The sequence below is a fragment of the Phyllopteryx taeniolatus genome, chromosome 2, assembly GCF_024500385.1.
Source record: "Phyllopteryx taeniolatus isolate TA_2022b chromosome 2, UOR_Ptae_1.2, whole genome shotgun sequence".
Lineage (NCBI taxonomy): Eukaryota > Metazoa > Chordata > Actinopteri > Syngnathiformes > Syngnathidae > Phyllopteryx > Phyllopteryx taeniolatus.
The window spans coordinates 40,654,437-40,798,028 of NC_084503.1; the positions used below are offsets into that span (position 1 = coordinate 40,654,437).

Sequence of the window (143,592 nt, forward strand, 5' to 3'; positions counted from 1 at the left end):
AAATCACACAATGTGGCGTGGTTAATTTTCGTTCACCTGTGCTTCCGAGTCGGCGATCTCCCGGGAAAACTCCGACTTCCGTCTGGCATGGGATGCATGAAGACTTCGAGACACTTGGTGTTTGGGCTAATTTGATTTATTGAACAAGCCTGAGTGACATAGCAGCTGCTTACATTTCTCGAACGACGAAAAAGCCCCCGAAAACCCCGGGATCTCAGTTTATCAAGGTTCTAATTCTCTGGGCGTGGAATTAGCCCCCTCCCTGGTTGCTGTGAATACAGATCTCCAAATGGTGGGAGATCTGTATTCACACCAACTAAGAAAAGATAGTTGGTGTGAATACAGATCTCCCACCATTTGTCCTATGCAAAGGAACTCTGATTGTGTTCCTATTAAAATATATTACAGTGGTTTCCTGGATTTTCCCCCCCACATTGTCTCTCACAGTGAAGTGAACCTACAGTATGATGAAAATTATAGACCTCTCTCATCTTTTTAAGTGGGACAACTTGCACAATCGGTGGCTGTCCAAATACTATTTTTCCCCACTGTACTTCTCATCCAACCACAATCGAAATTACTCTAATCTGGCAGAATTTATCTGTTTTTTTGCATGTGTTTTTGAACAATGACAAGTAGGAATGAACACAATCCAACATGAAAACAAACAAGGTTTTTTTTAAAACATAAGGAGAATATCGTACAGATATTTCTGTGAAAATTAAGGCGTAGATGTAAAACGTAGTCTGAAAAATACTCCACTCAAATATAGATATCCCAAATTTATACTTAAGTAACGTAACAAAGTATTTGTACTTTGTTACTACCTCTGGGCATGGCCCACCCTTCACTGAAGTTGTGAAATGAAGATCAGACCACATTTTATGACCAATTTATGCAGAAATGTAACAAATTCCAAAGGGTTCACATATTTTTTTCTTTTCTTTTACTTGCACAACCAATCTATAAGCGATCACATTTAAGAAAAACCTTTTGGTGTACATTTTGGAAAGAAATGGCTCATTTGTGGTCATTTGTCCTGTTTGTGAAGAGCAGTTTGAAAATTGGTGAATGCATTGTTTTTCCCAAAAGCAAAATAACTATAGTTTTGGACCATGTGATAAGTTATTGTTTGTCCGCCATATTGGCAGTTGAGATCAAGAAGGTTTTTTCTATCAAACACTCAATTAGCACCAGTCCAGAACAAAACAATGTGTCAACCTTCAACATGGCAGTGTGTGACATCTCGGGAAAACTATCTATTAGTTTATGTCGGACACATTACAAAGTACCGGCTATTTGACTTCATCCAAATGTAATGACTTTATTGGCAAAGGAAACAGAATAGAATGGATGTTGTGAGTTCAAACTTACATAGCCAGCTTCACTACCAGTCCATCTACATTGTTACAAAAAAGACATACCTTTAAGCAAACCATTACAGGGTTAATAAAGGGTTTTTCATACTCACTGTACAAAGTCAGATAGTTGATGACAAAAATTTATACAGAATAAAAACACCACATTCTCAAATGAAAGTTAAAATTGGATTGCAAAAAAACTACAGTATTGAAGAATTTCAAAATCAGTTTTCAAAAAAAATTTAAAAAAAAAGAACCAAATAATTTCTGCATACTTTCCTTGTGGCAAGATTAAAAGCACATTTTGTTTCCCAACATTTTACAGTAAACAATTCCGTGTATGACAATGTTCTTGCTCACCCAAGACAAATTGAGAGTGATATATTTGGAAAACAATTACAAATGTTGTTCTTTAGTGTCACATTACTCCTGTTATAGCAAATAAGTTTTTGAATAAAAGAATGAAAATACATTTTTGAAAGTACAATGAGTAACCAGCTTGCATTGATAAACACGGAAGTACTTTAGGGTCAAGTTCACACAAAGGAATAAATCAAATTATATACAAAGTAATAAAAATCATACACAATGCTGGTATATATTTAAAAAAATAAAAATAATAAAAATGACCAGAATTGGGGAATTTTACAGCTGTGTAAATCAGCTGCAGAATCTTCCAAAAGAAAACAAACGTGGAAAAACTAAAACAAACCTTAAGAAGGCAATAATGAACAGGATCAACCACTGACATTATTTTACCACATATTTCTGCAATGTCACCCCTCCTTCTTTGTCATTCCCTTTTTCCTCCAACTCCTCCAGGTTCCTCCAAACCAGTCAAAACATTTGCAACATTGCGCTCGGAACAAAACTTTTAAAGCAAAAACTTTTCTAAAGTGCTTCAAACAAGACTGGTCTGAGAAAAACACCTCAAAGGAAGTATTCAACTAAATGTAAAGCTAACACATCATTTTACATTTGGACCAAACATTTAACCTAGAATTGAGTGGAAAAATGCCTTATTAGCTTCTGTTCAAACCAAACTCAGTGTGGTGAACTTTAGTACTTTGGCACTTTGGTGTAGTCCTCCCTGTGAATGTTTTTGCACAAGCAGATGGCCAGAATCATCCCCAGCAGCTGTCAAAAACAAAACAAACAAAAAAAGCAATCATGTGAAGAAATCTGTTCGCTTTGATGACACATCTAGAACAGCAGCTCCCCCTCACTTGAAACTGCCATTAAGAACTTGGAGTTTTCTATTACACGAAGGAGCTTGAATCTGAATATGGCAATTCCGTCATGTAATGGCTGGTGCATTTATTTACTGTAGAGACGAGAAGGACTCTACCCTGTCCTCTGTAGATCTCAGCCACTTTCTTTTTTCCTCATTATATGGACAGGAATAAATCCACTCCAAAAGCTTTCTGTCTAACTCTTCATTTGTTTTCTTCTTTTCGCTACAACCACCTGCAAGGCACTCCTCTCGTCAGCACACATCAGATTGCTCCTTTTGTTGCATTTTTTAAAAAATGTGTTCAAGTGGATAACAAATGCTAAATGGCGTCTAATCAAGTATGTATTACAATGTGACCAGAAAGAGATGAAATGGAACAAAAATACATGTGAGGGGAAACTGTGCAAACACTTCAGTGAAATCTGAGGGGGGTGTATAAACCTGGCAACAAAGGAGATACACTATATCAGAGTCATTGAGTGGCGCAAAGGTGCTCCCAATGTGAGTTTGGGGGTTAGTGCCTTGCTCAAGGGCACCTCAACAGTTCTCAGGGAGGAGACTAAACTATCATTCCAACAACTACGAGGAGCAGTCAAACAGTAATGGGCCAAATTTAATTTTATCTATTAATAACGGATTTTTATTCAGAAATGTTTATAGTTTGTAGTTTAAATACTTGTTTGTAGTTTTATTTGAAAGAAAACGTTTTCTTTAAGCCTGTCCGATTCCTGTCAGCCATTTTGGAAATGACGTCATTGTTGGATGCCCGTCAGAAGCATAGAGCTGTGAGTGAATTTCTTACTTTGGAGGGGGAACCTCCCACTAAACAATGTCGACACAAGATGGTGATGTCATCGGTGGTAACTCGACAATCTTCTGTGATCAGTGCCTCGACCCTAGCACTATTCCCAGAATAAACTGCTGAAGATGGTCTGCCACTCCTTTGCTTGTCACAGATGTCACTCAAAGCAGGGTTTTGTTCTATTCCTTCTTGACTGTGACACCCACTTTTTGACTGTACTGCAGCTTCCCCATACATATGTCACAACCTTTTGACAATGTTTCCCCTTCCAAAGCAATCAATTCAATCACAGCTCTTTGCTTCTGACAGGCATCAAGCAGTGACCTCATTTCAAGGCTCTAAATTTTTATTTTTTTTTCCGTTGAGGAGAAGCTTTGCTAATCATTTCGTCATTTGAAGAGCAACTTTCGAATTTTGAGGAGCAATTTTATGCAGGTTTATCACAGAGGGACAAGAAGAAGGGTTTTTTTTATTAAACAATAAAAATATAACAATCTCGTGGGAATTGAATGTAGGGCTGCAGCTACCAAATATTTTAGTACTCAAGTATCCTCCGAAATCCTTCTGTTTGGGTACATAACCCTTTACCTGTTATTCCTCTCTGACCACGTCACGTTTTTCACCTACATGACTCAAAGTGTACCAACTTACAGATCAGATGGTAGTATATTAGCCATATGTCACAGTGACTACACTGAGCAAAACATTTAAGCCACCTGTATGCAAGTAGTGTCAGTGTTAGAAAATGTATTTTTCTATGCGAACTCGTGAAAAAAAAAAAAAAAAAAAGAAAAAGAAAAAGTTCAATTTACCGTTCCAAAAATGAAGTAGTGCAGTTCATAATTCAATATTTTGAACTAAATTCACCATTCACCACACAAAGTTCTTTTGTTTCCTCTCAATGTTGCTGACAGGCCATTACCCTCAAAATACTGGCTTTTCATTTCCCCCATGTTGCCACCCATTCAGTCCACACGAGTAGCAAGCTTCAGCTTTCACCCTATAATCTAAAAAACATGAAAAACTTTTTTTTTTTAGATGAGGCATTAAAACAAAAACAGGACTTTTGTCCTTAATGTCCAAATAAAAACGTAATACAGTATGACAGGAACGATGGTGAAAGGAATAACTTTGCATTCATTGCAGCTCTGGCTGACCATATCAAGTATTTGATCTATCTATTATTGTATTACTGAACAAAATAAATTCCATTTTATGACAGTGTGATTTTACAGTGTTTTGAATAAAGCATTCTGATAAATAATTTTCCAAGTAATCCATTTTTACAATTATGTACTGCATTACAAAAGAACATATTCACTCCCATTTACGCCTGAATGAACCTCGTGCACTCACCAACTGCGTCGTAAACATGAACGGCGGCAGCAGCCGCACTGAATCGGTTACCAAATACGGTGTTTATGATAAACGAAGATGCAGAGTATGATGGCTGAACACACTATACACGAGCCTTCATATGTGAGGGGATAAACGGTTTATTCCTTGACAAATATGAACGTATATAGTGTGTTCAGCTGGGGTTCAGCAGTTATACTTGGCGCCTTCAGCAGAGAGAAAGGTCCACGTTACAGCCGTACACATCACGGGTGCTTGCCTTGCATTTCACTATGAAATGCTACCACACTTTCGCTATTTTCTGTGTTTTGCGCTTGCATTTTTCTTATCAATTCAGCTTTGTCCTTCCCATGGCAGCAACCAAGCTTCGCTTCACTTCTGCCTTTTCGGTGACTGCATTGTCACGTCTGTGCGTCAGTCGAGCACAGTGATTTGCAGTTTTGCGTGCGCAAAATGCGAATTTTGACTCCCAAAGAGCGATGTGAGAGCGCTTAATTCGAGCCTTGCATTTCCAAAATGGCTGAGAGGAAGAGGACAGGCTTAAAATAAACATTAAAAAACATTCAGACAAGTATTTAAACTTCAAACCGTAAACCTCAAACCGTAAAAATTTCAGGGAAAAAAATAATAAATCCTAGCTAGCTAGTTGGAAGTAAACTATGACTATCCTGTCACAAGTTGCTCACTGCTTTACTATTTAAACACCGTATTACCACTGCTAAACCTGTCACCGGGAAAAAAAACAAAATTTTCGCGGTGATGTCACTTATTGTCATGTATCATAATTGCATGCGTGTGCGCACCCACACGCGTGTGTAAGCCTGAGTTTGTCCTATTTTTTTCCATTTCACCGGTTCATGTGGAAAGGTCTAGAAAACTTTGCGATGAAGCTAGTAAATGTAATTTCCCTCACGGGATAAAGAACAAAAAAGTCCATCACTGCTCTCAAGCTGACCTAGACAAACAAAACAGGAATGAAGTCTATGCCACTGATGACCCCAATAAAGCGTAGGATGCATTTTCATCAATTGTAACTACACTGCACGAGAAACACTGTCTATTAAAAAATGTCACCGGGACACGTCAGGGAATAAAGGATGCATACAAACAGAAAAATCTGATTCAAAAGATTGATAGAACTGATACAAACATTACTACTGCACAATAGTGACACACAAAAACTTTGGAAAGTATTAAACAACTTAATAAATAGAGGTTCTAAAACAATGAACCATACTGAATATTTAGTAAAAGATGATAATACTATTATAGATTAAAAATAAGGATTTAGCCACAATATTTAATAATTTTTTTTGTCGTAGTGGGTTATCAACTAGCATAAGGACTGTCTGAGCAAAAAGAAAAATAAATTGATAATCCTGTTGCTGTTTGTTTAAAAAGATGTTTAAAACAAGAATGATAAAGGAATATACAAATCAGTTATGGGGGGGGGGGGGGGGTGTTTAGGTGCATACATGTGCAATATTTATATGATTATGCATATATATGTGTTGTGTACGTAGTATATACACTATATTGCCAAAAGTATTCGCTCACCTGCCTTGACTCACAATTTTGGTGATTTCCTAAATACTAGCCTCTGAGCTCCAGTGAAAGGAACTCTGAATGCTACAACATACCAAGAGACTTTGGACATTTCCAACTTTGTGGGAACAGTTCGAAGATGGCCCCTTCCTGTTCCAACATGTCTGTGCATCAGTGCACAAATCGAGGTTAATAAAGACACAGATGAGAGAATTTGATGTGGACAAACTTGACTGAGCCACACAATCCTGATCTCAACCCTATAGAACACTTCTGGATGAATTAAAGCGTAGACTGAGAGCCAGGCCTTCTCGTCCAACATCAGTGTGTAACCTGATAAATATGCTCCTGGAAAAATTCCTAAAGCTTGTTGAAAGCCTTCCCACAAAAGCTTAAAGGTCTGAGGACAAAGATTTAAAACATTTTCTTGATAACTCTCGAACCCCTTTACAAACCACCACTGCCATTTCGAAGTGATTATACAGCAGATATACAGCAGTCAAAATCGATAAATATGATGCAGAATGTGCCTTCTGCTTTTTGCATCCCGCGCCTTCCGGTCTTCGTCTCTTTCCGGCCCTGTGGCGTCACACAAGCCAAACATCCTGTTTATTTGGCGTTGTGTGCTATTGTTCCATGCCGTCCTTGTATATTTGTTGTCATATGATTTAACGATGTCACAATGGTTTATTGTGTGGCATTTGGCTGTACAAATGGTTCAGCAGCGGCAAGAGTTTTTTGGGGGGGTTTTCCACGTGAAGAAGGAATGTGTGACCAGTGGATAGGGAAAGTCAATCGACAGGGGAACAAACATGGTCACCTATGGATGCCTAGCAAGCATTCCAAACTGTGCTGATCACTTTGAACCGGCGTGTTTTGAGTGCCCACTCTCTTTTTCTGTTGTACAGCTGCTACTTGGCTCCTCGTCGTCGTCACTGTCTGAACGGCTCAAACATGTATGCTTTGACGATGCCAAGTTCAGTTGGGTGCTCCTGTACATCAAAATCCTCCTCCTCCACATATTCCAACATGTTGCTCGCCATTGCGTATAGTGTGTAGCAGGCTTCCAGTAGCCCTTGCGGTGGATAGATTAACCACACCCTGGTGTCTTGAGCTTCGGGTATGTTCGGGGAGGACTCAATATGAGTCATAAAAACCTAATCTTTAGCTAAACTATGGTTGAAAACTTGCTGGAAGTTACGTGCATGTATTACATAACATATAAACAACGCAAATATGAATTTGAACTGACCCCACAACATCTTTGTTATCTGACCTTTAAGATGTTATAGCTGCAAAGGGTGAGCCGATGTCATATTAAGCCCTATTTATTAAGAAGGGGATGTCACTTCAAATCATATGTGAGTCAAGGGAGGTGAGCGAATACTTTTGGCAATATAGTGTATGTATAGGGTTTGGCATCGAGAATCGAGAACTGATTGGAACTGGGACTAACATTCCGGTCCTCCCAGAATCGTTCAAATTTTACAAATTCGGTTCTCAGATTCAATGCCTATAGCCTGCCGACCCCGAAGAAGAAAGTGGCGAAAACCAACGAATAAGAATCCACACGAAGACGTGTTTGTGCCAAATGGCAGCGGCGAACAAAAGTGTTAACTTTGTTAAACTGTATGACCAGTCACGTCAGTGCAACGTCAGTGCAAAGGAGGCTTTCACGATGTGTAGAAGTCTGACGCGTTCAAAGAATTATTCTGAAGTTAAGCACTTTATTTGAACACATAATACTTTTTTTATTTACTTGCTCTTACTTTTAAATTCACAGCCCTACTTTTATTTAGTAAGTGAGAAAACACACAGTTGTGCTCATGTTTGATTACTCAGGCAGAATTTGTAAGATGTGTACAATTCTTTTAAGAAAACATGAAGGACCAGGCGAAACATTAAATTTTATTTTAATGGAATTCAAATTAAACTGTGAAGCATTTCAGAAAAGCATTATCATTAAACAAAACATAACCATAAAGAAATAAATGATGGTTGTTGTTCAGTCATCAGTCGTATTTAAAACAACAACAACATTTCAACTAATTCTGCCTGGGTATGTAAACTTATGAGCACAATTGTACATATATGCAGTAATATGTACCCCTGTCATATTGGAATTAAAACGTACAACCTTTTCATAACCTCTAGAGGGCGGTGGCATAGTGGAATGAAAGTGTACAGCATTTCATAACCTCTAGATGGCGGCATACATTTATAAAATGTGAAAGTCTTTTTCTCCTATACCTATGTATAATGTGCACTATTGACTTTTGACAATTTTTTTGGGATAAAAAATGTGAATTATACACGAGAAATTACGGTACTTATTTTTAAGGCAGGCGGCACAGTGGCCGACTGGTTAGAGCGTCAGCCACACAGTTCTGAGGTGCGGGGTTCAATCCCCGGCCCCGCCTGTGTGGAGTTTGCATGTTCTCCCCGTGCCTGCGTGGGTTTTCTCCGGGCACTCCGGTTTCCTCCCACATCCCAAAAACATGCATTAATTGGAGACTCTAAATTGCCCGTAGGCATGTGTGTGCGAATGGTTGTTTGTTTCTATGTGCCCTGCAATTGGCTGGCAACCAGTTCAGGGTGTACCCCGCCTCCTGCCCGATGACAGCTGGGATTGGCTCCAGCACGCCCGCGACCCTAGTGAGGAGAAGCGGCTCAGAAAATGGATGGATGGATGGATTTTTAAGGCAAGATTTTTTTGTTTTATGTTTGAGAAGACTGAGAATTCAATGTTCAAATTAAGAAGAAAAAACAACATTATTTTCATTCAATAATTATTTGCGTTAAGTTCTACTTCAACACGCATGAGTGAGGGGGTACTCATGGTATGACAAAATTGTTCAGGGAGTACACAAGACAAAAAAGGTTGGGAACCACTGGAGTAAGCCACTGATACCCCAAATGTATGCTTTCAGAATGCTATGATATTGTTTGACACAAAAGAATAAATCCTTTTCTTAAAAGCTGTTCTTCATCAATCTACCACCACTGTTTCATAAAAACATTATAAGCAATATCGATGATACGAGGCAATTTTCTTTTTCTTGTATGTTTACGGATTAAAGAATAGTGTGGCACCCCTGAGCACTTGGGAGGTTTGGGGCTTTGCCTATGCAGGAGTCTAACTTTCAATGCTTCTGTCCCCGAGCCAAGCCCGTATGCACTGGAGAAGTGGGTCATGTGTACCTCAATAAAAGCGATTGCAATGCAGATTCCCAGGACAACCCCAATGTTGGTGAGGAGCCAGTTCTCCACGGTGAGAGCACAACCCTGAAGAGAACACCCCAAGATCATTTTACGATCAATCTCAACCACAGCTATTATGGTGAGAATACAGGTGAGAATACCAAAAAGTATGTTACCGTGTCGTATACAGGCCAGTCAGGTGTCAGAGCCTCGCAGAATCCACTCTCTGAGACATTTCCGGTCGCAAGGGAGATGTTGTGGCACGAGCAGGGAAACAGAAGCTGAGAGCTGTTGATGATCACCATGTTTCCATTCCAGTCGCCTTGACCATTCCAGCCGCAACATTCCATCTGCAGGGAGCAGGAAAGAAATCTGCATCAAAACACATTTCCAATATTCTCTTTGTGTGCCATGTGTTTAGTCTGTCATGTAGGTTATTTATTTAGCTGGCAGTATAAAATAAGATATTTCTTTTCTGCTGTTTTTGATTTTGGCACACGACTTTTTCCAATGAGTAGTTATGGCCTATGTGCTGCAGGGCCCTTTTTCCGAGCACAGAGCTGAGCTGTCACACGCCATGTCTCCAGGGGTCCAGCCAATGAAGGGTGATTTGCATTATTCATCTCTCCTTCCTGAGTCTTTTTGAATTTTTCACATCATTGCTGGAATTTATTTTCACACCACAACAGGTAATCTTGCAGGCAATTCTCGATCTGGTTAATGTAGCCATTTTCAAGATGCCTTGCACTACAATTCTGGGCTACTTCAAGTTCAGGTTATTAGACTACTAGAAAAGTCAACCTATAAGTTTTTTAATAAATGTGACACCAAAGCCCCCAAGAAACCTTGCAAAAAATCTCACTGGTTTGCTTTCACCTGGCACTATATGCAAAATGGCATGTAAGTGTCTTCAGTGTGACGATTAAACATAACAGCATGAGAAAACTATTTTACTACACTATATATAATTGTAAATGTATAGGGTTGAATGACAAAAAAACAAAACAAACTGGGGTTAAATCAGGTAAAATTTGAGGGGAATCTGGCTTACAATCACTTACGTTTCTCTGAATGAAGTCCCAAGCCTGCTCTGTGGTTGAGTTGTTGCCTGGATAATTGTCCAAGACCTTTGATACAATCTTAGACATCTCTTCATTTAACTGGGGGGTGGGGAAGACACAGGTTGGATTGTTATATATAGTCAAGGACAAGGACAATATGCTGCACATGGCGTAATGTGTCAAAATGTCTCTCTCTCGCTCTCTCACTTGGCTCTCTCAAATGATGGCATGGAAGCCATCTGTAGCTTGCTTATTCATGTCATCTTAGTATAACACATACACCTTTAGATTAAAAGAAAGTCTCAGACAGGATAGGACAATTTTAAAAATTACTTTTATATATTATTTTATATATAGTTAGAGTTATAGGAAATTTGAGTACTATTGTAAAATCTTATTTCCCTGATAATCCAGAGGAGAATTGAGACAATCAAGGTCTCAAACAATAATAGCTCAACAAGGAGGGACAGATTATTCCAATTTACAAACCAGGGCTAGGGTTTGCCTCAAAAGTCACTTAGGCAGAGTGAGCTGAAGCTTCCAAACAGAAGATATAATTCATTAAGCTTGTTCTGAGGAGTATGAATAACTTCTGCTTTCAGAATTGTTTGAATCCGAGCATAAACATACTAATACAAGAACAATGTCATGAACTAATAGCCACCATTTCCCATTCAAGCAGTGTGAGAGAGAGCTACAAAAATTAGCCCCAAAAAAGTTCCTGGAATTGACTGACAATTAGTATGTTGCATACAGAACTAAAAGTGAAAACTAAAACTAAAAATTTGCAGATGTAATTATGGAACATGCAAATGTAATTTGGAAATGCTTCTTCACATTACACCAGGGGGGGCTGCAAACCAATTTCAATGTATTTCAAATACAGTGTCAAGTTGTTGGACCACTAAGTTTAACTTCAAAAGATGTACTTTAGAGATGGGTTGGTTTTGCTTTCTATTAACAACATTGTTGTTTGTAGATGGGTGTGAACACCACATAATATGTTGCTTACCACACCCTTCTGGAAGTAGATGAGGGCGCCAGCTACAATCTCAGCAATGAGGATCAACAAGAGGCAGGTGAAGTACTGAATGGAAGGGAGGAATGAATGCAAAATAGTATTCAATATATTAAACCTATTTGAGGCAATCAAACTAATAACTCGGATTTTCAGTCACATTTCATTATGAACTTCAGGATCTTAAAGTTGAGCTTGAAATTCTTTAATTTTAACATCTCTGCATGTCTGTGTTTGCTGCTCAGACTTATCACCACAACAAAACACCCTAATTTATATGAATTCAACTCTCCACTCACTAGGCCAAGCAGACAGCGGATCTCATATATCGCTCCTAAGCAGCCGAGGAAGCCCATAAGCATGGAGAACGTGCCGACTCCAATCAAGATGTAGCACGCAGCCTTGACAGCTATGGAGTCATCTGCAAGGAAAGGACAAGCACACAGGTCAGAAGTTACAAACCAATACTAATTGAGTGTGAATCTGAAATCACTATAATTGCCTACACTGCAACCTTTACCACACATTCACTATATGTAATACAGTGTATGTCTGCAAACTTACAGTGGTATAAAACAGAGTGACAGATGTTGGCAGGAAGTTAACTGATTTTATTGATTTTTAGTGGAAATTATCAATCCTTCGTGGTTGTTGGTTTATATGTGCCCTACGATTGGCTGGAAACCAGGTCAGGGTGAACCCTCCCTCTCACCCAGAGTCAGCTGGGATAGGCTCCAGCTCGCCCGCGACCGTAGTGAGGATAAGCGGTATGGAAAATGGATGATCAGTCCTTTGGTTGTGTTACAAATAATCAAAACATGAGAAACACTCAGGTCGAAAATTGACATCTGTTCCAAGATTCACCTCAAAATCTAATAAGCCCTTCTTGGCCAAAGGTTATCAGAACATTGGAAGCACTAAAAATCTAACAAAAAAATTTGGTAACAATGCTGAAAACCACTACAAACTTATTAAGCAATGCAAAACCAACACAGTAACCCCCCTCCTACATCTGAAAAAAAATACAAATAAATATATATATATATATATATTAATAAATAAATAATAAATATATACATACATATACACATATACACACACACACACGTATATACACACGTACGCATATATACGTATCAGAATCAGAATCATCTTTATTTGCCAAGTATGTCCAAAACACACAAGGAATTTGTCTCCGGTAGTTGGAGCCGCTCTAGTATGTCAACAGAATTTACAGAACACTTTGGAGACAAGGACATTGACAAAAAAAAAAAAACAAAAAAAAAAAAGTCACTGAGCAGTAAAGGGTTGCTAGTTATCTGGTAATGCCGGTACATTTTTGTTTTTTTGACACACATACGTATATACACGTACGTATATATACACGTACGTATATATACACACATGCGTATATATACACACATGTACACATACGTGTATAGATACACATATACACATACGTGTATAGATACACATATACACATACGTGTATAGATACACATATACACATGCGTGTATAGATACACATATACACATGCGTGTATAGATACACATATACACATGCGTGTATAGATACACATATACACATGCGTGTATATATACACATATACACATGCGTGTATATATACACATATACACATACGTATATATATACACATATACACATACGTATATATATACACATACGTATATATACACTCTCGTCCACCGGGGTGAACCCCAACGTACAGGCACCAAGCTGGGGGGCAATAAGTATACAGACCTGCTCGGCGCCTCTCACCGTGGGCAACTCCAGAGTGGAAGAGAGTCCAACCCCTCTCGAGAGTACTGGTACCAGAGCCCAAGCTGTGCGTGGAGGCGAGTCAGACTATATCTAGTCGGAGCTTCTCGACCTCACACTCCAGCTCGGGCTCCTTCCCTGCCAGAGAGGTGACATTCCACGTCCCTAGAGCCAGCTTCTGTTCCCGGGGATCGGTTCGCCAAGGTCCCCGCCTTCGGCCACCGGCCAGCTCAAACTGCACCTGACCCCTATGGCCCCTCCCACAGGTGGTGAGCCCATGGGAAGGGGGACCCACGTTACCCTTTCGGGCTGTGCCCGGCCGGGCCCCATGGGTGCAGGCCCGGCCACCTGGTGCTCGCCTTCGAGCCCCACCAACAGGCCTGTCTCCAGTGGGGGGCCCCGGTGACCCGCGTCCGGGCAAGGGAAAACGAAGTCCATTGTTTGTTGTCATCATTAGGGGTCTTTGAGCCGTGCTTTATCTGATCCCTCACCTAGGACCTGTTTGTCATGGGTGACCCTGCCAGGGGCATAAAGCCCCAGACAACTTATCTCCTAGGATCATTGGGACACACAAACCCCTCCACCACGACAAGGTGACGGCTCAAGGAGGGGTATACGTATATACACGTATATACGCGCGCATCTATATACGCATATACGAATATACACGCATATACACATATATATATATATATATATTACATATATGTATACGTATATATACGCGCGTATATACACACACGCACATATATATACGCGCGTATATACACACACGCACATATATATACGCGCGTATATACACACACGCACATATATATACACGCGTATATACACACGCACATATATATACGCGCGTATATACACACACGCACATATACGCGCGTATATACACACACGCACATATACGCGCGTATATATAGACACACGCACATATATATACGCACGTATATATACACACGCACGCACATATACGCACGTATATATACACACGCACATATATATACGCACATATATATACGCACGCACATATATATACGCACGCACATATACACACGCACATATATATACACACGTATACGATCAAAACCCGAGCGGTGTTCTGTTATTGGACTTCTGTGCTCGTCACGGATTGTCCATAACGAACACCATGTTCAAGCATAAGGGTGTCCACACGTGCACTTGGCACCAAGACACCCTAGGTCGCAGTTCGATGATCGACTTTGTGGTCGTGTCATCGAACTTGCGGCCGCATGTCTTGGACACTCGGGTTAAGAGAGGGCGGAGCTGTCAACTGATCACCACCTGGTGGTGAGTTGGCTCCGATGGTGGGGGAAGATGCCGGTCCGACGTCGCAAGCCCAAACGTATTGTGAGGGTCTGCTGGGAACGTCTGGCGGAATCCCCTTTCAGAAGAAGTTTCAACTCCCACCTCCGACAGAACTTTGCTCATGTTCCAGGGGAGGTGGGGGACATCGAGTCCGAGTGGACCATGCTCCGCGCCTCCATTGTAGAGGCGGCCGACCGGAGCTGTGGCCGTAAGGTGCTCGGTGCCTGTCGTGGCGGGAGGAGACCCCGGGGACGACCCAGGACACGCTGGAGAGACTACGTCCTTCGGCTGGCCTGGGAACGCCTCGGGATCCCCCCGGAAGAGCTGGATGAAGTGGCTGGGGAGAGGGAAGTCTGGGCATCCCTACTAAAGCTACTGCCCCCGCGACCCGAAATCGTAGGAAATGGATATATACATATACATATATGCACACGCACGCACTCGTACACGCGCACGCATACACGTACACACACACACGCATACATACACACACACACACATACATACATATAACTCATTATTATTGGCTATTCGTATTGTTTGTCAAAACAAATGCAACCTATTAGCAGTCTATTGTCCGTGTCTCACACGTTTATCAAGGAACAGTTACTTTGAGATTCTGCATGCATGTTTATAATTTGATTATAGCCCAGACCTAATTAAGAAATACTGTCACGAAACCTCACAGCCGCTAAACAGTGAGACTGAGACGCCCACGGAGCACGCCACCTCGTTGGTTGCTCTTCTGAGCTTTAATCGAGAGAAGTGCACGTCGGTCGTGGTTTTTGCTTGTGTTATCACTGTTTTTGCTGTTTTGTTTCAGCAACAAAAGTCTTTTGCCCGAAAACCAAAAATGCACTTTTGGCCAAAGTTTTTAAGTGATAAAATTTGGGCCGCAATTCTATGTAGCAAGAGTACTTAATAATAAAAACATCAACAACAACGAAAACATACATTGGGATGAATTTAAAATATGAACAAAATCATAATTGTGTCAATAATTTTGACTGGACACACATACAATGACTTCTGATTAGCACCACTCTGATTTCATCACACACACAGACACACACACACACAGCAACAATGATTCCCACCCGCATCTACTGCAATCATCTGACTCTTCTTATGAAGTGTGCCAATGAGCATCTTTTTACACATCCCCATACAAAGTGAATCAGTGTACTGTACTTTAATGCTTTGTTGTGTGTGCTTTCTAACGTATGACTGCATCGATGACATCAGCCGAGAAATGGGCAGACTCACGCTCGCCGCCTCTCTGCAAGGCCTCACCAGACTGGTGACGAGTGCAGTGGTAAGTAAGGCAGAGAACACACTGGGCTGATGTGATGCATGTTGATGCTAGACAGAAGAGAAAGGGCCCAGTGTCTGAGGGGAGGACACCTGCAGGACCCTGACAAGAGACAAATGTCCTCATCTCCTCCAAGACAACAACACTCTCTCTCTCACAGTGCATAGTACACATTCTCAGTGTGTGTGCACATCATCATCTTCATTTGCTCTTTTTGTACAGTATATTTCGATATTCTACACACTCCATTAAATGCGCATTGATGTAAGGATTTCTAACAAATGAGATGCAACCAAGTTATGGTGAAGCATGTGGTAATGCCACCAACTTTCATTGTTCTTTTGTCATGAAGGGATTATACAGTAGCAACACGAGACCTGGGTCTGATTCTGATGTGGTTGAAAATATCTGGCACTTACCACAGCAAAAAGACACACACTGCAGCCAGATGGCACACACAAGTGCAATATAATCATAACATTAAATCACAAGGGTATCAGTACAAGTAGTGCTTTGTAGCCAATTTTAAAATGGGAAGTAAACCAGAGGAGCAATGCTTATTTTTCGAGAGACAGCCATCGAAGAATGGAAAGATTCTTTGTATTGGACAATGTTTTTGTATGCGTGTTAAATACAACTTGAAGAGAAAAAAAAAAACAAAAAAAAAAAAACAACTGAAAATCTGCTACACGTTTAATTCGGTAGTTCTGTATGATACTACAAGTCACAACAAAACTGTGCTCTGTGAAATGACTTCAGTGGTTTCATCAAGCTTTTTAGTGTCATTGGGTAAGAAAAAATGTCTGTACATGTAAAAAAAATAAAAATAAAAAAATAAAAAAACAAGAAAAGAAAAAAGCTAAAACCTTGAATTTTCCATTTGACTTAGAGATATTCAATGATACTGAGACATTCCAAGAGCCTGGAGCCAGACCTTGGCCTGTTTTCATCCTGTTAATCTGGGCTCCATTTCTATTGGCCTATATTCTTCCATTTCAGATGACTCACTGGAACAGTAAAAACCATACAATGGAAAAATATATAATTTTAGTTGTTCGATTATTTATTTGAGCTATTTTAAGCGTGAACCCTACACTTAGTTTGTCTTTGAGGTTTCCAGTAATGTTTCACTATTAAATTAAATAATCAAAATACTGAATTTGGATACTGACCATGAACTGCTTGCAGACATAAATTCATTTTCGCTCTGCATTACATCACATTGAGAGGGAGTGTTGTTTAGAGAGAAGCAGTTTAAGAAATGAGCATAGGGAGGAATAAAAACTCCAAATTACATAGATTCATTTATAAAAAAAAAATAATTCTATTGGCTTGCCACAAGAAGTCATGCTTTTTTTTTTTTTTTTTTTTTTTTTTGCATGATTTGTGTTCAGTTTGATTAAATTTTAAACTTTCTCTTCAGGAAGCTAAACACACACACACACACACACACACGCACACACAACAAATCAACTTTATGAATCAACTTCAGAATATGGTAATTAACATTGTATTTTAAATGAAGCAGCACTCAATGAGTCATTCAGTTTCACTATGACTTGGGCCTGTTTCCCTGAATATATTTTGAATTTGGGACTTACTGAGAACAACGATGAAGCTCTGATTGTCCAGGAGGAGCCACAATCCAAAGCCCATGATGACAGCCCCAAGAAGCTGAAAGAGGAAAATAGGATTAGTCATAATGAGTGTTGAACACGTGTTGTAACTGGGGACGGAACCCATCATTAGATTGTTCAAGTCTGTTGCAATATCGGTTAAAATGTAGTGGCTATTGTTCTATTGAAGGAAATATGAAATAATGGGAAACAAATGACACAGAAATAAGAAAACATTTCAATCTATTCCAGGGTGAACTGCTGTAACCAAATTTTTTATTTTTTTTTTGCTGACTTTTGGCGAGAGGCGGGGTACTCCCTGAACCGGTCACCAGTCAGTCGCAAAGCACATACAGTATAAACAGACAACATTAATACCCACATTTACCCCTTTGGAAAATTTAGAGTCTTCAATTAATCTAAAATGCATCTTTTGGGGGATGTGGGAGGAAGCCTGGGTAATCAGAGAAATCACAGGCAAGCATCGGGAGAACATGCAAACTCCACACAGCAGGGCTTGAAGCGAGATTCCAACCTGGCACTTCTCAACTGTGTAGCAGATATGCTACATGGAAGATATTCCTTTTTCATCAGTGTTCAAGGTCAAGTCATGGTAATCAATGGGTGCCACACTAGTTACGGTTTTCCACAGAGGGCCGTTATGACTGTGAAACCATATTAATGTATAAGTGCCTCATCATGTTATTACAAATACAGACGCACCCGCTTTAGGTGAAAATCCCCAAAATAGAAATCATATGAAAAATATTTTTGTATAGTTTACCCCTTCCACATAAACCCATTTTAACTTCTTAACACTTTATAAACACATTTCAACTTATTTAAATACACAAACATTTTTGAGCTTAAACTGTACTGTATGCTACTGTTCTTCCATTAAAACACACACAAAAAAAAGTTGAAAAGCGCATTGGCAATGTTCCCACACAGAATTAGTACATTATGATTATAGTGTTATAGTAGGTTGGTTTACTGTAAAACAATCATGGATTTCCGCAGTACAGCAAGGACTTGTGCGACAGACACAGATATACACTTTGCACACAAAAATCTGCACTATAGTGGGGGGCACGAACGATGGAAGGACAATTGAAATCAGAAGGACAACTGATTTTATAAAGAGTGTTTAATAAAATTCTGCGAGCAATATTTCATTGTTATTAAAATAAGTCAACTTACTATTTTGGGACAGATTTTTGCAAGAAACAAAGTGATTTGCTTTAGCGGGCCACATAAAATTATGTACAGGGCCAGATCTGGGCCCGCCCCCCACCCACCCTGAGTTTGACACTTGTGCCCGAGGCGCATGTAACTGTGTAGGTGGTCAGACTCGCTGTCGCAGAACAAATATCACGTATATGATATGCTATTTGCTGCTATGCCTTGTTAAACTCAGGGAGAAGAAAGACATTGGGCTAAAAATGTGTACAAATTGTTTTTTAAAAACCTATTTTAAAAGTCTGCATATATTTTGGTGCTTTTTAGTTTGCAGTTTAATGAGTAGACAGTAAAGAAAGAATATTAGGAAAGCATACGTATTTTACATGTTTTTTTTTCGGATTACGGCAAATGACATTCTTAGAAAGTATTTGGTAGTTTGTATAATAATACTTAGCAGTTCAATCAGAGCTCAGATTGCTTCATTGATATGGTGATCACTGTTGACATTTTTGTGCCCACTGTGTCTATAGCAATGAATCTTGTGAAATTTGAAAAATAATACTCACAAAGAAAATGAGGTTGAAGAGGAACAGGAAGTATTTGGTCGCCGTCACGCAGCCTTTCCCCATGATGCTTTATCTGGAAAGATGAGAGAGCATAAGTGTAAAAATGTGGACCAACATTGTTTTAGTGATAAAGAGTGCAGAGCAGTGTGGAAAGCTCCCGCAATGATGACAAATACAAGCACATTCTTCATATCACGTTATCTGTACTAGTCGCGAGTTCTTAGGTGTTCAGAGAGAGGAAAGCAGGTTAGCATATACTGTAAATACGGAAAAATTTATGCACTTGAATCAAAATGGTATTCAGTCAGTTTTATTCAGGTCAAAGTAGCTGACAACCAAATCGTGTTCGCAATACTGTACAGTATCGGCAACTTTCATTTTTTAATTTAAAGCAAAATATTATGGTTGTTGCACTTTCAGTAGACATGCAGGATGATAAATTATACCAATTGGGTTTTCGGGTCAATCTGTGTTTTGAGGGAATTTTGACACAGTCATCTAAATGCAGTACATTTGCCACCTCTTTACATCCTGTACTGTTACTGTATTTATGAAATGCAAAACCTTTTTCGCAACAATGAGCTAAATTACAGTGGAGGTCAGCAAAAATGAAAATCCCCTCCAACTGTCATGTTAATCCGCTTCTAATGGGGGTCCAACAGGCTTGGCTGATCAGGAATGGGTGGCTCAAATCTGTAGGATTAAATTTGCAAAACCAGTTTGAACTCAATCTCTGATCACGGAAGGAGGCCTGTCCACATTGCATATGACCAGTTTACAACATAACTTTGAAAGTAATCGTTTCCTCAACAATCTCACAAGATTCATCAATCAGATGTTTTTTTCCCCCCCATTACTACAACAAATGAGATGAGTAGAAACATTATCTACAAAATGGAGTTGTTACGCACACAGTAAGTAGCTCAATAAACTCCAGTAGCTACAAAAGGGAGTACCGTATTTTCACGACCATAAGGCTCACTTAAAAGTCTTAAATTTTCTCCAAAATGGACGAGGTGCCTTATAATGCAGCGCGCCTTGTGTGCACAGAGTTCCAACATCAATAAATGTGTGATGAGCGCTCCGCTCGGTTTTTTAATTTTCCATCCATCCATCCATTCTCTACCGCTTATCCGGGTCGGGTCGCGGGGGCAGTAGCTTCAGCAGGGACGCCCAGACTACCCTCTCCCCAGCCACTTCATCCAGCTCTTCCGGGGGGATCCCGAGGCGTTCCCAGGCCACCCGAAGGATGTAGTCTCTCCAGCGCGTCCTGGATCGTCCCCGGGGTCTCCTCCCGGTGGGACATGCCCGGAACACCTCACCAGGGAGGCGTCCGGGAGGCATCCGAATCAGATGCCCCAGCCACCTCATCTGGCTCCTCTCAATGCGGAGGAGTAGCGGCTCTACTCTGAGATCCTCCCGGATGACCGAGCTTCTCACCCTATCTCTAAGGGAGAGCCCGGACACCCTGCGGAGGAAACTCATTTCGGCCGCTTGTATTCGGGATCTTGTTCTTTCGGTCACGACCCACAGCTCATGACCATAGGTGAGGGTAGGAACGAAGATCGACCGGTAAATTGAGAGCTTCGCCTTTCGGCTTAGCTCTTTCTTTACCACAACGGACCGATACAAAGTCCGCATCACTGCAGACGCTGCACCGATCCGCCTGTCGATCTCCCATTCCATTCTTCCCTCACTCGTGAACAAGACCCCAAGATACTTGAATTCCTCCACTTGGGGCAGGATCTCATCCCCGACCTGGAGATGGCATGCCACCCTTTCCCGACTGAGGACCATGGTCTCAGATTTGGAGGTGCTGATTCTCATCCCAGCCGCTTCACACTCGGCTGCGAACTGCTCCAATGAGAGTTGGAGGTCACGGCTTGATGAAGCCAACAGAACCACATCATCTGCAAAAAGCAGAGATGCAATACTGAGGCCACCAAACCGGACCCCCTCTACGCCTCGGCTGCGCCTAGAAATTCTGTCCATAAAAGTTATGAACAGAATCGGCGACAAAGGGCAGCCTTGGCGGAGTCCAACCCTCACCGGGAACGAGTCCGACTTACTGCCGGATATGCGGACCAAACTCTGACTCCGGTCGTACAGGGACCGAACAGCCCGTATCAGGGGGTTCGGTACCCCATACTCCCGAAGCACTCTCCACAGGACTTCCCGAGGGACACGGTCGAACGCCTTCTCCAAGTCCACAAAACACATGTAGACTGGTTGGGCGAACTCCCATGCACCCTCGAGGACCCTGCCGAGGGTGTAGAGCTGGTCCACTGTTCCACGGCCAGGACGAAAACCACACTGCTCCTCCTGAATCTGAGATTCGACTTCCCGACGGACCCTCCTCTCCAGCACCCCTGAATAGACCTTACCAGGGAGGCTGAGCAGTGTGATCCCCCTGTAGTTGGAACACACCCTCCGGTCCCCCTTCTTAAAAAGGGGGACCACCACCCCAGTCTGCCAATCCAGAGGCACTGTCCCCGATGTCCACGCGATGTTGCAGAGGCGTGTCAACCAGGACAGCCCCACAACATCCAGAGCCTTTAGGAACTCCGGGCGAATCTCATCCACCCCATGGTGTTCGTTATGGACAATCCGTGACGAGCACAGAAGTCCAATAACAGAACACCGCTTGGGTTCTGATCGGGGGGGCCGTTCCTCCCAATCGCGCCCTTCCAGGTCTCACTGTCATTGCCCACGTGAGCATTGAAGTCCCCCAACAGAACAATGGAGTCCCCAGCGGGAGCGCTCTCCAGCACCCCCTCCAAGGACTCCAAAAAGGGTGGGTACTCTGAACTGCTGTTTGGTGCATAGGCACAAACAACAGTCAGGACCCGTCCCCCCACCCGAAGGCGGAGGGAGGCTACCCTCTCGTCCACCGGGGTGAACCCCAACGTACAGGCGCCGAGCCGGGGGGCAATAAGTATACCCACAGCTGCTCGGCGCCTCTCACCATGGGCAACTCCAGAGTGGAAGAGAGTCCAACCCCTCTCGAGAGGACTGGTACCAGAGCCCCAGGTGTGTGTGGAGGCGAGTCCGACTATATCGAGTCGGAACTTCTCGACCTCACACACCAGCTCGGGCTCCTTCCCTGCCAGAGAGGTGACATTCCACGTCCCTAGAGCCAGCTTCTGTAGCCGGGGATCGGATCGCCAAGGTCCCCGCCTTCGGCCACCGCCCAGCTCACACTGCACCCGACCCCTATGGCCCCTCCCACAGGTGGTGAGCCCATGGGAAGGGGGACCCACGTTACCCTTTCGGGCTGTGCCCGGCCGGACCCCATGGGTGCAGGCCCGGCCACCAGGCGCTCGCCTTCGAGCCCCACCACCAGGCCTGGCTCCAGCGGGGGGCCCCGGTGGCCCGCGTCCGGGCAAGGGAAAACGAAGTCCATTGTTTGTCGTCATCATTAGGGGTCTTTGAGCCGTGCTTTGTCTGGTCCCTCACCTAGGACCTGTTTGTCATGGGTGACCCTGCCAGGGGCATAAAGCCCCAGACAACTTAGCTCCTAGGATCACTGGGACACACAAACCCCTCCACCACGACAAGGTGACGGCTCAAGGAGGGTTTTTTTTTTTTTATTTTATTTTATTTATTTATTTTTAGCATTTCCTGCCGACACGCTGCTTACGCAGAGGAAAAGCGGACGTGGCTGAAGACATGGGAAAGGAGGCTAAAGCCACGCCCTCAGTAGGGATATAGCGACTGGGTTTTTATTGTATTTAAATTTTTTATTTATTTATTTATTTATTTTTTTTACCGCTTTACTGACTGGGAGCATTTCCGGGGTGTGCATTGTGCAAAACAACATCAATTTGGCTAAGGACCCCCAAGCAGCCGCGAGAGAATTCAAGATCAACGAATCCATGGTTCGCAAGTGGAGGAAGCAGGAAAACGAGCTTCACCAAGTCAAGAAGACGAAGCTGAGTTTCCGCGGGAAAAAAAGAAAAACAAAACGCAGAAACAAGGCGAGGTGGCCCGAGTTGGAAGACCAACTCGAGCAATGGATTAATGAGCAAAGAATAACTCGTTCTTGCCATCATTCCGGGAGGCTTGACGAACCGCTGGACATCGGTGTAAACAGGGCGTTCAAAGTGAAGTTGCGAGCGGCGTGGAAGCGATGGATGACAGATGGCGAACACAGCTTTACTAAGACGAGGAGGCAGCGCCGGGCGAGTTACGTCACAATTTGTGAATGGATTCTGGATACTGGGCTAACGTGTCTGCTTGCACTGTTGTTCGAGCTTTCGCACGGCAACGACACTGACTTGAACTTGCGTGTTTGATTGAGAACTGTTCATTTCGGATACAGAAGATGAGGACTTTGATGGATTTGTGGATGAGGATTGATAAAAAAAAAATAATGTGAGTAAGTTGTTAAATACTTCAATAAAGTACAACCAAACTCAGTTTTGCTCCTGCTGCCTTTTTAAAAACATTGATTTAGCGTGCATGCATGCTACCGTATGTTTTAAGCTAGCGTATGTTTTACCATGCCTGTGCCCAATAATACGGTGCGCCTTATGTATGTGTTGAATACAGAAACAGACGCCATTAACTGAGACTGCACCTTTTAATACGGTGCGCCCTATGGTCGTGAAAATATGGTACACCTTATGTAATAGAAATCAATCAAAATGTGAGTATATACAGTATATGTTATAAGGACAACATGTAATAAAGGAATAGAATTTGACTGGATGCTTGATAATGAATTTTTGGTGATGCCATGTGTGATTTGCTTTGAGGTTTTGTGATTTTTCTACTCTAAGCATTCATACAATGAATTGTGATGTGAAATCCAGTACGTCCTACCTGGCAAGATCAAAATATATATATAATATATACAAAATATAATAAAGATCATGTGAAACATCCCCTTGATATCGCAAAATCCTTAACAAGGGCTGCTGTTGCTAAATTAAAACATTCTTGTTAAAAAAATTTAGGAAAATTGATTGTTAGATGTAGTAAACTGTAATTAAGGAGGGCAGACTAACATAGAATTAGGGCTGGGCGATATGGCCTAAAATCGTATACTGGTATCGTTTTGATACATGATGCTGTTGGAAAATGTTCAAATTTAAGTCAAAACAACATGTAATATGCAACGACAACAGAACTATTAGAAGAGTTTTGTTGTCATTTTAAGAAAATAGCAAGGGCTAAGACTGGGCTAAGACAGAGTTCCCTTTCCTATTTGAAAGCTATGCAGCTACACATCAAATTTACAAATGTAAATTCAAAATGGAATACAGTAGAAATATTTAATCTCTGTATTGTACTCTTTCCCAATACAATAACAGTGACTGAGTGCAATTAAAGGCCTAAGGCAAAATATTGCATAAATAACAAAAAACAAAATAACAAAAAGACAATTGTCCAATATTTTGATAAAGTTGCCTACTGATGTAGATTATATTAATCCTCAGCAAATGATAAATGAAAACAACTTTTAAGTCTTTTCAACAACAATAACAGACTGAGTGCCAGCTTTGGTTTTCCTCCTGAAAATAAATAAATAAAGAAAAGAGACCGTGAAGAACAGAGGAGCAAAAGCAGATACACACACTCACTCAACACACAAACATCGGTCTTGGAGAATCGAATTCAGAATTTTAAACGTGGCACTAACTAATGCCAATATACAGTAAATGGGATAGTCTCATCATATACCACATCAGAAAATATATTGATATTCAATATAATTTGATCTACCATTATACCAATATTGTTAAAGGACTACAAGTATAGTTTTTATAAATATTGCTTAAGATTTCCAACAGAAAAGTATAGATTAGCTCTCTGGCAGCAAAACATGAACATCCTCAGTTGGTTTTCCAAAACAAGTCGTCACCATCACAAGTGCCCCCCCTCAATACTCGGCAATAAATCTATGAAAATCTGGGTGAAATATGGAGGCCCATATTCAATTATCCTGCGGCAGTGAAGTCCTACAATGTGAGGGTCATGCACATGACCCATATTCTCATCAGTGAAAATGGGTTACTGTTATGGTGCCGCTGTGCTACTTTACTGACTGGTGGTTGTGAATGTGATTCCATAGAAATTCCATAGAATGTGAATATTATCAGATAGGATGAATGCATCCTAAAACCAAGTTTGGATAACAAGGAGATGATTGAGTCATTCTCTCAAAGGAAACTTGAAATGCATGGAACAAGAATGCAATGTATCCCATCGAGTACAACAAAACTTTCAGGTTGTTACAACAAACGTCAGCTCAGGTGAAACCATTAAGTGCCCTTTGAATGGAATCAAACATAAATCTGGGGGGGCGGTCTGGGCAGTTCAGTGGGTTTGGCGGACTGCCCTAGGTCCCTTGGCGTGGGTGGTGTCCTCTCGGACAGGTCCCTCCAGGGCCGGCGCCCTGACTCACGGTTCCCTATCGAATAAGTGAGGACGAGCCCACCCATCCTCACTGTGCCCGCTCAACAACTCTGATTCATTAGCATGTCTCCAAAGACACGCCAATGGGATTTTGTTGCTTATTGTAGGGCCACTCTTGATTTACCATACACAGCCCCCATTGTTAACTTCCTGGACTGTTCTCTCATTTGCACTCAAATTGTTTGCAAGAGTTTTGGCACTGCATCGCCACTCCTGCAACATACCAGGAGCACTGGCAGGCCCACTACCTTTTTGCAACTCATAGCATTCCTTAGACACAGGGTGTAGGACAGCCTTCGGAGGCGGTATTAATTATGTACTGAAACCATCTGTTTCCTTTTTAGTTTTCAGTATATTTGTGACATCAACTTTTCTGTGATTTTATTTTTTTTATAAAGAAATGCAAATGCATTTTCATCTCCTGTGACTCTGCAGCGGTCGCATATTTCCAAGTGATTGTATAACCAAAAACAATGCTAAAATGTGTTGCTTTAAGAGATACGAATGACTCGCACTTAAAAGTACACCAATCGGCCTCAACATTACTGAGAGCTATTTTGGAAATGTTCATAGCCTCATTTAGCTTTATGAATTAGTCAAAGGGGCGGCACGGTGGTCGACTGGTTAGAGCGTCAGCCTCACAGTTCTGAGGTGCGGGGTTCAATCCCCGTCCCCGCCTCTGTGGAGTTTGCATGTTCTCCCCGTGCCTGCGTGGGTTTTCTCCGGGCACTCCGGTTTCCTCCCACATCCCAAAAACATGCATTAATTGGAGACTCTAAATTGCCCGTAGGCATGACTGTGAGTGCAAATGGTTGTTTGTTTCTATGTGCCCTGCGATTGGCTGGCAACCAGTTCAGGGTGTACCCCGCCTCCTGCCCGATGACAGCTGGGATAGGCTCCAGCACGCCCGCGACCCTAGTGAGGAGAAGCGGCTCAGAAAATGGATGGATAGAATTAGTCAAAGGGGTCAAAAAGACATAGCTTTTAGCATTATGCAGTGCAGATTTAGACGACTAATTTAAAGTAAATGTCAGTTGTTATGTTCATGTTCCGTTCATGAGTATTTCAAGAACCAGCAGTCATAAACAAGAAATTGTTCTCGAGAGTAGCTATTTGTAATTACCTCTGAAAAATAAAATGTTTGAATTCAATAAGGCACCAAGACCATTAGAACTGGGCTTAAAAAGTAGTACTCCGATTGAAATGTTTTATTTTTACAGTTACACTAGCTTTCGTCAACGCAGTATCAAAATGTTCAAGTGTGTCGAGAAGTGAAATTTTATAGCATATTTTTTGTTGTCTTGCTTGTTCTATCAGGACTTAGTGAAACCTAGTGGATTTAGTGGAGTTCTGCATTGAAGTCAGTGAAGCTATATTATTTTGAGAACATATTTCAACCCGTTACTTTGAGCGCTACATTTCTGTTTACAGTTACTGCTTTAGGCTGCAACATTGACACACAAACCAGTCGTGCAAGTTGGACCAAATTAGACTGGATTTTAGATTGTTGTTGTTTCATTATGTTTTTACACCATGGAAACAGTGACTCACACTTGAAGTGACAACCTAACACAAGAAGGAGCCAAATATGTAATTGTAATTTTAGAGTACGCCAACAAACTTGGAGCACATTCTGTTTCAGCCAGGGCAGATATTTAATGACAATTTTAAACAGGAACCTATACCAGTTTATTTAAGGTGAGAGGTGGGATACAATGTGGATAGATCAATTCTTAATCACATTAATGAAAAATACAACCCCACGATTACACTTTATGAGGATTTCGACTTCTGACGAATATAGTATTGACAACCTTTTTGAGAAACATAAAATTATTATACTTTTATGCTGTTATTACGATTATTATTCCAGGAACATTCAATAAATAGATTTGCACCACAGATTATTATTATACATGATGTCAGCCTGATAATATCAAAACAAAAAGCATCTGTACAAAATACTGTGATGGCTGTGAAGACATTTACACTTCTGGAACTAATCTGTCTATAAAAGTATTTATTATTACTTAGTATTTATTTTAAAAAACATTATTTACTGTTCCTTTTTTAAGGAAAAATGAAGAAAAATAAGTTCAGACAATGACCATAAGGAGAACATTCAAACGCCACAAAGAAAATTACAAGCAGACGCTAATTTGAACCAACTAACTCCTTGCAAACCAACGTGTGGTCCTCTTCAGTATACACACAATAGACAAATAACAATAATAATCGAGCCATCACATATCACATCACATATATACAGATGTATATACATATATACAGATGTATATACATATATGTATATATATATATACACAGATATACATATATATATACATATATATATATACATATATAGATATACAGATGTATATATATATATATATATATATATATATATATACAGATGTATATAGATGTGTATATATATATATATATATATATATATATACACACACACACACACACATTAGTACATGCGTTTCTTGTACTGTATATCCTTCGTGCCATTGCAGAACTACAAATTTCTTTGGACATCTTGGTGCATGTGCTGGACGTGGTGAAGAGGATTAAACCTTTCAATCCAACTACATCTATTTGTCTTTAATTGGACACCTGCCATGTTTCTGGAGTCATTAGCCAGTGTGCATGAATGGGTGAGGGCTACCTTAGCCAACCGTGCTTTTTAAGCATTATATGATATATGTACGTAGTGTTAAGTGTGTTGGTTTATTTTTACATACAAATACATTCAGGGCTCGAGACTGTGACCAAAATGGTCTTATATGCGACCCTTTTTTCAGTGTGCGCGAGTGCATGTTTGAATGCTCCCTCCGTCTCTTTATTATGAATGGCCAACAGACTGGCCCTCTCGCCACGGCTGAGAGCGAGCCTCATGCGGTGGAGCGGTCGATGGGTGGAGAAACTCTGTGCTCGCGGAGCGGCCCCTTCCGTCGTCAGGCAAGGAGATACCACCAACAAGAGCGCAGATGGTACCGGTACCCAGTCAGATTCATCAAGACACCGATCCGTCACTCCACTTTTGAAATCACCCACTCTTCCTCAAGTCGGATCTCCAACTCAGCAAGGCAGACGAATATTACAAGCCCAACATGGAACTCATGCTATCTGGTTCTCACATAAAACACTAACTGTATAGTTGCGTTTTGTTGTACGTTTATAAGGCTGGGAAGTGCTGGCAGCGCTCAACTCTGGCCTCACGCAAGCTTTAAAAATTCAGTCTCTCAGTGGAAATTGTACACATCACCAGATCTTTTGGACCACCCTGTATATAAAATAACTGCTTGTTGCAGATAAACTTCTTGTTCAAGATAATATTTTGCAAATATCATATCTGCAATCACTGTCAATCTTTACTTCATAGAACTACAGTAAGCTGATTAAGACATCTACAGCTATTCATCAGTATGCACGGTCATGCTGTACCTGCCCCCCCCCCCCCAAAAAACAACAACAACAACAACACAAAAAAAAATAAATAAATAAATTAAAAAAAAAAAAAAAAAAAAAAAAAAAAAAAAAAAAACGACCAAATCATGTCCTGGTGTCACCTGTGCAAAACTTTGTGTAGAGCACTGATAGATCATGAAACACTGTTTAAATTTATGTTTAATCCAATACTATATTTCCAAAGCACATTTTATTTGCCGCAGTTACCTTTTTTATAGATTAAGTGTAAATTTACATCCATCCATTTTCTGTACCGCTTATCCTCACTTGGGTCGCGGGCGGGCTGGAGCCTATCCCAGGTAACTTTGGGCAAGAGGTGGGTTACACCCTGAACTGGTCGCCAGCCAATCGCAGGGCACATGTAAACAACCAACCATCTGCACTCACATTGACACTTATGGGCAATTTAGAGTTTTCGATTAACCTACCACGCATGTTTTGGGGATGTGGGAGGAAACCGGAATAACTGGAGAAACAGGATGAACATGCAAACTCCACAGAGGCGAGGCCGGATTTGAACCCTGGTCCTCAGAACTGTGAGGCAGATGTGCTAACCAGTAAATTTTCCACTGTAAATTTACATCCATCCATCCATCAATTTTCAGTACCGCTCTATCCTCACAAGGGTTGCGGGCGTGCTGGAGCCTATCCCAGCTAACTTTGGGCGAGAGGCGGGGTACACCCTGAATTGGTCGCCAGCCAGGCAGATATAAACAAACAACTGTAAATTTACGTCTGTCTTTAGTTTTCTTCTTTTGGGGCATTAGTAGCACCGAAGCATCCAAATCAAAATGAGCATGTCTCCAAAGACATTTGTTGAGCAGCTGAATGTTTAAACCAACTTGATAATAATAGCAATAATAATTATAATAATAAAATAGATGTATACAGCTTAAGTTACTGCATTTGTCTTTTTTTACAGAAAAAAAATCTCACTTCAGTTGTGACTGTTGTTTTACTGTAGGTTTATCCAATTTATTTATTAATTTGATTGAATTTTCAGAAAGAAAGAGTATATTTAGATTTTATTTATTTCCACTTAACATGGTGTGCGTTTATTAATGTACCAAATATTGATTCTATTCAGTTTAAAAATAAAATTGTTTAAATGGAAAAAAATTGTTTACCCAAATATGGCAAAATAATACATTTTGGATATATAATACCAAAAATACCGTGATATTTTTGCTCAAGGTTATCGTACCATCAAAATTTGATACCGACCCATGCTGACAATCTCCTAACATTATACTGCTTGGTGATTTTAATATTCACATGGACTTCTCCAATAACATGATTTCCAGCAAATTCTCATCTTGTCTCATTAAATTTGGTCTTCAGCAATTAAATAACTTTCCCACTCACAACAAGGACACATCCTGGATCTGGTATCAATTCTCGAAATATTTTTTTTTTCTTTGGAGGAGCAGTTTTGCCAATAATTTCTTCATTTGAGGAGCAGCTCACTAACTTTGAAGAGCAATGTTTTGCATGTTAAATGCACAGGGACCCCAAGCAAGGGTTTTATTAAACAATAAAACACACTACAATATAAAGGGGGTTGACTGTAGGACTGCCGCTATCAAATATTTTAGTATTCAATTAGCCTACTGAAAATTCTATCGAATGGATAATTTGGACAAACTATATTTTTGCATGGTCAAAGAGCACTTATGAATGCAAAAGAGAAAATAAGACCACTTACCGAACGGCCAATTGGTTTCTTTTTCTATATAATCAACAGTTTAATTCCTTAAAGGTCCCATATTTTTGCTACTTAGACCTCCACAGAATGACTAACACGGACTTAGTATAAAAGTGTCAATTTCATTTATATAAATTTTTTTTTTTTTTTTTTTTTAAACACCTTGTTTTGTCATACGAGCGTCCAGAAATGGCCCCTATGACAGCTACTTCTTTTTGACCCAGTTTTGCATTTGCTTGGTCCATATTTGGCTAAGACCGCCCCCTTTCCTCTTTTTGGTTGCCCCCATGGAGGACACCCACTTTTAACACTTACGCACGTGTTTGTTATGTTGACTGCGTTGGCTCGGGAGCGGAGAGGTAGGCGGAGATCTTCGCGAGTGCCGTAGATAAGTTTGAGAAATTCAAATGATCCGATTTCCTCTCGGCAGAAAAACGTCTGGCACTCAAGAATGCGTGGACGTAATTCATATTTCACATTTTTTACTGACGCACGATAGAGCCAATATAACATCCCAAATATTAGAAAAGGTTGGGTTAGTAAATATGGGACCTTTAAATTCAAATTGTTCATAAAAGTTAAAGCAAAAAAAGGTATTAACATCCTTTGTGCAACTTGACTTAAGCAGCTAACATTTTAGCATACTACATAATACAGTAAAGGCCTTGAGATTGCGACCAAATTGGTTGCATATGTGACCTTTTATTTCAGCTTGTCCGATTAAAAATTTCATCATGGACCACTTGCACGAGTGCATGTTTTAGTGGTTGTAAGTCATCTTTTTCCACCACAATCTCCTCCTCCTGCACGAGAGAGAGAGAGAGAGAGAGCGGTCTCGATCGTTTTGAATTCCATATGAGTCAAAAGCGACCTGCTGCAATATGATTGGCTGGCTGCTGCAACATATTTGACTGCTTCTTCCAGATAGGACACGCTATGATCAACAGTACCGTCGCCTATGCGCGCACCACATATGCTTTCAAAAGATGGGCCAAGATGCCATTGTTTGGCCAGTGGAGTTGCCGCCATGTACCTATATTGACGCTAGCCCACTACTAGCCATCCATCCATTTTCTGAGCCGCTTCTCCTCACTTGGGTCGCGGGCGTGCTGGAGCCTATCCCAGCTATCATCGGGCAGGAGGCGGGGTACACCCCGAACTGGTTGCCAGCCAATCGCAGGGCACATACAAGCAAACAAGCATTCGCACTCACACCTACGGGCAATTTAGAGTTATTAATTAACCTACCACGCATGTTTTTGGGTTGTGGGAGGAAACCGGAGTGCCCGGAGAAAACCCACCCAGGCACGGGGAGAACATGCAAACTCCACACAGGCGGTGTCAGGGATTGAACCCCGGTCCTCAGAACTGTGAGGCAGACGCTCTAACCAGTCGTCCACCATTCCGCGGCCCACTACTAATTCATTTTAAATCACGTGAGCCATCAACTCAACTCATCTGGACTACTAGTGACCAAGCTACCTAGCCCGCACTTAGCTTGTTAAGTCGGTAAAGTCCTCCCACCGCAAGTCACCGACAGCTTTTCTTTTTACACACAACATTATCAATGCTGCTCTATTTGTCACAGGAATAAAACCAAAAATTGTTTCCCCAAGTGACTTCATGCATGATTGTCTCAATATTACAAGGGTGAGTGCGTACTGTGTGTGTGTGTGTCTGTGCGTGTGTGTGTATGGGGGCTAAACCGCTAACTGCAAAGATTGCCTGGTCAATTTGTCTCTCCTGTTCATTTCAATCATCATGACAAACACAGTCATGTGTAACGCTTTTAATCATTTTATGAGACAAACACAGCTAACAAATCTATCTAAACTTTGTTTATAGCAGACATATGAAGCCATAATTTGATATGGTGGTGGTACACTTATGCAGTCGTTTTTAAATGTATGTCAATCATATGGTTGTGATAATGCTCAAAATGAGGTGGTTTTCCCAGGGGAAGAGAGTTAGGAGACCTCACTATAAGAGCTGGCCCCTCTGAGTCGAACAAATGATAAAAGTTGACCTGTTTTGCGGGCAAACTTTTTGTTTACTGTAAAATATTTTGAAAATATATCTGGAGTCACTGTTAATCGAAACTATGATATTCCATCGTCATGCTGTACAACCTCAAAGAAATAGTGCAACCAAAATCATGTGCTGGTGCCAAGAAGTTAGTCGCACCAGTGCTATTAGTGCAAAGGTTAGTGTGGAGCCCTGCAGTAAATTAATGAATGTGCGTTTATGAGTTTAGACCAGCTAACTATGAATTAGACAAATATTATTTATACTACTAGAAGTTTTGAAACTGTTCAATTTGTTCAAACTAAAATGAAGAAACCACAAAAAACCCTTCAGTGTTTGGTAGACTTTACACGATAAGGATTTTTAATGCAGCCCTATGGGGGGCACAAGTCAGTGCAAACTGTAGGCCGGTCCCAAGCCCGGATAAATGCAGAGGGTTGCGTCAGGAAGGGCATCCGGCTTAAAACCTTGCCAAACAAATATGAGCGTTCATCCAAAGAATTCCATACCGGATCGGTCGTGGCCCGGGTTAACAACGTCCGCCACCGGCGCCGTCAACCTGCAGGGCGCTGTTGGAAATTCAGCTACTGTGGGTCGAAGTCAAAGAAGAAGAAGAAGAAGAGGTGGAAAGCGGGTTCTTCGGCAGAAAGAGAAGAGGAAAACACAGAGCCTAGAACTGAATGTGGGGACTTTGAATGTTGGGACTATGACAGGAAAATCTCGGGAGTTGGTTGACATGATGATTAGGAGAAAGGTTGATATATTGTGTGTCCAGGAGACCAGGTGGAAAGGCAGTAAGGCTAGAAGTTTAGGGGCAGGGTTTAAATTATTTTACCATGGTGTAGATGGGAAGAGAAATGGAGTCGGAGTTATTTTAAAAGAAGAGTTGGCTAAGAATGTCTTGGAGGTGAAAAGAGTATCAGATCGAGTGATGAGGCTGAAATTTGAAATTGAGGGTGTTATGTGTAATGTGATTAGTGGCTATGCCCCACAGGTAGGATGTGACCTAGAGGTGAAAGAGAAATTCTGGAAGGAGCTAGATGATGTAGTTCTGAGCATCCCAGACAGAGAGAAGAAGAAGAAGAAGAAGAAGAATCATCTTTTATTGTCATGAACATGCATGCATGCACACAAAATTTGTTCTCTGCATTTAACCCATCACAGTGAACACATACACATGTTAGTGGAACACACTGGAGCAGGGGGCAGCTGAAGCGCCCGGGGAGCATTTCGGGGTATCAGTGTCTTGCTCAAGGACTCAAGCTCAAGAGAGAGTCGTAATTGGTGCAGATTGTAATGGACATGTTGGTGAAGGTAATAAGGGTGATGAAGAAGTGATGGGTAAGTACGGTATCCAGGAAAGGAACTTGGAGGGACAGATGGTGGTAGACTTTGCAACAAGGATGCAAATGGCTGTAGTAAACACTTTTTTCCAGAAGAGGCACGAACATAGGGTGACCTACAAGAGCGGAGGTAGAAGCACACAGGTGGATTACATCTTGTGCAGACGATGTAATCTGAAGGAGGTTACCAACTGTAAGGTAGTGGTAGGGGAGAGTGTGGCTAGACAGCATAGGATGGTGGTGTGTAAGATGACTCTGGTGGTGGGGAGGAAAATTAGGAACACAAAGGCAGAGAAGAGAACCATGTGGTGGAAGCTGAGACAGGACGAGTGTTGTGCAGCTTTTCGGGAAGAGGTGATACAGGCTCTCGGTGGACGGGAAGAGCTTCCAGAAGACTGGACCACTGCAGCCAAGGTGATCAGAGAAGCAGGCAGGAGAGTACTTGGTGTATCTTCTGGCAGGAAAGGAGAGAAGGAGACTTGGTGGTGGAACCTCACAGTACAGGAAATCATACAAGGAAAACGGTTAGCTAAGAAGAAGTGGGACACTGAGAGGACCGAGGAGAGGCGAAAGGAATACATTGAGATGCGACACAGGGCAAAGGTAGAGGTGGCAAAGGCAAAACAAGAAGCATATGATGACATGTATGGCAGGTTGGACCCTAAAGAAGGAGAAAAAGATCTATACAGGCTGGCCAGACAGAGGGCTAGAGATGGCAAGGATGTGCAGCAGGTTAGGGTGATTAAGGATAGAGATGGAAATATGTTGACTGGTGCCAGCAGTGTGCTAGGTAGATGGAAAGAATACTTCGAGGAGTTGATGAATGAGGAAAATGATAGAGAAGGGAGAGTAGAAGAGGCAAGTATGGTGGTGGACCAGGAAGTGGCAATGATTAGTAAGGGGGAAGTTAGAAAGGCATTAAAGAGAATGAAAAATGGAAAGGCAGTTGGTCCTGATGACATTCCTGTGGAGGTATGGAAGCATCTAGGAGAGGTGGCTGTGGAGTTTTTGACCAGCTTGTTCAATAGAATTCTAGTGCGTGAGAAGATGCCTGAGGAATGGAGGAAAAGTGTACTGGTGCCCATTTTTAAGAACAAAGGTGATGTGCAGAGCTGTGGCAACTATAGAGGAATAAAGTTGATGAGCCACACAATGAAGTTATGGGAAAGAGTAGTGGAGGCTAGACTCAGGACAGAAGTGAGTATTTGTGAGCAACAGTATGGTTTCATGCCTAGAAAGAGTACCACAGATGCATTATTTGCCTTGAGGATGTTGATGGAAAAGTACAGAGAAGGTCAGAAGGAGCTACATTGTGTCTTTGTAGATCTAGAGAAAGCCTATGACAGAGTACCCAGAGAGGAACTGTGGTACTGCATGCGGAAGTCTGGAGTGGCAGAGAAGTATGTTAGAATAATACAGGACATGTACGAGGGCAGCAGAACAGCGGTGAGGTGTGCTGTCGGTGTGACAGAAGAATTTAAGGTGGACGTGGGACTGCATCAGGGATCAGCCCTGAGCCCCTTCCTTTTTGCAGTGGTGATGGATAGGCTGACAGATGAGGTTAGACTGAAATCCCCGTGGACCATGATGTTTGCAGATGACATTGTGATCTGCAGTGAAAGCAGGGAGCAGCTGGAGGAACAGTTAGAAAGATGGAGGCATGCACTGGAAAGCAGAGGAATGAAGATTAGCCGAAGTAAGACAGAATCTATGTGCATGAATGAGAGGGGTGGTGGGGGAAGAATGAGGCTACAGGGAGAAGAGATGGCAAGGGTAGAGGACTTTAAATACTTGGGGTCAACCGTCCAGAGCAATGGTGAGTGTGGTCAGGAAGTGAAGAAACGGGTCCAAGCAGGTTGGAACGGGTGGAGGAAGGTGTCAGGTGTGTTATGTGACAGAAGAGTCTCTGCTAGGATGAAGGGCAAAGTTTATAAAACAGTGGTGAGGCCAGCCATGATGGACGGATTAGAGACAGTGGCACTGAAGAGACAACAGGAAGCAGAGCAAATGAAGATGTTGAGGTTCGCTCTCGGAGTAACCAGGTTGGATAAAATTAGAAATGAGCTCATCAGAGGGAGAGCTGAGGTTCGATGTTTTGGAGACAAAGTTCGAGAGAGCAGACTTGGATGGTTTGGACACGTCCAGAGGAGAGAGAGTGAGTATATTGGTAGAAGGATGATGAGGATGGAGCTGCCTGGCAAGAGAGCGAGAGGAAGACCAAAGAGAAGGTTGATGGATGTCGTGAGGGAAGACATGATGGCAGTTGGTGTTCGAGAGGAGGATGCAGGAGATAGGCTCTCATGGAAAAGGATGACGCGCTGTGGCGACCCCTAACGGGACAAGCCGAAAGGAAAAGAAGAAGAAGAAGACACAATAAGGATTTTTGGGGCTGATCACTGATCAGCGAGTTTAAAAAAACGATAACCGATCTGATCACAAGATGGAGGAATGAGTCGATTTAAATGACTGTTCATTTACTGTATATACACTTGTGTACTTAATTGCTCAAAAAATTTTATTCACAATAAATAATGTATCTTTGTTCCTCTATTTATGCCAGTGAAGCATAGTGACAGACAGAACAAATTAATGGTCTTCTATTAGATGGCAGGAAGTAAATACAGTAATTAATGTATCCACTTTTTGTGACATTTTTGTTTGTTGGTGTGCCGTGAGATTTTTCAATTGTAAAATATGTTCCTTGGCTCCATAAAGGTTGGAAATCACTGCTCTAGTCAGATCATGTATTCTAATCACTCAGGTAAAACCAACATTACATGACAGAAATTATGGGTGCTAACTTACTGTAATTAAATTACTTTATTTTTAATTAAATGACTTCACCCACACCGAACCTTTAGAGCGTGATTCGACAGAACAGCAGCATGTTTACGTCCAACCGTTCGTGCTACCACTCGCTTGCTAGGCTACATATCGTTTTTGTTGCCTGCTTGCGAGCCGTATCGTATTAAAAGTACGTAAACATACCTCAAGCAAGCCTTAAACGAATGTCCTCTCCTGTCCTGAACACCGGTGACCACCAGCACACATTTTCCCCCATTTTGTCCTCATAATATAGTCAGTGCGATCCATTCTTGTTGTCGTCGCCATAGTAACGAGTGTATCCGGTCGCATTTGAGTTGACAAGATAAAGCCCAATGAACGTAAAAAACGGGATGCAGTGGTATCGGAATACAAGATTTTATTGTAGTAGTCTGACATCGTGCAATCTTGAAAGAGCAAATTTGTTTTGTAGTCTGATCCGGGCATTACGTGTTGCCTGTCTCAGACGTGTTGTCCGTTCCACACCGCCGACATTTAAAAAACAAAACAAAACAAAAAAAAACATAACTTTATTGGTCGTCAGATATTTACAAGACTACGCCAAAAGTCACGCAAAAAAGGCTAAAAAAAAAAAAAACTTCAAATATACTGTGCGCGATGGCGATGCGGAGTCAATGTCTTTTGCAGAGCCGATCAATGATGTCATTGATCGGATCGGCGAATTATGACAAAGCCGATCAGCATAAAATGCGAATTATCGGCCGATACCGATAAGGCCGATATAATCGGTGTAAAGTCTGGTGTTTGGTTACATGATCCATTTTACTCTTAACACGTTTGTCACGTTTTTCACCAAAATGGCTGACAGTGTAACCACTTACAAATTAGATGGTAGTATACTGGCCATATGTCACAGTGACTACACTGAGCAAACTTACAAGAATGAATGAAGTAATGAAGTTATGTTTGCTTATAACTCCAATCTGTGAAGTTGTCACCTTGTTTTACCAAGCTGTTGCTCGATGTGTGCCTGTCACACAGCTGATTAAATGTAGTGCACACGTACACACCAGGTCGGAATAGATCACATGTAAACAGACCAGAGATCTTAGTCATTATGACAAAAAGGTATCCATAGAAACCTGCAAAGCGCTACGTTACGCTACTATGCTCCCACACGTTTGCCATTTTCTGTCTTTTGCTCTCATATTTTTTCAGATTAAATCGGTTTCCCACGCCACAGCAAGCGAGCTATGCTTCACTTGCCGTGCAGGACAAGCCATGCTCCTATATTACTGGCTCCAGTACATGCACAGCTGCACTATGATTGGCTGCTGCGAAGCTTTTTGGGACATGCGGAACGACACTTGACCAACGCTGAAAAACAACAAACAATCTGTGATTCGCAGCATTGCTTTTCAATGTGTTTTATGAAGCGCAAAATGCAAATTTTGACTCACAAATTGCAATGCGAGACCGCTTAATTCGAGCCTTGTGTATGCTGTTCCGGTATCATTCCAAGCAACTTCAATTCTAACTCACTCCCCTTTTCAGACCACATGCTAATAACCTTTTCTACTAACCTAACCTTTTCCAAAATAAACCTCCCCCATGCCATCGCTTTTCCCAAAATTAAGAACATCAGCACACACACTAGCTCCACTCTTATCAACAGCCCCCCCAGCACACGCTCTCTCCACCCCTGATAAACTGGTTACTCACTACAAAAATAATCTCCCATCTTCTCCTCAACACACTTGCTCCATTAAAAACCAGATCTGTAGCTTTGACCACCTGTGCACCCTTGTTCACCCCAGCACTGCAACAATTAAAACACAAAAGGTCAACTCAAACACCTCCATAAAAAGAAACAGAATCACTATACCCAAGGATATGTACAGTAATCATCTTAACCACTACAAAGACTAACTCAAACTTAATATACCTACTACACATTCCTAATCCATGAAAACAAAGGCAATTCCAAAGCACAAGGCCCATTCCCTCCTACTTGTATTCATCCTCATCTGTTTTCTGTAATTCTTTTACATAATTTTTCAATGACGGATCCTCCAGCAACATCCTCCTTCCTCCTTAGTCCACCCTCACTGCCTCCCCCTGTCCTACCTGTCCACTCAAGTTTTACTCTGCCTTCTGCCATGGACATTTCAGAAATCACTTGCCACTCCAAGCCCTCCACTTGCCAACTTGACCCTACTGTTATGGTAAAAGCTTGCCTCCCATCCCTGGTGCCCCTCATCACTAATATCACACTCATCACTCTCTAATAATAATAATAATAATGCATTGCACTTATATAGCACTTTTCTCTTCACTCAAAGGCAATTTCACAAATTCATTCATTCACTCCTCAGTCATACCCTCGTGGTGGTAAGCTACTTGTGTAGCCACAGCTCCTCTGGAGCAGTCTGGGGCAGTCTACGGCCGCTCCGACCACCACCAAACATCTAACCACATTCATTCGTAGTCAATGTGGATTAAATGTCTTGTCCGGGGACACGACGACGACAACAGGCACTTGGGCGGAGATGTAAACCGGCAAGCCTACTCATACCCTCTGCGCCACAAAACCCACGTCTATACTAGTATTTTTCCCACAACATTCAATACTGCAGCCATAACCCCAATACTGAAAAACACTGGCTCATTTCCAAACAATTTAAATAACCTTCGTCATATTTCCACCCTCCCATTTCTCTAAAAAATCTTGGAAAAGCCCATCGCTTCCCAAATCCACTCCCACCTCACTTCCAATAGTCTTTTTGAACAATTCCAGTCTGGAATTCCGCCCCCTCCATAGTACCGAAACAGCATTCATCAAGAACTCAAATCACACCTATTTCGAACTGCCTATTCACTTTAACATTTCCCATTTCATTTGCCACTTTCATTGATGTTTTATGGAAACGGGAAAGTTGTCAATTCTGGTCTTGTTGAACCTCAGTGTGGTTTTTGATACAGTAGATCATAATATACTGCTGAACTGGTTGGAAATGTGGGTAGGACTAAATGGAGCAGTCCTTAAATGGTTCAGGTCCTACCTGGAGGAAAGGAGAAATTTGGAACCATTGGAAGTGTTCAGTCTCATCGAATGGCAATGACCTATGGGGTCCCTCAAGGGTCAGTTCTTGGACCCCTCCTGTTCAGCCTGTATATGCTACCCTTGGGTCAAATTCTTTCGAACTTTAATTTTGACTATCATATCTATGCAGATGACACACACTTATATCTAGCAGTGTCTTCAGATGACTACAGTTCAATTGAGGTTTTGTGTCACTGTCTAAAACAGATAAATATCTGGAAGAGCCAAAATTTTCTTCAATTAAACCACAACAAAACTGAGATAATTGTTTTTGGCAATAAAGAAAATAGAATTGCTGTTAGTAAATATCTGGAGTCACTCTTTTTAACAACCAAAGACCAAGTCCGAAACCTTGGTGTTCTGATGGATTCCGACCTGACTTTCAACAGTCATATCAACTACTAAAACTGTCTTTTGGCATCTGAAAAACATATCCAGAGTGAAGGCTTGCATGTGTCAAGCATACCAGGAGAAGCTCATCCATGCTTTTATCTCAAGTAGACTTGACTATTGTAATGGTCTTCTGACTGGACCCCCTAAAAAGAGCATTAAACAGCTGAAGCTCATTCAGAATGCTGCGGCTCGGGTTCTGACTAGAACAAAGAGTTCAGCGCATATAACTCCAATTCTAAAGTCTTTACACTGGCTTCCAGTCAGCTTCAGAATAGATTTTAAAAAATTCTGCTACTGGTCTATCAATCACTAAACGGTTTAAGTCCTGAATACATGAAAGAAATGCTAATGGAATATAAACCCAGTAGGGCTCGGAGATCGACAGACTCAGGTCAAATAGTGGAGCACAGAGTCCAAAACAAACATGGTGAAGCAGCATTTAGCTATTATGCTGCACACAAATGGAATAAGTTGCCAACAGACGTGACGTCAGCCCCAAGTGTGCATGTTTTTAAGTCCAGGTTAAAAACTTATTTTTTCCCATGCTTTTGAGAGCATTTCCACTTTTAAATTATATTTCTTGCACTGTATGCTGTTTTAATTGTATTTTTATGTCATTTTTTCCTCTTTGTTTTAAATGTTTATAAGCTGTTTCGTCCATGTTTTTAAATGCTTTTAATCATGTACAGCACATTGTGTTACCTTGTGTATGAAATGCGCTATACAAATAAATTTGATTTGCTTTATGTTTTGTTAGCTTTATTGTATTGCTTGATTTCTTTTAACTATGTTTGTATGGTGACCTTGAGTGGCTTTAAAGGTGCCTATAAATAAAATGAATTATTTTTATTATAATCCCGTTTCCTGCGTCGGTCACTAAAAAAAATCACTTTTTAGACTAACAACGTGACAAGTACACTCAGAATAATCCCATATTACAAAACTAAAAAAAATAAAACAAATGTAACTGTGATTGGACAGTGTGTATTAAATAGAACATTCCAATGTAAATGTTAATACCCCTATAGTAATCCTTTTTATAATACTGTACAGAAAGAAATAAACCAATTCACTTTCATTTACAAAGTGTACCTGAACACAGCTCATGCAGCCATTATGAGACTCCTAGTGTAAACAAAAACGGCGGCTGCACTAAACAGCATGCCAGCATTACTGACACAACAGATAGGTAAAAATAATGTACAAACAACAAAATACAGTCTCCCTCGTGATATTGCAGTTCACTTTTTGTGGCTTCAATACGTCGCAGATTTTTTAAAATCATATTTAAATCACAGATTACTCACTATATCGCAGGATTCTGCGGGATAATTTGTCCAAACAGACTGTTAGTGTAGAGCACGGGGTGTCAAATTTACAGCCCGCGGGCCAGAACCAACCAGTCAGTGAGTGCAATCCAAAAATGTAAGCGGAGGCGGGCACACCTCCAATATGCAGTAAGAGACTTGTGTAACTCCTGCAGGAGCAATGCTGATATGCGTCACATCATGTTTCACGTGCAAATGTGCAGTTCAAAACAAATTTGTTAAGTTAATTGGGACATGGGTTTATTAAAGCCCGGATAAAAATGGTTGGTTACGTCAGACAAACAAACCGTGCAAGTGACTCACTGTGGCGTCAACCCCTGACAGGGAAAAGCTGAAAGTCACTACTTTCGTTAGATGTTGGCTACTAGCTAATTTGATGCATGCGAATAGTTGGAGAGGGGTTGCTAAATGATTGTGCACTGCAGGCTAATGCTGACCTCACAGACATCGTCTATTCACCAAAGGCGAAGATTCCATATTTCAGGAGCAATGTAAACCTACTTCATATCAAATGCTCTGCCACCTTTGCACTGTGGAAAAACGAATATCTCCTGTACAAATATTTTAAGAGATTGAATATTGCAAATTATCTGTAAACCACTTTAGTTCAAGAGTTTTTTTTTAATATTAATTGGCACAACTCAAATGTATTTTTATGTAAACATTTAAAAGGCGGGGATAACTGCACTTTTATTCTGAAAAGTCCCCACTTTAGTTTGTATGGTGTGATGTCATGTGAGGTTTTCAAGAGTTCCAGAAGGATGTGAAAATCTATGTGCAGTAAATTTAAAATGATTTCAGAATTTTACAAAAAATTATAAAAAAGGTACATAAAGTTTGTAAGCACTTTTTTTATGACATTTCAGATTGCTCAAATGATTTAAAACAAGATTTGCAACAAGACAATAATCAATAAATGAACATTTTCCCAAATGTAGTTGTAAATATTTTCACCCCAAAAATGGGTAAACAAATGAATTAGCATTATTTATATCTTATTAGGGCACGGATACACTGGTCTGGTCCACTTAAGATTAAATTGGGTTTAACATGGCCCGCAAACTAAAATGAGTTGCACACCCCTGCTGAAGAGCAACAAGAAGAGGCATGAGGAAAGAGTCTATAAAAGAGAGAATGTGCAAAGTTTGGCATCGTTTTGCATTTAATAAAAAAAAGCTGAAGAGCAATATGTCTATTGCAAAGTATAACAACTGTCTTAAGTTACACAACTGCACAGCCACGGTAACAAAATAAAAAAAAAAAAAGCTTGCTCCAACTGATGCAGAGTCACTCAATGCAAAATGGCTAATGATTTAGCCAGTAATTTGCCAGCTGAGTCTACACTCTCATTCGCTGACTCAGATGTCCCTTAACAGGCCAGGCCCTGCAGAGTTAATTCAAAAGGTGGAGTTACTGTTCAGTAAATCATATTGACTCAAAATGGCTCTCTCTTTGATGATGCAATGTTAATGGTCTCAACATACGTGCATTTGTTTTGGTTTCCTGAAATAGTTTTGGAGGTAAGAGGATTCCGCCCAACTCCACTGATATCTAAATTGCTCCAGTGATATCTAAATCGCACGAGCAAGCAGCTCCTCTTATACAACCATCATTAGCTTCCAGCTTGAAATGTGTAAAGGTAAAAGAGAAGATAACTTGTAATCGTCGTCTATTCAGATAGAACATTAAGAACAGTTTCTTATTTGCAATGTTGATCTGGTAATGGTACTTTCAACTTTTAATCAATTTTGCAGCTTGTACCAGCATTCCTTTACAATCAAAACAAGGGAAATGGGATTAACATTTCAGAGGCAAGATTTTTTGGGGCGTTCTTTTTTCAAATGTTCAGTATTAATCGCACATGCTTTGACGACAAAAAGTAAACCTCATGAAAGTCAGTTGAGAAACAAGCAAGTTCAGATTTATATTCAATGTCCATGCAATGCCAGTGATAAGAATGTTGTCCCCCCAAACATGGCTGCCAAGTAGCCACATCGCACAGCCACAGCGTATCAATGTTCTATTCATATATGCAGTTATAACGTTACATCAAACACATACCGTATTTTTACGACCAAAAGGCGCACCGTATTAAAAGGCGCAGGCATGGTAAAACATACGCTATCTTAAAACATACGGTAGCATGCATGCACGCTAAAACAATGTTTTTAAAAAGGCAGCGGGAGCAAAATTGAGTTCGGTTGTACTTTATTGAAGTATTAAAAAAATAACGTGAGTACGTTGTTAATCAATCCTCGTCCACAAATCCTCAAAGTCCTCATCTTCTGTATCCGAAATGAACAGCTGGCCAAGTTCTCCAACAAACACGCCGGGTTTCCTCTCGTCGTTGTCAGTCAGTCTCATTGCCGGGGGGCTGCTCAGCAATCATGCTGGCTTTCGCCAAAGCTCTGACAACAGTCAAAGCAGATACCTTAGCCCAAGCATCTACAATCCATTCACATATGGTGGTGTAACTCCCCCGGCGTTGCCTGCCAGTCTTAGTAAAGCTGTGCTCGCCATCTGTCATCCATCGCTCCCTCGCAACTTTACTTTGACTTGGTTTTTCACAGCGGCTGTGAGATGGGCGTGGATGGAGTCACAGATCAACAGAGACGGTTACGCGTGGAAAAAAACCATCCGGTCTCTTTACGTACACCTCACTCAGCCACTCATTTTCTACTCGTCCATCCAGCCCTTTTGATTGGCCTTAACGATGACTTCGGCTGGAAACGTTTCTTTCGGCAGCGTCTTCCTCTTAAAATTCACCATAGGTGGCAGTTTCTGTCCATTAACACGGCAACAAAGCACAACAGTAAAAGCAGACTTCTCGTGCCCCATTGTGCATATCGCTACCGTGCTGGTCCCCTTCTTCTCGACAGTGTGGTTCACTGGGATGTCGAAAGTGAGCGGCACCTCGTCCATGTTGGTGATGTGGTTGGGCTGGATGTGTTTGTCGGCAATCTTTTTACTGCAGAAGGAGCGGAAGATGGCCAGCTTTTTCTTGTAATCCGCCGGAAGTTGCTACACCACGGTAGTCCTTGCCCGGATGGATAAATGGTGCCGTTTCATAAAACAAAAGCACCAAAATGTTAGATTTTCATTTCTTCTGCAAGCGTTATTGCCCTCAGTCGAATGGTGACTGTAGAGATGCTTCTCATTAATCGATTGCTCGAGTCGGTCTTCCAACTCGGCCCACCTCGCCTTGTTTCCGTGGAAACTCAGCTTTGTCTTCTTGACTTGGCAAAGCTCGTTTTCCTCCACTTGTGAACCATGGATTCGTTTATCTTTAATTATCTCGCGGCTGCTCGATTCCCACGTTCCTCCGCATAACTGACAGCTTGCAGCTTAAACTGTGCTTCGTAAGAGTGTCTCTTCGTAGATGCCATTTTTCAGGAGTCCTTAGCCAAACCGATGTTGTTTTGCACAATGCACACCCCGGCGCTATACACCTACTGGGGGCGTGGCTTTAGCGTCCTCCTTCACGCGTATCCTTCCTCCTTTACGTCCGCATGCTGTCCTCATCCACGTCCGCTTTTCCTCTGTATAAGCAGCGTGTCGGCAGGAAGTGCTCCCAGTCAGTCAAGTGGAGCGCTCATCACAGAACAACATTTATAGATGTTGGAACTCGGTGCACACATAAGGCGTGCCGCATTATAAGGCGCCCCGTCCATTTTGGAGAAAATTTAAGACTTTTAAGTGCACCTTATGGTCGTGAAAATACGGTAATCTGTGTGCTACGGCTAATGAACTCGTCATCGTTAGCCTTAAGCTAATATTAAGGTTTTCAGCTTTAAGCAATTTGCTCACAGCCATTGATGCTAATATATGCAGCTAACTAATTTAACAGCTTACCGAGAAGACTGTCACTCTTCGTCAGAAATTTATGGTTCTAGTTCTTTCTGGTACGTCACATGGCTAACCCGGATGGATCACGACTGCACATGTGCATCACACCCAGAAGGCCCGACAGGTGAGCATGCCGAGTCGCGGGAGGATTGAGGCACTTTTGAGAGAAAAACACATTTTTTAAATTAAAAAAATAAAATAAAATAAAAAAAAAAAAAACAACAACGTTGACTGTTAAGTTAATTGTTGATTTTGATCATCAACGTAGTCCTGACTAGTCAACTAATCTTGGCAGCCCTAGTACTGAATAAACTGTAATCAAGTGAAGAAAAATATTGTAATAAGCTCGATCAGTGAAGCATCTACATGCAGTATTCACTACTCGTTTCTGATGAGAACAAGGCAGTGTGCAAAGAGAACGATAAACAACCAGTCATGTCTTCTCCCCATCTGACGACAACCCCACTTACTCTCAATAGTACAGCACAGTCTCCCTCCCACCCTGACTGGTCACCAAAACAAAGGCAGCTTTCACACACTATTGTCTCTCAAGTAACAAAAGGGAGAATTTTGAGACGCAGAGGGCTGCTTCAGCCTTACATCTCCTCCTCTCGAGAGAACAACAGCAGATGGTTGAAAGATGCAACTTTCCACTGTGAGACTTGACACCGCCTGATGGTCGATTTAGTCTACACTTTACAAACCATATGATTATCTTTTTGAAAGTAACCACGTGATATAGCATATGTTCAAGATTTAAACCAAGCATTTGTGACTAAAGTAACAGCATGTAGAAACATCATGATAGGAGCATGGTAATCACTAAGTTGCCATGGCAACGACTTTTCACTTACATTTACACTATATTGTCTATCACCATAACTATTCAGACTGCTGCTACTTATTACAGTACACAGTATTAGTCGTCCTTAAACTCACCCTAACCCTAAGAATATTCTTCATTTATTATATTCCTCTAATTTTACTTACCTATTTAAACATAGTAATTCCACACTGTGGACCCTGCCCTAACCATAACCATATGGTTGGGACTGGACTTACCTACCCCTATGCCTTCGCCCTGGAGCAATACATAATTGTCTCCAGGGGCAAGGCACAATAGATCTGGTTTCCTTTTATATATTTCTGTCTTCAGGAAGACTGTTGGGGAGGATTTAGAAAAAGGAGGACTTATGACCGTGCCTGCTCCCCACAAGGGAGAGCTATTTTCCCCCTTACTTATTATTTGCTCACCTGCCTTGACTCAGATATGAATTTAAGTGACATCCCATTTTTAAACTATAGTGTTTACTATGACATCGCTCCCCCCTCTGCATTTATCACAGCTTAAACTCTTCTAATAAGGTTTTCCACAAGGTTTAGGAGTGTGTTCATGGGAATTTATGACAATTTTTCATGAGGTTACACACTGATGTTGGACGAGAAGGCCTGGCTCTCAGTCTCCGCTGTAATTCATCTAAAAGTGTTCTATAATGTTGAGGTCAGGATTGTCCAGGCAAGTCAAGTTCATCAACAACAAACTCTCTCATCCATGTCTTTATGAACCCTGATTTCTGCACTGATGCACAGACATGTTGGAATAGGAAGGGGCCATCTCCAAACTGTTCCCACAAAGTTGGAAATGTCCAAAATATTAGCCCTTGGGCTCCAGTGAAAGGAACTTTGAATGCTTCAGCATACCAAGAGATTTTGGACAGTCAAACAGTTTGGGGATTACCACTTCCTGTTCCAACAAGTCTGTGTGCCAGTGCACAAAGACATGGATGAGAGAATTTGGTATGGATGAATTTGACAAGCCTGTACAGAGTCCTGCCCTAAACCCAATAAAACATCTTTGGGTTGATTTCGAGTGGACAGTGAGCTAAGCCTTCTCGTCCAACATCCGTGTGTGACCTCACAAATATGCTCCCAGAAGACTGCATGAAAATTCCAATAAATTCACTCCTAAACCTTGTTGAATGGCTTCTCAAAAGAGCTGAAGCTGTTATAGCTGCAAAAAGTAGACCAACATCTTATTAAACCAAATGGATTTAGAATGGGATAGCAGTTAAAATCATGAGTCACGGCAGGTGAGCGAATACTTTGGGAATATAGTGTACCTTGTTTGAAACATACAAGATGTATTAAATATTTTATTAGATTGGTCCTCTCTAGGCAAGTCAACAGATAACTGATGAATAAGAGAACTGTATATAAAAAAAGCCCCACTAATCTATTTCCTTGTAAGCAAATACTTTTGTGATTCCCTTTATTTAATCTATAGTTTGAGGTTTATTTTGTTTACATAAATCATAAAGAGAACATGAAGGATGTTGAAATCTTAAAAAGAGACACAAAGCTCATAATTATTGTGTGCGCTCAGTGAACTTGACCTTTAAAGCCCCCAGTAAACTCTATTTGATATACAACCACTCCTTTCAGTGATACCATACAGAAAGCAGTTTAGGAAGACTATTTCACAGAGTGTGAATAAGATCTGAAATGGAACCAGGAAAAAGGAAAAAAAATGCTTATACTGTATATGTAAATTATTAATAGCATCTTTGGATAATAAATGGATTAGGTGCAACAGAACACACTCTACCTGTAAATGAATGCACTGTGACTAGACTATGAGTTGCTGAAAAATCATTGCACACTATGGTCCTGTCTCCACCTGGCCCACTATCATTAATTCTGCATTGGACCACTTCTTAGTAAAACTTGTTTGGGCCTCCTAGGTGACCTATACAGGTTTCCATCACAACTCTGGAGCAGGGTGGCAGTCAGGAGTATAGGGTGAGGAGGAAAAAAAAAATGCATACAGCCAGCTTTCTGTCTGTAACAGTATACTGTATATCCTACCTCATTGCAACTCGTTCAGTCATTACAAACCTACGGTAAAGGAGACTGATACGCAAACAAAACATTATACTGTAGATGTTGAGAATTGGAGCTATGGGAGTAATGAGGCTCCGCTGGTCGCAGTAAATGTACACATCTGTTGTTCCAACTTCAAAACAACATCTGTATGAATTTTCCAAGCAAACTAGACCTTGTCTGGTGGTCGGTTGGGAAGAGAAAGAAAAGACTTAGATTCATCACAATGCAGGTGAAAATGAACTGAATCGATTAATAAATTTAAAAAAAACAATTATCCAAAAAAAGTAATGTGGAAGTGCAGCACCCACTGGACAGCCAATATGGTAGGCAAATATACAGTGGTGTGGTGTGCAGAAGTAAAAGAACATCAAATTATTTGAGAATACGACAAAGAAGAGGAATCACATGATGTGTTTCCACCTGGAGAAGCAGTCGGTTGGAACTTCTTCTGCCAACCAACAAACCATCAATTAGGTTTTATCACAATGTTCGCACACCTCAGAGAAGATGTCGAAAATCACACGCTCAACTGCAACTTCCATTGCTGACAATTTGCCAAGACCTAAACCGGTATAATCAGGGTTTTCGCACGATGCCGATGATTAATATGAATGATTTGGAGCCAAGATACACCAGGATGTATCAGTATTTAACTGACATAGCAAACCCTTAGACGCAAGAAAGAGTATTGTCTGACACTGAAAATCCCGCAATATGGTGAACTATGTGCGATATAAAAAAAATAAAAATAAAAAATCCACAATGCACTGAATCCGCAATAGGTGAAGCACGATATAGCGAGGGAACACTGGATATTAATTTATGGTTGTACAAGGATTCTGCATGTACGATAGGCAATTATTTTTTCCCCTCTTGACTTTTTGTAAGGCTGAGAAACAATTGTTGGCCAAATGTTACAATACATTTGTACATCTCTTTGTTAGTTTTTAATAAGATTGTGGAAATAAAATAATATGTTATTTATTTTAACTGTGAAAATGTGGATCATTCAAACAGTTTTAAAAAATGAGTAGTCACACAATAAGAAAGTATGCATCGATTCAAAATGACTCAAATCATGAGGTGGCAAGAGTTTCCTTCCCTCTACTCGAATGATATCTGAATTATTAAAACTGATTTGCTGACAATCACAACACCACCTGTTGTCAAATTTGTTTCATATTTGCCTTCATAAAATGTTTTACTATAAAAATAAATGACAACAACAATCTAGAGCAATACTCTGCTTACATCTGTCCTGTTAGTTGGAGAGGAAAACTGTGAGGAGCAGCTTGAACTTTATTAAATCCACAAACAGCTTAGGGGCAATTCCGCATAACAGGGAAAACTGGTTATGTACTTGTCCATTGCCACAGTCAAGGCTCTTGTTCTTTGCAGTTTAGGGGCACAGTAGTTTGTACACTATTGCGTTTAACTTTTAATTAAACAAATAATCAGATTAAACTCATTGTGTTCAAGTTCTTCAGAGCAGAGGCTTGCTGGCTGGTTGCATCCAAAATTTAACTGGCAACAGCTGTGAACTCTCACACAGCATAATCCATACAACATCTCTATTTGCAGGATATGGAAAGGTAATTAAGGTCACATCAGGGGGAAGGAAACACTGATTTATAGCCTCAGATGTTGGGGGAGAAAGATGCTGTGGTGGAGAGGTTGCCATGGGAGGCCCACGGGGTTGTAGGGAAAAATTTGGGCTTAACTCTGATGCCATCATTCCCGATGTTGACCCACATTTCCATCTGTACCCAGCTGGTCCTCATAACCACTCAACACACAAATCAGTCAATAGGACTAAGAGCTCTGCTGGTGTGACAACAATGTTGACCTGGTATTGTATCTGTATTAAACACTTTAGCAAATGTGTTCACTCAAAGTCACAGTCAGCCGCACGCTGTTTCTTTAACCTGAATTTCTTCTGAGACATTGAGTCTCTGAAACACTGTAGATAATGGTGACAAACCCTAATGTACCATCTTAGTTTCAACGAGCAGACCACAACCTCCTTATTGTTGGTATCAAGGTAAATGGGAACACGAATATTCCGTTAAAATGGACATTTGTTTTGCTTGTAAATGTCTCACACTAAATTCAAATTTCAGACAATAAGGCGTCTTTCCCGACAGAGAAACAGGAGTACAGTAGGAGTCATGCCACTGGAGTCTATTCATTTAGTCTCCACGCGCCACATCACCATTTTTAAAGAAGACGCCATGAAGCCAAAGAGAGACGGAGACTGTTTCAAGAAACTTTCATTACGTGCTGACCAGATGAACAACCTGTACAAAGTCACCGTGTATTATTGTGGTAAATAATCACGCGCAAAAATAAATAATAATAATAATAAAAGCAGTTTCCGTGTTCAAGACCCAGAACAAATCGGAGAAGAAGCTGGTTTACTTACTGATTTAGAAGAAGTGCTGAGAAAAGTTGCAGCGCTTGAGTGTGTGTGTAGCTGAGAGCTAGGTAGCTTCTGTTGGCCAGACTGGATGACGGACGCCGACAACAGTTTCACCGCAGTCAGGGAGGCTCAAGATGGGGAGACAGCACGGGAATCTCCTCCGTGTGGCAGCTATGGGAATGAGCAAACCCAACGTCCTCCTTTAACCCCTAAATCCCCGCAACGCCACCACGGCACACGAGGCGGATTAAAAACACGGCTGTTAGCACAAAAACACGCACAATAGCTACACTTTGCGAGCATGTTAAGGGAAAGTTCATTTTCTATGCCAAGTAGTTCAAAGTTCAGTTCACAGTGAACTTCAGTTCATGGTTCACAGTTCAAACATTCATAGTTCCCAATTCAAACATTTGACCTAAGTTCACAAAGTGAACTAGTTCATAGCCCCCCCCCCACCCAATATATTACTGGCAGGCTCTTAGCCTGAAAATGCTAGCATTTCATTTTCCCATTGTTGCCACCAATTCAGTCCACACTTGTCACCAGCTGCAGTTTGCACCCTACAATCTTAAAAACACGAGCAAAAAAAACTTGTTGGCGTAAATGATCTTTTTTTTAAATGAGGAATTAAATGAAAAACAACTTTTTTCTTTAATGTGCAAAGACGAATGCAACACAGTATGACGGACAAAATACTTAAGTGTTATTGTAAATCACAGTATGTATATGTTGTATACAATATACTGTATATTGTATAGGGTTGGTTTACTGCGAGTTCAGTGCATTGCAGATTATTATTTTTTGTACAGTAAAGTACAGTACTGTACAGTTGCTTAACTGAATGTCTCAGGTAAAGTAAACACCATTAACTAATTGAATATAGCCTACTACCACTAGTTGGAATGAATTGTAATCCATAACAGGTGGTATAAATAGAGGGATGATGGGAATCGCTTTAGTAAACAAACGTTAACAAAATACAGTAATCAAAAGCACATTCTAAGTTAACACACCTGCCAGTAGCCTCATTTGGCATAGTTACTATGGTACAGAATGTGGATTGCGACCCCAAGTGGACATAAATAAAACCTGCACCTCACATGCATATATTGTATTGTTTGTCGGTGATTAAATGTATGCATGAAAATTCATCCATCCATCCATTTTCTGAGCCGCTTATCCTCACTCGGGTCGCAGGAGTGCTGGAGCCTATCCCAGCTATCATCGGGCAGGAGGCGGGGTACACCCTGAACTCGACTATCCAGCCAATCGCAGGGCACATATAAACAAACAACCATACGCACTCACATTCACACCTACGGGCAATTTAGAGTCTCCAATTCATGCATGTTTTTGGGATGTGGGAGGAAACCGGAGTGCCTGGAGAAAACCCACGCAGGCACGGGGAGAACATACAAATTCCACACAGGCGGGGCCAGGGATTGAACCCAGGTCCTCAGAACTGTGAGGCAGATGTGCTCTAAGCAGTCGCCTACCGTGCCGCTGCATGAACATTTTAAAATATATATAAATAATACCATAAATACTTGCTCGCCGGGATGTGAACCCCAGTCCTCATAACTGTGAGACAGATGTGCTAACCAGTCACCCATCATGCCACTTACTGATAACAATAATATTAAACAATTACAATGAAATGAAAAATAAACTGCCCCCCCCACCCCAAAAGAAAATCAAAAACTTTTCTGTCAATTACATTATGTTGCATGTTCACTGTCCTGCTTCAGGAGGTGACACCATTCAATGTTGACTGACCTGTCAGCATAGAGACGGGTGGTGGTAGTTGTAGTGGTGAGGTCAGGGTCAGTCTGAACAGAACAATGGGCGTCCTCATACCACATACAGTCACTGATGGAGAGAACGTGAGCCACAGTCACATTCTAAATGGGGTCATTCTCTAGCCTCCAATGTCACAAAGTTGAGATCACAGTGCTATTGTAAATGCCTCATTGTTTAGATCGTAACTGCACAACTGACCTCAAGTCCCACTTTTTTACTCAATGTGCTACATTTAAGGCCAGTGACATGGACTGTTACTTCAAATCCACAAGATGAGTTGAGCTGTCACATGAATGAACTTTCAGCAAGGTCATTCTGTAAGGCAAGAGTTCCAATAAACAAATGGGGGGGGGGGGGGGGAATGAAAAATTGTTTGCTAAAAACTCAACCGAAACGTGGCATTTCTTAAGGAGAAATGAATTGATTGAGGCCTAGAGTTTTACTTTGATATTTTTGATGATGATACAACATGTGAATTGTGGCAGCCAAAAAGCCTTGAAGTAATGCGGAATAAATTAAGTCCAAGATTAAATGCACATGAAACCAACACATCCTGTTTTTAATTAGTAGGCCTACAGTATTATTTTGTATTTATTAATATACAGTGCGTCTGCCTCACAGTTCTGAGGTTCGTGATTTGAATCTATGCTCTGGCTTTCCTATGTGGAATTTGCATGTTCTACCCGTGCTTGCTTGGTTTTCTCAACGCTATTCTAGTCGAGTGTGAATGGTTGTTTGAATTGGATGGTGACCAGTCCAGGGTGTACCTCGTATCTGGCTCAAAGTCACCTGGGAAAGGGAAAAATGGGAGGGGGTGGGGGGGGGCTAACCCTAACCCTCAAACAAAACCCAAATGAGGACAAGCATTATACAACGTACAAAAGGACCTTTGATTCTAGATCCAGGCACTCAGTTGGATAACATTAATGTAAAAACAGTTAATTTCTTTGGGCTCAAACATACAAAAAGAAAAAAAAAGTATATCAGCCTTCATCAGGGTGTTGGTAACAAACAACAATGTGCAGACATAATTATAGTGCCACTGACATCAGGTGTGTCACTCAGGTGGTTACAAGTGGTTACAGAAATGTAAGTGTCTCACACCACTTACATTTCTGTAACCACTTGGGAAGCAGTTCTGAAAAATAACTCGAGATTTTCATGGTTAACAGTTTTAATGAAAAGTTAACATTTAGCCTGCAATATGGTCCCCAGGTGATAAACTTTCTGGATTTACAAATCTCCAAAGATAACGAGTGTTTTTTGCGGTTCTTAGTGTCTCTCATTGACACTACTCAAATGCTTTCATTGACTACTCAAATCCTCTCATTTACACTCCTCAAATGCTCTCATTTACACTAGTCAAATGCTCTCATTTACACTACTCAAATGCTCTCATTTACACTAGTCAAATGCTCTAATTTACACTACTCAGTCAAATGCTCTCATTTACACTACTCAAATGCTCTCATTTACACTAGTCAAATGCTCTAATTTACACTACTCAGTCAAATGCTCTCATTTACACTACTCAAATGCTCTCATATACACTAGTCAAATGCTCTAATTTACCCTAGTCAAATGCTCTCATTTACACGACTCAAATGCTCTAATTTACACTACTCAAGTGCTCTCATTTACACTCGTCAAATATTCTCATTTACATTACTCAAATGCTCTCACACACACGCGTCTTGCTCTCATCAACACTAGTCAAATGCGTTCACGTGAGCATGTCAATCACATTCTCGCACACATCACTGGCATTCACGAGTTCATGTCAATCATGCTCACAATAGTGTACATCTTTTATTAGGTAGTTCAATTCGAAAAGTGAAATTATAGAGATGAACTGCACACACTCAAGAGTGAAGTATTTCATATTTAAAATATGTATTATTTTGATGACGGCAGCACATAGCAAAGAAAAAAAAAATCCCCATATTGAGAAATTAAAATATAACGTCAAACAAAATAGTGAATTAATTCAAGAAATAGTGATTTTTAATGTAGAAATTAGGCTGGAATTTGCCCTCTGAAAAGTACTTCAGTGTTTAATCACTCTATGAGTACTGAAGAAAAACTTTTCAACTATATTCTAATTTATTGAGATGTACCTATATTTTAAAAAAGTCATGAAATATTTGACTCTGACTGTGTAGTCTGGAGTGCATATCTATGATACGAGTTTCACTACGACAATTAAATTCCTTCATTCCCTTTGGACACCTCATTAGGTACACCGGCGCTGTCGAGCTTAAACGCGACTATCCGGCCATCCTGCCCGCAACGAACCGTATACGTTTCAGATTGTAATGCAGCGGTGTTGAAACTCTGCCTTGAGTCCAGGAGTAAACACACGTCCACTGCACTTTAGCCCGAATGCCACCTTTATTCGCCAGCATAAATTACACATACATTAAAAATATATATGTATGTAGAGAGAGAGAGAGAGAGAGTCTAGAGATAGATAGATAGATAGATAGATAGATAGATAGATAGATAGATAGATAGATAGATAGATAGATAGATAGATAGATAGATAGATAGATAGATAGACAGACAGACAGACAGACAGACAGACAGACAGACAGATAGATAGATAGATAGATAGATAGATAGATAGATAGATAGATAGATAGATAGATAGATAGATAGATAGATAGATAGATAGATACATAGATACATAGATAGATAGAATAAGCAGTATATAAGTTGGATGGATACATTCTGCTGATATTTATAATGGGTTAAATAGAATATGTAGCACAGGTGTCTGTAACTGGAACAGTGTTTCTCAAAGTGTAGTACCAGTACCGCTAGTGGTACCGAAAGTAAATTAAATGTTCACTGCATAATGTTATAGTGACTTCATGTTTTTAATCAAGCACAGTACATTTGTAAATAACAGTACAGTTGTATTAAAGTTTTAATATAATACAGTAACATTTTATCATTTAGTGCAGGGTTTTTTTTCAAACATGTAGTTTCAATTTTCAATATTTTATATGACCTTAGGTTTTAATTTATCATTATTTCAGTACAGTTTATTTTATGTTCTCATATTCATGCGCAGTGTTAATGTTCAAACTGTTCATACTGTTACAGTGGCTTACACTAATAATACTACTAACACTAACAATACTACTGTATTTTAATATTTGTCATGGTGGTGGTACTTGAAGAGTTAAGTTATATTTTAGGTCGTAATTTAACAGGAAATACTACCTGTCTACTTCCTTTGCAAACTAGAAGACCCCATAAAACCTAAAAACATTCAATAGGGCGTATCAACTCGTTATTGAAATCACTATGGCGGCTCAACATCCCACAAGTAACTTAACCGAAGCAGCAGCTTTGCTTCGTAACATTCTGGCATCAGCGGAGACCATCAGAACGGTGTCAAATGCGACAAGCGGCCTGCCTGCCTGCCTGCCTGTCTGTCTGCCTGTCTATCTATCTATCTGTCTGTCTGTCTGTCTGTCTGTCTGTCTGTCTATCTATCTATCTATCTATCTATGTATGTATGTATGTATCTATCTATCTATCTATCTATCTATCTATCTATCTATCTATCTATCTATCTATCTATCTATCTATCTATCTATCTATCTATCCATCCATCCATCCATCCATGTTTATCTATAGTTATAAGTCTATAACTATTTGTCAAAATGTATTTCTCTATCTTTATCTATATCTTATAAGTCTATAACTATTTGTCAAAATGTATCTATTGATATATAATCTATCTGTGTAGATCTATATTTGTCTCGATCTGTAGTTGTCTAAATCTATCTATCTATCTATCTATCTATCTATCGTTATAAGTCTATAACTATGTCAAAATCTCTCTCTCTCTCGCTCTCTTAAAATAAATCTCCAACAAGTATGTATGAGAGCATTTGAGATGGAAATGTGAAAGGATTTGAGTATATTTTATGAAAGGATTTGAGGATGGAATGTGAATAGATCTGACATGTTCATGTGAGCGTGTTTGAATTGAATGTGCGCAAACATTTGAGGCGTGTATGTGAGCGTGTATTTATATGAGTTGAAAAGTGGTTTCAAAATAAAATATGGCATTGACCAACAGCCATAAAGTACAATAGTAAGCCTAACTTAAGCAGTAGCGTTACATAGCATTATACTGTATAGTACATACATATATATTTTTAATGTATATATGTCGTATACTTGTTGATTATTGTGTTCCAATAACGCTTTTCCTCATTGATTTAAAATGACTTCTTTTAATGTGTAAGTGCTGTAGGATATGACGTGTTGATCGGCCAATCAGAAGACGTGTCATCTATGACGTAGGGCTAGGCTGGCTCGTCTATCAAGAGCGAGACGCCATTATTCGGTCGCGGATTCTGGCGAATAAAGGTGCCATTCGGGCTAAAGCGCAGCGGACGTGTGTTTACTCCTGGACTCAAGGCAGAGTTTCAACACCACTGCGTTACAATCTGAAACGTATACGGTTCGTTGCAGACAGGATGGCCGGATAGTCGCGTTTAAGCTCCCCTGCGCCGGTGTACCTAATGAGGTGTCCAAAGGGAATGAAGGAATTTAATTGTCGGAGTGAAACTTGTATCATAGATATGCACTCCAGACTACACACAGTCAGAGTCAAATATTTCATGACTTTTTTAAATATCGGTACCTCTCAATAAATTAGAATATAGTTGAAAAGTTTTTCTTCAGTACTCATAGAGTGATTAAACACTGAAGTACTTTTCAGAGGGCAAATTCCAGCCTAATTTCTACATTAAAAATCATTATTTCTTGAATTAAGTCACTATTTCGTTTGACGTTATATTTTAGTTTCTCAATATGGGGAATTTTTTTTGATTTGCTATGTGCTGCCGTCATCAAAATAATACATATTTTAAATATGAAATACTTCACTCTTGAGTGTGTGCAGTTCATCTCTATAATTTCACTTTTTGAATTGAACTACTGAATAAAAGATTTACACTATTCACGTGTGAGCATGATTGACATGAACTCGTGAATGCCAGTGATGCGTGCGAGAATGTGATTGACATGCCCGCGTGAACGCATTTGAGTAGTATTGATGAGAGCAAGACGCGTGTAAATGAGAGCATTTGAGTAGTGTTAATGAGAGCACGACTCGTAGGTATGAGAGTGTTTGAGTAGTCCTTATGAGAGCCTTTCGGTAGTTTGTGTGTGTGTGAAAGGATTTGAATAGTAAGTGTGAGAGCTAATCCTGAATAATGTCCCTAACGGCCCTTGATAGATGTGTTTTTGTTGCTGAATCTGTCCATCAGATGTGTTATTTATCAACCAGCGCGGATGAAAACTATTTGCATGTAGCATGGTGCTACAGTCTGTTAGTTTTCTAAATATACTGTAGATGTAGCAGCAGTTCCGACAAAGAAGATATAAAAATCTGACTTTCAAAACAGCACAATTTCTTGAAAGGAAAGAATTCCACCTACAACGCTTCAACAATTAGTGTCCTCAGTTCCCAAACGTTTATTGAGTGTTGTTAAAAGAAAAGGTGATGTAACACAGTGGTAAACATGACCCTGTCCCATTTTTTTTGGAACGTGTTGGAGACATAAAATTCTAAGTTAATAATTATTTGCTAAAAAGAATAAAGTTTCAGTTTGAACATTAAATATCTCGTCTTTGTAGTGTATTCCATCAAAGATAAGTTGAACATGATTTGCAAATCATTGTATTCTGTTTTTATATATTTTTAACACAACATCCCAACTTCATTGGAATTGGGGTTGTACAAAGAAAGGATTGTTTCAAATACAGTCCACCATATGAAATGGTCCAATTTTCAAGAAATTACAATTTTCTTTACAGTAATTCTGTATTTGGAGGACAACAGGTCCGTTTGGATCCTGAGGTGATAGCCGACATCCAGAGCCCCGGCAGCCCCCACGTCCTAATTCTTTGGGTGGAGGCAGGACTCGTGCGTTGGTCCTGGATGATCAATCAGCTTGTTCAATAGAATTCTAGTACGTGAGAAGATGCCTGAGGAATGGAGGAAAAGAGTACTGGTGCCCATTTTTAAGAACAAAGGTGATGTGCAGAGCTGTGGGAACTATAGAGGAATAAAGTTGATGAGCCACACAATGAAGTTATGGGAAAGAGTAGTGGAGGCTAGACTCAGGACAGAAGTGAGTATTTGCGAGCAACAGTATGGTTTCATGCTGAGAAAGAGCACTTCAGATGCATTATTTGCCTTGAGGGTGTTGATGAAGAAGTACAGAGAAGGTCAGAAGGAGCAACATTGTGTCTTTGTAGATCGAGAGAAAGCCTATGACAGAGTATCCGAGAGTATGTTAGAATAGTACAGGACGTATGAGGGCAGCAGAACAGCAGTGAGGTGTGCTGTAGGTGTGACAATTTGCACAATCAACATTGTCCCAGATTATCACACTACTAGTCACTTTAAACTACATACATTCTTTGAAGTCTCGGCGCCCTTTGCACAATGGTCATTGCACCGGACTATTGCAATATTAGTCATTCAAACTGCTCTAAGTGCTAGAGGACTGCATCTTTTTGCACAATTGTCAAAAAAAATAAAATAATTTGTACCGGCATTACTACAACCCCAATTCCAATGAAGTTGGGACGTTGTGTTAAACATAAATAAAAACAGAATACAATGATTTGCAAGTCATGTTCAACCTATATTTAATTGAATACACTACAAAGACAAGATATTTAATGTTCAAACGGATCAAATTTATTGTTTTTAGCAAATAATCATTAACTTTGAATTTTATGGCTGCAACACGTTCCAAAAAAGCTGGGACAGGGTCATGTTTACCACTGTGTTACATCACCTTTTCTTTTAACAACATTCCATAAACGTTTGGGAACGGAAGACTCTAATTGTTGAAGCGTTGTAGGTGGAATTCTTTCCCATTCTTGCTGGATGTACAGCTTCAGCTGTTCAACAGTCCGGGGTCTCCGTTGTCGTATTTTACGCTTCATAATGCGCCACACATTTTCAATGGGAGACAGGTCTGGACGGTAGGCAGGCCAGTCTAGTACCCGCACTCTTTTACTACGAAGCCACGCTGTTGTAACGTGCAGAATGTGGTTTGGCATTGTCTTGCTGAAATAAACAGGGGCGTCCATGAAAAAGATGTTGCTTGGATGGCAGCATATGTTTCTCCAAAACCTGTATGTGCCTTCACAGATGTGTAAGTTACCCATGCCATTGGCACTAACACAGCACTATACCATCACAGATGCTGGCTTTTGAACTTTGCGTCCACAGTCTGATGTTTCTTTTCCACTTTGGCCCGGAGGATACGACGTCCACAATTTCCGAAAACAATTTGTAATGTGGACTCGTCGGACCACAGGACACCTTTCCACTTTGCATCAGTCCATCTTAGATGAGCTCGGGCCCAGAGAAGCCGGCGGCATTTCTGGGTGTTGTTGATAAATGGCTTTTGATTTGCACAGTAGAGTTTTAAGTTGCACTTACGGATGTAGCGCCGAACTGTATTTACTGACATTGGTTTTCTGAAGTGTTCCTGAGCCCATGTGGTGATTTCCTTTACACATTGATGTCGGTTTTTGATGCAGTGCCGCCTGAGGGATCGAAGGTCATGGGCATTCAATGTTGGTTTTCGGCCTTGCCGCTTACATGCAGTGATTTCTCCAAATTCTCTGAACCTTTTGATGATATTATGGACCCCAGATGATGAAATCCCTAAATTCCTTGCAATTGTACGCTGAGGAACATTGTCCTTAAACTGTTCGACTATTTTCTCACGCACTTGTTCACAAACAGGTGAACCTCGCGCCATCTTTGGTTGTGAATGACTGAGCAATTCAGGGAAGCTCCTTTTATACCCAATCGTGGCCCCCACCTGTTCCCAATTAGCCCGTTCACCTGTGGGATGTTCCAAACAGGTGTTTGATGACCATTCCTCAACTTTCTCAGTCTTTTTTTGCCACCTGTCCCAGCTTTTTTGGAACGTCTTGCAGCCATAAAATTCTAAGTTCACGATTATTTGCTAAAAACAATAATGTTTATCAGTTTGAACATTAAATATCTTGTCAATGTAGTGTATTTAATTAAATATAGGTTGAACATGATTTGCAAATCATTGTATTCTGTTTTTATTTATGTTTAACACAACATCCCAACTTCATTGGAATTGGGGTTGTAGATAACTAGCAACCCTTTACTGCTCAGTGACTGTTTTTTTGTTTTGGTCAATGTCTTTATGTCTCCAAAGTGTTCTCTGTCAATTGACTGTTGTCGTACTAGAGCGGCTCCAACTACCGGAGAGAAATTCCTTGTGTGTTTTTTGGACATACTTGGCAAATAAAGATGATTCTGATTCTTAAAAAAGACACCCACTGCACCACTCGACAGTAGCACTGCCTTGCCCTTTTCTGTCCTCTCATCGGTTTCTCTTGGTTAGTTATTGCATGTCCTGCCCCCCCTACAAATAACTGTTGTAATGTTACTTGTGTTCAAATATCTAGACTGTCTCACCATTGTTCTGCTGTGGTTTTCACCACGAGTCCGCTTATCCACTCTGTCCCTCTTTCTGTCCGGCTGCATTTTCAATAAGAATAATTAAAAAAAATTTAAATAAGCAGAGGAAGTATTTCAAACTCCCCTGTTGCACAGCAAAACTGTTCCAGCACAAAGGCATACAGATCCAGCATTCTGCAAGGCTATGCAGCTTAACAGGACAGGTTTAAAAAAAAAAAAAAAAAAAAAAAAAAGGAAAAGGATCATCCAGGTTTTTATCAGCGCAAAGTTCAAAAGCCAACATCTGTGATGGTATGGGTTAGTGCCCACGGCATGGGTAACCCATAATTTGAAGGCACCATTAATGCTTAAAATTTTGGAGCGACACATGCTGACTCCCAGGGAATGTCTTTTTCAGGAGCGTCCCTGCTTATTTCAGCAAGATAATGGCAAGCCATCTGCATTTGTTATAACAGTGTGACTTCATAGTAAAAGAGTCCGAGTGCCAGACTGGCCTGCCAGCAGTCCAGACCCATCTCCCATTGAAAACGTGCGCTGCGTTATGAAGCGCAAAATACGACGACAGACTGTTGAACAACTTAAATTGTACACCAAGCAAGAATGGTAAAAAATTCCATTCCCACAGCGGGGTGCAGACAGTGTTAGGGGGGCACTTACCCCGCATGCCCCTCCTCTAGAGCCACCACTGGCGACGATGTGTCCACCGGTGAGAAAAGTCACTGTTGCAGGTAAATGGCTATTAACTGTAATGATCTGAGATAAATAGTTCCACAGAATTGCAAGTGATATTTTGTTTCATTTGATATGTTTGATAGACTTGCTGCGGCTCAAACTGGGAGCAGTCGAATTCAGAGTTGGGCAGAGTCCACGGGGCTCTTTCCATTGTATGACCTTACGAGCATTTATCAAGACTCACAAAAGTTTTCACATTAAGCTGATTTACCTAAAATGGAATTACATTGTTTCATTTGATCTATTTTGTAATCATTTTTCTTGTAGTTGGTTGATTGGTTCAATATGATTACATAAATTAAAAATGTTTTTGTTGTAATAAATGATTAATTTAGGTTAATCCTAAATAACATTTTAAAATAGATTTTATTTGTAAAATGAACAATTGTATCATTATTTGTATTAATTTATCTAATTACATCATGAGTTCATTCATTGTCAAAATAAATTTACTTAACATTTTCCATAAACATTTGAAACTTTAAAATTTCAATATTTAATATTTGAATAGAATTTATAATTCAATTTCCAAAATGAAAATTGGAACAAATGTTTTTAGTGGTTAGAATTTGTTCTGTTATTCAGTTTTGTTTTTAATTTAATTGAAATTGAGTTATTGTAGGTCTTCTAAAACAATCTTACTAAACAAATTAGAATGTTGTCAAACTTAACTCCCACATGGAGTCTAATTCAATGTCATTTTCATCTTCCAAATGTCTTGTGGCTGGGATACGTCCTGTGTATCCCATCACTGCTCCTGCAGTAATTAAACTTATTTCACTTCGGTTTCCTCCCACGTCCCAAAAACATGCATGGTAGGTTAATTGACGACTCTACATTGCCCGTAGGTGTGAATGTGAGTGCGAATGGTTGTTGTTTGTATGTCCCCGCCTCTCGCCCAGAGTCAGCTGGGATACGTTCCAGCACGCCCGCGACCCAAGTGAGGATAAGGGGAACGGAAGATGAATGAATAAACTGATTCCAAGTACATCTTTCATACGCTCGATTGAAAATCCGTTATCATTCTAAATATATTCCGATGTTACAATTTTATGTGCAGTTAAACCTTAAGTCAGTGCATCAAATAAAACTTGCATTGAAACTTCCACATTCACTTGTGCACCAATTGCTTCTCTTTTCTTTGCTGCCACAGCAGTGTTGTGTGTGTTTTTTTTATTTATTTTTTTTAAAGGAATATATTTTAGGCGGCACGGTGGCCGACTGGTTAGAGCGTCAGCCTCACAGTTCTGAGGACAGTTCTCTGGGCACTCCGGTTTCCTCCCACATCCCAAAAACATGCATGGTAGTTAATTGAAGACTCTAAATTGCCCGTAGGTGTGCATGTGAGTGCGAATGGTTGTTTGTTTGTATGTGCCCTGCGATTGGCTGGCAACCAGTTCAGGGTGTACCCCGCCTCCTGCTTGATGATAGCTGGGATAGGCTCCAGCACGCCCTCGACCCTTGAGGATAAGCGGCTCAGAAAATGGATGGATGATATTTTAAACACCTGGATTAACCTCCAATTCCAAGGAATATTTATGTAACGACAGATTTCTATCGATTTCCATGGTGAAACGACATCTCGGTCTTTTGGTCACGGCGGTGAACGAGCTTTGTTCAAGGTGATCATACTTATACTTAAATTAATTTGAATCAGCTGTTCTGGACCTGAATGATCCCATTTCCAGTTCAGGGGAAATCAAGTCAGAACTCAGATTTAGATTAAGAGAATGCCGAAACTGTTTGCGGGAATACGCAACAGAAAGCTGGTTACCACCATGTTTGTAAATAATCTTATGGGAAAACATTTCCACTTTCCTAACACCACACCCTCCCAACCCATTTAAAGAGATTGAATGACTCGCCAAGGCACAAAACCAAAATCCTTTTTCAATCTTAAGAAAATTGCACTTCTTATATCAGTGCATCAGTCATACTCCATTAATCTTGGAACAACCAAAACATCTCTGGAAGGCTTTACCACACCTCCAAATTGTCTGTTACCAGGTTTGTGTACATTTGAACAGTCAAGTGTCCACATTCAATTTGTATGCTCAGTAGATCTGAATACAGTTGCCCGTCATATTCAAAACTAAAATGTTTAAGTGCCATTAAAAGCAATTAAATTAGTGGAATACCAACTGAAAACTTAGGTACAGTACTTTGACAGGAGGTCACTTTAATGTCATTAGGAGGTGCAGTGGTACAAGTTCATGCATCGCATAAAGACTACCATCTCCTAATAAAAAAAGTCCAAAAATAAAAACAAGAGGAGTTTGAGATTTAAGATAAAGTGCATCTGCAGGCAATAAAAATGTGCAAAGAGTTTAAGTAGCATTGAGAGCAGCTGTCATGTTGGTGATGAGTGGCGACTTGAGCTGAGGAATCAGGCTGATTGTCATCAACTTGCTGCTTGAGTACTTGTTCCTGACAGCCTGCAAAGAGAGACACTTCTCACACTCGGCCTCATTTACTAACAAATGCCTAGAAATAGTCTTGCTCTGCACACAAGTTGAGCGTATAGACAAAATGTCAGATTCATGACACGTATATGCTGGTCAATTTTTGTTCACACCACCATGCCTATGTTAATGAATCTGAATCCATTCTACAACCCCAATTCCAATGAAGTTGGGACTTTGTGTTAAACAAATACAAACAATACATTGATTTGCGGCGGCACGGTGGTCGACTGGTTAGAGCGTCAGCCTCACAGTTCTGAGGACCCGGGTTCAATCCCCGGCCCCGCCTGTGTGGAGTTTGCATGTTCTCCCTGTGCCTGCGTGGGTTTTCTCCGGGTACTCCGGTTTCCTCCCACATCCCAAAAACATGCATTGCCCGTAGGCATGACTGTGAGTGCGAATGGTTGTTTGTTTGTATGCGCCCTGTGATTGGCTGGCAACCAGTTGAGGGTGTACCCCGCCTCCTGCCCGATGATAGCTGGGATAGGCTCCAGCATGCCCGCGACCCTAGTGAGGAGAAGCGGCTCAGAAAATGGATGGACGGACATTGATTTGCAAATCATGTTCAACCTATATTTAATTGAATACACTACAAAGACAATATATTTAATGTTAAAACTGAAACTTTTTTGTTTTTAGCAAATCATTAACTTAGAATTTTATGGCTGCAACACGTTCCAAAAAAGCTGGGACAGGTGGCAAAAAAGACTGGTGAACATACCACAGGTGAACAGGCTAATTGGTAACAGGTGGGTGCCAAGATCGGGTATAAAAGGAGCTTCCCTGAATTGCTCAGTCATTCACAAGCAAAGATGGGACGAGGTTCGCCTATTTGTGAACCAGTGCGTGAGAAAATAGGCAAACAGTTTAAGGACAAGGTTCCTCAACGTACAATTGCAAGGAATTTAGAATTTCATCATCTACGGTCCATATCATCATCAAAAGGTTCAGAGAATCTGGAGAAATCATTGCATGTAAGCGGCAAGGCCGAAAACCAAAATTGAATGCGCGTGACCTTCGATCCCTCAGGCGGCACTACTTCAAAAACCGACATCAATGTGGAAAGGATATCACCACATGGGCTCAGGAATACGTCAGAAAACCAATGTCAGTAAATAAAGTTCAGCGCAACATCCGTAAGTGCAACTTGAAACTCTACTATGCAAAGCAAAAGCCATTTATCAACAACACCCAGAAACGCCGCCAGCTCATCTAAGATGGACTGATGCAAAGTGGAAAAGTGTTCTGTGGTCCAACGAGTCCACATTTCAAATTGTTTTTGGAAATTGTGGACGTCGTGTCCTCGGGGCCAAAGAGGAAAAGAACCATCCGGACTGTTATGGACGCAAAGTTCAAAAGCCACCATCTGTGATGGTATGGGGCTGTGTTAGTGCCAATGGCATGGGTAATTTTCACATCTGTGAAGGCACCATTAATGCCGAACGGTACATAGAGGTTTGGGAGAAACATATGCTGCCATCCAACCAACGTCTTTTTCATGGACGCCCCTGCTGACATGACCCTGTCCCAGCTTTTTTGGAACGTGTTGCAGCCATAAAATTCAAAGTTAATGATTATTTGCTAAAAACAAAGTTTCAGTTTGAACATTAACTATCTCGTATTTGTAGTGTATTCAATTAAATATAGGATGAACATGATTTGCAAATCATTGTATTCTGTTTTTATTTATGTTTAACACAACGTCCCAACTTCATTGGAATTGGGGTTGTAATTGCCGTGCTTGTGCCTGGGAGTGTTCCAATCTACATGAACCGCACACCGCATTCGCTATAACATCCGACTGACGCACCTCAGTCAGTGCGAAGGTTGAGAGATGTGGCCCTAAAACATTCATAACTTTCTTCATCTTTATCCTATTTTCAAAAACGTTCATATCAGAAAGCTTGCTAACTATACAATAATAACCATATTTTCATGAATTCCAAAGTGAAAAAAAAATTCGAGAATGCTGCACACAAAACATGCAAAGAAAAAAAAATTAATTCAGACCCGAGAATGAATAAACACTGAACAAGTTAAAATAGTAAGAGATAAATATAGCACAACAAAGAGACATTTTTAGTTGATAAAAGTTATGAAATTAGTCACAAGCCAGCGAGCGGCGATGTCCGTGCTTCTGATCTTTTTGACGGTCGTTTGTCAACTGTAAATTTTGGGAAACTGTTCAAGATTTGCAGCCTGCATGTGTACTTGATCGATATGAAAACTGAAGCCTTGGATTAATGAGAACGGTTCGATCGCTTTTCCCAGTGCGCGGTCAAAGTGTGAACTCGCACAAGCTGGTCGTTGCGTGACAACTGCCAACACAGACGGGTGGATACACTGCTAAATACATCACATACAGACCCTTTCCAAAAAAATTTGAAAAATCATTGAAAAGTTTCTTTCCATAATTCCATTCAAAAAGTTAAACTTTCACAGATTATAGATTCAGGGCCCACAATTTAAAGTATTTGTTTATCCATCCATCCATTTTCCAAGCCCCTTATCCTCACAAGGGTTGCGGGCGTGCTGGAGCCTATCCCAGCTATCATCGGGCAGGAGGCGGGGTACACCCTGAACTGGTTGCCAGTCAATCGCAGGGCACACATAAACAACCATTCACACTCACATTCACACCTACGGGCAATTTAGAGACTTCAATCAACCTTTGATTATCTATCCTGTATTATATTGTCTTGTAGATGTATTTTACATCATGGCCAGGGGACTACAGATGAAAACTAGCCTTCTGGCTAATTCTGGCTTTTTTAACCATGTGTACTTCATGTGTTTTATGAAATTGCATTGTCCCCTTTCAAAAATAAACTGATGATAAACCTACCATGCATGTTTTTGGGATGTGGGAGGAAACCGGAGTGCCCGGAGAAAACCCACGCAGGCACAGGGAGAACATGCAAACCCCACACAGGCGGGCCCAGGGATTGAACCCAGGTCCTCAGAACTGTGAGGCTGACGCTCTAACCAGTCGGCTACCGTGCCGCCAGTATTTGTTTATTTTTACATAATTTGGGCTTCCAGCTCATAAAACCCACAAAATCAGGAATTAAACAAATTTGAGTATTGTGAAGAAATCATTTACTTTTCATTTGGTGTAGAAAAAAAGAAATTAGGGTCACATTAAAAATCAAAATATGGCAGTTTCAAAACAATCAATACTTAATTGGGAATCAAGGGGATTAATCATTGCCTCGATGCGCCGTGGCATTGAGCCAATCAGCCTGTGATATTGCCTTCAAGTTATGGAAGCCCAAATTTCTTTGATGCTTGCTGTCAGTTCTTTGTTTTTGGGTCAGGTGCCCCTCATTTTCCTTTTGATAATACCCCATAGATTCTCAATGGAGTTTAGATCCGGCAAGATGGCTAGCCAGTCGAGCACTGTGATGGCATGGGCATCAAACCAGGTTTTGGTGCTTCTGGCAGTATGGGCAGGGGCCAGGTCCTGCTGAAAGATTAAATCTGCATCTCCATACAGATCCTCAGCAGAAGGAATCATGAAATCTCTAAAACATTCTGGTAGACTGTTGCGGTGACCTTGGATTTAAGAAAGCAGACTTTACCAACACCTGCACCGAACTTTGCACCCCAAATCATGACTGTGGATATTTCACACTGGATGTCAAGCAGCTTGTGTTCTCTTCTTCACCAGTCTTCCTCCAAACCCGTGAACCTTGATTCCCGAATGAAAGGCACACTTTACTTTCATTGAAAAAGAGGACCTTGGACCACTAGCCAACAGTCTAGTCATCCTCCTCCTTGGCCCAGTTGAGATGCTTCCTACATTGGCTCAGGCTCAGAAGCGGCTTGACCCGAGGAACCAGCCAGTTGTAGCCCATCTACCGGATAAGTCTGAATGTGGTGGTTTTTTTAAGCTGCGACTCCCGCCTCGTTCCACTCTTCCTGTATCTCTGCTAGATTCTTGAATCTTCTCCCTTTGATAAGCTACTGAAACCCACGGTCATCTCTTTTGTTGGTGTATCTTCTCCTGCCACATTTTGTCCTTCCACTAGACTTTCCATTGATATGCTTGGACACAGCACTCTGTGAACAGACAGTCTCCTTAGCTATGAACTTTTGCGGCTCACCCATCCTATGGAGGGTATCAATGATGGTCTTCTGGCCAGTTGTCAAGTCTGCAGTCTTCCCCATATTGATCCCAACTGAGACAATTGAACCAAACTGAAGCAATTTAATGACACCTGGGGAAACCTGTGCAGGTGCTTTGAGTTTAGTAGATCATTAGTGTGTGACACTCCGTTTAAAATATTTATGGCCTGCAAAATTTGGACTGATTTTGTCACAGTATTAAAATGTTTTGAATTCCTGATTTTGTTTTATGAGCTGGAAGCCCAAATTATTTAAAAAAAATAAACAAATGAAATTGCTTAAATAATGGTTAATGGAATTAATTGTTAGTTTAACTTTTTGAATGGAATTATGGAAATAAACTTTTCCATGATATTGTAATTTTTGGGAAAGTGTCTGTGCTTCTTGTTGACCTCATTGTCTCACCATCCCTCCATTTTCCGTACTGCTTATCCTCACACGGGTCATGGGCGTGCTGGAGCCTATCCCAGCTATCTTCGAGCAGTACACCCTGAACTGGTCGCCAACCAATTGCAGGGCACATATAAACAAACAACCATTTCCACTCACATTCACACCTATGGGCAATTTAGAGTTTTCATTTAACCTATCATGCATGTTTTGGGATGTGGGAAGAAACCAGAGAACCCATAGAAAACCCACACAGCCACGGGGAGAACATGCAAACTCCACAGCGGCGAGTCTGGATTTGAAACCGGGTCCCCAGAACTGTGAGGCAGATGTGATAACCAGTCATTCACCATGCCGCCCGCCCACCAGCCACTCACCTGGAGCTTTGTCTTCCCGCTATTTACCATCTCAACATTTTTGGCCATGTGCTGCATGATGGGCTTCAGGTGTGCCTCGTCGTACGTTGAGTACTGTGCCTGTGTGGTCGACTGACAGGGAAGACAGCAAAACGATTCCATAAAAAAAATAAAAAAAATTTTTTTAATTATAAATCAAGTGAGCCTGTATACACAACTCAGGCTGACTACGAATATGAACAATGTTGCAGGCTACTATCCAACTGACCCAAGGTAGTCCATTCAGCAGCAGCTGAGAGAGGCACATAGCAGCAGCAGCAATCTCAGAAGGGTGATAATGCACCATTTGGTAGTCAATGAGGGTCAACTCCGTCAGATACTTGGCCAGTGTGTGCATTTGTATGTCCGACTGTGAGAAAACGTGCCCAAGCGAAACATTTGTCAATGTGGATCAGCACAAGTAGACACCTGACAATGCTTACTGCAGTTTTGACAAGACACTTGCGCAAATCAGTCTGTCAACTTGAGGAACTACACAATCTCACATTAGCCACTTTTGAAGCTCTCCTGAGGAAATGTAGCGGAACAGGACGGCCGAGCTGAAAGTTGAGGCGCTTCAGAACTAGCTGCTCCATCTCCAAAATCTGAGCCTTGGTAAACGCATTGTCTGTAATGTAGGCAAACTCTCCCACCTCTAGAGGATACATCTCCTCATACTTGCAGGCAAGCAGCATTGCAGTCACACCAACGAGCTGCAGCTTTCTACGAGAAACTGGCTGAACCTGCAGGGCAGCATGGTTGCCTGTTTGGTCTCTTTCAATTAGCCAAAGTCCATAAAACTAAAAAAAAATAAATGCATTACATAGCTCCTACCTGGAGAAACCGATCGAGGACGGCAACAGAGAGATACAAGGTCTCCTGCAGCAGCTGGAACCTGGCATGAACCTGAACCATCCAGTCGATGAGAAGCGCTCGCATCCGCTCAGTGATATCATAACCCTGCATGTAGTTCGCATGTACAGCCTGCTCTACCTATGCAAAAGAGCAATAAGACACTGAGTATATTGTGTTCCATCGTGTAACAAGGCAGACAGAGTGAAAAAAAGATTACTTCCAGCTGGTGCAGATAAACGTAGATATCCTTCACATATTCAGAGCACAGCTGGGGCATGCCAGCATCCTGCTCGTCTACATCCTCCACTGAAAGCAGTGTGTTGGAGAAAGCCTGGCACAATTGTGCATCCTCTTCTTCCTTTGACACATCAGCTGATGCCTCTGAAACCAGAGGAAATGGATCGGCTGTTGTTTGAACCTGAACCAGAGCCACTGCTTTAGCCTTCTGAGCTCCAGGTGCTTTGCCTTGTCCCCATTTCTGGAGCAGAGAAGTTGAGAGTAAAGCAGTCGTGAAACACAGGAAGAACGTAAGGCACCACTGAACGTTGCACACCAAAACCCACAGAATTTCCAACAGCTTCTTTCCCCTTGCCATAAACGTCTTAAACAGTTGACTCAATTTCATAGTGACACTTTGCACAGCTCTGTAGTGCCATTATTAGTGAATTCATTGTTGCAACTCCATCACCCTGCATCATTTGCACATTTGCTCAGTATTAGCGCACTACTGGCCACTTTATATTGTTTAATGTGGCTCTGTACATTTTTTGGTTCTCAAATTTATATAACACTTACACAACAGCTGTAATAAAGCATAAAATACAATAAGAGCCAAACCATTTTTCTCTCCAATTAAAATGCACCATAGCCCCCTTTACATTGGCACTTTTCATACAGATGTGTTTTATTCTGTTGCACATTTGAAGCTGTTAGTAAATAGTAGCAGTTTTCCAACAGTAGACAGTTTGTCCGTTGGAGTGCAACACAAAGATTTGTTCAATTCTCCAGTCCCATTTAAATTGTCTCACGCTTCACGACGTTTTAGCGTCTCTCCTCCAAGAGTCGGCAGTTTGAATCGTGGCTCCGACTGGCCGATGTCAAAGTGTCTTTGGGCAAAACACTGGCTCAGTGGGCCTGGCAGTATCTTCCAGGAAAGCAGCTGCCCTCTGGTGTATGACTGCATACATGAATGTGAGCCTTTTGGGCACAGTGATTGTGTAGATCAGGGGTGTTAAATGTACAGCCCTTCAGGAGTTCCAATCCAGCCCGTGGGGATGGACAACACAGTCACTGCAATTTTTCAATAAAACTGTTGTTGCTAATTTTGCCCACTGAAAACACTTAAATGACATTGATACACTTGTGAAGGCCTAATGATTCCAAATTTCAGGAGCACACTGATATCAAATGCTACAGTGGGTACAGAAAGTATTCAGACCCCCTTAAATTTTTCACTCAGTTATATTGCAGCCATTTGCTAAAATCATTCAAGTAATTTCCCCCCCCCTCCTTAAATGTACACACAGCACCCCATATTGACAATTTTTTTTTTTTTTTTAAATACAAAAGTTGTAATTTCTGCAGATTAAAGAAAAACAAATATCACACAGCCATAAGTATTCAGAACCTTTGCTCAGTATTTACCCTTTTGAGCTAATACAAACGAGTCTTTTTGGGAATGATGGAACAAGTATTTAACACCTGGATTTGGGGATCCTCTGTCATTCCTTCTTGCAGATCCTCTCCAGTTCTGTCAGGTTGGATGGTGAACAGCCATTTTCAGGTCTCTCCAGAGATGCTCAATTGGGTTCAAGTCGGGGCTCTGGCTGGGCCATTCAAGAACAGTCATGGAGTTGTTCTGAAGCCGCTCCTTCATTATTTTAGCTGTGTGCTTAGCGTCATTGTCTTGTTAGAAGGTGAACCTTCAGCCCAGTCTGAGGTCCTGAGCACTCTGGAAAAGGTTTTCGTTCATAATGTTCCTGTACTTGGCCGCATTCATCTTTCCTTCGATTGCAACCAGTCGTCCTGTCCCTGCAGCTGAAACACACCCCCACAGCATGATGCTGCCACCACCATGCTTCAGTGTTGGGACTATATTGGACAGGTGATGAGCAGTGCCTGGTTTTCTCTTTTTTCCCATATACCGGTTAGAATGAAGGCCAAAAAGTTCAATTTCTGTCTCATCAGACCAGAGAATCTTATTTCTCACCATCTTGGAGTCCTTCAGGTGGTTTTCTTTTGCAAATTCCATGAGTCTTGCACTGAGGAGAGGCTTCCGTTGGGCCACTCTGCCATAAAGCCCCGACTGGTGGAGGGCTGCAGTGATAGTTTACTTTCTAGAACTTTCTCAACTCTCCTGACTGCATCTCTGGAGCTCAGCCACAGTGATCTTTGGGTTCTTCTTTACCTCTCTCACCAAGGCTGTTCTCCCCAGATTGCTCAGTTTGGCGAGACGGCCAGCTCTAGGTTCTGGTCGTCCCAAACGTTTTCCATTTAAGGATTATGGAGGCCACTGTGCTCTTAGGAACCTTAAGTGCAGCAGAATTTTTATTTTTATTTTTTGAAACCTTGGCCAGATCTGTGCCTTGCCACAATTCTGTCTCTGAGCTCCTCACGCACTTCCTTTGACCTCATGATTCTCATTTGCTCCGACATGTACTGTGAGCTGTAAGGTCTGATATAGACAGGTATGTGGCTTTCCTAATCAAGTCCAATCAGTATAATCAAACACACCTGGATTCCAATGAAGCCATCTCAAGGATGATCAGAAGAAATATATTTAACTCTGGTGCTGTAAAGGTGTCACAGCAAAGGGTCTGAATACTTATGGCTGTGTGATATTTCAGTTTTTTTTTTTTATAAATCTGGAAAAATTTCATTTTTTTTTCTGGCAATATGGGCTGCTGTGTGTACATTGAGGAAAACAAATAACTTAAATTATTTTAGCAAATGGCTGCAATATAACAGTGAAAATTTTAAGGTTGTCTGAATACTTTCCGTACCCACTGTATGCCACCTTCATCTTACAGTTCTGTGAAAATACCGCCTGTAAAAATATTTTAAAGTTCCTGTATTTTGGCTATTTAGACCTCCACAGAGTGACATTCTAACATGGACTTAGTATAAAACTGTGAATTTCCTTTTAAATAAATAAATAAATAAATAAAAAGCATTTGTTTTGTCACACGAGTGTCCAGAAAAGACCCTAGCTTTTCTGTTGAACAGCTAGGTCTGTTTGACCCAGCTTTGTCCATATTTGGCTTTCGCCCCCTTTCCACTGACTGGTTGCCTCTATGTAGAAGACCCACTTGTGAGAGCACACTGGCTCGGGAGCGGAAAGGTAAGGCTGACATCTTCCCGAGTGATAAAGAGAAATTCGAATGACCTGATTTCAGTCCTCTTGGCAGGACCTTGCGTATGAGTGGATGACTAATTCATATATACAGAGGCACCATAGAGACAACAGTACATCCCAAATACTAGAAAAAGTTGGTTTGGCAAAATATGTCCCTGTTAAGACATGGAATATTACAAAATTTCAGTCAGAAGAGGTTGGTTTGGTGGAACCAAACTGCATAGGCTTACATGAAAAAAGATGACATGCTGCGGCGATGCCTAACGGTGAAAGCCGAAAATAAAAGAAGTAGGATTATATTTAACTATAACACTTTGTATATTTGAATCTTTAAAACAGGAGAAATGCATTAATTTGAATAAAGAATATTTCACTAAACCAGGACTTCTAACCTGAGGGACAAATTCATGGCAGTAGCCTCACTTTTAACAATTAAAAAAACAAATGTGCATCAACACTGGCTAATTTATGGTTAAATAACAACACACTTCCGTTACAAAAAAAAAAACAAAGGGAAAAAACCCCAAACATTTTGTGTCATTGGCTTACACTTTTCCTGTTGAATAACCAAGGGACGCTATATAATTCACCAAAAATTTAAAACAAAAAACACTCATTCTGATTAATAGGTGGCAGTGGGAGGCCACGATTTACTACAGGTCAAATTCTGCTGATATCTTGCATTATACAGAAACTGTGTGCAATTAATTTCCAAAAATATTCACCAAAATTTAATCATCAAAAATATTCACCAAAAATCAATAAAAACACTCAATCTGATTGCTGTAGTAGGTGGCAATGTGAGGCCACTACTTGCTACAGGTCAAACTTTGCAAATATCTTGCATTTTGGTTAAACTGTGTGCTATTAATAGCCAGAAATATTCACAAAAAAACTCATTCTGATTACTGTAGTAATTGACAATGGTAGTCTACTACTTACAACACGTTAAATGTTGCTGATATCATGCATTTTCGAGAAATTGGATGCAATAAATTGTCAATATACTTTCTTACTAATATTTTATGATCGCAAAATAATTTCGAGACGCCAAAAGCATCTGCTATTATTTTGGACTGAAAGTTCATGTTTCCTCTCAAGTTCAAAGTCAACACAAACACACTTTGCGCGAGTATCACCTGTCATCTATCATCTATGAGCTCAAGAGTATGACAAATGCTGGATTTAATGTAAGAAAGCTACCATTTTCGTAGTGATGATAAGCGGTAAAGAAAACGGATGGACCATACTGCAACCATAATATAATGTCCCATGTGTTTCCGTCCGGTTTTTAACTTAGAAGCGTTAAGAGTAGACCATTCTATTTTCCTTACCTTTGTGTTGACTCCTGCCGCAGGCACGTTGGTTCGCTCGACGAGCACAGCTCGCCTCGTTACAACAGCGGATGGTTTACTCATCTTTGGGGGGTTATCAGACACTGGAAGCTGCTGGGGGGTAAATAAATAAATTTTAAAAAATAAATAAAAAGTTCATGTCAAACTACAAGGCCATGTTGTAATTACGAAAAACAAAATTATGTCTGTTCATAAACCGGTCGACAACTAAACCAAAGCGAAGGAATCGCTCAGAGCTTTAATGTTTTGTTATTCTTACCACTCTACGGTCTTCCATGTATGACATGGTTGCACGAACCTTAAATTTAACACGGTAATGATAAAATAACGATAACAATCTAAATGTGACTTCTAAAAACCCAGCTGGTGCTGCTCGCTTAAAGGCGTTTAGCTGTTACCGGAATTCGGAGCAGCTTTTAAATGTAGCTCCGTCACATTTGATTGGATACATGACATGACTACAACGCTTCTGATTGGTTGAAAACATGAAGTTAAAGGTTAACTGTATGACATACCAAAACACACATTAAACGTCAAAGAAAACATTTTTTTTCAACCGTTATATTCTCTGATCACTGATGCTGTTTATTTGTTTAAAATGAATTATATTCATTCACTATAAAGGGGTTATTCCAGAATTGGAGGACATTTTCTGTCCCCCATCTCGATGAAATTTCAAATAATCAATGCACAAAATATAAAAACATGCACGAAATGAAAATATCTGGTGTCAAAGTGATTCCTAAATATTTAAAATACCAAATACCAATATAATGATGGTAGTTCTCCAGAACGTTGATAAGTACAAATATTTTGGTGTTTGGATTGACTCAAGATTAACATTTATACCACATACTGAATATGTTTAAAGAAAATCAATTTTGGCTTATATGTTTTGTTCTGTTCGAGGCATTGTTTTCAATTTAATGTCACACGACGTTGATATTGTCTTGTCCCGTTAGGGGTCGCCACAGCGTGTCATCAGTTTCCATATAAGCCTATCTCCTGCATCCTCCTCTCTTAATTACCAACAAACTCACCTCATGTCTTCCCTCACTACATCTATCAACCTTCTCTTTGGTCTTCCTCTAACTCTCTTGCCTGTCAGCTCCATCTTCATCATCCTTCTACCAATTTACACACTATTTCTCCTCTGGATGTGTCCAAACCATCGAAGTTTACTCTCTCTAACTTTGTCTCCAAAACATTGAACCTTGGCTGTCCCTCTGATGAGCTCATTTCTAATTTTATCCAACCTGGTCACTCCGAGAGCGAACCTCAACATCTTCATTTCCGCCACCTCCAGCTCTGCTTCCTGTTGACTCTTCAGTGCCACTGTCTCTAATCCATACATCATGGCTGGCCTCATCACTGTTTTATAAACTTTGCCCTTCATCCTAGCAGAGACTCTTCTGTCACATAACACACCTGACACCTTCCTCCACCCGTTCCAAACTGCTTGGACCGGTTTCTTCACTTCCTTACTACAGTCACCATTGCTCTGGACGGTTGCTTGCTATCTCTTCTCCCTCCACCCCTCTCATACATGCACATATATTGTCTTACTTCGGCTAATCTTCATTCCTCTGCTTTTCAGTGCATGCATCCACCTTTCTAACTGTTCTTCCACCTGCTCCCTGCTCTCACCGCAGATCACAATGTCATCTGCGAACATTATGGTCCACGGGGATTCCAATCTAACCTTATGTCAGCCTATCAATCACCACTGCAAACAGGAAGGGGCTCAGGGCTGATCCCTGATGCAGTCCCACCTCCACTATAAACTCCTCTATCACACCTACAGCACACCTCACCGCTGTTCTGCTGCACTCATAAATGTCCTGTACTATTCTAACATACTTCTCTGTCACTCCAGACGTCTGCATGCAGTACCACAGTTCCTCTATGGATACTCTGTCATAGGCTTTCTCTAGATCTACAAAGACACAATGTAGCTCCTTCTGACCATCTCTGTACTTCTCCATCAACACCCTCAAGGCAAATGATACATCTGTAGTACTCTTTCTAGGCATGAAACCATACTGTTACTCGCAAATACTCGCTTCTGTCCTCAGTCTAGTCTCCACTATATTTTTCCATAACTTCGTTGTGTGTCTCATCAACTTTATTCCTCTATAGTTCCCACAGATCTGCACATCAACCTTGTTCTTAAAAATGGGAACCAGCAAACCTTTCCTACATTTCTCAGGCATCTTCTCACCCAGTCTAATATTAATCTGTCTTTGCTCCATATCTTTAAAAATACCTAAAAAAACTCATTTTCAACATTTTTGAACATAATTTAATGCAGTCACTTTACATTCTTTTATTACTTATTAAAAAAAATCTTTATTATAAAATGATTTCAGTTTTCTTATTCTCTCTCCCACTCTGTAGTTCGGATTGAAGTTGTTAGTGGGTGTATTTGTTTATATTGTATTTTTTGTTTAGTGTGGTATTTTGGGCCAGCACGGTGAGCGACTGGTTAGCACATCTGCCTCACAGTTCTGGGGACTTGGGTTCAAATAAAAAAAAGTTGCAGCTGAAGGGGTTTATCCCACGTATCTAAAGAATGTTCAACTTGAGCTGGACACATCAAATTATATGATCTTTTATTACCTGCCTTTCTTGGAAACAACACATTTTAAAATTAATGGTCATTTTTTTCCAAAAGATTTTGGTGCCTGTCCTCCAATTCTAGTATGACCCATAGAGGTATACAGACACACTTCATCATCTATCAGGAGTCATAGTAGACCCCTAAAATCTTACTTCTTTAGCTTAGAGAGAACTTTTAACGATTAATTATATGCGCTGCTTCCTACTTTGAGGGAACAGTTTGGGGAAGGCTCTTTCTGTTCCAGCACGAGTGTATCCCAGTGGGGGTTGGGGGGCGGGGGGATTTATGTCCAGAAAGGCATGCTCTGTTGTTGAGTTTGGTGAAGAACCGGCACAGAACACTGACCTCGAGCCCATCAAACATCTTTGGGCTGAACTATGAACAGAGATGGTGACCCACCAAGACCTCTCTCAGGTCCAACATCAATGACCTTTGGAAAAAAATACCCACAAAACCCATTCCCATCACCTTGTATAAAGTCTTTGTCCACATAAAACAAATGTTTTGGTGGAAGGCAAAATTGTGACAATGAGGGTGAAGTGAATGCAAAACTATCCCCTTATTCTAAAATACGTTCCTAAATATAAATTCTGACTCCTCTTCTGCAACACTTCTCAACTCAAAAGAGACTCCGTAAATTAGTCACAAAGCAACTTTATATAGTTTTCAAGTACAGTATTCAAAATTGTTAAATAAGTACAAGGTGTGTTCACGTGATTTACATATTGGACAATATATGCACTGCCCAGTTTTAATTCTTTTTACAGGTTTCCCACTAACAACGCAACACGCTAAATGTCCGTAAATTATTTACATTTTTTTCCTTTTTGAATCAATCGGAAAAGTTGACAGCTGTCTATTGGACAAACGCCACACAAACGGTACATCTGGAACAGTTTACAGTGTAGTAAGATGTAGACAATCTGACAAAAGGAAAAGACAAACAAAGCCCATTTTAGAACGGTTATTAGCTGCTGGTGATATTAACAGTACATAACATGAAAAGTAGGTAAAAATCTATTTCAGTTGATCCCTCAATCTACTGGGTTGTTGTTAACTTCCAGAGGAGAAAAATAATTGACAGAAAGACTGACAGTGTTAAATGCAGCTATTTCAAGGGGGAAGCCAGTCATTTTTCAATGATTTCTTCTATAAATTTGGTCAAATCTCTTAAGGCACCGGTTGATGTTGGACTCAATATACTTTAAAACAAAAATCTATGAATAACAAAATGTAAAAGGGATACGTATTTGGACTGAATTAAAGTCTGACATTATGCTGCCACATACAACACACCATTGGACAAGAGAATGCAATGAAACTAGTAGCACCACAGAGAACAAATGATTCCAAGCCAAGTATGTTTGAGATCATAAGGTTTCTTCCTCAACCTGCATTTATAAACATCACATTTCGTACTTGCAAAATTGCTGGAGGAAAAATAAAATTGAGGGTGTGCAGAAAATAGCGATTAAGCAACATAAGCCAGTCTTTCTGTACATTACTTTTAGAATTTGAGCTTTTAAAGTATAGGTAGCTTGATGCTTGAACAATATGATTTAATTCAAAATGCCATGTATTTAATCACAGAGTGACTCCAAAACTTAAAAAAAAACAAAAAACATCAGGCCATTTAAATACAGTCATGTACTGTATAATAAAACCATGTGCTTTTATTTCTTTGAACTCTGTTTACATTTAAAAAATGTTGATCAGAAATGGAAAAAAAGTCCAAGGTTGAGACTGCAGTAATTAAAACATGGCACATTAATCCAGATGAAGTGACTTACTAATATAATGCTTCTGGACCAAGTGCACCACACTGAACATTCAGCATGGCTTCTCACATACAAAAAAATACAAACTATGAGGAAAAAACAAAGCTCAATAAAAACCTGCCTATAAGACAGAGTTGATAGTCACTGTACTGTACACTTTCTACAATATCAATGTCCATTATGAATATAACAAGTGCATTCACTGAAAGGATTAGTTGAACATAAAACAATTCTCTCAATTTTCAATTTGGTTCTGCAAAGACTTTTGTAATAGATGATCATCCTGCATCCTAAATTGCAAAGGTCGAGTGCAACTTTTGTCTTTAAAGAAAATAACATCTGCTGCCGGTAAACCAGTGAGGGTAACACAGAATTGCTCAAACTGAATACAAAACAAATTGAGGGGGTGAAAAGGGAGATTGTTTGGAGTGCCTTCCATACAAAGCCATTTTATGCCTCAAAAAGGGGATTCCTCATGAACCGTCACAACTGCAAAAGAAATTGTCACTGTGTTGACTCAAATGAAGCGAATTGCTTAATTTCACATGCGTGGCTATGGTAATTGATTCTAAAATTGTCTACATATGGTAAGACAGTTTCATGTTGGTGTAAACCAGCAGTGAGGGGAGAAAAAAAATAAATACAATCACATCAGATACTTCTTGATGAATGGAATTGAGATTTGTTTTAGGTTAACAGCCCCCTTCTAAGTAATGTTCTGGGCCCATACTCATAAAGAATCATATGTCCTCTGAGTAGGTGAAATTTGTTCTGAGTCTTATATATGGATCTAACAGGCTTCTCATGTCCGAATTATTGCATCTTCACAAGTTGAAGAGCTCACTGATATTGAGAGTTTGCATTAAAGCACTCCATGATGCTGGGTGGTCTTGTCAATTGCAATAGGTGGCCTGAACATTTTTTCAAGCACTGCAAGCACTTTATCTAGAGTATTTATGAATGGTTTGTGGGGTGTTTGGGTGTGTGTGTGTGGGGGGGGGGGGGGGGGGGGGGGGGGTACCACCAATCAGCATTTAAAACAACAAGATGAATGCTTTCTTGCAAATCTAAGTTTTCATCTCAACTTGACTTATGGAAATTTAGGAGCTCTGTGAGAACACTTGAATCTTTATGAATATTGGCCCAGATTTAACTTTTTTTTAGATTTTTGTTTTTAAATTACTGTACTTATTTTACATCAACACAAGAGTTGATTAGCTTGTTTTAATTATTTACAGGGACATGAGTGATGAGCTCCACAAGCTATGCATTTAGCCTTAGAGACTGATCCTCTCTCCTCCTGGAGGAGATATCAATGTCAATGGAGTCTTTACCCACAATGAGTCGCAGACGTTTTGCCGGAGGAAGTGGAATGAAATCGTCTTCAAACTCATTGTCAAAGTAGTCGTCATCATCATCATCATCATCATCATCATCAGCGTCATCACCATCCGCATCATTTTCATCTTCGGATGATGGGTCTGCTAGAATCTTTTGGGTCCGATGTCCACCACTTCTAGCCTCAAAACTCTGACCCATGTCACCATTAAAGGACACCTGGTCCGCCTTCATCTGGGAAATTCTCCGTGCGTCATCCTCTCTCTTCAGCTGTATCTTTAGCTTTGTCGAGTTACTGTGTACCACAGGGGCAAAACCGTTATTAAGTTTTGCGATGTACGAGCTGCCTTTGTCCTTGTCATGGTCCTTACTGAACTTGATGCTAATCTTGCTGGAAGAAGCAGAGTTCACTGACGAGGCAGAAAGACTTGAAGAACCAATGACATCGTTAGGATCATTGGTCTTGCTGCTACTACTGTCTCTCCGTCGGCGCAGCGTCAGTTTGGGGAGACCTGTCGTGTTCTCCAGGATCAACTGTGCATCATAACGAGTGATCCGCCGCTTTTTCTTCCCCTTGTCTTGTGAGCGACAGCTGCTCTTACCCTTGTCCCTGCGGAGGGATTTTCTGCCATTGGCAACCCCATTGTAGTCCCTATGCCGGTCAGAGAAACTCAACAGAACCTTCCCGCAGTCTGAGTAGTTGGCTGTATGACCAGATGCCATTGGCATAAACGGCTCACCATACGAGTCCTCACATTTAATTGTTCGCTCTGTCCCGATCCGTGACGGCCGTTTCAGTCTTGAGCATGAGCCCCTTTGGGCATAGCTGGGATCTAATTCTGGCTGCTCCAGACCTATCCCATGGTGGAGGTACTCCTCCATGTCTGATGGCTCTGATTTAATGACCACTGCACCAGAGACTGGGCTCAAGTTGTGCATAGCACTGGGATCCAGCTTGACACCACCTGTTGTTTCTTGGGCTTTGACTAGTGTCCTCGTGGACCTGCGAGTTCTGTATGTTGAAGACAGGCAACCCTTACTGTGTTGCACAACTGCTAGATTAACATTTTCTTTTGCAGCATGACGTGTTAAGCATCCCCGCTGGCCAAGCGTCTGTTGGACCAGCTCCTGTCCATTCTTCTCCTTCTTTACGGAGACACCTTTATACAGCGACACCTTCGAGTCCCTGAGACCCAGCTGGCAACTCTCACCTTTGGCCAACGCTTTGGGCTCCGAACCCCTTCTGCGACTCCGCAACTGGACTTTACTTAGTGAAGGCTTTGATTGGGATTTTAGTCTCTTTGGTACCCTATTATTGTTTACACGTCCTTGTTTCGAACATGAGGTAGTGAGGGCTCTTGACAAAGTCTGTCTTGTTTGAGTCCTGTTTTTATACTTGAGGCCAGATGATCTTTTTCTGGCAGCTACATAAAGACAAAATGACACATATCAGCACATCATGGAACAAATTAAAATTATTGTCCACCTTCTATATGGAGATTACCTCATTTCTATTTGAATACATATGAATACGTTTCATCAAATTGTACAGCCACGTGAAAATTGCTTTGCAGTCTCAGTGGGGTAAAGAAACTGCATGAACTCTTACATTGATGTGTTTTTGGCGATTCCTGAGAGTCTATGTCATCGGTGTGGGAGCCTACAGAGTGAGAGTCCAAACTCCGGTTTCCTTCTCCTAACTTCTTCAGACGGTTCAGACGTTTGTCTGTCTCCCGCAACCCGTATTTGCTGTTGATCACCGGAACTTCGACAGGGAGTCCAGCTTTGGATTTGAAAGCACCAGTGCCACGTCTGCACGACAACAAAGACAGGTTTAAATGAAATAATGTGAATTTGAAACAATGCAAGGACTAACCTCAAGTAACCATTGAAAGGTTAGTTATTATCTGAGTGTATACGCCATATGTATTAATCATATTTCTATCGCATAAATGGAGTTCGATCATAATTATAAAGCTTTAAATCTAAATGCAATGTTATGTGAGCTGTATTACTGAGAAATTGTGTTTCTTTTTAAATGATACCTGCAAAATAACCATTACATGACTGACTCAATTAGTGCCACTAAGAATAAATAAACCAACATAACTAACATTACATGTGATGATGCTGTGTCATAAATTTTTTAATTTGTTTTTTTAATTTACCGTTCACAGGTGTAGCATTCACAAAATTCATTGTTTTCCCCAAAAAATCCATCTCCATAGTAACAAGAGATTTCCTCGCCTGGTTCAATATCCCTCAGCACCTTCACACAGGCAGTGTCCCGCCCTGTCGACACAAACTAACAAAAAATAAAAAATAAAGGTTGTGAATGTAGAGATTTGTGTGTCCTTTCTAAATTTGTTTAGATTATTATTTTTTTTTATTAAAAAATATCAAAACTATTAGTAAGTACTGAAAGGTTAGTCACCTTGCAGTTTGGACGACAATCTGAAAAAGCAGACAATTCACAAATTAATCATCTGAAGAATACAGGCAAGTGGAGCTGAACAAATTGGAAAACATTTGCCAGATAACTATAACTTATTGCATTTCCTTATATAGCATACAAGGCATTTATTTACTCTACCAGCTGGAGAAGGCACCAAGCATCCACTAAGTCTAAGGCGTTTATTGTGACGCTTTTATTATATAAACATTTTTTTGTTTAATATATTTCCATTGATTGTACTATAACTGTACCATTCACACATTTTGACTCAATTCTCATAGTGGACTTTAAATCAAAATAAAATAAAATAAAATACAAAGGAAAGTCTAGAACCGGGGCAAATTGGACTGAACTCCTCTAAAAGCACGTAGCTCCTAAGAGCATAAGACAGGTGACTGGAATGCTGAATGGCAGAAAACCTCCACTAATGTAGGATGAAAGGGGTTAAGTACTGTCCAGGTATTGTGCAGATGTGTTAACATCTGAGTGGCAGTCAGTAAAACTACACACTTTGACTCATGTAAGACCATTTACAAGTGCAGTAGGTGCTGTTACTTTTGTTAGTAACTGAGTTGGCATCGACCTTCGAAGTGCTTTTTTCCCCTCAATTTGTGAACAATTGCTTCTGTGAAATGAGGCAATACAATCTGCTATTTTCCCGGGGGGGGGGGGGGGGGGGAGTTACTTGTTTGGTGATTGATTTGTGCTCAAATTAAAAGGCTGTCATTTGGAAAAATGCAGGAATATTTTTTTTTTTTTTTACAAAATTCATAAAACGTAATAGGTAGTGATAAAGGACTAATACCATGATTAATAAAAGCAGCTGGCCCCAGCCAGAGCTGTGCACAGTTCTTGCGAGTAGAATACATGACACTGAAGTCATTCTCTCCATGCCGCAGTAACATGTTTTCTTCACTCTCCGACAGCTCAGCAATACATCCCACCAAGTATTCGATCTTATCGTTTCTTTTCCTGTAAAACATCAGGTACAAAAGTGTGTTACAAACTTCACAGCACAAGGTTAGGTCATTAAATGTGCATTTAATAATAAAGTGGCATTAACTTACCATTCTTTAGTTGCCACAATTTTAGCTCCATTTTGTTCAGAAGAATAGCGATTACATGGAAGAATCTCGAACCCGCTGTCAGTGGCAAACACCCGCAAATACACAAAAACCTGTGGAAGACCTTACAGTTAATCATCGAGTGAGTTGAGTGATTCTGATACTAAAAGTAGATTGTGGAGCAAAAGAAAACATTTTACATGTTGTTTAAATAGCTTTTCTTGAGATTTTGTCTTGTGAAGAAAAAGATTCCGGGACCAGTCCCCTGATATCAATGCTCTGAATGCTTTTTCCAAGTTATCGTGTTTTTTGAAGCGTTCAATGATTTCCTTCAGTTCCTCCTGTCTTCCCTTGACTGGCCGAAACCTGAAGGGCCACATGAACGACATAAAATAAAATAATAACATAGATGCAAACTGCATTCCTATGGCAAAAAAAAAAATACACCTTCAGTTTCTCCAGAGTAAACAGCTTACCTGGTGTTCATTTTGTGAGTCTGAAAGCCCAGGTAAGGATCTAATATGAGACTTGTGGTCAGGTCATCATTCTCACAGAGCTCCTTAGCAGTCATTCCTGAAGAGGGTACATATCGCCTCTCTGCCTCCAGGCTGGTTGCATGAAACCCTACCAAAACAAACAAGTCTCAGAATGTGAAACTGGTACCAAACCATACTCTCGTAACTAAAACACATGCAACTCACTACGGCTACATCTTCGGTTTCTGGGGTGGGTTTTGTTGTGGCGCAGGGAGGTCCGCTGTGAATGCTGAGACCGAGACTGGCTCTGAATCACAGGTTGCTCGCTGGTCAACTTGTTTCCATGTCGTCTGCCATTTAATACCATGTTCTTGGATTCGCCCAGCCACTTCATGCCCACAAGCCCCCTGGTCCAGTTGCATTTAGTCTCCGAGATGAAGAAACACTCTCGAGTGGGGAAGACTGGGGTCTTGAATATGAATTCTGGGTACACAGAGATAATAACTTAAATGTACAAAACCGTAACAATTAAAATATGAAAGGAAAGGACAGAATGGTGTTGTCAAGTTCAAGATAGTTATGAACCGGACACTTTTTTTTTAATGGATCTATTTATTCAATTGTGTTAGAGGACATTTTGTCAGTTCACAAGTGAATCACAAGAGACTTGTGATCACTAAACAAAGATACATACAGGTAGCACTTGCTAATGTCAGAGCCACTCAGTCATGTTCTAACCAAAATCTTCTGATAATGACATCCAAGTCAAACAACTGCTTGGACCCTCTGAACTTAACGGACAATGGTAGCTGAGATAGCGTGCTTAACTAAGATAAGCTTGTGTCAATTTCAATTTCCGCAGTATCTTGGGGGTGTTAGAGCCATATTGGATCGAACAGAGCAGTAGAAATTCACTTTAAAATGGAACTGCCTCTCGCCCGAAAATCGCTGGGATAGGCTCCAGCACGCCCGCGATCCTAGTGACATGGATGGAACTGTAGCGCCGTTTAGTGGTAACCCAAAATAATGCACATCTTTACTGTCTGTGGTAACCCAAAATAATGCACGGCTTTACTGTCTGTCCAACAGTAACGTATTTGACGATATCTATGCAAAATGTTAATCAGCATAAAATCGCCGCATAGTGGCGTGAGAAAGAGTTTTTTTTTTTGTAACATTTGGCATATATAGATCCAAACAACACCGTTGATTTTGCATGCACAATGTTGATTGAGGTGGAAACCCGGAAGGCCACCACATTTGTTTCTCAGCTATTAGCTTGCATTGTTTGCTAACAAGTGCCGCTGCGCACATTTACTTGGTTAGCAAGAAGCTAGCCACTAAGACGACGCCTGATAGGCTCGGCCGCGCTGGTTAGCTTTACAGTAGATGCCGGCAGAATGTCATGGCAAAATGAAATAAACACAAGACTGACTTAATGCCTCATAATCGCTCAATGTTAGCAGGTAACACGGACATGAAACCGAAGAATTCTGAGATTGTGATGCTTGAGTTGGATATTGGTATTGATTTGACAGGAATCAAATACATACAGTTCACGCATCACGACTAAAAAAAATACACATAATGCATACACGTCACCCAACACATGAAAGTACAACATTTCAGCGTACACATGTCCTTTGACGACTCAACTTACACATATTACTTGTTTTATGTGAGCTATTTGTTAGCGAACACTTGAAATAGCTAGCAAACTTCATCAGGGTGCTCACTTAGCTTAGTGAGCTAACACTGTCAACAACAATCGGTCGGTAAAACACACTGCAATTACCATTATCGGATTACAGCGACATATTTAAGAGCGTGAACAAGAATGCCCGAGGAAAGGCGACGATCGTTAGCGACACACGTCAAATTAAACGAGAAAAATACCCACCTACAAGTCACTGAACGGCGGCAGTGAGCAGTTGCTAAATACACTACCATTAGCTTTCCTTGTTTGATATGAGAGCAAACAGTTCATTTTCGGGTTTAAATCCTGCCAAATAAAATCTAAGGCCACTGCGCAAATAGTTTATTCGTTGGTCAGTTCTGATGTTAGAAACCACTTCAATTGTGATAGGTATTAAGAATCTTCACGCGATAGTATCGTTAAATGCCCCCTAGTGAAGAAATAGGAAACAGAATAAATTGCATTTTACTCACCGGGTGACCTGGTCAAATAATCGTGCAATAAAGCAACCCTGCTTAAAAGTCATCTAAATCTGAAAGAGCACCGTAAATATTACAAGAAACACATTAAAAAAAAAAAGAAATTAACATTAAAATTCAAGATGGCGGACTAGCACGGGCGAGTGGGAGAGAAAGGCGCAGCACGGCTATCCGACACAAAGTAGTTCCAATGTATACTCAGTCCTTCTCATCCGTCCGGACCCAAATGATTAGCGGGGAAAGCACAGACTTCGTCGAGCTATAGAACTATAAGTTAAACTCGGCATTTCACATGTACCCCACCATATTTATCGTGTCTTTGAGGCCGCCATGGTCGGATGTACACACAAGGGCTGCTGCATAAACAAACCTATTAACTACCTGCTTTCGGCGCTAAAAAAAAAAAAAAACCGTAAACCGTAACAATGGCAAACTTGTCAGTCTCGAGCCTACTATTCTACCCCGTTCGTTTACACTTAGTCTGTTCGCTATGTATTCTACATCCACCTATCGACGAGGTGATCTTAAATTGGTTATAGGAGTTGTCATTTATGTTTATTCATGCGTTCAAATCAAGTAAGGCACATTAAGTTAAAGTTGCTGGGAAAAAGGCAGTTTAGGAGAGAACAGAAAATGGAATGTTTTCAAGGGGAGAGAGAGTATTGATTTGTGGGGCTGGATTTTAATGTATGAGAAATTAAATTTGCACTCTGACATATATTCAGTCCTGACAAAAAGTTTGGGATATTGGACTTTTGGGTGAAATTTCCACATGAACCCAAGGCGGATTGTAACCTTAACAGGTGAACTTAATTTGACCTTCTCTAAACTTTGTAACTTGCTGTTCTCTAACATGGAACTGAACAGCAAAATTCACAACACGTTTGCTCTAGCGGCACAGTGTATGGAGCGGTTAGGACACGTGCCTCACAGTTCAGAGGTTGCGGGTTTGAATCCGGGCTCCAGCTTTAGTAGTTTAGATGTTCTTCCCATCCTTACATGGGATTTCTCTGGATATTCCAGTTGCCCCCCACATTCCAAAAAGATGGTAGTTATTCTAATTAAAGACTTTCAATTCCCTTTAGGTGTGAATGGTTGTTTGTCCAAATGAGCCAAGTTGTACTGGTGCCGTATATTCATGATATCAATTTTAGTGATTATTTCGTATTTAGCGTCTTTATACTGTTTTATTTAAGCCCCTTTAAGAAATTATTAGTACAATTGCATTCATGGCGATGACTCTGTATTAACCTCAATAAAATCAAGACATTACAATTGCATAAAATAATAATAATGCTTACAAAAATTAATCAATTACAAAATTATTAAAATATTTACATAGCACTGACATTCCAACAACGCTTTATCTTGTGTCTTGGTGTTGTGCACACTATGTACAGTATAATTAGGGATGCTCCGATCAGAGTTTTATGCTGCCGATTCCGGTATTGATAATCCGTGAGTAAGATCTGCCAAACACTGCCAATAGTATCATATAGATTAGCTGTAATTTTTAAAAATTTATTTATGGTGAGTGCTATTGGCTGCGTAGTGTAAAGGGAGAGGAGAGACTACACTAGGGCTTGGCGATTATGGAAAAAATAATAATCATGATTATTTTGATTTATATTGAAATCCTCATTATTAAACACAATTATTCATTTATTTCAAAACTTTGTATTTATTCAACTACCAAAAATCAACTTTAAGTATAACTAAAAAGAACCCGAAATTAAATTAGTAACAAGTAAAATAATAATATATAAAAATAATAAATTTGGGGGGGGGGGGGGGGGGGGGGAACAATAAAGAAAAATAAATACATTCATGGCTAAAAATGTGCCAATGCTTTTAGCCATGACTGTATTATCATTGTGTATTCTAGTTGTCTCAAAAAATCCTCTCATTATTCTGGCATTTAGCAAATAGAAATAATTTTGGTTATCCTAATTGACCTAAAACAGGAAAAGTTTAGTCTGATTTAATGTCACAGTCAGGAAAAAAGCCTGTTTTTCTACAGTGAATGACTGTATCTGCTGTTTCCTGCTGTGTGCGTCTTGGCCTCTTAGGGGCAGCGTGGTGTGATGCATTCAAGGAGCTACTCATTTAATGTAAGTTAAAAAAAAAAAAAAAAGAGTACAAGAGGAAAGTCGCAATATAACGTTAATAAACTAGTTTTTCACAGATTAGGTAGAATATATGCCTGTAAATATTGTTATACTACCTGTCTGTACATGTTACTATGACGTTTATGTGTGAATATTCGTTATTTGAAGGTAAATCCCTCCCATGACCAAATGGTAATATTAGCTGGCCCATCAATACGGTTTTCCTATTACTGTTAGCATTAAACTGGCGATTTTGTAAAACGATATGTAAATTAGGGTAATTGTTTTTATTGTGCACTTAGTTTTAGAGTAAACTCCAAATGGGGTGTCAGTAACCAGCTTAAAGGATGCTCAAGGAGGCCAGAATAACATTCTACAGGCTGCAAAGTAGAAGCAACTGTATGAGGCTAACGGCGATAGCTTCGGCAATCGTCTTGAGGCTAACCTGAATGCGTGCCCATTTATCCACTCAGGCGGTGCTGTTCGCGGTTTCTCCTTGCGTCATCACAACAACGGCAATTAAAGAATTGCAGACTCACACGGAAAAAGCAGTTTTGGGCCATTTCTGGCAGGTGAAATTTTTCGGTGACTTAGAAATTTGTACCGGCCCCGGTGGGCCAATGTCTTTTTTTGTTTGCTTTGTTCTTCGGCTGTTAGGTCAAGCAAAACGGAGGATCTGTATCCCTTTTATGCTAGAAATGTTTTAGTGTGTCAAAGTGGAATTTTTAAGCTGTGGTTTCTTTGTATTCTGATGGATATTTATTGAGAATTACAGTCGTTCAGTTGAACGAAACAAAGTTTTTAAATGGCAGTGACAGAAACAACAAAAAGGAGAGCGTGAGAAAAGGTAACAAAATAATATCAGAAAAGAAGACAACAAAAGAAAGCTGTAAACAAGATGAGGAAAGTAAACACTTATACACCTAGTACAATGACAAAATTAAAATCGAGTGTTCTACGGGGCAGACATTCTAAACCCAGTGAGGGAAGGACAGGACAGGACAGGACTAGACAGGACAGGGACAGAACGGAAAGCATGCAGGACAGAGGTCGTGGGCCCGGCTATCCTACTGAAGTGTCGTGGGAGTAGCTATGTAAATTATAAACATCTATAGGACCAGAGTGTAAGTGAGGGGATACAGTGGGTACGAAAGTATTCAGACCCCCTTAAGTTTTTCATGCTTTGTTATATTGCAGCCATTTGCTAAAATCATTTAAGTCCTTTTTTCCCCCTCATCAATGTACACACAGCACCCCATATTGCCGGGAAAAAAACAGAATTGTTGAAATTTTTGCAATTTATTAAAAAAAGAAAAACTGAAATATCACACAGCCATAAGTATTCAGACCCTAAGCTCAGTATTTAGTAGAAGCACCCTTTTGAGCTAATAGAGCCATGTTCTGTCAGGTTGGATGGTGAACGTTGGTGGGCAGCCATTTTCAGGTATCTCCAGAGATGCTCTATTGGGTTTAAGTCAGGGCTCTGGCTAGGCCATTCAAGAACAGGCACAGAGTTGTTCTGAAGCCACTCCTTCGTTATTTTAGCTGTGTGCTTAGGGTCGTTGTCTTGTTGGAAGGTGAACCTTCGGCCCAGTCTGAGGTGGTGAGGTGATGGTTGACTTTCTAGAACTTTCTCTCATCTCCCGACTGCATCTCTGGAGCTCAGCCCTAGGGATCTTTGGGTTCTTCTTTACCTCTCTCACCGAGGCTCTTCTCCCCCGATTGCTCAGTTTGGCTGCACGGCCAGCCCTAGGAAGGGTTCTGGTCATCCCAAAAGTCTTCCATTTAAGGATTATGGAGGCCACTGTGCTCTTAGGAACCTTAAGTGCAGCAGAATTTTTTTTATAACCTTGGCCAGATCTGTGCCTTGCCACAATTCTGTCTCTGAGCTCTTCAGGCAGTTCCTTTGACCTCATGATTCCCATTTGCTCTGATATGCACTGTGAGCTGTAAGGTCTTATATAGACAGGTGTGTAATCAAGTCCAATCAGTATAATCAAACACAGCTGGACTCCAAAGAAGGTGTAGAACCATCTCAGATGATCAGAAGAAATGGACAGCACCCGAGTTAAATATCTGAGTGCCACAGCAAAGGGTCTGAATACTTATGGCTGTGTGATATTTCAGTTTTTCTTTTTTAATAAATCAGCAAAAACTTCAACAATTCCGTTTTTTTCTGTCAATATGGGGTGCTGTGTGTACATTAATGAGGAAAAAAAATGAAAAATGATTTTAGCAATATAACAAACAGTGAAAAATTGAAGGGGGTCTGAATACTTACCGAACCCAATGTACCCAATGTAATGCATTGCAATGTTTTCCCCATGCCTGCGTGGGTTTTCTCTGGATACTCCGGTTTCCTCCCACATAATTGAAGACTCTAAATTCCCCGTAGGTGTGAATGTGAGGGCGAAGAGCTGTTTGTTTATATGTGCCCTGCGATTGGCTGGCGACCAGTTCAGGGTGTACCCCGCCTCTCGCCCAGAGACAGCTGGGATAGGCTCCAGCATGCCTGCAACCCTAGTGAGGATTAGCGGTACGGAAGATGAATGAATGAATGAAAGCTTTTCATGTTTTTTTTTTTTTTTTTTTTTTTACATAAATACACATACTGTAGTTCCATGTCCAAAGTGCTTTCAGAGCACATTATAAGGAAACTGGTGGAACATGCTCACTGCATGTAGAGAAATCCATAAAAACAATTTCCTACCGGTTGTCCTCAATAGGGTTACGGGTGAGAAAAGCTTAACTTGGGTGAGAGGCGGGGTATACCTTGGACTGGTGACCAGTCAGTCGCAGGGCGCAAATAGAAAAACACAAACATGTTCACAAAATTTAGACTCTTCAATTAATTCAAGACTCGTGTTTTTAGAATGTGAGAGGAAGGCAGAGTACCCAGAGCAAACACACCCAAGAAGGGAGAGAACATGCAAACCCCACAGTAAAATTAAGTCAAATTAAAATCCACAAAATTACATCTCTGCATAGATTAGAGTCACTTGTTTTTAAAAAAAAAATTTTTTTTTTCGTTTTTTACCCCACTGACTGTCCTTAGACCCACCTTTGGGTCATGGCCCACTGGTTGAGACTCACTGAACTCAACAATAGATACAAACAGAAACTGCTCAGATAATCAAGGATACTTTCTGGTGTCAAAATGAAACTTATGACACTGTTGACATTTTATAGTATAATTTATGGCATTTTATTATTTAATACAAGCATGTTGGCAGAGCGAGTATACTCCAAGTCTAAAATTATTGTTCTGTCATACACCTTCAGAATCCTGCAATTTTGCACAGTGGCAGAGTGGCCTGACGGAAGCCTCTCCTCAGTGCAAGACACATGAAAGCCCGCATGGAGTTTGCTAAAAAAAAAACACCTTAAGGACTCCAAGATGCTGAGAAATAAGATTCTCTGGTCTGATGAGACCAAGATAGAACTTATTGGGCTTGATTCTAAGCGGTATGGGTGGAGAAAACCAGGCACTGCTCATCACCTGCCAACAGTGAAGCATGGTGGTGGCAGCATCATGGTGTGAGGTGTGTTTTTCAGCTGCAGGGACAGGGAGAATGGTTGCAATCGAAGGAAAGATGAATGTTGCCAAGTACAGGCATATCCTGGATGAAAACCTTCTCCAGAATGCTCAGAACCTCAGACTGGGCCGAAGGTCCACCTTCAAACAAGACAATGACCCTAAACACACAGCTAAAATAACAAAGGAGTGGCTTCAGAACAACCCCGGGACCGTTCTTGAATGGCCCAGACACAGCCCTGACTTAAACCTAATTGAGCATCTCTGAAGAGACCTAAAAATGCCTGTCCACCAATGTTCACCATCCAACCTGACAGAACTGGAGAGGATCTGCAAGGAGGAATGGCAGAGGATCCCCAAATCCAGGTATGAAAAACTTGTTGCATCATTCCCAAAAAGACTTATGGCTTTATTAGCTCAAAGGAGTGCTTCTACTAAATACTGAGCAAAGCGTCTAAATACTGATGGCTGTGTGATATTTCAGTTTTTCTTTTTTAATAAATCTGCAAAGATTTCAACAATTCTGTTTTTTTCCTGTCAATATGGGGTGCTGTGTGTACATTGAGAAAAAAAAATTACTTAAATTTTTTTAACAAATGGCTGCAATATAGCATTATTATTATTATTATTATTAACAACACAATAATAATAATAATAATAGTTAATTACATTTAGTACACTCTGTAATCTACAGAATTTAATTCAATGAAATGTATCCTTTAAAAGTGAGTGATTTGTGAGTCAAGTCAACGTTAATGTCCTGGAGCACAACCCAAAAAGATACAGCACCTTGAACTTGGTGGGTGTAGCAACTCGCCCCATGGTCTCCACAACTGAGCGGTTTACGCTGTGTGGGCTGCATCCAGCTGCCATGGAAACTGCATTGAAACGCGTGAGCTGAAGTGATTATAGTAGTGCTGAGTTTTGTATGTCGTCTTTTTAAAAACAGTCACCCATCCCTATATATGCGAGCTTTATGAGTGACTCTCCACAATATACCTAGCATCTGTTAGAGGGACCAATTAAATTTGCGTATTTAGTTTGATTTAATATAAGTGGAATTTAACTTAATGAGTCAAAATGTCGTTGTTTGCTGTTTTAATTGCATGGAATATATAGATTTTACGTTACCCTGTTAATTGTACTTCAGTAAATTGAATAACTTTCTTGGACTTCATAATGAACATAAATTCCTTCTCCTTCCTTGACTGAATACAGCAAACAGTCACACCTTTTTGTAATGACGAGTGTGCCTCAATAGATTGACGATTATGTACCGCAAGACGAAAAAGACGAAAAGACCAATGTGGCATTACGTACACACGATAACGAAACACACGTCACGCATGCGCCAGGGGTCAGAGTTGAAAGTTCACGGGCGGTTCGCAGGAAACGTCCCAAAACAAATCGGTTCGCAAGAAGCTGAATACGTTTTCCCAACGTGACTATCCAAACGAACCTAACTGAACAGAATTTAATCACATAGTTGACCTCTAAGTGTGAAAAATATCACGTTAAAAAGTATCCGTGCTAATAGCTTTTAAGCTAGCTGAGCTTCTTCTGATAAGCGCGTGTTAGCAAGTCAGTTTGTCGGCGTGGTTATCGCCGCCCGGATCCCTCAACGCAGAAATGGCAGAAAGGCCAGAAGATCTCAACCTTCCAAACGCGGTTATCACTCGCATCATCAAAGAGGCGGTGAGTGCAAAAGTATTTCAGTAGTCTAATTACATTACAAAATAAATCCATCATTAGCTCGCATTGAGTGGTTTCAATTCAAGTCAGACTGTAGTTCAATTAAAGCAAGCGAAAAATGTTGCACTTGCTTTTCATGTAGTGTCATTCAATGCTTTCAGTTCGTCAGTGCATCATATGAGGGCCAAAGGATACGCGGAACAAAATTAATAATGATGTCACTTGTAGGAATAAATGTTTGCCCCATCTCTGATTGGTGGAACACTTAAATACTTTATAATAATGTTTATATAGTGGACCATGTAGTTTGCTAATCAGTCAAATGAAAAATAGTTATCGAACACTACTCAGGCGCCATTAAATACGTTATGGCTGTCGCATAAATACAACGCACCGGATCAATGTCAGCTGGTGAAACTTCCATAATAAATATTGAACAAATAAACGATAGTAAGATTATATTGTTGTAAGATGAATGTGTTTTACAAATTAACACAACCAAATCACTTCATGTCCATCTGTGTTGCTCAACTTATATTGAAGATATTTTCACGCCATAACTCGTGAATGCCTCCTGCTGAAAATCAAACAATACCCCAGAAATGGGAAAAAAATTTCTGCATCAGCAAATATTTGATTTTCTATTCACCATTGTTGTTCCCTTCATTTCAAGATGCCTTATGGGATACATTGAGGGCATTATACAGGGGATAACGTATACTCGACTACACATTTGAATGGCCAGCTGTGCACACTATATAGGGCACTATATACTGGACAAAGAGTGATTCCGAACACAGCCAATGTTGAATTGTTCGATAAATTACACATTACAACGTTATTCTATCCTCATTTGCCTGTAACTGAAGTATACAAATGAACATTCTGACTACTTATTATGACCTACTGCCCCTGTTCTTTTTTTTTTTTAGGAAGATGATGTGGTCCTTGTGTAAATAAATATTATATGCCAGTTTGTATATTCCTGAACATGTTTGTTGCTTTGAGATGACTCCTCCGCACCATTTGTTTTCAACAGCTCCCAGATGGGGTGAATGTTTCAAAAGAAGCACGGAGAGCAATATCCCAAGCTGCCAGTGTGTTTGTGTTGTATGCAACATCTTGGTAAGAGGACAGACAACTCGTTCACAAATGCGAAATAGATAGAAGATAATGTGTGGTGTGAAAACAGCAACCTTCCATTTTGCTTGAACACTATCTGGTGTACAGCTCAAATACTGCATGTTATTTTAGTATTAATTAAACAAGACTGGAACTACCATGGTGGCACGGTGAGCGACTGGTTAGAGTGTCTGCCTCACAGTTCTGAGGACCGGGCTTCAACCCCGGCCCCGCCTGTGTGGAGTTTGCATGTTCTCCCCGTGCCTGCGTGGGTTTTCTCCAGGCACTCCGGTTTCCTCCCACATCCCAAACACATGCATGGTAGGTTAATTGACAACTCTAAATTGCCCGTAGGTGTGAATGTGAGCGCGAATGGTGCCCTGTGATTGGCTGGCGACCAGTTCAGGGTGTACCCCGCCTCCTGCCCGATGACAGCTGGGATAGGCTCCAGCACGCCCACGACCCTAGTGAGGAGAAGCGGCTCAGAAAATGGATGGATGGATGGACTTAGTATTTGTGCATATTTGTGGCTGGGCCTGCACCCATGGGGCCCGGCCGGGCACAGTCCGAAAGGGTAACGTGGGTCCCCCTTCCCATGGGCTCACCACCTGTAGGAGGGGCCATAGGAGTCGGGTGCAGTGCGAGCTAGGCGGTGGCCGAAGGCGGGGACCTTGGCGATCCGATCCCAAGGTCCCCGCCTTGGGATCGGATCGCCAAGGTCTACAGAAGCTGGCTCTAGGGACGTGGAATGTCACCTCTCTGGCAGGGAAGGAGCCCGAGCTGGTGTGTGAGGTCGAGAAGTTCTGACTAGATATAGTCGGACTCGCCTCCACACGCAGCTTGGGCTCTGGGACCAGTCCTCTCGAGAGGGGTTGGACTCTCTTCCACTCTGGAGTTGCCCACGGTGAGAGGCGCCGAGCCATAAAGGTTGGAAATCACTGCTCTAGTCAGGTCATGTATTCTAATCAGACAGGTCAAACTAACATTATGTGACTGAAATAATGGGTGCTAACTTACTGTAATTGAATTACTTTATTGTAATCAAATTACTTCACACACACCAAAACCTTATAGCATGATTCGACAGAACGCCGGCATGTTAACGTACAACCGTTAGTGCAAGCACTAGCTTGCTATGCTACATCACGTTTTGTTGCCTGCTTGCGAGCTGTATCGTATTAAAAGTATGAACATACCTCAAGCAATCCTTAAATGAACGTAATCTCCTGAGCACCGGTGACCAGCACCACACGTTTTCCCCCATTTTGTTCTCATAATACACGTGTCGCGATGTCGTTGCCATGGTAACGCATTTGAGTTGACAAGCTAAAGCCCTGTGATCATAAAAGACGGGATGCGAAGATTTTATTGTAGTAGTCTGACAGTGCAATCGTGAAAGACCAAATTTGTCTTGTAGTCTGATCCAGGCATTACGTGTTGTCTGTCCCACACCGCTGACATGCTTTTAAAAAAAACAAAATGTATTGGCTGTCAGATATTTACAGTAGTACGTCAAAAGACACGCGACAAAGCTAAAAATAAGCTTTTAATATACTGTACATGATGGCAACGCGGAGTAAATGTCTTTTGCGTAGCAGATCAATGATGTTATTCATCGGATCGGCGAATTATGACAAAGCCGATCAGCCGATCACCATAAAATGCTTATCCGCCGATACCGATCAAGCCGATCAGATCGGTGTAAAGTCTACTCATTACCATGACGACGACAACAACAATGGATCGTGCCGTGTGTATTATAAGAACAAAATGGGGGGAAATGTGCTGTGGTCACGGTTCTTGGGAGAGGACTTTATTTCAAGGATTGCTTGAGGTATGTTCACGTACTTTTAATATGATACGGCTCGCAAGCCGCCAATCAAAGCAAGCTAGTGCTAGCACTAACGGTTGTACGCACACATGCCAACGTTCTGTCGAATCATGCTCTAAAGTTTTGGTGTGTATGAAGTAATTGCAATAAAGTAATTTAATTACAGTAAGTTAGCACCCATTGTCATGTTGGTTTGACTTGCCTGATTAGAATACATGACCTGAATAGAGAATACTTTTGAAGATACTCAGTATACAGTACACAAGTATATACAGTAAATGAACAAGTCATTTAAATAGACACATTGCTCCATCTTGTGATCGGTTATCGTTTTTTTAAACTCTGTGATCGGCCCCAAAAATCCTGATCGTGTAAAGCCCACTCTACATATTTAATGTGTAAAGTTCCACTCTACATATTTAATGTAGAGTGGAACCTCGATAGAACGGACTAATAGGGGCAGGGGGGTTGTCAGATATAGCCGATTGTCCGTTATATTGAAGCACCCCCTTTTTTTTTTCTTTTTTTTTTAATTTTTTTTTTGTAATATTCAGTTATATATATATATATTTTTAGGCCATGTGCACCCATATTACTGTACAGTACAAAATTATTGTTTTGTAGGGTTTTTTGTGGCCTAAAATGCACAGTACAGTAGAAAGTTATTTTAAATAAAGCTGGAAAATGTTTGAAAGTTTCGCATTTTATCATTCACCACGCCAGTGTGCTTGGTCATTGTGACATTGTTGATGTACAGTACTCATAATAGGCGAGTTGCTTTCATGAGCTGCAAGGAATTAGTGTGCTTCCGAGTTCCAAACCTGTTGCCAAAAGCGAACGGCTTGACCAAAAAAAAAAAAATTGTTACTGTACTAAAAATAACATGTTGGGATATAACTGCCACCAGTTCGATGCTAACTTTCATTAGCTCGTCAATGGTGTTTTTCCTTCATTGAAGGACTCTAGTGATTTTTGTTAACAAAAACGAAGAAAGAAACAAATTCTGTGATGTATTTGAACATTCAATATGAGTAATTCTTTTGTTAGGTGTGTTTAGTTTTACAGTGAACTTCAACTAGAGTTTCAATAAACTTGCTACTATGTCAGCACCTTAGCAACCTGTGGTTGTGATCATGTGGGCTCTGCAGCCTTTCCGGGTGCTGCTGGATAGAAGTGCTGAAGCGGAGCATGAAATGGACTGCTTGCAAAAGAGTGGCAAAATCTGTGATTTTTAGATCCGAGCCGATACTCATGTTTATGCTGACATCGGACCAATTTCCGATTTCAAAGCTCGGATCGGGACACCCTTAAGTGAAATGATATCATTTTATTACAAAGTTCCTGTTACCATGGCAACTAATGCTGACGTTCAAATTTGATATATTTTTAAAAATACATTGTGGGTTCATATAGTAATGTCCACATTTGTATAGTTTAGCTTCATTTTTCCCCCTGTAAAAAAATAGACCATCCCTTGAAACAATTAGGAAATTTTGACAAACATTTTTGCCAAATTCTGCTCAATAGAGCCTTGACATGAGTATATTCCTAAGAAACAAGTACAAAATAGAATTCTGCATGGCCAATTGCATTAGTGTGTGTGTGAATGTTTGGAGAGAGATGTTTTGGAATAATTAAGTTGTACTGTTTTACTCTAATGACCAAATTTGACCAATCTTGACGAAATTTTCTATAGGCGATGTCACTCAGAGTTCCGCCCCCCCCAAAAAAAGGCGATTTATTTTTAATTTTTTAATTTTTTATTTTATTTTTTTTCCTTCCCCTCTCGCAGATATTTGTCTCAATTTCTCCAGAACCCATCATCTGATTTTCAAAATTCTTTCTGCATTGTACTGAGGTTGAAGTGGCTATTTTAACAAGCCCATTCCAAACATTTTGTCAGAATGTCATTTTTGGGAAATATTGTGACATTGTTAATTTTAAGACATGCTGTGACACAAGCTGTTTTGAGGAACACGTTATACACTTTACAATCAACCATCATCACTAAGAGGTACCTAAGGCTACGTTCACACTGCAAGGCATGATGCCTAATCCAGATTTTTTGTTCAATCCTTTTTTTAATTTTTTTTTTTTAATGTATTCATACACATTACAAAAACAAGTGCAGCTTCTAACGTGGATGGACCACGTCCGTGACGTCACGCATATGTGCACATAACAGGATGCTACATTGCCCATGTGCGCAAACACGAGTTGACTCAAGTAATTATAGCCCCTCGCATAGGTCTCATGATGATGCATTTGTGGCGATTTCAAGGATTTTGTGCAACCAGACCCAACATTTTCTTATATTGATTAGTTCTAAATCATCTTCTTTTCGTCACTATCATCTTCTGTGTCCGCTGTTTTCGTTTTGTGACGTGTCTGTGTTGTTGAACAATTGTGACGTTTGTCGCTTTTTGATGACTTATAGGTCAGATGCACGCCCCGTGAGCGTCCATACTGCACTTGTGTTGGATGCGAGCCCTGGGTCGGATCTGAAAAAAATGGAATTGTACTGTTCACATTGACACGAAAAAATCAGATACTTCACATTGGGCAAAAAACGTTCCTTACAGCCACTTAAAAAAAATAAAATAAAATAAGGAACATTTTTGTGTATGTTTTTATGTTACAGTGCAAACAACTTTGCCATGAAAGCCAAGCGAAAAACTTTGAATGCAGGTGACGTCTTAGCTGCAATGGAGGAAATGGAGTTTGAGCGGTTTATGGAACCTCTCCGAGAAGCTCTGGAAGGTCAGTAACTTTAGTAACAAAAAATTCCTCTTGTGGACAATAAATTATTTAACCATCCAACTTTGTTTTGCAAGAAAAGCTTTGCTCAATCAACCTCTTTAAATCCTAAGTTTCTGACATTAACATTGTTTTTATAATTTGCATTATAGCAACACACAAGTACATTATGAAAAATATATATTGATACTTGTGGAATTTCACATACCATATTTTCACGACCATAAGGCGCACTTAAAAGTCTTAAATTTTGTCCAAAATGGACGGAGCGTCTTACAATGCGGCGCGCCGCACCTTATGTGTGCACTGAGTTCCAAACTCTATAAATGATGTTGTGTGATGAGCGCTCCGCTTGACTGATTGGGAGCATTTCCTGCCGACACGCTGCTTATATAGAGGAAGGCGGACGTGACTCAGGACAGCATGCGGATGTAAAGGGGGAAGGGTGCACGTGAAGGAGGATGCTAAAGGCACGCACCCAGTAGGTATATATTGTTCAAAACAACATCGGTTTGGCTAAGGACCCCAAAAAATGGCATCTACGAAGAGACACGCTTACGAAGCACAGTTTAAACTGCAAGCTGTCAGTTACGCGGAGGAACATGGGAATCGAGCAGCCGCGAGAGAATTCAAGATCAACGAATCCATGGTTTGTAAGTGGAGGAAGCAGGAAAACAAGCTTGACCAAGTCAAGAAGACGAAGCTGAGTTTCCGCAGAAACAAGGCCAGGTGGCCCGAGTTGGAAGACCAACTCGAGCATTGAATTAATGAGCAAAGAACAGCCGGGAGAAGCGTCTCTACAGTCACCATTAGACTGAAGGCAATAACGCTTGCAGAAGAAATGAAAATGTAACATTTTCAACGAGGTCCGTCTCGGTGCTTCCGTTTTATGAAACGGCGCCATCTATCCATCCGGGCAAGGACTACCGTGGCACCGCAACTTCCGGCAGATTACAAGGAAAAGCTGGCCATCTTCCGCTCCTGCAGTAAAAAGATTTCCGACAAACACATCCAGCCCAACCACATCACCAACATGGATGAGGTGCCGCTCACTTTCGACATCCCGGTGAACCACACTGTAGACAAGAAGGGGACCACCACGGTAGCGATACGCACAACGGGGCACGAGAAGTCGGCTTTTACTGTTGTGCTTGGTTGCCAGGGTAATGGACAGAAACTGCCACTTATGGTGATTTTTAAGAGGAAGACGCTGCCTAAAGAAAAGTTTACAGCCGCAGTCATTGTTAAGGCCAATCAAAAGAGCTGGATGGACGAGGAGAAAATGAGAGCGTGGCTGAGTGAGGTGTACGTAAAGAGACCGGATGTTTTTTTTCCATGCGTCATCGTCCCTGTTGATCTGTGACTCCATGCGCGCCCATCTCACAGCCGCTGTGAAAAACCAAGTGCAACTAAGACTGGAAGGCAACACCAAGCGAGTTACGCCACCATATGTGAATGGATTGTGGATGCTTGGGCTAAGGTATCTGCTTTGACTGTTGTCCAAGCTTTCGCGAAAGCCGCACCATTGCTGAACAGCCCCCCGGCAACGAGACTGACTCTGACAATGACGAGAGGGAACCCGGCGTGTTTGTTGGAGAACTTATGTATGTCTTAAATACAGAAATAGACCCCGTAACTGAGACTGCGCCTTTTAATACGGTGCGCCCTATGGTCGTGAAAATACGGTAGGTGAATGTCAACCTTATAGGGGTGGATAAAAATATCTATTCATCAATGCATTGCAATTCCTTTCCATGCAATTCAATATCGATTCAGCAAATCCTCTCAATCGAGTCACATCTTGGCCAGAGTGAGGCATGTTGCGTGCGAGTCACGTATGTATGTAAGCCGCACTAGACCAAACGACAACAAAATGGCGACTAAAGCGAGCAGACGCGTCAGCAGCAGCATGAAGCGAGGGACTTCTACTTTTAAATCTGATGTTTAGGCTCATTTTGGTCCCCTGTAAATATAGACACTCGACCCACAATAACGTAACACTAACTTGAAATCATGTTAGAAGTCACCATTCTGAAGCTGTACATGGAGTTAAGACAGCGCTCTCGGAGTCGTTGAATTGAGCAGAAAGAATGGCTCTTACATGTGATTGTTGGACTTCCAGAGTTACCCCTATGTACATAACTATCACTTCTCATTACATTTCTAACGAGTGGGAATTAGTGTCAAATGCTCTACAGACTAGATTCCCCTACATAGAAGCCACAAAGGGAGCAATATAGTAGGTATGTAAATTTCCAAACCATCTATATATCAAAATAAACATATTATCATTGGATAGAGGATTGAACCACGAATAATGCCTGCATGGGTTTTCTCCGGGCACTCCGGTTTCCTCCCACATCTCAAAAACATGCATGGTAGGTTGATTGGAAACTAAATTGCCCTTAGGTGTGAATGTGTGCGCGAATGGTTGTTTGTTTGTTTTTATATGTGCCCTGCGATTGGCTGGCGACCAGTTCAGGGTGTACCCCGCCTCTCGCCCGAAGATAGCTGGGATAGGCTTCAGCATGCCCGCGACCCTTGTGAGGATGAAGCGGTACAGAAAATGGATTGATGGATAAACAAGGCCATTTTCCGATTTTTCAATAGTGGCGCCCGCTTGCGCTAGCTTATTTTTCGGGACAAACCGAGAGCAAGCGCGTTGTTAGAATTACTTCAAACTTCACAGAAAATAATATTAATAACAGTTCATCACGTCCATCTAGTTTTCAATTGTGTCCGAATCCTATAAATGTGATTTTGGACGCCGAAATCGAGGAACATTTTCATCTTTTTCAGAACCACTGAAAATCTCATCTGAATTGAACATTTCAAAAACAAGGTCGTACAATATAATTGGAAAAGAACAAGGATTACCTTGCGCGAAACAATGAGAAAACGCGATTTTGGTGGACCTCTGCTAAATCCAAGTGCTGGAAATCCGGCACAGCGAAATGCAAAGAAAATGGCGGCTGGTTTTATGAATTTAGTAACATACCAAAATATAGTGAACTTGTTAACAGAGGCAATAAATTGATGGGGTTTGACAAAGAAAGTATTTGCAATTGTCACAATGCTGAAAACATACTACTTTAATTAGGTATTTCTTAAAAACCCTGCAAATAATAGGAACCGTAATAAGTAGGAAATAGTAAGTATAAATACACTTTCCTTTTCAATACAGAGCTGTCATATTTTTACTTTTGTACTCCATATTCATATGAAGTTATTATTGTGCACATTTTTTATTTTCATTACAATTTCTAAGAGTAAATAAACACTATTCAAGTTGACATGCGCTTTGTCTTTTCTTTTTGTATACACAACTGCCAATGTTTTTTACTTTTTTACTCCATATACACAAATACGTTATGTGCAAATTTATTTATTTTTTTTAGACGTTTTGTTGCTTCGAAAATTTAATGATATACGACATGTTTTTACAAATTAATATTTCAAAATTGTCAATGTACTTATTTGTGTATTTGTACTTTTTACTGAATCGATATCGGACCATTTACATCAATATCGAATCGAATAGTGAGGTTCTTAACTGTGCCCCAGCCCCTACAGCCTTATTATTCTTTTGAAAGGCTCATTATTAAATATGAGTTTGATGAATCAACAAACTAACATGAAATAATAATAATCATGCCTTAAGGTTTGCAGCTTATGTCACAGCAGACTTTGATGTGTTGCACTCATCCTTGAATCTTTTTTTCCCCATCAATATGCGGAACAACTTTGTGTGGGATAGACAGGACTGCTCCGTTTGATGGTACATTTCCCCAATTGATGGTATTTATGTTCCTTAACAGTGTATAAGAAGGGCCAAAAGGGAAAGAAGGAGGTGTCAGAACAGAAGCGCAAAGATAAAGAAAAGAAGACAGACTCTGAAAATGATAAGAGCAGGGAGGAGGAAGAGGAGGAGGAGCGCATGGAGGAAGAACCTGAAGCAGAGAACGAGGTGGAGGAAGAGGAGGTGGAAAACTGAGGACAGTTCCTATTGTCCGAAGGATGAAATGCACTCAGTCAGCCCCTGTGAGGTTATCTCGAGGATCCCAGTAGAAACTGATTAGTTTATTGAAGGGATCGTTACTTTTTGTCTGCTCTCTTCCAACATACAAATGTTAAAACAAAGCACAAGATTACATCCAAGTCTCTCTCTTTCCTATGGATAGAAAAGCTGTCTTTGAGCACACAACAAAATGTAACACACCCTGACTAACTGGTTTGTGCTAACCTGGTTCCTTTATAATTGTAAATCTTGGATTAGCTGCCTCAGAGTAACAACCAGTAAATAGGCTCAATTAATAGCTGAAGCAAATGCTTTCTTTGCGATCATAATGGTGTGCTATCAGTTTTGAATGCTATGATTGTTGCCAATTATAATGTTACAAAATGACATTTGTTGGATTGATACAATTGAACAACTTGATCAAGGGGGTTCGATATTCTCCATTCCACAGATAAACTTCAAAAGCACAAGGTTATAAACTTTTATATGTCTACTGTTGACTTGATGTGAGCTCCACAGAAACAGTAAAAAACTGAAGTTGAGTGATAATGAATTGGGAAACGAGTCATGCATTTATTTCCAGGTTTGCTGAAGATGACAGTTTAGAGGTTTTGTTTTTGTTTATAGCTCAGTGTTGAATATCTGCTCAACCTTAAACATGTCAATGTCAGAAATACTGTGCATTATGGGGTGCATTAGTTGCATAAAATGGATCCTACATTTGTTTACAAATGTTTTAGACTGCATAGGGCTGCACCTGTTCTTACAAAACACAAAATGTATAGTTTTGTACAATTTTCAGTAAATGTTTTTATTCAGCTCTAAATAAAAATGCTCTACATGTGTAATTGTATAATTTTTTTTTCTGGTTAGGACCAAACAAGTCCTGTAGGTCAGTGTTTCGCAACTGGCAAAAAACGGTACACAGTCACGAAAAAATATACTGTAGGCCTTATGCAGCATACTGAAATGAGCTCGTCAATTTGCTCACAGATTTAGTGTGGCATTTGGGCTCATTTGTTTAATCACTAAACTATTCTGGCGTGGCACATCTTCCGGAGTTCTGAGGACCCGGGTTCAAATCCGGTCTTGTCTGTGTAGAGTTCGTATGTTATCCCAGTGCCTGCGTGGGTTTCCTCCCACATTCCGAAAACATGCGTAGTAGGTGATTTAAAGACTCTAAATTGCCCGTTGGTGTGAATGTGAGTACGACCGGTTATGTGCCTTGCGATTGGCTCGCGACTAGTTCAGGGTGTTCCCCACCTCTCGCCCACAGTAAATTGGGATAGACTCCAGCATAAGCTATTGCTGTATGAATGGCAACAGACTGGAGAGCATTTTTGCCTATCCTGTACTGCCCACACATCAATTTTCTGAGCCGCTTATCCTCACAAGGGTCGCGGGCGTGCTGGAGCCTGTCCCAGCTATCATTGGGCAGGAGGCGGGGTACACCCTGAACTGGTTGCCAGCCAATTGCAGGGCACATACAAACAACCAACCATTCGGACTCACACCTACGGGCAATTTAGAATCTTCAATTCATGCATGCCCGGAGAAAACCCAGAGGCACAGGAGAACATGCAAACTCCACACAGGCGGGGCCAGGGATTGAACCGTGCTCCTCAGAACTGTGAGGCTGACGCTCTAACCAGTCATCCACTGTGCCGCCACTGCCCAGTTTTTTAATTCAACCTTATTACTGCAACCCTCTCCAACAGTGAGGAGTTTAGAGCTAATCTGTGTATTCCTATAGTGCAAAGTCACAGTTATTGATAACTGGTAGTGTGAGGTGTAGGCCTACATTTTGCTTACAGTAACTTGCGTTCAGGTTTATGGAACTCAAAACCTATCGCCGATAGGTGGCAGTAGTGTATACATGCAACAAAATCTCTGTCCTTGAAAAAGGGGGGGGGAGAGAAGAACAGGTCAAGAAGGGCTCAACTCATTTTATTCAAGAAAATTTAAATGCAAAAACCATTGGCAGCTTTCTAATGGGAACTGTGCTTCAGTTTTAAGCCTTTTATTACTTGGTAAAAAAATTAAACCAGCTGCTTTTCAAAGTTTGGGTCTGGGGCCACAATAGTTATTTGAATAAAGGTCACAAAGGCATAGGTTGCCCCATCTAAGCTGTTGCAGTTCCGCAGAAAGGCAATTTAACATCACTGCTGTTGACTACTCAAATGGGAGTTATGGGTCTGATGTTACTCTTTCCCACTAAAATTACAACTACTCTTGGAAGACTACAAATATCCTTCCCCTTAGAAATTGTTAACTTTTTTTTCTTCCATGATTAATCAGCTTCATTCACATTAACAAGACTGGACAAACATGAAAGCGTGAAAAAGAAAAACAGGAAAAGCGATTCCAGTTCCAACATTTTATTAGTCAGATGGGCACTCTATTTTGCCTGCATTGATGTCCTCAATGACATCATGAGGAGGACGACCATCAATGGTGCAGCCAACAGACTGAGCTGTACCCAGAATCTCCTTGATGGTTCCTGGAGAAAAAAAAAAAAAAAAGTCTTCATCACATTTCTATTTAGTTAAAATAAATTCCTATAATAGTGTTCCAGACTTTTCGGCACAGAGTTGTCCATTAGTTTGGACAGCTCTGTTTCCTAAAACTGGGTCAATCTGCGCCTCCACTGGATTATACTCAGTCACTGACAGACAGGCATCATGGCGAGAGGCTAAACAATAGTTATACAGGCCCTAGTATACACTAGTCCAGCTTGTATAAAAGCCCAACCAAATTTTACTCTTACCTGACATCTCCCTTGCAATGGAGCGTGGCCGCATGATACGAGCAACGCCCACAATGTCATCAAAGGTCACACTTCCACTGTGCTTAACTGGAATAAAAGATTAAGAGGACATTGAGGGGGACACATTTCAAACAAGCATATGTGGGTAAGTAGCCAATACTGTACTCAAGTAAGGGTACTGTTACTTGACAATGTGACAAGTAAAAGCAAAAAGTACACTGAAAAACTACAAGTACTGAGTAAATGGTGAATAATTTCAGTTTTTTTTTTTAAATCAACATGAATAAAAACTAAAATGTGAATGTGCAAATTCTGATATTACTGTGCGCGCAAGAGATTAGCATGTACCCCAAGAGATGCATGTTTTACAGTTGTGATAAAATAGAGATAATGTGGGCTAATATGCACAGCCAAAACAACAAAACATCTGCAATTTACCGCAAGGTGTTTTGTCAAGTTAGAAGGGGGCTGTAATATCCACATTTGGCCAGGCAGTGCCAGACAAATACCACAATACATGAAATCTGTCATTTTTCTTCATCTAAATGTAAACAAGTCGTGCGTCGTTGCCTACAATGGTAATGACAACCTTCCCAACATGGTAAGCACGTCAATTAGCCGGGCTGGCGTATCTAATGTTAGCATCGGAAGCCCAATAGAAGATCATGCGACTGTCATTTGATTCGTTAACTAGACACAAACGTCACTAGCGCTTAAATTAAATTAATAGCCCAAACAGATAGCTCGAAATGGACAAAATAGTTGCTATGCAATAATTGATAACTAAAAGTAGCGAGCACGATTAATATCACCGTGACAGAGTGAAAGCCATTTCTTCTTAAATACTCAGAAGTATATTGTATTAAACTACTTTGACAAGTACCATTTATCAAAATGCTACTTGAGTAACTAAGCGCATTACTACCCACCTCTGCAAACAAGTCACCGAGTGCATGGACACATTTAGTGGGGTATTTCCCTACCAAGTACAACTTGTGCCGCCTAGTTCCCAAAACATGAAACAGAAGTGCCTCCCACCCCAAAAAAACATTTTATATAGTGTTATTGTATGTCAAGTGTGCTGTAGTTTGTCATCCTTTGTGCATTTTGAAGTGTGCCAGCGACCTTAAGACACCCTGAAGCTGTGAGGAAAAATGCATGTCTCCTTTAATTTTCTAGTTATTTTACTATACTTTATCAGAAAAACTAATTGAAGAGCAGCCACTTACTGTTCTTGACCTTCTTCCTGTCACGAGGGGGCTCCTTCAGCGCTTTGATGATGAGAGCAGAGGCAGAGGGAACCACCTCAATCTATAAAGACAATCAAGAACAAGTCCTCAGTTCCAGTCGAACCCTCCCAATGCAGCAGGGTGTAACTTTGCAATCAACTGAAAGCAGAGTCACAGTCAAGCGTGTTCCCAATTCAAGTCTGTACCGCTGCCTGTCTGTTCTGGATAGTCAGCTTCACGGTGATCCTCAGGCCCTTCCAGTCACCAGTGGCCTTGGCAATGTCATCACCAACTTTCTTGGGAGACTAAGAGAACAAAGGGCTCAGTTTACCAATCTGATGAGGCTTTTCAGATTCACATAACCCCACCCACCCATCTGTGCACCCAGGTAAACTTCTTCCACTTTGGTAAATGGTAATAAACGTGGGGGTATGACATTTGCATAACTGTCAAATGTTATGGCACCAGAAACGACTCAACGCTGACTGGTTACGGCTGTAAAACTGATTGTTGCGGATATTTTGTGCGTGTGGGAATAAAAGTATATTATACATTCATTCATCTTCCGTACCGCTTATCCTCACTAGGGTCGCGAGCGTGCCAGAGCCTACCCCAGCTGACTGGGAGAGAGGCTCGGTACACCTTGAACTGGTCGCTAGCCAATCGCAGGGCACATCTAAACAAACAACCATTCGCACTCACATTCATACCTACAGGCAATTTATAGTCTTCAATCAACCTACCACCCATGTTTTTGGGATGTGAGAGGAAATTGGAGTATCCCGAGAAAACCCACAAACACACACGGGGAGAACATGCAAACTCTACAGGCGGGGCCAGGATTTGAACCCCGGTCCTCAGAACTGTGAGGCAGATGTGCTAACCAGTCATGCACCATGCCTGACAAATATAATTAATAATTTGTAATATAAGATAACCTTTATTAGTCCCAGAATGGGAAATTTCATCATTTCAGTAGCAATAGTGGATACAGGAAATCTATAAAATGAGTAGCATGCAAGTACATTCACAAAATAGAAATCCAAGCATAAACTATCCAATCCTATCTATCAGCAATGTTTGTTTGCAAAATAGAGTGCAGAGTTTTTATTTACTTTTGAGATCTGATTTAATACTTTTAACCAAGGTTGAAAACATAATTGGTAGAGGCGAATTAATCGATAGACATTTTTGATGACTGTGCATCAAAATCTTGTACTTTGATGCAGGCTGCAACTGCGTCATCCATTTCAAGGTTGACGCAATAAAAACAAAAAAATATTGAAGACATAATTTATTAACGATTACAATTCTAAAGCAATGATTATGTTGTGCAATTGAACAATATGCAGAATTTGTATCCAATTTCATATACTGCAATAATTGTACCACGGTAATGTTCTGCACTAAATTTGGACAATGTGAAAATTCTGACAAATTCTTCTGGAAGTGAATTTCTAGAGGTTGGGAGCTCTGCATTTGACAATGGGATTTATTTACTAGGGTGACAGAGGCACGGTTCAGTTGGACAGTACAAGGCATGTTCCAGACTTTTCGGCACAGGGTTGACCATTAGTTTGGCCAGCTCTGTTTCCTAAAGCTGGGTCACTCTAAACCTCCACTGGATTATACCCAGTCACTTGGACAGACTGGTATAGTGGCGGGAGGTTGTTTGGTTTGTGCAAGCCCTAGCAAAATACTCACCAGACCCAGGGGCCCTATTTTGGGGGCCAATGCTGATGTGGCACCGACCTCTCCCCCTGTGCACCTCATGTACACTGCAAGACATGAATTGACATTCAACTTTCAAAGGCCGCATCGTCATCAAGCAAATTTTTGTAAACATTTGGGACTGTATTTTACCCATTGTGTTGTTGCTATTGTATTTTCTACTTGCAGCTAAAGCAATCCATGCTCATCTATTAATCACGTTGGAATTTCGCGGCCCATTCAATCATTTACATATAGCTTTATCTTATTGGAATGGGCAAACAGAATGCAAAAACATTGACATACTTCTTCCGTGTGCATTCATTGTGTCGCCACTACCGCAAAGATGCTAACAGTTAGCCGCTACCGAGTTTAGCCCACGTGGCAAAGCACGCGTGGGTCGGTCAAAAAGGAGAAAAAGAAACGTTTCTAAAGGGTACAACCCATCAACGTAATTAAAGTACTCGACAATGGTATACGAATACATTGACGTCTGTCACATTTGGAGTCTCAATAAACATTACCGTTGGAAGTGCGCCGTTGGGAAGCCGACAGACGCCATCTTGACTGTCACACAAGCGTCTGCTTAATAAACATTCGACAGGGTAAACATACCAACTTTAATCTCGCCGGGGTCGAATTTGGGAGGCATGTTGGTAGCGAGGTTGAGTTCAGTTCAGCTTGATTGGTGAGGGTGTCGGATGAACCCGCTTCGGGACGACCGATTGACTGTTGCACCTTCACCGTTACCGACAGAAAGAAGGAACCGGAGGTGGGGGCTCCTCTTATAGGAGTGTAGCAAATATCGCGAGAGGTCGCGTCGGCTTGGGTGGAGCCAAAAAGCTTTTTTTTTTTGTTGTTGTTTCAAAGCGTCATTTAAAAAAATCTTTATTGATGAATTGGACCCATAATACAGTAAAGAGAAAACAATAACTGTATGTATGTATAATTATGTTTAACATTTATATAAAATAGTTACACACTTTAACTGTTGTTTTAGCCTTTTTGTTAGTATGTCTCTAAAGTTACGTAAGCATTAAAAAAAAACAAGAAAACATGTTTTTTGGTTGTTTTTAAACATTGAATTTTTTTTGGTGAATAAAGTATTTTGCCAAAAGTATGAGCAGGTTAATTAAGAAATAACATTTTATCTCTACCGTAGGATAAATATACCAGCAAAAGAATACATTTTCCCAGCACAAACAGAGTTCTTTAAAAACAATCGAGCCATGATAAATCTGATGAAGTATGCCCAGAATTTTCAGTGCAATGCCCAAAAAAATGTAAAGCTGTTTATATTTCTTCCTATAGACATGTACACGGATGTTTGCAGCGTACCCAAATGAAGTGATATTTTATATATATATATATATATATATATAATTAAATACTGTAAACTCCCAAAAAACCTCACACCTGCATTAATACACCTGTGCTTTGATTCCTGATTGATCACTTGTGTTTAATGCTCACTGTTTTTTTCCCCCTTAATGTGTGTGATTGTCCATTTTGTCAGCTTTGGTAAAATTATTTTCTGCAGAATGTTTGACATGTGCCTCCTGATTGTGAAATAAAGATAAAAAAAAAAAAAAAACATGTACACGGAAATAAAACCAGACCCCGCCTTGACCAAATACAGTATATTTCGGGAAAATATTTCACTTTTAATTTGATGATTATATTATTACAATGTCCATCCATTGACTTCCGCTTATCTGAGGTCGGATCGCGGGGGCAGCAGCTTAAGCAGGGAAGCCCAAACTTCCCTCTCCCAAGCCACTTGGTGCAGCACTTCCTCTGGGATTCCGAGGCGGTCCCAGGCCAGCTGGGAGACGTAGTCTCTCCAGCGTGTCCTGGGTCGTCCCTGGAGTCTCCTCCCAGTGGGACGTGCCCAGAACACCTCATTAGGGAAGCATCCTAATCAGATGCCCGAGCATAGGTGTGCTAATTTGAAGTTACATCAAGGAAGTTACATCATGATATACTTCTGTGTCTAATGTATACCTGTGTGTTTAATGTTTTGGAAATCACTGTGTGTTTTGATTTGCAAATAGTGTGAGGCTGATATTGTGCTTATAGTGGTGCAAATCTGGTCTGGTATTTGGCTCGTTGACTGTCATTTTTTTTTTTTTTGTGTGTAATACTTTTGATTGTAGGGTTTATGCAGTTGCAAAAAACTGTACAGTATTATGCACACTAATGCAGTAGCTTGAAAACTGAGGGATGTTTTTTTGTGATTCTCCCATGTTGACTGATTTGGATTATGGAGAGAATTTGTTTTTTTTCCCTCAGTCTACAGCATTGGTCTTGTCTGGTGTGTGGGAATTTATGTATCGTATATTTGCACTTTCTCTGTGTATTTCACTTACGGTACTCTAATCACTGAGAAGTAGAATTGCTAAAAGTGTTTTAGGTCAACAACAGCAGTATGTAAATGGTGCAAACAAAATTAAGTCATATGAAATGTGTATGTTTCATATGGTAACAAAATGTTTTTGTTGTTGTTTTTTTAAAAATTATAAATTAGTGCATTGTTTTTACAACAGTGTTTCATTTTACAAACAATCTGAGGTGTTCTCTTGTGTGGTGGTGTGAATTATGTGCAGTGTTTTGACAAAATGGGCTATCTTTTCAAAATTGTGTTTAAGCAATTGAAAAACACTGTAAACAGGTTCTGAAAAACAAAAAACGATCCAAAATAACTCCCATGCATTTAAGCGTGCACATGGTAGTTATTTTGGCATTAGGATTGTGAGGTGGACCTTGGAAAAAATTCTCCCCTGTAAGGGGTCCCTAGAGCAAAAAAGTTTGAGAACCCCTGTAAGAGGGTTCATTGAACCTGACATGCATGTTTTGAATGTGAGAGAAAACCAGAGTACCCGGAAAACCCACGCAAACTCCACGCAGGAACCCCAAACCACTCTTGCCAGCCAATTTCAAGATTTATAATATACTATTATCAATAAATGGATGTAATGGACTAGATTCTTCTTTTTAATGAAATGAGTATTTCTGCTCCCTTTATTAATTGGTTAAGAAGTTAGTCTGCTATACTGTATAGTGAGGGACTTAATAATGGATTGTGAGCCTCGAGTTTGTTCAGTTGTGTAATATGTGGTGTGCGTGTGTTTGTGTGTGTGTATGTGTGTGTGAGGCAAAGTGTTGCACGTGGGTGCTGAGTGGCTGAACATCCTCTCTAGCCGGATAATGGGCCTCTTGCTCGTCAAGTGTCCCTGTGGAAGCACTACATAGGATAGGAGTTATTTGCAGTGTTCAACACTGCATGGAACTGTTTTCTGTTGTCATACTTGTGTAGCTTTGAATGACCTGCAGAGAAAAGGTGTATACATGTTTTCATTCTTGAACTTCTCTTTAACTCAGTGCTGCTCCACAGGAATAGCAACAGAACACAAGAGGGAGTAAGTGGGTGAGAAGCTCAAAATCATCACCGTGGAGCTGTTTAATATGCACCATGAAAATCATTCATGGTCAGAAATTCACATCCAGTGTTATGAAACAATGTTATGTGTCTATTTTCATAGACATTGATTGGAAATGTCCCATTTGCATAAGCCTGGTGTCACATATTTCTAAATTCCGATTAGTAATAGCTCTCTTATTGCTGTATGAATAATAACACACACGTGCATACACAAATCAGAGCAGAATAATTGCATGCAGTAGCAGTACAGGTTTGATAGACGTTTGTTTGCCGTTTTTTTTTCAGGATAATCTTAAATGGATGTGAAAAATGTAATCAGATGTTTCTCAGCTATATAACGGCTTACTCAGATTGCACTATACCTCTCTCCCACGTAACAGATGCAACTCGGGGATGATGGTTTGCTTCAGGCTCCTGCATGCACATTTACTGAATTATTTTGGGTTAAAACAGTAGTTTGTCATTTTTGTCTTATGTTTTTGTTTTCCATTGTGAAGGATAATGATGAAATAGCTCAGTATATAATATATACTGTATATATATAAAATCCATCCATCCATTTTCTGAGCCGCTTATCCTCACAAGGGTCACGGGAGTGCTGGAGCCTATCCCAGCTATCATCGGGCAGGAGGCGGGGTACACTCTGAACTGGTTGCCAGCCAATCGCAAACAACCATTCGCACTCACATTCACACCTACGGGCAATTTAGAGTCATCACTTAACCAACCATGCATGTCTTTGGGATGTGAGAGGAAACCGGAGTGCCCGGAGAAAACCCCCACAGGCACGGGGAGAACATGCAAACTCCACACAGGCGGGGCCGGGGATTGAACCCCGGACCTCAGAACTGTGAGGCAGACGCTCTAACCAGTCGTCCACAATGCCATCTATATATAAAATATAATATATAATTATATAATATATATAAAAATTAAATAATATTAGAGGTGATATATACTCTATTACACTGTAATAAACTACGAGTTGCAGTCTAAAAGTGATTAGCCCAATTTTCCGGTAGCTTTATTTATTGGAATAGAAAGGCAATATATGCATAGAAATAAAGCCCCAAAAGTGAGGATTTCATTGCTACTTTTCAATTTAATCTCCCGTTTTCTCAACATCAACTGTCCGTCCATGAGCAAGGGCATGTAGGGCAGCCTTGTAAAATTCAGGAGTCAGCGCTTTTAACCTTTTTTTTTTTTTTTTTTTTTTTTTTTTTTTACAGCTTGCTTAACTTGTTCGTCATCAAATAAATACTGATCTCTAACTCTTTCTTTCAAAGGTCCAAAAATGGGATAATCAGATGGTGCACATCGGGTGAGTATGGAGGATTGGTTATGGTTGTCCAGCCAAAGGAACTGATGACTGATGACAAAGCAAGAAATTCAATCACAACTCTCTGCTTTTGACGGGCACCCAACAATGATGTCATTTCCAATGTCATGGCTGACAGGAAGACGACAGGCTTAAACAAAACTTTTTTAATCCTTCAAACAAATATTTGAACGACAAACCATGAAAGATTCATGAAAAAAAAAAAATTATTCGTGGTTTGAATTACATTGGGCTCTTTACTTTTTGACTGCCCCTCGTAGATAACGAATGAGTTGTACAGGGTACAGTACAGTACATCATATATTTCAGTCCCGCAGAGGCAAAGGCAGCAATGATGCAATTAAATTTACATCCCCTGCTTTTACTGTGTTTTTGAATACAGGCACAAAACAACATGGAGGGGAGGGGGAGGTGTGAGCCATTCTCTTTGCATAAACTGTGAGTGTGAAGCAGAGCCAGTGAATCAATGTTGATATTGTGCACTTTGACGACTTACATTTCTTCTCATCTCAAGCACACTGTAGATGTTATGCTCGGAAACTCTTTGTTCCAAAAAAAAAAAAGGAAAAATTGTTTTAGGCTTTCTGCCAAACATCCATCCATCCATCCATTTTCTGAGCCGCTTCTCTCACTAGGGTCGCAGGCGTGCTGGAGCCTATCCCAGCTGTCATCGGGCAGGAGGCGGGGTACACCCTGAACTGGTTGCCAGCCAATCGCAGGGCACATACAAACAAACAACCATTCGCACTCACAGTCATGCCTACGGGCAATTTAGAGTCTCCAATTAATGCATGTTTTTGGGATGTGGGAGGAAACCGGAGTGCCCGGAGAAAACCCACGCAGGCACGGGGAGAACATGCAAACTCCACACAGGCGGGGCCGGGGATTGAAGCCGGGTCCTCAGAACTGTGAGGCTGACGCTCTAACCAGTCGGCCACCGTGCCTAATATGCAACCTTGCTAATATGTTCATCAATTATTAAAATTGATCAAGTGGGTCAGACGCATTTGGCTGGGATTGGGCTCACAAGAAGGAAGTTCTTTCACCATTCACCATTTTCTTGAACATTTAAGATAATACCAGTGAATTTAGATGTTTGGAGACGTCTGTAAAACTTTACATTCACGCTTATTTTATTTGTCAACTAGGACAGCCAGAATAGATCTTAGTATTCCATGCGCTACTTGATTGCCAAGTAATTCACATAGTGCTGTTAGAGACTAGTTTCCACTTTCCACAGACTGTATGTAATATACAGTATTGTTGATGTAATATGACAAAAAATATTATTATGCACAGTACAATACACTGGTCCCTCCAAATAGCTAGAAAGGCAATCTCTTCTGAATCTGACTTTAACTGATGAAATTATTTATTAAAAATTAAGAAATTAGAAAGATTAGAAATTATTTCAGCAACAGAGCCCTCCTATATATTTTTGTCTTTTAATTCTCCTTTTGGGTGGCACGGTGGGCGACTGGTTAAGACATCTGCCTCACAGTTCTGAGGACCGGGGTTCAAATCCCGGCCTCACCTGTGTGTTCTTCCCGTGCCTGCGTTGCTTTTCTCCAGGTACTACGGTTTCCTCCTACATCCCCAAAACATGCGTGGTAGGTTAATTGAAGACTCTAAATTGCCCGTAGGTGTGAATGTGAGTGTGAATTGTTGTCTGTTTATATGTGCCATGCGATTGGCTGGTGACCAGTTCAGGTTGCACCCTGCCTCCCGCCCAAAGATAGCTGGGATAGGCTCCAGCACGCCCACAATTTAGTGAGGATAGGCCGTACAGAAAATGGATGCATGGATGGAATTCCCCTTCTGTCAAAAAAGTCCCAAAAATGTAATTTTGCTCATTTGTAAATAAAAAATGTAAATAAAAACAGAATGCAATGATTTTCAAATCCTTGAAAACCTGTATTTAACTGAATACACAACATATTTAATGTTCAAACTGATGTTTTGAAAATATTCTCTTGTTTAGAATTTTTGATAATATTTTTGATAATATTCTCTTATTTTGAATTTGATGCCTGCCACTCGTTCCAAAAAAGCAGGGACAGGAGCAATAAAAGACTGGGAAAGGTGGGAAATGCAAAAAAACAAATAAACAAAAGAAAAACACCTGTTTGGAGCATTCTAGAGGTGAATAGGTTAATTGTAAAGAGGCGAGTGTCATGATTGGGCATGAAAGGAGCATCCCCGAAATGCTCAGTTGTGGACAAGCAAGGATGGGGCGAGGTTCACCACTTGGTGAACAACTGCGTGAGCAAATAGTCCAACAATTTAAGAACAACATTTCTCAATGTAAAATTGCAAGGAATTTAGGGATTTTATTATCTACGGTCCATATTACCATCAAAAGATTTAGAGAATCTGGAAAAATCTGTACACACAAGTGGCAAGGCCAAAAACCAACATTGAATGCCCGTGACCTTTGATCCCTCAGGCGGCACCATAATAAAAACCAGCATCATTGTGTAAAAGCCTCTTTATACTCCTGCAGTCGCGCGGCCGACAACGCCCGCATTGCATCACGTGACCGACGAATTGCCCCGCGCAGCACCTCTGCGTAGCTTGCCGCGCACTCGACAAAAATAGTTGCTGCACGTTGAACGCCGCGGAGATCGTCTCTCGTGATTGGTCCATTTCAGTCACATACTGTGATGACGTACCAGCATGCCCCTTGGTTCTACATACCATGTACGTCGCTGCCTTCTCAATCGATTTTTCAGCATAATTCAACGTATCATCTGGTCATCTAGATCCATTTGTTCTTTCCCGGTCGCCATTGTTGTTGCTTTGTTCCTTGTTACTGAAAGGAAAGTAAAAACGGCTACCGGAAATGGCAAAAAAAAAATGCAGAGGAAATTCCACCCTGTGGTGTCCTATCCAATACCAGCCGTAGCGACACCCCCAACTTGGAGGAGAACTGCAGCACACTTTCAAAACAGCGCGCGTGGGTTGCGCTCGAGTATAAAGGCAAACTACGCGAGGTACAGCCGCAGTGACATCAGCGCGGTCGCCATCCGCGCGAGTATAAAGAAGCCTTAAAGGCTATTGCCACGTGGGCTCAGGAACACTTCAGAAAACTATTGTCAGTTAACACAGTTTGCCGCTACATCTACAAATTCAAGTTAGAACTCTACCATGCAAAGCACACCCAGGAAGGCCGTGGGCTTCTCTGGACCCGAGCTCATATGAGATGGCTGACGCAAAGTGGAAAAGTGTGCTGTGGTCTGACGAGTCCACATTTCAAATTGTTTTTTGAAATCGCAGATGTCTTGTCCTCCGGACCGAAGAGAAAAAAGGACCATCCGGATTGTTATTAGCGCAAAGTTCAAAAGCCAGCATCTGTGACGGTATGGGCATGTGTTTGTGCCCATGGCATGGGTAATTTGCACATTTGTGAAAACACCATTAATGCTGAAAAGTACATATACAGGTTTTGGAGCAACATACACTGCCAACGTCTTTTTCAAGGGCTTTGCTGCTTATTTCAGTAAGACAATGCCAAGCCACATTCTGCACGTATTCCAACAGTGTGGCTTTGTAGTAAAAGAGTGCAAGTACTAGACTGGCCTGTCAGTAATTCAGACCCGTCTCCCATTGAAAATATGTGGCACATTATGAAGCGCAAAATATGACAACGGAGACCCTGGACTGTTGAGCAACTGAAGTTGTACGTCAAACAAGAATGGGAAAAATTTCCACTTGCAACGCTTCAACAATTAGTGTCCTCAGTTGGCAAATACTTAATGAGTGTTGTTAAAAAGAAAGGTGATGTAACACAGTGCTAAACATCCCCCTGTCCCAACTTTTTGGGAACGTGTTTAAGGAATCAAATTCAAAGTGAGTGACTATTTGCAAAAACAAAACAATAAAGTTCATCAGTTTGAACTTTAAATATCTTGTCTTTGTAGTGTATGTCATGAACGGAACAGAGGATAGGACCCAAAAATGCACGACTCCAAAACAAATTGACAGTTTCCAAAAAGAGAGGTTTAATAGACGGGCATAGGTCGGTACACAGGCAGGCAATCCAAGAGAGGCAACAGTATCCAAAAACATGAGGCAAAGAGACAAGGTCGATAATCGGAACAGGGTCAAGTCTTACTGTGAATCTATGACGTGGAAACAAGGAATGCTGGAACGCAACGACAAGGTACAACGAACTGGCAACGAGAGGAAATGAGACACGAGGTTATATACAAGGGGTAATTAGGGTGAACGAGGCACAGGTGATGAAGATGCTCACAGGATCAGGTGTGTGTGAAACAGGGGGGAAGACAAAACCCGGAACACACACACATATGACAGTGTATGCAATTGAATATAGGTTGAAAAGGATTTGCAAATCATTGCATTCTGTTTTACGTTTTGCACAACATCCCAACTTTATTGGAATTGAGATTTGTATTATTGCTCAGAAAATATGAAGACCCAAAAAAACTCTGTGAGGGACTGATTTCTAGTGAAATTGTGATGAGTGACCCAACATAGATGGTTTAGCTTTGTTCACAGTGGAAAACAGTCGAATAAATGTTCTTTCTGCGATCCGTTAAACATCTTGTAAGATGAGGCAGTGGCTCAATGAGCTGCTTGTCGATAACTGTTAAATGACTCCTGGCCTAAATAATTGGATTCCTCCCTGCGGGTTTCCTCCTCCTGCAACCAGCATCTCCTAATTACATTATGAGAAAGAGGAGACACAGAAAAACAACTAAAACAAAGCCTGAAACTCTGAAATATAATTCCACAACATGTTCAAGGGGGGGCCTGTGGAAGCAGACTTCCAGCCAGCTGGTAATGCTGGGATTTGAAGCATGCAGGAGTTAATTAACCAATGTTTGAGAAGACTGATTGTGCTGAATCAAGGGTGAATTATCAGTTGCCTCGCTACACAACTCCCCAGGTGATTCAGCACAAATTGAGAGAGTGAAGCAATTCCCCAGGAGTTTAGTTTAATTTCTTCTGACAGACTGATTCCACTGAACCATGTTAACCTCCAGCTCCATCAGGAAATTAAGTCGCAAAAGAGGCTTAAGGTTTCCAAACAGAATGAGATGAAACAAGCTACACTGGCCGTAGTCTTCACCAGAATGCTTTGCAGAAATCCTGTCCACAGAGCAATTAAAACTGTCCACGTTCAAAGGAGATACTGTACTGTAGGTACTGTAAATATTAAATAAGACTACGTTTACCACTTGCCACTTAAATGTTATACTGGTGATCAAGCTCTTTGTTTGCAGTATTTGATCCAACTTTGTTGCGAACTCAATGATGTTTATCCCAAGACAAGATTTTAGAGCATAGATATGTAGATTCATTTTTGAGCTAAACGTGTATACTGAATATTAATTGGTTTACCTTTTTTTTTTTCAACGTATCCCTTTTCTTTGCTTATTCCTTCTGAATAGTTGATTAGATTAGATACTGGATATTGATGACTGGGTGCATCATTAATCATTGAAATCCCTCAGTGAGGAGTGTCTTTGAATATTTAGTCTTTGATCTTTCAGTTGACAATGTCTGTTTGCTGGCGGCACGGTGACCGACTGGTTAGCGTATCTGCCTCACAGTTCTGAGGACCGGGGTTCAAATCCCGGCCACTCCCTGTGTGGAGTTTGCATGTTCTCCCCGTGCCTGCGTGGGATTTCTCCGGGTACTATCGTTTCCTCCCACATCCCAAAAACATGCATGGCAGGTTGATTGCCCGTAGGTGTGAATGTGAGCGCGAATAGTTGTTTGTTTCTATGTGCCCTGCGATTGGCTGGTGACTAGTTCAGGGAGTACCCCGCCTCTCGCCCGAAAATAGCTGCGATAGGCTCCAGCACGCCCGCGACCCTAGTGAGGATAAGTGGTACAGAATATGGATGGATGGATGTCTGTTTACAAAATTACACCTTACCACTGTAGTTGAGTTCCCCTTGAGAGCAAAGCCTTATTTTTTTTCCCTTTCTACTGCTATAAACTTGTTTAACTGGGTTTTGGTTCTCACTTAGCCCCTAAGAAGAATGTTCACAAGTATGCTTGTAAGGGACTCCTGAATCTGTTAATCACGAAAAATATACCCTTTTTACTGTCTTTGTTTTCAACTACAGTATGTCGTCGCTAATGTATCCACTTCCCTTCTGTGTCAATGTCAAGTGTAATGCTCCTCTTGTCGCTTTTCCAGCTACCTTAATAAACCTTCATCTCCTTCCCCTGCTCAGCCTTCTATCTGCAATTACTGTAATTGTTTTCTAACCAGCTCATCTTAGTGAAATGGTTCAATTGTAATATAACAAATGTGCTTGTTAACTTTGCAATTACATTAATATTTCACAATTGCAGCAACATGTACAATTAACCTGATTACAAAATAATAGTATAAAAATAGCTAATGAAAAGAACTACATTGAAAACAAGCTATCAACATTAACCAAAATCTTATCATAGAGTATATAACACTCAATAATGTCTCCGCTAAACGTAATAACAAAATGGATAACTAAGAAAAACTCTTCACCTTTCATTAATATGGTGAACCTTGATCCTTGTTTGCCTTGGAAAGAATGCCATACAAAATTGTAATGTAATGTAATGTGACCAAATCTCATCTTCTCATTTTAGATTCCTGTTCACGCTATAGGGTCACTTGCATGTACTTGAACCCCTATGGTTCTGGATCTGCGGTGTGGGCTTCTGGGGATGCTGGGCCTGTTTCCCCCTCCTCCTCTTAGGTCTGGTTGTGTCCATGTTGCCCTCCTGGTCCCTGGGTGCCTGGTAGGCGCCTGCTGGCCCCACTCCGGGGGCCTTATCCTGGTCTCCGGGTGGGGGGCTGGGGGTCTTGCTGCGGCACCCTGGGTCTGTGTCCTCCTCTTCCCTCTCCCCGGGGTGCTCCACCGTGGTCATTGCCTCTCTCTCTCTCGGGCTGTGTGGGGTCCCTATGGTAGGGTGTCGGCGCCTCCTGCCTTGGATGGGCCCGCCTTCTGTGCCCTGTTCTGGTTGCTGGGAGATGGTCAGTGGTGGTGGTGGTGGTTGGGGGTGAGATTGGCTGTAGGGGCTGTAGGGTGGGGAGAGGCTGAGGCTGAGGTCTTCCAGCCGATCGGGCCAGGCCCCCAGGAGTCTAGCCTCTTACTTCACACACTCTGCAGATTTTTATTACTCACAGTGTACATATTTCGCACATTGGGCACATTCACATCTCATTCAGGGTCCCCCTGGGGGACCAGCACGAGGCATGATGAGGCGGATGCCAGGCCGGGTACTGGCACATCTGTGGTGGTCTCCGGTCTGGTCGCCCCCTTTCTCTGCCCTGCCGGTTCTCCAGTTTTAAGTGGGGGGTGGGCAGTGTTGGGCTGCGGAGGACACTCAGCTAGGTGTTCCGGCACTCCGGCCTGCTCTTTTGCCCGCCATGCCGTTCCCCTGTGGGAAACAGGCTATATTAACATATCGACTCACAGGTTTCTTACAGGTGTTTAGACACTATAAAAAGCATCCCACCGCACCACTCAACAGTAGCACTGCCTTGCTCATTTCTCAGTATTAAATATGATACGTATTAAGCTGTACGGTGACAAGTGGTTAGCACTTTTGCTGTCACAATACAAAGGTATCCGTTGCAACTGGACCCAGAAGCAAGGGGATAGGGAAGGGACCAATAAAGCACAGAGTGAGTTTACGGGATTCGGTTTTGAGTGGGAGGTCATGGGAGGAAAGCCAAACCTTCTGATCCACCATGTACTCAGGTCTGGGGAGTGATGAAGGTCCGTGAGCCGTTATTTTGTTTTGGTGGAGGGGGTTAAAGCCGCCCTGACATCCTTCCAAATGGCCTGGACCCTGCGCAGGTGATCCCTCACTGCGGGAACCGCCAGAAAGACAAAAATGGCCCCCAAGGGAGAGGAAGAAGGCCGAATGAGTCCAGAAGCCAAGGAGTCATGGATATAATCTTCCATCGCTTTTTTCTCAGGGCGGGAAAGGTTGAAGAGACGGCTGGTAGGGAGAGGGGCTCCTGGCAGAAGATCAATAGCGCAGTCATAAGGACGGTGGGGGTGGGGCGGGGGGGGGGGGGGGGGGGTGGGTAGAGAAATGGCAAGATCCTAACTGAAAACTGGGGAAAGGTAAATTATATTCTTCTGGCACCCTCAAGAGGTCGACTGGTGTGGCAGGTGGTTGAGGTTTGCTGGAGGGTGGCATGGTGGAAAGCAGACAGTGCGAATGGCAGTGAGGACTCCACCTGGTGATAGCAAGATGGGTCCCGTCCATGGCGGGGTTGTGCTTTTTGAGCCAGGGAATTCCAAGGACTAACGGAGTCTCAGGGGAAGATATAATGAATAATGAAATGTCCTCACGGTGGTTTCCTGAGATGAGTAATGTAAACAGAGATGTTTGGTGGGTGACAGGGGAGATGAGTCACCCATCCAGGGCAGTGACTGCTTTCGGTCACTGGAGTGGTTCGAGAGGGAGTTGGAGCTGACGTGCCAATCTCTCGTGAATGAAATTATCATCTGTGCCGGAGTCAAGGAGGGCAATAACATGTGTTGTGAACGGAACCAAGAATACATGCAGGAACGGTGAGTACGGGAGGGAGAGCTTGGGGAAGTGGTGGTTTGGCTCACCACGGCGCTCTCGGGTCATGGTGAGCCTGGTCTTTTGGTCTCAAAGGGGCATGTGGAGATGAAATGGCCTGATTTACCGCAATAAATGAACAGCGCTGACATTCCTGGGGGTCTAACCTTGTGTTGCCGAGTTGCATGGGTTCATCTGGTGCAGTGGGGGGTGATGAGGAGACGGTCGGAGGTTCAGAAGGTGGGTGAGGTGCTGCAGGCGCAATGCTCACGGAGGATGCTATTTTACGCGCTCTTAGCACCTTCTCTCGTACTCTTTCCCGTAACCGGTTGTCCAGACGGATGGATAAAGAGATAAGCTCTTCGAGAGAGGAGGGCTCGTCCCGGGGGGCAAGCTCATATTTGAGCTGCTCTGAAATCCCGTTTAAGAAAATACCCGTTAGCGCTGTGTCATCCCCCCACATTCATCACAATCCTATATTTCACTGAATACGAAACTACGGAGCTAGAGCCCTGTGTAAGCATGTGGAGACATCAAGTGGCTTCCCTGCCCTGAACGGGGTGATCAAAAACTTTTTCAAGCTCTGCAGAAAAGTATTTGAATGACGTGAGTACCGGGGAAGAATTATGCTATAATGTGGTTGCCCATTTCGCAGCTTTTCCGCGTAGGAGGGTGGTGACGTATGCTACTTTGGATTGTTTGGTTTCTAAACGGTTGTAGATTGAATACCAGTGAGCAATTGAGGAGGAATTGACTGCATGCACCTAGGTCCCCGGAGTAGGGCTCGGGCGGAGGAACATAAGGCTCTTTGTACGGGAGGCAGGATGGATCGGCGGCTGTGGGCTTACGGGAGGGTGGTCGAACTGCATTTTGGAAGAAAGGAGGGAAACTTGTTGCATGAGAGTGTTTAAGGATTCTATGATATCCCGGAGAACTTTGTCCTCTCTTCCTATATGGGCGCCTTGGAGGGTGAGTGCTTCTCTGAGCGCCTCCTGGGTTGCTGGATCCATGATGGCCAGAGTATTCTGTCACGATACAAAAGGTATCCGTTGTAACTGGACCCAGAAGCAAGCAGAGGCTGAGATGTTTGTGAAGAATGGTTTATTAAAAAGGAATTTGGGATTGGACCTTTGAGGCGTAATGCCCTGCAATTGGCTAGCGACCAGTTCAGGGTGTACCCCGCCTCTCGCCCGAAGTCAGCTGGGATAGGCTCCAGCACGCCCGCGACCCTAGTGAGGATAAGCGTTGTGGAAAATGGATGGATAGATGGTTGGATGAATAATATATAATATACTATATTTTAAATGTAGATCATCTTCCTCATCAGCTGCTGCTTATGTAAATCAACTATTTATTCTAAAAAAAAAAATACATTTCTAAAATAGCATCCACTTGCTTATGGGGACTGCCATTTTTAGGTATTTTCAGTTTTGCGATTTCAAAATTCGAACGAATGTGACGTATGTTCACCAATTCAAGCCTGCTTTATTTACTAAGAAAACCATATACAGTGGAACCTCGATAAAACGGACCCCGATATAACGGATATTGGATAAAACGAAGCGCCAGGAAAGTCACTGATTGTGTAGTGGTACACTTGCCTGACTTTGGTGCGGGCAGCGTAGGTTCAGTTCCCACTCAGGGATGGTGTGAATGTGAGCGCCAGTGGTTGTCTGTGTCTATATGTGCCCTGCAAGTGACTGGCAACTAGTTCAGGGTGTATAGTCTGCCTTTCGCCAAAGTCAGCTGTGATAGGCTCCAGCACCCCGCGACCCTAACCAGGATAAGCGGTGTTGAGAATGGATGGATGGACTGTCGGGACTGAACAATGTGTCCCAAAATAGTTTCCATTTGTCACTTAAACAGCCGTTGACAAAGTCTGTTAGTTCCAGAATTGGCTGCTGGCAGAGAATGAGACTGACATATTTATGGGTCATACACTGAACAAAAATATAAACGCAACACTTTTGTTTCTGCTCCCATTTTTCATGAGCTGGACTCCTAGATCTAAACTTTTTCTCCATACACAAAAGGCTATTTCCCTCAAATATTGTTCAGAAATCTATATAAATCTGTGTTAGTGAGCATTTCTCCTTTGTCGAGATATTCCATCCCACCTCACAGGTGTGGCATATCAAGATGCTGATTAGACAGCATGATTATTGCATAGGCTGGCCACAATAAAAGGCCACTCTGAAATGTGCAGTTTTATCACACAGCACAATGCCACAGATGTCGCTAGTTCTGAGATAGCGTGCAATTGCCATGCTGACTGCAGGAATGTCAACCAGAGCTGTTGCCTGTGAATTGAATGTTCATTTCTCTACCATCTCAGGGAAGCTCATCTCCATGCTCGTTGTCTTCCTTGGGGTCTCGACCTGACTGCAGTTCGTCGTCGCAACCGACTTGAGTGGGCGAATGGGTGAACAACAAAACAAAACTGCACATTTCAGAGTGGCCTTTTATTGTGGCCAGCCTAAGGCACACCTGTGCAATAATCATGCTGTCTAATCAGCATCTTGATATGCCACACCCGTGAGGTGGGATGGATTATCTCGACAAAGGAGAAATGCTCACTAACACGGAGTTAGACAGATTTGTGAACAATATTTGAGGAAAATGGCCTTTTGTGTATGTAGAAAATGTTTTAGATCTTTGAGTCCAACTCATGGAAAATGGGAGCAAAAACAAAACTGTTGCGTTTAGATTTTTGTTCAGTATAGATTTAAAAACCAAAATAGATCCAATTCCAAAAGCCTCTCATGCCTACGTGGTGGCCATGTTAAATGTGGGGCATTGACGTGGCGGCCATGTCATGATGGATATGCAGTATCTATTGTCTAATCTGGATTTCTTTTGCATTGTTGATGTAGGCTACAACGCTTTTACTCTTGGCTACACTTGCTCTGATGGCCGCAGCATATTTTTCACCTCAGGCATGTTGTACACATGATCGAATGATTAAATCTATTTTTCTCAACAGTCTGTCAGTCGATACAATTCAATAACCCACTGTATTAGCAAGCAATGCACTACTTGTGCCTTGACATCACTTCCTATCTGCAGCTGAAAATGATTTCGACCAACACGGTGCTTCTCTTAGCTTGATAAATGTTTGTTTAATCCTTATTCCATGAATATTGCATTATTCGACGCAATAATAATCAGAGAACTGCGTTTGTACGAGTCGTGGCACATACAGTACATTCTTACTTTAATTTTGGAGAGTTAAATTCACCTTCAACCTACAAGCAACAGAATACACAAACCTACAAATGCAATGAAGTCATTGCCGTTTGTTATATTAATGTAAAATGTTGTATAGTTTGAAACTCTCTGGTCAGACCACCCAAAACAGACCACCAAATTGTGTGCAAAATCTGGAAAATAAACTGAAACCAAATTCAGCCATTTCACTAAATGTTCTAAACATTTATTAGACAGAGTGTGGAGGAATCTTCATGCAGCTGATATTCTGATTTGATATGGAGCAAAACAACCTTCTCCTTGTAAAGCAGGCATGCAAATTGTGTGTACGTGTGTGTGTGTGTGTGTGCGCGTGTGTGCAGCAGATAGACATACAGGTAGTCAGACTCTGTTTATCTTCTTTCCTTAATATTAATCCTATCTGTGTTTGGAGTCTGGTTTTGGCTGCATCAAAATAAGGGTTTCACAATGTATACCTAAATTGTATGGTGCAGTTTGCAATATTTGTGCCTACCTGTAGTATATACAATAGATGAATAGATACGCCAAGTCAAGTGTTTAAAAGGGATAATTTTACAGCTCTGCAAATGGAAAACGGGCTTTCACTTGTACTGGTATAGCACTGCTTTCCTATCTTCCAGGTACTCAAAGCGCTTTCATACTGTTCTCATTCACCTGCTGATGTAGCAACATCAGGAGCTACTGGGGGGGTTCAGTATCTTTCTCAAGAACACTTCAACATGGCCGCAGGGGTTTAGGATTTTTTTTTCTCTTCTTCTAGATGGCTAAAAGGTTTTCATAAAAGGCTTGCCTGTATGTTCAGGGACACCACTTCAGAGCATAATTACTACTTTTTAAAATACAGAATGTCTGCCATAAAATAAAACGTTTTAACAATTACAAGGAAGCATGCAGTTTTCTAACTACAAGCAAGATTTAATTGCATCCTTATTTCATTCAACCCCGCCTCCACCTCACGCCCCCTCACGTCTCCGCCCAAAGAAACGCCCTCAGCTCTCTAAAGTTGGACAACAAGAAAGATCCAGGAAGAGACATGAGTGTACCTCAGTCAGCCGCAAGTGCGTAACATTGTATGAAATGTTACCGTTTTGATGTAGAATCGATTAAAAATAAGAGAGGTGATCAATTTACTTGACGCGTAAGTGAAAACAGTGACATACATGGTGGTTTTCCAAGCTCAGCCCTGAAGCCGTCCTTTATAGTTTTACCCTTGTTTTGTAGTAAAGAGCGGTGTAATTCCTGCTTTTTAATATTTTGTTGCGAACCGGATTTAAATGAACCAGCTAAAAAACTAGAGGCTGTGGTATGTGTGTGTGAGTGTGTGCGGTGGGCTTGTGCAAATGACTGACAAACTATTCCGTCACGCCTCCTGTCACTCCATTCTCTGGTTCGCTGTTCTTGTCCCACTGTGCCAAGTTGTAAAATAATCAAATTAAATTAGATGGGACCAGAAGGGGTGTTTTTCTTCTCTCCAAAAGATAATTTTAATAATAGGCGGCACGGTGAACGACTGTTTAGCACATCTGCCTCACAGTTCTGGGGACTCGGGTTCAAATCCGGCCTCGCGTGTGTGGAGTTTGCATGTTAATTGAAGACTCTAAATTTCCTTTGGGTGCGAATGTGAATGGTTGTTTGTTCATATGTGCCCTGTGATAGGCTGGCGACCAGTTCATTATGTACTCGCCCAGAGTTAGCTGGGATAGGCTAGGATAAGTGGTATGGAAGATCAATGAATGAATTTTAACAATATTCGACAATCAGGTCTTGTTACAATATTAATTATATTAGACTAAAAGCGTTTTTTGTTGTTGTTTTAAATGGCAAACTACACCTTTAAAGCTTAGAAATTTCATCTGTTACATTCGCTATATAAATTGGCCATCAAAAGGGATTACAAGAGAAAAAAAAGGTGTTTTAGTGGGTGCTCAATAGCTATTTGGTTCTGCTACAATTACATTTGGTCTCAGGACAATTTATACATCAAGTGCATGTATCTCTCTCTCTTTCTCTATTATATATATATACACACACACACAGCGGCTGAAATAAGTATTTAACACGTCACCATTTTTCTTAAATATATTTCCAAAGGCGCTATTGACATGAAAACTTTGGGAACAGAATTTGGGAACAACCAAGGTAATCCATACATACAAAGAAAGTAGACCAAATAAGATCAGAAATTATGTGTAATAATGTGAAATGACACAGGGAAAAAGTATTGAACACACCAACTGGTATTTATTTAACACTTTGTACAAAAGCCTTTGTTTGCAATGACAGCTTCAAGACACCTCCTGTATGGAGAAACTAGCCGCATGCATTGAGCTGGTGTGATTTTGGCCCATTCCTCCACACAAGCAGTCTTCAAATCTTGAAGGTTCCATGGGCTTCTTTTATGGACCTTGAGTTTCAGTTCTTCCCATAGATTTTCAATTGAATTCAAGTCAGGTGATTGATTGGCTGGGCCATTCTAGCAGCCTTATTTTTTCTTTTCTTTGAAACCAATTGAGAGTTTCCTTGGCAGTATCTTTTGGATCATTATCCTGCTGAAATGTCCACCCTCGTTTCATTTTCATCATGCTCGTAGATGGCAGCAGCTTTTTGTCAAGAATGTCTCGGTACATTTACTTCCTTCCTTCAAGAATTAATAATTACCAGTACCATTTGCTGAAAAGCAGCCTCACACCATCATGTTCCCACCTCCGAACTCCACCGTTGGTATGGTGTTATTAGGGTGATGTGCAGTGCAATTTCTCCTCCAAACGTGGTGTGGATTATGGCATCCAAACAGTTTAATTCTGCTCTCATCCGACCAGACTATATTCTCCCAGTATTTAACTGCCTTGTCCAAATGTTGTTCAGCAAACTTGAAACGAGCATTGACATGCTTGTTATTTTCAGCAATGGGGTCTTGCGTGGTGAGCGTGCATACAGGACATGGCGGCGGAGTGCATTACACACTGTTTTCCTTGTGACAACAGTACCTGCTAATTCCAGATATTTTTGAAGCTCTCCACAGGTGGTCCTTGGCTCTTGGACAACTGTTCTGATTTTTCTTTGCACTCCTCTGTCAGAAATCTTGCGAGGAGGACCTTATTGAGGCAAATTTATGGTGGTATGATTGGCTTTCCACTTATGTATTTTCGCCCCAAACGTGCACACTGGAACATTCAGAAGCTTAGACATGCGCCTGTAACCAATGCCATCATTATGTTTTGCAACAATTAGTTTGCGATGGGCGGCACGGTGGACGACTGATTAGAGTGTCTGCCTCACAGTTCTGAGGACCGGGGTTCAATCCCCGGCCCCGCCTGTGTGGAGTTTGCATGTTCTCCCCGTGCCTGCGTGGGTTTTCTCCGGGCACATATCCCAAAAACATGCATGGTAGGTTAATTGACAGCTCTAAATTGCCCATAGGTGTGAATGTGAGTGCAAATGGTTGTTTGTTTGTATGTGCCATGCAATTGGCTGGCAACCAGTTCAGGGTGTACCCCGCCTCCTGCCCGATGATAGCTGGGGTAGGCTCCAGCACGCTAGAGAGTAGAAGCGGCTCAGAAAATGGATGGATGGATGGATGGATAGTTTGCGATGGTCTTGAGAAAGGTCTCTGCTCTTACCCATCATGAGATGTGTCTTAACTCACACCTTGGCAATGAGACCTTTTTGTAGGCCATCAATTAGGACTGAACCAGCTGATATTTATTTGCACTGACAAGGGGCTGGATTGCTGTTTGATTATGGATAGATTTTAGGTGTTGTCTTGGCTTTCGATGCCTTTTTGCACCTCCCTTTCTTCATGCGTTCAATACTTTTTCCCTGTGTCATTTCACATTTTTACATACATCTTAATTTCTGATCTTATTTGTTCTACTTTCTTTGTATATATGAATTACTTGGGTTGTTCCCAACATCTTTTGAAATTTGCAGGTCAATAGCACCTTTGGAAGTACGTTTAGTGAGAAAAATGGTGACGTTAAATATTTATTTTAGCCGGTGTGTGTGTGTGTGTTTCCATTTTTTTTTTAATCCTCAGTGTGCATCAAGAGCGAATTGATGCTAGCGGAGGAGGAGTGAGGGAGGCAGGGAGGCAGGCAGGGAGGGAGGAGGAAACAAGGAGGAGGATGGTCCTGCTGTCAAACACATGAGAATACAGCAGCAGGTTTGTAGAGAGCACCTAATCATATTTCGTCACTCCTAGCAGGCACACACCAACAGTGAATCAGGGAACACGAGCCGGCCACACAACTCGATGAAATGTGTTAGCTTGACAGGTACATCCAAGCTGGCGGAGTGCTGTCTTTGGGAGCAGACGTCTACCATGGAAACTTCAGACACCATTTAGAAACATGTTGGCTGTATTATAATAACGGCGGGATTTCTAACAAAACTGTGAGTGTTTGGCTAAATGGGCAAAACTACACGAACGAACGAACTGGTCTTCGTGGGCGAGAAGTGGCTTTGATTGAGCAACAGCTTGGAAAATGTGCTGGACACTCAACAGAAATGTTGCTGAGCTCAGACAGACCACATGCGCCCTCTAAGGTGAGTCAATATAACTTACTCTTTTGGATAATTTTTCCGCACCAGCATTTTTATTTTGTAATCTGATATTCATTTATTATACTGTACTTTCTGTAATACATCACAATGTTAGGGTCCATCTCATTCAAGACAAGAATGTGTTTCCCCCCCCTCTTTTATCATTAAAAATAATATCCGATGCTATAGTCTTACTAAGGAATAGGCTACTACTAGACAACTAAATTATTGGATGCTGTCCTTGAAGGAAGTTGGTGTTAAAATAAAAATGACAGAAAAATAACACATTTGGCATTTATTCATATACTAATATCCATTGACTTTTTTTTTTAAGAGTTCAATTCCCATTTTTGGAAACTAAAGCTGCACTAGCCGACTTCATTGACATACTGTAGTTGTATGATTGAGAATCAGAATCATCTTTATTTGCCAAGTATGTCCAAAAAACACACAAGGAATTTCTCTCCGGTAGTTGGAGCTGCTCTAGTACGACAACGGTCAATTGATAGAGAATACTTTCGAGACATAAAAACATAGTCACTGAGCAATAAAAGTATATGTGGTAATGCCGGTACATTTTATTTATTATTTATTTTTTTACAATTGTGCAAAATGATGCTGAGTCCTCTAGCAATTAGAGCAGTTTTAAATGACTAATTGAACAATAGTGAATAATAGTCTGGTGGAGTGACCATTGTGCAAATGGTGCAGAGACTTCAAGACATGTATGCAGTTTAAAGTGACTACGAGTGCGATAATCTGGAACAATGTCAATTGTGCAAATGGTGCAGATACTTCTCAAGCACATGAGTGGCCAGTATTGGTCAACAACAGATATGCAAATAGGGCAGCGTGGCGAGACTACTACAGTGAGTGCACGAGTAATGTATAATTGGCCCGACAGAGATGTGACGACAATCTCAAGACAAAATTGGCAGCATGTTACAAAGGAATTGTAAGTTAACTGTTTATGAAGTTAATGGCAAGAGGGAAGAAGCTGTTCGAATTTCTGCTAGTTTTAGTTTGCATTGTTCTATAGCGCCTACCTGAGGGAAGGAGCTGGAAGAGGTGCTGACCAGGATGTGGAAGGTCCAAGAGGATTTTGCATGCTCTTATCTTTGTTCTGGCAGCATGCAAGTCCGCAAGGGTGGGTATGGGGGTACCGACAATATTTTCAGCAGTTTTGATTGTCCGTTGCTGTTGGAGTTTGTCCTTTTTTGTAGCAGCACCAAACCAGACTGTGATGGAAGAACACAGGACTGATTTGATGAACGCTGTGTAGAACTGCCTCAACAGCTCCTGAGGCAGACCGTGCTTCCTCAGACGCCACAGGAAGTACATCCTCTGCTGTGCCTTTTTGAGGATGGAGTTGATGTTGATCTCCCACTTCGGGACCTGAGAGCCTGTAATTCCCAGGAACTTGAAGGTCTCGATGGTTGACATAGGGCAGTTGGACAGCGTGAGGGGCAGCTGTGGCGAAGGATGCCTCCTGAAGTCCACGATCATATCTCCAGTCTTGAGCGTGTTCAGCTCCAGGTTGTGTCGGCCGCACCGCAGCTCCAGCCGCTCCACTTCCTGTTGGTACGCAGACTCGTCACCGTCTTCGATGAGGTCGATGACTGTGGTGTCGTCTGCAAACTTCAGGAGTTTGATAGCCGGGTGCGTTGAGTTGCAGTCGTTCATGTAGAGAGAGAAGAGCAGCGGAGAGAAGACACAACCGTGGGGCGCCCCGGTGGTGGTGGTGCGTGTAGATGAGATGGTGTCCCCCAGCCTCACCTGGTTTGTCCTGCCTGTCAGGAAGCTGTAAATCCACTGGCAGATGTCTTCCAACATGTGACTATCACTATTTTCACACGTTATTGTCTGAAAAACACATCCAAACTTACAATATAGGCAAAAATTACACTGCCGAAAAATTTTAGTTTAATGAAGAAAATGAGGAAACGTATCGGGCTATGGCAGGCTGATGTGCCCAAAATGTGGCCGGGCCAAATTCTGGCTGAAAATATTTTATCAGAAAACAAGCCTAAATTACTGCTGAGTCTATTTTGGGGGGAAAAACACATTTCTGGAGACATCATTTGTAAGTCTATAACTATGGAATAAGTGCCAATATTCACGTCATTAGCTAGGTCCAATAATAAGAGTACACAAAAAATGGATGGCTTCAATAATTGGAACATCAAATAAAGCCTTCATTGCGCAGCAGCGCTAAATTAATTATGGATTTTACTCAGTTTTTTAAAATCCACAAACAATGGCAAGCCACATGTAATATACACAACAATGAAAATTTCCACTGACACACACAGCATTTGTGAAACCAAGAGAGAGCCTACTGAAGATCAACGTCTACATTTAGTGTGACCAGTGGAGATACAATGCTTCCATAGCTCAAACTATGAACGGCAAGTATTAAAAAATGGCAATGGTCAAGAGGAGTAGTTGGTGTGCCTGGGCATGGTATTGGGCCACCATGCATCTTACAGTATTTTAGTTGTGTTTGCAGTTCAGCGTCTGTCTGTGAAACTTAAAAAAAAAATGCAAAGAAACAAAACATCCAGTTTTTGCTAGCTTGTTCTTTTGTCAATGTAACCTTAATGTAATCATCATCCATTTTCCAAAATTGATTATCAAGGGGGAGGAGTTAGGGGGAGGAGTCTATCTCACATGATCTCGAGGGGCAGTGTACAAACTGAACTCATCAAGAGTCAATAACAGGATTGATGAAAAGAAGATGAAGAGCTAATTTCACAATGTTTTTTTTTTGGGTCATTTCAGCTGTCGGCTTCTGTGTGGCTGTTCACCGTAATATCCAGTCAGCTGCTCAAAAAAATTCCCTCTTCAGTACCATTACATACAGTGAAGACAGAATGCCTATTATCAGCAATGCCAACCACGACTTCAGCAACTACTCAATTAGCAGTGATGACAGTAGCCTTGACAGATTCTTCACTGAGATCCCAGAAACAGAGTCCATCAAGGGGGTGTACTTCCAGCGGGCCCAGCTACTACGTGACCCAAAGGCCTCACACGTGGTTGATCACACTCTTCAAGTCCTCATCAATGTTGGGGGTAATCGATACACCTTCCCTTGGAGCACACTGGAGCAATTCCCCCAGAGTCGCCTGGGACGCCTGCGCTTCTGCACCACCCCTGAGGAGATTGCACACCTGTGTGATGACTATGATGAGACATGCAAGGAATACTTCTTTGACCGCAACCCGACAGCTTTCCAGGTCATCCTCAACTTCCTTGCAGCCGGGAAATTGCGTCTGCTCAGGGAATTGTGTGCCGTTTCTCTGCATGACGAGCTTGACTACTGGGGCGTTGACCCAGGTCATATGGAGCGGTGTTGCCGTCGTCGCATGATCACCCGTGTGGAAGAGGTGGCCGAGCGAGAGCGCAAAGAAGAGGAGTGGAGACAGAAGAGGGTGATGCTGAAAAAAAACACAGCAGAAGTGGACAGAGGCCACTGCAAGCTGATCTGGATGCTGCGGGAAGTGGTGGAAAACCCTCACTCAGGGTTGGCAGGAAAGATATTTGCCTGCCTCTCTGTCATGATGGTACTGGTCACGGTGGTCAGCCTGTGTATCAGCACCATGCCAGACCTCAGAGATGAAGAAACTAGGGTGTGTATGCAACTTCACACTGGCATTGACATTTTTAGACTTTTATTTAACCTCACTAAAGTATTGATGTGGTGCAGCAGTGAAAAAAAAAAAATCATACCATGACAAAAGGTAGTCAAAGATAGTCAAACAAAATTAAGCATATTCATTTCTGGATGATTCACAATGTATTCCTGATGGAAGATTCTAGAAGAGTGATATATTGTATGAAAAAAATCCAACAACTTCAGTGGAATCTCTGAGGTCAAAGACAGTCTGTTCCGACATTGGTATACCTTCACTTTGGATAGATCTGGAAACAATATTCCATAAGAAATAATGGGAATGGAAATAACCAAATTCACGTTCAAACCGTTGCTACCATTTAAATGTACCATTTTACCATTCTCAGTCATAAAATGTAAAATGCATGATTTAAATAAGGGGTGTCCAAATTATGACCATCAATTTTCTTAGCAGCCTGCAGCATAGACAAAAATTAACATTTGACTCAGGGTTCTTTATAACCAATATCAATATCAAACCTAAGAACTAAAAGGCATTGTGTGTACAAGTAATATTCATCAATTAATGTTTCAGCTAAAAGTTAAATATAGCATTGTTAAAATAGTTATTTGCGACTGTTTTATCATCTCAAATGGTTTATATGTGCAAGTTGTAACGACTTCCTTTTTGAAGCATTTAGCCTTTTATTTTGAAGGGTACGCACCGGAACTCAGTATTTTGGCTCGAAAGGTAACTTCTTATGACACCGGTGAAAGCGAAAGGAAAATAAGACGGCATGAAAAAAAGTAATGAATAGAACCCAATGCTCTGTAAAACGTTGATTTCTTTACCTACTCACCGATGAGGCACAAGTTTCGTGTTTGTGATACTGTGAAACAACGTTTCTGAAAATGTTGTCCCAATTCGTTCTGGTTCTCCCAGAATCGTTCAAATTAAAAAATGTCGGTTCCCAATTTTGATGCCTAGTCCTCCGGCCGCGAAAAAGTGGCGAAAACCAACCAAGGAAGAAAAAAACCAACGAAGAAGAAGAACGCTAAGAGTATATTGTGCAAAGGAGGCTTTCACGATGTGTAGTGTCTGACGCGCTCTGAGCCTCAGCCTACACTATGCGGAGCATCAAACAAGTCATCTCGCAGTCAATTGGGTGAGTGAAACAATAAAATATATCTATGCCAACATTGAGATAGCTAACAAGGTAAATGGTTGGTTGCACTTTTGCACTGATGGTTTTTATTTTAGTCTTCAAACCAACGTAAGTGCCGATGACAGAAAAAAAAAGTTTAACATTGGGCTAAAACTTCACCGTAGCAACTTTTATGAATTAATGAATTGGGACAAAATTCACAGAAACATTGTCTCACAGTATCACAAACACTAACCCTGGGCCTCATTGGTGGGTAGGGAAAGGAATCAGCATTTTATAGCATTTGGTCCCATCCATTAAAAAAATAAATAAATAAATCACCGGTGCCGTGTGATGTTGCTTTTCGTACCAAAATGAGTTCCAGTGCTTAACCTTTCAAATAAAAGGCTAAAGCTTAAAACAGGAAGTCAAGTTAAAACTTGCACATATAAACCATTTGATGTGATGAAACAGTCCCAAATAACGATTGTAACAATGTTATATTTAACTTTGATGTGAAACATTAATTAATGAATATTAAGTCAATTGGGTTAGTTACACACACATTGCCTTTTAGTTCATAGGTTTGATATGGATACTGGTTATAAAGAACCTCAAGTCAAATGTTAATTTTAGTCTATGCTGCGGGCTGCTAAGAAAATGGATGTTCATAATTTGGACACCCTTTATTTAAACCATACAAATTTTTTTGACCCAGCCCCCTAAAAGAATCGGAATCGAGAATCGTTTGGAACCAGAATCGAAATAAGGAACTGGAATCGAAACCGGAATCGCTCAAATTCAAACGATGTCCAACCCTAATCATTGTGATGTAAAGTTGCTCGTTTGACTTTTCATGAACTTTTAGCTCAATGTTAAGCTTGTAATGCGACTGTTTCAACTTTCTTTCTAGTATGGTAGAATAATTAGTATTTTATTTTTCTGACTGTCATCTTCTCTTATGTTGGTTTGAAGACTAAAATAAATTCTAAAAACCATCAGTGCAAGATTTATAGACTAGTAGCAGAACTTTAAAATCTATTCTAAAGCTGACTGGAAGCCAGTGTAAAGAATTTATAATAGTAATATGCTCTGACCTCTTTGTTCTGGTCAGAACCCGAGCCACAGCATTCTGAATGAGCTGCAGCTGTTTAATGCTCTTTTTAGGGGGTCCAGTCAGAAGACCATTACAATAGTCAAGTCTACTTGAGATAAAAGCATGGATGAGCTTCTCCTGGTCTGCTTGACACATGCAAGCCTTCACTCTGGATATGTTCTTTAGATGGGAGAAGGCAGTTTTAATAATTGATTTGATATGACTGTTGAAATTCAGGTCGGAATCTATCAGAACACCAAGGTTTCGGACTTGGTCTTTGATTTTTAAAGAGAGTGACTCCAGGTATTTACTAACAGCAATTCATCCATCCATCCATTTTCTGTATGCCTTATCCTGACTAAACGACCCACTTGTCACTTAAGGTCTGGCTCGAACCGTATTTGGAGACATACCGGAAATGAATTAATACGTTACTGGAGACGTCATCTGAGAACAGTGTCATGTTAAAAGTATATTATTATTAATAATAAATATTTGTAATATAAGATTCGATAAACTTTTAGTCCCACAATGGGGAAATTTGCATCGTTTCAGCAGCAATTCTGGCTATAGGCAATATAAATATGTAATATAAATAGAATGCGAGAGAAGATATAATTACATATCTTCTTACATGTACTTCCTGAAAGCGTACAAGAAGTAAATTGCACAAAATAGAAACCAAAACTATTGTCCATACATAAACTATCCAATTCAGTCTGTCAGCAATGTTATTTGTTTATTTGCAAAATAGTGCTGAGTTTTAATCTTGACGTTTGAGATCTGATTAATCTGCTTGAACATACTTGCTTTTGTTGTTGTTGTTGTTGTTACCAGTGTTGTAAAAAAAATTGGCAAAGGTGAATTAATCCATAGATAATTTTGATGATGGAATGTCAAAATCTCATATACTGGTACTTTGATTCAGGCTGCAACTGCGTCCATCATTACAAGGTTGTTGCAATAAAAACATTGAAATGACAAATATTGCAGCCATAATTTATTAACAATTATGATTATGACTGTTGAATGGAAATGTTCTTGACAAAAGTTTGAAAACATGGAAATTCAGACAAATATGGACATACTGTTCTGGAAGTGAATTTTTATAGGTTGGCATCTCTGCCTAAGTCAAAATTTGAAACCCAGGACCTCTCAACTGCGAGGCCACTGCGCCACTATGTAACCACAATGCACCAAGCCAGTGGCGCTTTCTGATATGGGCAGCCGCCCAGGGCGGCATTCTGTGGGGGGCGGCAGCTCCCCCACCGTCCGTTGATCATTGGCCAGAGGTGCGGAATTGACGGTCAGCGCACATGGCACACACAGTTCGAACAGCTGTTTTGAAAATAAACCTAATCAAAATCTCTGCCAGTCTGGCGGTAGGGTCGTCCAATAGTAACTAATTCTAGCTCAATATCAGATATCCAAACTTGAAAGATAATATATCTCACCTTAAAAATTTCTTCAGACTGGACTACTAATCAAAACGGGATCTAATTCCTGTAATAAACGGAGACCATCACCTGAGCTTAAAGATCTGCTTCAAACATCCGGTCAGAAAACAAATTCAAACCGGGTGGTACACCTGTACTTATGTCAGGCTGCTAATTTAATAATTACGGCACTCCGTTTGGCTCATAAATATGTAAATCTAACTCTAATGTCAGTGCCTCACCAGCCATGAACCTTGCCGCACGTCGCTGATTAATTAGCATGTGATGGCTGCTTTAAGACCAGAATTTCCCATCAATAGTATGTTCTAGGTCCCAAGTAGAACACAAAGGAGCCATTTACACAAAACTGTTTGTAACATAGTATTAAAAATATTCTAATGGTGAGACAGAATAACATACATAAAGCATACATTTGCTGACAAAGGGTATTAAACAGTGTTTTTGGGTTAAGAGCCATGAGGACAAACAGTGTGTATGTTTGCAGTGATACCATACTTGACAAAGTGACATTGCCCTACTCTCCCTTCATGGAGATATGTATTCAGTAATTTTTACAGCTATGTACAAAAACTGTAGTCTGTACAAAACCTTAAAAACTTAATGAAAAAAATGCTCCTGTTATTATTATTATTATTATTATTATTATTATGTGATAGTTGTACACATTTGGTGGAACACCCCTTTGAGTGTGATTTCATAACTGTGTCTTGCAGGGCGAATGTTCCCAGAAGTGTCACAGCATGTTTGTGGTGGAGTCCATCTGTGTAGGCTGGTTCACTTTCGAATTTGTCCTGCGATTTGTGAACGCCCAGAGCAAGCTGGCCTTTGCTCGTGGGCCCCTCAACATCATTGATGCCATTGCCATCCTGCCCTACTATGTATCGCTGGTGGTGGACGTCAACGATGAGTCCCAAGAGGAAGTCGTCATGGGTGCTGGTAGAGGCTACCTGGACAAATTGAGTCTCATTCTTCGCTTGCTGCGCGCGCTGCGCATCCTATATGTTATGCGGCTTGCTCGTCACTCCCTGGGCTTGCAAACACTGGGCCTGACCATGCAACGCAGCATGAGGGAGTTCGGCCTACTGCTGCTATTTGTCTGCGTGGCCGTTACTCTTTTCTCACCCTTGGTCCACCTTGCAGAAATCGAACTGGCGCCATATGCCGCGACCCATCCAGAACACAGCTTCAGCAGTATCCCGGCTACTTACTGGTGGGCAATCATCTCTATGACAACTGTTGGTTATGGAGACATGGTCCCCCGCAGCATCCCTGGACAGATTGTGGCATTGACCAGTATCCTGAGTGGTATACTCATCATGGCATTCCCCGCCACTTCCATCTTCCATACCTTCTCTCGCTCCTATCAGGAGCTGAAGCAGGAGTACGATAGGCTTTGGAAGGAGGAGAGAGGCGAGGAAATAGCAGCAGAGTCGGAAGAGAGGTGCCCTAAAGTCGAGTTGACATCAAATGAGCACACATCTCTATCTAGAGTAGACAATTTTGAGCTAATGACAGACAGAGATGATCATTCTACTCTTCCAAGTACAGCTTTCTAACAGATCAGTAATCTTGGAAATGCATGAAAATACCAATTCTGTTGACTGCCGCAAAACTGGTGTTTGGACAATTTTTTCTCATTTCTGTCATTTCCTTTATAAACAAATGAGAACAGTTAGTTTTGTATCACTGGAGAAGATCAGTGAACGACATACCACTAGATCAACAAGCAACTAGTCTCACTTGTCAACCTATGATTGAAATAAACTTTTTCTGTGTAGTTCTGATGAAATGTCTGCTTTTTCAGTTTATATCTTGTGTGACAGCTTGCAGTTCCCTATTCCATCGATCCATCCATCCATTATCCTCATTAGAGTTGCGGACTGCTGTTGCCTAACCCAGCTATCTTCGGGCGGGAGGCTGGGTACGCCCTGAACCGGTCGCCAGCCAATCGCAGGGCACATAGAGACACACAACCATTTGCACTCACATTCACACCTACGGGCAATTTAAAGTCTTCAATCAACCTACCACGCATGTTTTTGGGATGTGGGAGGAAACCGGAGTGCCCGGAGAAAACCCACCCAGGCACAGGGAAAACATGCAAACTGCACACAGGCGGGGCCGGGATTTGGACCCCGGTCACCAGAACTGTGAGGCAGATGTCCTAACCAGTCGTCCACCGTGCTGAACAAAAAAAAAAAAACAAAATAAAAAAAAAAACATCTAAATGATACCCAAGATTTTTGGAAGAATATTCTATGGACAGATGACACGACAGTGGAACGTTTTGGAAGGTGTGTGTCTCGTCCCCTCTGGTGTAAATGTAACAATGCATTTCAGAAACAATATAATTTCAACAGTCAAACATGGTGGTAGTGTGATGGTATGGGGCTGTTTTTCTCCTGCAGGGCCTGGACGACTTGCTGTGATTGATGGAATCAGGAATTCGGCTGAGTCAAAGTCCAGACTTGAATCTGATTGAAACGCTGTGGCGTAACCTTAAAAAGACCGTTTATGATCGAAATCTTTCCAGTGTTGCTGAATTAAAACAATTCTGCAAGGGAAAGTGGGCCAGAATATCTCCACAAAGATGTGAAGGACTCCTTCCCAGTTATAGAAAATGCTTGATTTCAGTTGTTGCTGGAGAGGGTGGCCCAGCCAGTTATTAGGTTTAGGGTGCAGTTACTCTTTCACACAGGGCCAGGTAGCTTTGAATAGATTTGTTTTCTCCTTAATATATAAGATCACCATTTAGGACTGAATTATGTTTACTGGGGTTATCTATGTCTGATATTTACATTTGTTTGATGATCTTAACCATTAAAGTAGGGAAACTATGCAAAGGGGGGAAGGGGGGGCAAACACTTTTTCACAGCAATGTGTGTGTATGTATACATATATATACATATACATATACAGTATATATACATATATACAACCCCTATTCCAATGAAGTTGGGACGTTGTGTTAAACATAAATAAAAACAGAATACAATGATTTGCAAATCATGTTCAACCTATATTTAATTGAATACACTACAAAAACAAGATATTTAATGTTCAAACTGATAAACTTTATTGTTTTTAGGAAATAATCATTAACTTGGAATTTTATGGCTGCAACACGTTCCAAAAAAGCTGGGACAGGTGGCAAAAAAAACTAAGAAAGTTGAGGAATGCTCATCAAACACCTGTTTGGAACATCCCACAGGTGAACAGGCTAATTGGGAACAGGTGGGTGCCATGATTGGGTATAAAAGGAGATTCCCTGAATTGGTCAGTCATTCACAAGCAAAGATGGGGCGAGGTTCACCTCTTTGTGAACAAGTGCATGAGAAAATAGTCGAACAGTTTAAGGACAATGTTCCTCAACGTACAATTGCAAGGAATTTAGGGATTTCATCATTTACGGTCCATAATATCATCAAAAGGTTCAGAGAATCTGGAGAAATCACTGCATGTAAGCGGCAAGGCCGAAAACCAACATTGAATGCCGGTGACCTTTGATCCCTCAGGCGGCACTGCATCAAAAACTGACATCAATGTGTAAAGAATATCACCACGTGGGCTCAGGAACAGTTCAGAAAACCAATGTCAGTAAATACAGTTCGGCGCTACATCTGTAAGTGCAACTTGAAACTCTAATATGCAAAGCAAAACCCATTTATCAACAACACCCAGAAACGCCGCCGGCTTCTCTGGGCCCGAGCTCATCTAAGATGGACTGATGCAAATTGGAAAAGTGTTCTGTACATCAAACAAGAATGGGAAAGAATTGCTCCTACAAAGCTTCAACAATTAGTGTCCTCAGTTCCCAAAGGTTTATTGAATGTTGATGTAACACAGTGGTAAACATGACCCTGTCCCATCTTTTTTGGAACATGTTGCAGCCATAAAATTAAAAACTTTTTTTTTTTTTTTTAAAGTTAATGATTATTTTCTAAAAACAATAAGGTTAATCATATTATTAGTTTTTTTGAACATGAAATAACTTGTCTTTGTAGTGTATTCAATTAAATATAGGTTGAACATGATTTGCAAATCATTGTATTCTGTTTTTATTTATGTTTAACACAACATCCCAACTTCATTGGAATTGGGTTTGTACATTGAGGTGGATTTTTTCGCCTGTGGTTCTGAGTCGGAGGTCACCCGGGAGAACTCCGACGTCCGTCGGGCATGGGATGAATGAAGACTTTGAGACACTTGGCGTTTGGGCTAATTCGATTTATTGAACAAGCCTTAGTGTCATAACAGATGCTTACATTGCCAGAACAACGAAAAAGCCCCCCGAAAACCCCTGGATCTCAGTTTGTCAAGGTTTAATTCTCTGGGCGTGGAATTAGCCCCTCCCTGGGTGCACCCGGCCGTTCCTCATGACCATATTTGGAATCACACCCGCCTGCTGGCGCCTCACCTTCTAGCTATGCTCACACCCGGTTCCCTCATCTTGTAAGGTGCAAAACAATCCTCTTTGCAGACCGGGACGCCTGTTGTGAACCCAAGACATGTTACTATCTGGGCGGAGAATGAAAACCCTAATAAACATACAAATGGTTGAAGGAAGTCCTTTGATGTAGAACTGGTTGGCTTGAATACAGATCTCCAAAATTTGGCCCTTGCAAAGGAACTCTGATTGTGGTACTACTAAAATATACTACAACATATAAAAATTTTGTTTAAAAAAACCCCCAAAAAACTCGAATTTACACCGATTTTATCAGGCTGATCGGTATCAGTCGATATTTAGCATTTTATGCTGATCGGCTTTAATGTCATAATTCGCCGATCCGATCAATTACGTCATTGCTCGGCTCCGCAAAAGACATTCAGACCGCGTCGCCGCGTGCACAGTATATTTGAATCCAAAAGCTAGTTTATTTTTAGCCTTGTCGTGTTTCTTTTGACGTAGTACTGTAAATATCTGATGGCCAAAGAAGTTATTTATAAAAAAAATAATAATAATAAAAAAAAAACCTCGGCGGTGTGGGACAGACAACACGTCAGAGACAGGCAACACGTAATGCCTGGATCAGACTACAAGACAAATGTGCTCTTTTACAATTGCACTGTCAGACTACTGCAATAAAATATTATATTCCGCATCCCATTTTTTACGATCATTGGGCTTTATCTTGTCAATTCAAATGCGACCGGATACACTCGTTACTGTGGCGACGACAACAAGAGTGGAGCGAGCCGACGGTATTATAAGGACAAAATGGGGAAAAACGTGTGTTGGTGGTCACCGGTGCTCAGGACATTAGAGGATGTTCGTTTAAGGTTTGCTTGAGGTATGTTCACGTACTTTTAATAAGATCCGGCTCACAAGCAGGCAATAAAATGTTATGTAGCCTAGCAAGCTACTGCTAGCACGAGCGGTTGGACGTAAACAAGCCGGCATTCTGTCGAATCATGCTTTAAAGTTT

At 41.1% G+C, this 143,592-nt stretch overlaps 6 protein-coding genes and 2 non-coding genes across 12 annotated transcripts; 2 read left to right on the forward strand and 6 right to left on the reverse strand.

Moving 5' to 3' along the window:
- Positions 1-1,298: 1,298 nt before the first annotated feature.
- Positions 1,299-51,398, reverse strand: LOC133474478 (CD82 antigen-like). Its single transcript, XM_061766265.1, has 9 exons — positions 51,090-51,398; positions 19,361-19,433; positions 17,598-17,670; positions 11,878-11,999; positions 11,573-11,647; positions 10,561-10,659; positions 9,676-9,849; positions 9,500-9,583; positions 1,299-2,498 (listed from the first exon to the last, which is right to left on the reverse strand). Exons 2-9 carry the CDS (start codon positions 19,421-19,423, stop codon positions 2,421-2,423), a joined length of 768 nt encoding a protein of 255 aa, XP_061622249.1. The 5' UTR covers positions 19,424-19,433; positions 51,090-51,398; the 3' UTR covers positions 1,299-2,420.
- Positions 51,399-64,282: 12,884 nt separating this feature from the next.
- On the reverse strand, positions 64,283-75,490 carry LOC133474479 (G2/mitotic-specific cyclin-B2-like). 2 transcript variants are annotated; one of them, XM_061766266.1, is made up of 8 exons: positions 75,333-75,490; positions 75,053-75,166; positions 70,581-70,841; positions 70,343-70,501; positions 70,015-70,251; positions 69,738-69,878; positions 69,491-69,601; positions 64,283-64,568 (listed from the first exon to the last, which is right to left on the reverse strand). In XM_061766266.1, exons 1-8 carry the CDS (start codon positions 75,357-75,359, stop codon positions 64,461-64,463), a joined length of 1,158 nt encoding a protein of 385 aa, XP_061622250.1. In that variant the 5' UTR covers positions 75,360-75,490; the 3' UTR covers positions 64,283-64,460. The 2 variants fall into 2 exon arrangements, with proteins under 2 accessions (XP_061622250.1, XP_061622252.1); XM_061766268.1 differs by having other exon boundaries at positions 75,053-75,163; positions 75,333-75,480.
- A 2,841-nt stretch (positions 75,491-78,331) lies between these two features.
- kmt5b (lysine methyltransferase 5B) lies at positions 78,332-87,381 on the reverse strand. Of its 3 annotated transcripts, none has more exons than XM_061766271.1 (10): positions 87,283-87,381; positions 85,030-85,287; positions 84,805-84,952; positions 84,529-84,694; positions 84,332-84,441; positions 84,070-84,236; positions 83,244-83,263; positions 82,978-83,114; positions 82,419-82,621; positions 78,332-82,233 (listed from the first exon to the last, which is right to left on the reverse strand). In XM_061766271.1, the coding sequence occupies exons 2-10, from the start codon at positions 85,196-85,198 to the stop codon at positions 80,735-80,737; spliced, it is 2,619 nt and encodes an 872-aa protein (XP_061622255.1). In that variant the 5' UTR covers positions 85,199-85,287; positions 87,283-87,381; the 3' UTR covers positions 78,332-80,734. The 3 variants fall into 3 exon arrangements, with proteins under 3 accessions (XP_061622255.1, XP_061622253.1, XP_061622254.1); XM_061766269.1 differs by lacking the exon at positions 87,283-87,381 and adding an exon at positions 86,974-87,276; XM_061766270.1 differs by lacking the exon at positions 87,283-87,381 and adding an exon at positions 86,705-86,943.
- Positions 87,382-93,968: 6,587 nt separating this feature from the next.
- pole3 (polymerase (DNA directed), epsilon 3 (p17 subunit)) lies at positions 93,969-104,890 on the forward strand. Its single transcript, XM_061766272.1, has 4 exons — positions 93,969-94,317; positions 95,354-95,439; positions 99,909-100,027; positions 103,843-104,890. Exons 1-4 carry the CDS (start codon positions 94,252-94,254, stop codon positions 104,016-104,018), a joined length of 447 nt encoding a protein of 148 aa, XP_061622256.1. The 5' UTR covers positions 93,969-94,251; the 3' UTR covers positions 104,019-104,890.
- A 1,514-nt stretch (positions 104,891-106,404) lies between these two features.
- On the reverse strand, positions 106,405-110,523 carry rpl12 (ribosomal protein L12). Of its 2 annotated transcripts, none has more exons than XM_061766273.1 (6): positions 110,364-110,523; positions 109,743-109,816; positions 108,245-108,343; positions 108,039-108,120; positions 106,810-106,896; positions 106,405-106,542 (listed from the first exon to the last, which is right to left on the reverse strand). In XM_061766273.1, exons 1-6 carry the CDS (start codon positions 110,398-110,400, stop codon positions 106,424-106,426), a joined length of 498 nt encoding a protein of 165 aa, XP_061622257.1. In that variant the 5' UTR covers positions 110,401-110,523; the 3' UTR covers positions 106,405-106,423. The 2 variants fall into 2 exon arrangements, with proteins under 2 accessions (XP_061622257.1, XP_061622258.1); XM_061766274.1 differs by having other exon boundaries at positions 110,273-110,401.
- LOC133474539 (small nucleolar RNA SNORA65) lies at positions 106,607-106,731 on the reverse strand. The gene has a single exon (XR_009787539.1). It is a non-coding gene; the product is annotated as a small nucleolar RNA SNORA65 (small nucleolar RNA).
- Positions 109,577-109,703, reverse strand: LOC133474538 (small nucleolar RNA SNORA65). The gene has a single exon (XR_009787538.1). It is a non-coding gene; the product is annotated as a small nucleolar RNA SNORA65 (small nucleolar RNA).
- Positions 110,524-130,414: 19,891 nt separating the features above from the next.
- On the forward strand, positions 130,415-140,062 carry LOC133474483 (potassium voltage-gated channel subfamily G member 4-like). The gene is made up of 3 exons (XM_061766275.1): positions 130,415-130,852; positions 133,631-134,481; positions 138,877-140,062. Exons 2-3 carry the CDS (start codon positions 133,723-133,725, stop codon positions 139,717-139,719), a joined length of 1,602 nt encoding a protein of 533 aa, XP_061622259.1. The 5' UTR covers positions 130,415-130,852; positions 133,631-133,722; the 3' UTR covers positions 139,720-140,062.
- Positions 140,063-143,592: the final 3,530 nt, after the last annotated feature.

Coding starts and splice junctions, on each gene's coding strand:
- LOC133474478 (XM_061766265.1), bottom strand. CDS start 19,423: ATGGGGAAAGGCTGCGTGACGGCGACCAAATACTTCCTGTTCCTCTTC. Junction 12,000..17,597: donor GAGCTTCATCGTTGTTCTCA/GTAAGTCCCAAA, acceptor CTTTCCTTGCAG/ATGACTCCATAGCTGTCAAG. Junction 2,499..9,499: donor TTGCAATCGCTTTTATTGAG/GTACACATGACC, acceptor TGTTTTTGACAG/CTGCTGGGGATGATTCTGGC.
- LOC133474479 (XM_061766266.1), bottom strand. CDS start 75,359: ATGTCATACATGGAAGACCGTAGAGTG. Junction 69,879..70,014: donor GAGCTTCAAAAGTGGCTAAT/GTGAGATTGTGT, acceptor GTTTTCTCACAG/TCGGACATACAAATGCACAC. Junction 64,569..69,490: donor GCGGGAAGACAAAGCTCCAG/GTGAGTGGCTGG, acceptor CTCTCTTTGCAG/GCTGTCAGGAACAAGTACTC.
- kmt5b (XM_061766271.1), bottom strand. CDS start 85,198: ATGAAGTGGCTGGGCGAATCCAAGAACATGGTATTAAATGGCAGACGA. Junction 84,695..84,804: donor ACTCACAAAATGAACACCAG/GTAAGCTGTTTA, acceptor GTGGCCCTTCAG/GTTTCGGCCAGTCAAGGGAA. Junction 83,264..84,069: donor AGCTGCTTTTATTAATCATG/GTATTAGTCCTT, acceptor CTGCTTTTTCAG/ATTGTCGTCCAAACTGCAAG.
- pole3 (XM_061766272.1), top strand. CDS start 94,252: ATGGCAGAAAGGCCAGAAGATCTCAACCTTCCAAACGCGGTTATCACT. Junction 94,318..95,353: donor CTCGCATCATCAAAGAGGCG/GTGAGTGCAAAA, acceptor TGTTTTCAACAG/CTCCCAGATGGGGTGAATGT. Junction 100,028..103,842: donor TCTCCGAGAAGCTCTGGAAG/GTCAGTAACTTT, acceptor GTTCCTTAACAG/TGTATAAGAAGGGCCAAAAG.
- rpl12 (XM_061766273.1), bottom strand. CDS start 110,400: ATGCCTCCCAAATTCGACCCCGGCGAGATTAAAGTTG. Junction 109,817..110,363: donor CCCCGGCGAGATTAAAGTTG/GTATGTTTACCC, acceptor CATGTCTTGCAG/TGTACATGAGGTGCACAGGG. Junction 108,121..108,244: donor TCCAGAACAGACAGGCAGCG/GTACAGACTTGA, acceptor TTGTCTTTATAG/ATTGAGGTGGTTCCCTCTGC.
- LOC133474483 (XM_061766275.1), top strand. CDS start 133,723: ATGCCTATTATCAGCAATGCCAACCACGACTTCAGCAACTACTCAATT. Junction 134,482..138,876: donor TCAGAGATGAAGAAACTAGG/GTGTGTATGCAA, acceptor TGTGTCTTGCAG/GGCGAATGTTCCCAGAAGTG.